Source organism: Trifolium pratense, linkage group LG4 (assembly GCF_020283565.1).
Source record: "Trifolium pratense cultivar HEN17-A07 linkage group LG4, ARS_RC_1.1, whole genome shotgun sequence".
Classification (NCBI taxonomy): domain Eukaryota; kingdom Viridiplantae; phylum Streptophyta; class Magnoliopsida; order Fabales; family Fabaceae; genus Trifolium; species Trifolium pratense.
Window position 1 is genome coordinate 27430812 of NC_060062.1, and position 144179 is coordinate 27574990.

A 144179-nucleotide genomic window follows, 5' to 3' on the forward strand; every position below is an offset into this window, starting at 1 on the left:
AACACTTGACTTGGAGAATTGAGAACTAGGCTTAGTACCACAAGGTTCTCTTCTCTAAAGTTGAGAGTTTAGTATTATTTTATTCTCCGTTGAGAATTTAATAAGTTTTTTTTATTATTTCCTACCGTTACGCTGTCGGAATCCGTACTCGAGATTTCTTTTATATTTCAGGTTCTTATTTTATTTTATGGTCTTATTTATTTCTTGTCTTTATTTTATTGCTTTTATTTTATGCTTTTAATTTTTATTTTTATTATGTCTATTTATTTATTTGCTTATTTTATTTTTATGTCTTTATTTTTAGTTATGTCTAGCTAAATTTAGCGTTGCTAGGATGTGTAGTTAGTAGCTAATAGGGGTTCGGTAGTTAATTCGTGCTTAATAGTTTTCAACCACCAGTTTTAAATAAATACGTTTTCAAATAATTCGTCACGAGAGTGAGGATTGTTTTAAAGGCAATAAACCAACATTGACGAGAGTTGAGGTTTAGGGTCGGATAGTTAAAACTGACCGTTAGTTCTAAAGTCCGCGAGAGCTATTTAGGATTGATGAGTTTTATATTGGTTTTCAAAGGTACTTATATAGGTAAGTGAGCGCGTGAGAGCTGAGCATTTATTTTATCTAAGTATAACGCTAGTCAAGATTTGCGAGAGCTGAGATTAGTGTTTTTAAATCAAATATAATTCTTGAAAACTGACAACGGTTTTATTTTCTTAAGCAGTTTTTAATTAAACGTTGACTATGATTCGTCACGGGAGTGAGAATTAATTAAAGTAAAAATCAATAGAGCGAGAGCGTGAGATTTCTACTAGATAGTAAAAACTGAACATTAACTCTAATTTGCAACGAGAGTTGGGATTAGAGTTAATTAAATTATATTGCTTTTCAAAGAGTATTTTATTAGCGGATGTGAGGACGAGAGTTAAGCACCACCTTTATAATTTATAATACTAGTCAAGATTTGCGAGAGCTGAGATTGGTATTTTTAAATCAATATAGTTTCGAAAATTTAACAGTTTGTCTAGCACGAATTAAGCATTGAACCCTCTGAAGCAACTAATAGCACGTCCTAGCAATATTTTATTTACATATAAAAAATCTAAAAAATATTTATTTTTCTTATTTTAATTATTCAATTAATCAAAATCCTTTAAATCATTAGCCTTAGATTTACAAAGCAACACTAGAATACGGTAGGTCGATTATTGGTCCTTTGGGTTCGATATCTTTTAAAACTACACGACACGACTGTATACTTGCAGTCACGTTGTCGCGTCCGATCAAGTTTTTGAAAATGTAGAAATAAATAGTAAAAACATAAGCTAAATTAACTAAATATATAGTACATTTTCCGGTGTATCAAACTCCCCTAAACTTGAACCATTGCTTGTCCTCAAGCAATTTAGCTTGCATATAGAAAACTTTTAAAATGTGAAGCAACTCACACACACAGATTTAGAGAAAAATAACATCACAAGTACTCATACGTGGTTAGAAATTCAGATTGGCTAAGATTAATTAGTTAGATTCTTATACAATCAAGAAGGGTATTTCAACGACTCACAAAGTTCTCCCTCTTATACATATCGAATTTGGATCATGCCGTTGTACTAAAATCTAAATCTTCTCCTTTGTTTCATCCTTTTTCATTCTAGACTGTCACATTAAGACCCTTTATCTATGTCACACACATGGTAAGAAAATCGGTTAGCGTCTTTATTCATCTTTTTCAACTCGCAATTAGTTTGATGATACAAATTTTGATGATACAAATTTTTGTATTAGCAATCATATAAATATTTTTTTCAAGGTTTAACCGTATTACCACAGTATGACCTTATATTATTTTTTTCTTTAAGGTTTAACCGTATTACCACAGTATGACCTTAAGAATTTGCTTAGATGATTCGCTTATATTCATCGACAAACTTACTTAATGTGTGACTTTATAGATGGTGTCCGACTGGATAGATAAACTACTAAAGGATTCCACAAATTTAAATCAGGAGATTTTGGCACAATGGTTATTCAAATTGATATCTATACTAGGGAGACTTCTGGGTGTTGGAAAAATACCGATTTTGTTGTAAAATTCCCTAATTTCCTTAACTTAGCCTCTCGTCTTTTCTTAACCTATATACTTTCTAAGTGAGCTATTGGCCTAAGTCTTTGAAATTTTTTTTAATTTGGCTCAAGAAAAGGAAAAATTTTAGAAAACCAAAGAAGATACTATAAATTCAATTTTTTTATTATGCGAAAGGAAATAAAAATTCAAATAACTAAAAAAAAATTAAAAGTAAATAAAGATAGTAGAATACTCCCCTAAACTTAAATTCAACAGTGTCCTCACTGTTGTGACTCAAGAGTAGAATTGGAGCGTAAAACCTGTGATAGATCATGAGGGAGGCTGTTGATAATTTTGGAAATTGTTGAACTGAAGCCTCAAACCGCCTAGCTCTTGTATGACATTGTCGAGCTGTTGCTGACGGTGCTCTTCTGAGCTCTCCCATCTATGATAATGGCCCTGCATCTCGTGTTCGTTTTGAAGAATTTGGTTTTGCTGGGCTTGCATGAATGTCATTTGTTCCATCATCTCCTCTTGTTGTTGGTTCATGGCATAAAATAATTCATCGCGCTCTTGATTTAATGCATTTTAGGCGCGTATCTCATGGAGGACATCATCGATAGTGCTTTGCCTTGATGAGGAGGAACTACCTGCAAAAGTGTTAGAAAAATGTGTAGGGTGTGCAGGTGGAACAATGCTTGCACCCCCACCAGCGGCAACATTTTGAGAAATGTGCGTGGGAGCTCTATTAGTCACAGGATCATCAGAGATAGTCATAAAAAAAATCAAAAATAAAAGAAAGCAAAAATTAAACAAGAATTAAAGAAAACTCATGGGTTGCCTCCCATGCAGCGCTTTGTTTAACGTCGGTTAGCTCGACTTCTTAACCCTTTAGATTAGTGTTGTGCCTCTTCCAATCTCACGTTCTTAAAATTATGCCCAACATCCTTAGGTCTCCATTTGAACATGTCAAACCATCTCATAGGTGTTTTCCTTTTTCTTTTCTTTTTCTTGGAGGCAAACAGAGATGTTTTATTTTGGAAGATATTACTTTCTGGTTGGGCTTTTAGTATGTCGGGAGGTACTCGTTTAAAGGGTGTGTTATCGACATTTGATTCAGCTATGTCAAGTCTACAGCAAGAGCTTTTCTTTAAACATTTAGTTAGGTCGTCATTACCATTTTTATGAGTCGGAGGGATGAGAGTTTTTAGAATTTCAGAATTTTTGGTTTTATCTTTCTCCATCTCTTTTCCACATTCTTTGACGACGTCTAACATATAGCAACTATCTTCAATGGCCGATGCGTTCATGAATTGTGTTAAGATAAATTCAACTTTTTCTTCACCTACTTCAAAGGTGAGCTTTCCTTTTTTCACATCTATTATGGCACCAGCGGTTGCTAAGAATGGCCTTCCTAAAATTATGGGTGTATTGGAATCTTCCCTAATGTCCATGACTATAAAATCAGTTGGGATAAAGAATTGACCTATACGTACTGGCACATTTTCTAGTATACCTAGGGGGTATTTGACAGAACGGTCAGCGAATTGTATTGACATTTTAGTTGGTCTCAATTCTCCTAACTTAAGTTTTTCATATATGGGCATAGGCATTAAGCTTATACTGGCTCCTAAATCGCATAGTGCTCTATCTATGACATGTTTTCCAATGACACATGGTATGGAAAAACTTCCTGGGTCTTTTAGCTTAGGAGGCATATTATTTTGAAGTATGGAGCTACACTCGGCAGTAAGCATAACGGTTCCTTCTTCCTCGATTTTTTTCTTATTAGTTAAGATATCTTTAAGAAACTTAGCGTACGAGGGCATTTGTGTGATAGCTTCCGTAAAAGGTATTGTGATGTTTAGTTTTTGTAGAAGCTCAACAAATTTCTTAAACTGCCCTACGTTTTTGGATTGTACTAATCTTTGAGGATACGGGATGGGTGGTTTATATGGTGGGGGAGGAACGTAAGGTTTCTCTTTCTCTTTGGTTTCCTCTCCACTATCCTCCTTTTCTTTTGGTTCACTATCCTTCTCGGTTGTCTTATCGGAATTAGGTTGCATGGCAGGATTTTTAGTTCTAGGATCAGCTGGTCCATCGTATTGTGTTCCACTTCGTGATATAACAGCATTCACATGTCCCCTAGGGTTTGGCTGAGGCTGGCCAGGAAATATGCCTGCAGGAGCAGAGGTAGATGCTTGTTGTTGAGCCACTTGTGCAATTTGTGTCTCTAACATCTTATTGTGAGTGGTCAAGACATCTAGCCTGCTTGTTAATTGCTTAATTTGCTCACTAGTGTGTATGTTTTGATTTAGGACTTCCTTGTTAGTTTGAGTTTGTACGGCTATGAAGTTCTCCATCATCAATTCAAGGTTCGACTTCATAGGAGCATTTTGAGCAGGTTTTTGGAATCCTTGTGGCGAAGGAGTAGGTGCTTGGCCAGGTGCATATAAAGCGTTGTTGCTATTGTACGAAAGGTACGGGTGATTTCTCTGGTTTTGGTTGTAAGAGTTCCCTTGAGTGTAATACACTTGGTCGGTGGGAGCTTCGGTTAGAAGTCGACATTCAGCGATAGCATGACCTTGAGCTCCGCACAACTCACAATTTTGTGTTGTTGCAGCCACGGTGGCTTTGGGTGCGGTGGTTAGACTCTCTATCTTTTGAGTTAAGGCATCTAACTTGGCGTTGATGTGGTCTATGTTGCTGATTTCGTACATTCCACCTTTCGTTTGAGGTTTCTCTACTGGTGCTCTCTCGCTTCCCCATTGATAGTGATTTTGAGCCATGCTTTCGATAAGCTGATATGCTTCATTGTAGGCCTTATCCATTAGTGCGCCACCAGCTGCGGCGTCTATGGTCAATCTTGTGTTGTACAAGAGACCATTGTAAAAGGTATGGATGATTAACCATTCTTCGAGCCCATGATGAGGACATATCCTAATCATTTCTTTGTATCTTTCCCATGCTTCGAAAAGAGATTCGTTGTCTCTTTGTCTAAATCCATTGATTTGGGCTCTTAGCATAGCAGTTTTGCTAGGCGGGAAATATCTGGCTAAAAAGACTTTCTTTAACTCATCCCATGAGGTGACTGAGTTAGATGGTAAGGATTGGAGCCAAGCTCTAGCTCTATCTCTTAACGAGAAAGGGAATAAACGAAGTCTTATAGCATCGGGACTGACACAATTTGCCTTCACGGTATCTGCGTATTGCAAGAATATGGACAAATGTAAATTGGGGTCGTCCGTAGGGTTTCCGGAGAATTGGTTTTGTTGTACGGCCGACAACAATGAAGGTTTAAGCTCAAAGTTATTTGCTTCAATAGCGGGGGCAGCGATGCTATTGTGCGGTTCTTCTTGCGAAGGAATAGCGTAGGACCTTAGTGGTCGTTCTTGTGGGGCTTCAGCCATAACTGAATCGGGAAGAGGAATCTCTAATTGATTTTCTAAATTTCTACGTCTTAAAAGACGTTCGGGTTCGCTAACTAGTTGCACCAATCTTTCGCCTCTAGAGCGAGTGCTTGGCATGCAACAAACGAACTAATCGGGGTAAAATAAAAATAAAATAAAATTGCCTTAGTCTCTACGGTGTAACACTGGAGTTACGATATCGACTAAATTGGTCCCCGGCAACGACGCCAAAAACTTGATCGGACGGCAACGTGACTGCAAGTATACAGTCGTGTCGTGTAGTTTTAAAAAGATATCGAACCCAAAGAACCAATAATCGACCTACCGTTATCTAATGTTGCTTTGTAAATCTAAGGCTAATGATTTAAAGGATTTTGATTAATTGAATAATTAAAATAAGAAAAATAAATATTTTTTTTAGATTTTTTATATGTAAATAAAATATTGCTAGGACGTGCTATTAGTTGCTTCAGAGGGTTCAATGCTTAATTCATGCTAGACAAACTGTTAAATTTTCGAAACTATATTGATTTAAAAATACCAATCTCAGCTCTCGCAAATCTTGACTAGTATTATAAATTATAAAGGTGGTGCTTAACTCTCGTCCTCACACCCGCTAATAAAATACTCTTTGAAAAGCAATATAATTTAATTAACTCTAATCCCAACTCTCGTTGCGAATTAGAGTTAATGTTCAGTTTTTACTATCTAGTAGAAATCTCACGCTCTCGCTCTATTGATTTTTACTTTAATTAATTCTCACTCTCGTGACAAATTATAATCAACGTTTAATTAAAAACTGCTTAAGAAAATAAAACAGTCGTCAGTTTTCAAGAATTATATTTGATTTAAAAACACTAATCTCAGCTCTCGCAAATCTTGACCAGCGTTATACTTAGATAAAATAAATGCTCAGCTCTCACGCGCTCACTTACCTATATAAGTACCTTTGAAAACCAATATAAAACTCATCAATCCTAAATAGCTCTCGCGGACTTTAGAACTAACGGTCAGTTTTAACTATCTGGCCCTAAACCTCAACTCTCGTCAATGTTGGTTTATTGCCTTTAAAACAATCCTCACTCTCGTGACGAATTATTTGAAAACGTATTTATTTAAAACTGGTGGTTGAAAACTATTAAGCACGAATTAACTACCGAACCCCTATTAGCTACTAACTACACATCCTAGCAACGCTAAATTTAGCTAGACATAACTAAAACTAAAGACATAAAAATAAAATAAGCAAATAAATAAAAAGACATAATAAAAATAAAAACAAAAATTAAAAGCATAAAATAAAAGTAATAAAATAAAGACAAGAAATAAATAAGACCATAAAATAAAATAAGAACCTGAAATAATAAAAGAAATCTCGAGTACGAATTCTGACAGCGTAACGGTAGGAAATAAAAAAAACTTATTAAATTCTCAACGGAGAATAAAATAATACTAAACTCTCAACTTTAGAGAAGAAAACCTTGTGGTACTAAGCCTAGTTCTCAATTTTCCAAGTCAAGTGTTATGTTTTTGAGTGAAGAGAACTAGCCTATTTATACTAAAATACAAGGAGGAGGAGGAGACAAAATCTGGCCGATGTGGGACTAATAGTTGAATAGCGCGTCACCGTTTGATCACAAGAATGGCCATGATAAAAAGGAAGTGGCGAGGGCCACTTGGTGCAAGCTGGCGGGCGCCATCTTGGCCTGGTTGGCGGACGCCAATGTGGCTTGGCTGGCGAGCATTTTGTGGGCTGCACATGTGTGGCCCAATTGGCCGCACATGTGTGGCCTTTTTGTCCATTTTTGCTCCTTTTCGGTCTGTTTTCGCTCCTTTCTTCAACTCGTACACTTTTTATCTGTTTATTTAAAATATGAGAAATAAGTAACTATTTATATAATAAAACTTCGGAATCGAAATAAAAACATATAAAATATAATAGTAAATTAACTAAATAAATAGCATATTTTTAGGTGTATCAAACATTGCTCAAATGAAAGAGGTGGAAATATTGTTCATCTATTACTAATATATTAAAATCGATTACCACCAAAGTTTCTAGATTATCCTTATTGCTTTTAACCACGTTGCAAGTTTTATATCCTTAATTGTAATTTCACAAAAAAAAATACATAGAAAGAATATAAGATAAATACATAAAAAGTATAAGATAAATACAAAAAAAAAGATGATATACTTAAAAATATGAACAAAACAGAACAATCCATACGCATAAAAATAGGAAAAAGCACAATAAAAATATTATAGAAAGTTTAGTAAATAAAAAAAATTATAGATTGAATATAGAAAAAATAAGAAGAAACCGCCTAAAAATAAGAATATAGAAATAATTAATAAAAAAACAATACTTTATAAAAAAAAAAACATAAACTATATTTTTCATCATAGAAAGAAAAGAAACATAAACAATACTAACCACTAAATAAAGTTAAGTAGTATCAAACTTATTAAATTGTAACAAAAAAAAACTTATTAAATTACCCTAAATATTTTTAATAAAATTTATAATTTTTATTAAAAATATACAGGGACCATTATTTATCACTGAAACATAAAAAAATGAATAAATAAATTTACAAGAAAAAACACAATAATTCCACTTATATTTTAACAATATTATATAATAATTTTTTAAATATTTAATTCTAAATGAATTTTCTACCTTAATATAATGACAAATTTATATATCAAATAAAAGTTAATAGACCCGTGCATTCGCACGGATCTTTAAACTAGTTTGATATAAATTCATGAATAACCAAGACTGTTAGATTAAAAAAGAATTAAGGGGTAAGATTTGCTCTAAAGAACTGGTCTTAGAGCCATATCCCTCCTATTAATCCATTTGCAATAATCCACCGTGATTTTGTCAATAATAATACCTATATAAATAAAAAATGCACTAAGATTTTTTAATTTACTTTTTTTTAAATTTGGTATTTAGTCCAATACCGACTAATTCGCGGAGATCAATTTCACCGTCCACTTGCGTGAGTCCACCACAAAATCATATAACTTGAAAAAACATTAGTGGCAGCTCAATTTTTGTTTAATCAAATTTGGTTATTATGTATAAGATTTGATTCATGAATAGGATATATGATGAAGACAGGGAGATAGCATTTATTAGTACAATAGAATTAAGAAATATGATTTTAGAATATTAAGGGGGGTGTATTGGATTAAGATTTCACAAGACAATTTTAGCAAAAAAAATCTTGAAGATTTTAAAAGACTTTGTGAGATTGTATTGATTTTATGAGATTTTAGAAGACTTTTTTAAATGACTTTTTCAATCAAGATTCTTAACACAAGAATTTGTGAGACTTTATGACACGGACTTTTGAGATTTTGAAGTACTTTATAGACTTTTAAGATTTAAATGAGTCAATAAATTCGATATAAATTCCTTCTAAAATAATAATGAATCAATCAATGAAAATTAATCATTCCTTAAAAAAATCAACAATCATTAATATAATAAAAAAATCAATGAATAAACAAAAAAACAATTTATCACTACACAGCTTCAAGTCTTGTCCAATGCATATATCACCGCCCATAAGTATAGCTCATTGTAAACTAGCTAGCTTGAATCAAATTGATAGAAATGGTAAAAAAAAATGACGAACAAGGTTTGTTGCTGTTGTTGAAACATGTTGTTGTTGTATATATTTTCAATGTCTATATCCTATATAATGAATCGTGACACTATCTATGGTAGCGGGACAACCATGAAGAGGAAACGTGATAGAGAGGTAGGGAGAAAATATGCGATTATAAAAAACATGAGATAATCAGGAAACATAGAAAGATGAGGAAAGGTGAAAGAAATAAAAAAAAATGAGAATCCATCAAAATCTCATGATATGAGGAAAGACTTTTTGTAGCTCAAAATTCACTAAAAAGTCCATCAAAATCCATTAAAATCCTATTTTTTAAACAATCCATCGAAATTAGAATACTTTTGAATACCACAAGACTTTTTGTAAGTTGTAAAGAGTCTTGATTGAATACCACTAGACTTTTTTAAAGTATTTTAAAATCTAATTGAATACCACTAGACTTTTTTAAAGTCTTTTAAAATTCTAATTAAATACCACATGATTTTATCATCATAAAAAAATATTTTAAAATCCATTAAAATCCTAATTGAATACACTTCCCTAAGAACCTTATGTACTCTATCTTTCAAATACTATCGTCACTTTTCTAATGTAATACAATATCATTAATTTTTTGGACCTAGTACCATATATGATTGCTGAATTTGTACATATAAGGAAGTAACATCACATGAGCAATGTTGGTTCTACCATTGCTGCTCTGAGATGAATGGAGCATCTACTAATAGAGAAACGTTTTACACCTCAAACATAAGTTTTTATATACATATTTCTTTAGGAATATAAATAAAATTTGTATAGTTAAAAATTACATTTTGAAATATGTACAATTTTGAATTAAAAAAATGTCATATCTAATGTACGGGTAAAATAGTCTTGTAATAAGCACAAATTTATGTTTTATGATTGAATTAATAAATTTCATTATATTTCATTTGAGTCAATGATAAAAATAAATATATGCATGGTATAAAATTTATCTCATTTGTGCATGATAGAATTAATCTAAAAAACTTGACAAAAACAGGAAATAATTAAACCAAGAAGTTTTACTTACAATTTCTGTAAAAAAAAAAAAGTTGTACTTACAATTTTTTTAAAATGTTGGGTGAAATATAATAGCCCAAATAATGAAGAAAAGTACACGTTATTTGAACGAGAAAAATGGTTAAAATTTTAACTATTATACTTTATACTTTTATGGAACGAGAATTAATTCTCTTATGAAATATAAGAGTATGTAGTTTAATGGTTAAAATTTTCAAAAAATAAATAAGAGAAATATCATAATTCAAATTTCGACACTTACATATTATATATAATCTCTCTACTGACTTGAGTTTTTTTTTTTCTTCTATAAGACAACCAAAGATATATAATAATAATTTTTTTTTTTTTACATTGTATTGTATATATTCGGCTGTCCAATTGGTTGTTAAAAGTGATTCCCCAAATAACATACTTTCATGTTCCAAAGTGAAATACAAATCACAAAGCAAATTGCTCATAGTCATACCACATGTCACATACTCGCATGTAAGTTGGCTGGCCCATGAGGTCTAAAACACTCAATCATTTATTGGACAGAAAAGAAAGAGAAAAAAATATTGTCAATTGTCATTTTCATAATGAATGATTAGGGAAGAAATTGATAAAATATTGATGCAAAAAACAAACATTGTCTAAGACTCTAAGTAGGAAATTTGTGGACCTTGTGTCATAGGTTGAGATGGATATGTACTAGTATAAAAAGCTAAATTAAAATTTATTTTTACCAGTTTTGGAACTTTGGATATGGATGAGGAATTTAAAATCAGCCAAGATTTTTTGTGGATGGGATCGATTGTCTTTTGGGGGATTAATTTGGCTTTATGTGGACTTGGCATGTAGGTAGCCACTTGATTGGCTCCAATAAAATAAATATAAGATCTTGCGGTAAAAATAAGCTATAAACTAGTCGATAGCTGATAAGCTAACTTATATATAGTTGAAAAGTTAGTTTATAGCTGAAAAGTTAGTAGAATAAAATTAAAGTGTTTGATAAATTTATCTGTTATGAGTTTAAAATAACATAAAAATACCTAGTTAGTAGGTAATTTTTTTTTATAATTGTTAGTGGGTAATTTTTATAATTTTTTTAAAAAATAAATAAATAAATAAAACTTATTAGACTTACCAAACAAACACCGTCATAACATCTTAAGACAATATAAAAGATCCTAGATTTAGTCAAAAAAATAAAATAGAAAAGATCTTAGACCTATGACCAGAGGGACCATCTTTCCTATCTTGCTTTCATTTTTTCCCTCCCATACATTTGGAACCAAAACAAGAGATGAATGAGTAAATGATGTCGGAAAGCTTGAATATATTTTATGTAAATTTTTAGTGAGACAAATTGATATGTTGATATATTAGCTAATATTGTATGCTTTTAAAATTGGAACGGAGGGAGTATCACTTTTTAAAATAAAAAAAGAAAAGAAAAGAAAAGAAAAATAGTGATATAATAGCTTGGAAAATCCGAAAGGGTAAATGCGTTTAACAAAATTATAACATGCATCCATAATATTGTTTAAAAAAAATTAAGAACAAGAAGAAAAGTTATTCTTTTTCTACCAGAAAAAATATAATGATAAGTTATTTTTATAGAATTCAAGTTTGGCTTGCTAATCTTAAGTTGAACCAAAACAAACTTATAATAATTACCTATTAAGAGAAGTCAACATTAAAAACCAAACATTTACATGAATCAGATGATAAAGTAATGCATGACCAAAACCATAAGCTTTAAACTCTAACCAAGTGGCCAAAATTTAAAAGGAATGTTCCTTGAACCACACATCTACGCAAATTCATACAATACAATACTAGTGAAATTCATCAAATTTACTTTCTTCAGCAGCCATCTAGCAAAGAATCTACGACTTTGATCCTATAGCATGTACTCTTTCTTCTTCTTCTTCTTCTTCTTCTTCTTCGATCACCAACATTTCCTAGAACCTGTTTTGAATCACATGCATCCCGTTCGTTCCACGTGCTCCTTAATTGATATTATAAAAGGGTCTTGCTAACTAGTGCCCCGGGGCACTAATTAAGGAACTAACAATGGAAATAAAATAAAAGTTGTGTATTGAAAACACCAAAATTTAGACTTTTCTTCTATTGACTACACTATTTCCAAAAAAAACTTTCTATATTTGAATCCTTAACAAGTGCCCCTGGGGCACTATTTAGCATTTGCCATTATAAAATACCCGGCACAACCCGATTCCATTCCAGTGTATCGTAGAAAAGATACTTCGCTACTAGTTTTTTTTTTTGACAATACTTCGCTACTAGTTTGGAACCTGACCTATTGACAACTAATTTAGAATCATTCCATCATCTACTAGAGGTTCGATTGAAGTAAAATTAAGTAATTAATATTCAAAATGATAAATATTAACAAAAAAAAAGTTCAAGAAAATATTACCTTTTATTGGTAAATTAATATATTTTAAAATAAAATTCTTTTTTATTCTTAAAATTATATATTTACCAACTAATATTTAAATCAAGGTTTGTTTTACTATTGGACCATGAAGGAGAGTTTCATTCGGTTGATAGATCCTCTCATTTACTTCCTCCGTCTCAAAACAATTGTCCCTGTTGACTGTTGACATTTATTTTGATCGTATTTTTTTACGTATAAAGACAAATATTAATAAATAAGATATTGTTTGATTTGTCTCATTGAATTTTTTCATAATATTAATTTTTTTTAATTTTTTATGAAAGAAAACTAAAGATATTAATGATTCAAATTATGCATTGGTATGTATAAAGGACCATTGTTTTGGGACGGATGTAGTATATTTATTCGATCTCTCCCCTCAAATGTGGTCAAATCAGACTCTCATACCAATTGTTGGGTCATGAGGGGGAGTCTCATTGAGTTAGATCAATACATAGAACTAAGAGGAACCACATAAGTCAAGTTGGACACAAAAATTTTACCCAAAATCTCAATGCATTCAATTTATGGCTCACCCGACACATATATGTTGTTCAACTTTAATTTTAGAAAAAAATAATTACGGAGTTAAAATCGACATCATTTTTTAAAATAAATGGACATTTTTATTAATATAGCTATGTTCAATTAATGTCACAAAATTCTACAAAAGTGTGCCTTTATAAATTTGTTTATTTTAAAAAAATTATATATATGTAGAGGATCCAAATCAGTCTCGTAAGCTTAATTCAGTTGACAATTATTGCATTATATATTATATATAGAGAGAGAGGATTGGGGTTCAAATTTAGTCATTCCACTTATCTATCTTAAGAGTGGAATATATAGCCACTAGACTAAAAAAAATGCAAACTTTAATATATGACTAATGATTTTTATTATGATCAGAATTTATTTTTTTTTGACAAATTATGATCAGAATTTGAATATGGTGTTTAATGATAAAATTTCAATGGAAAAAGAGATATAAATCAAAATTTATCCAAATTAATTAATTTTTGTCAAGTAGCTTAGTGACTAAAAAAGTCATCATAAAGATGAATAAGTGAAGTGTCCCGAGTTCGTCACCAGACTCTGCACATATAAATGTGATGTCCCTGTCAACTAAGCTAAGGTCACGTGCACTTATCCAAATTAACTTTAACAGATTCTATCCAAAACGAAAAGTAGTTTTAATTTTTGTAGAAGAAAATGGCTTATCTTTCTATTAAATAAATTTTGTTGCACCTTAATTTATAGAACACCTCCTCCTCCCTCGTGTGTGTTGTTATTCTCCATTTTCTGTTCAATCCTATGTGGCTTTATTATTGTTCCTTGCAAGCAAACAAACGATTGGTTATTTTATACAAAGTGGCCTTATCATTGGAACAGCTCAGATTAAATCCAAACCGTTGCTTAACTTCCACTTGTTATTCGTAACAATCTCAACGGTTTCTGCAAATTCTATACAAATATTGAACTCTCTTTCATTCTTTTTCTTCTCCTTCATCTTCACTTTTCCCCTTCAAAAACACACAAAAATCTGCATCAATACTTGAGTTTCAATTGGATTATATACTTTTACAATTTTCCAAATTAGTATCTTTCTCAGCTTTTTTTTTGTACTTTTTAAGGTACGCACATATTATACTGATTCATCAATTCATCAATTGTTGTTGTTCTATGTTCCTTGATTTTGTTTTATTCCTTGTATTTCTTCAAAATTTATTGTTTTTAAACGTGATTTGTCGTTTCAGCTTCTGGGTTTTTTTTTAGTTCAACTTGTTTTTATCTGATTTGTGAAAAAAAAATAATTAAATATTTAATTTTTATTTTTTGTATATTATTAAAGTTGTTATTGAGAAATTGAGTTAAATTGTTAGCTTAGGATTTGATTTGGTTACCTTGATGATTCTCACGGTGAGGATTTGTTTGTGTTGGCTATTTTATTTTAAGGTTTGGTTTTTGGCTATTTTAAGGTTCTATTTTAATATTAATTTTTTTCTTCTTTAAGAATGTTTTTTGTATTTTATTTTCAAAAAAAGATAATGTTTTTGTATTGGTTATGTGTCAAATTGGGTTTTACGTATTTCTCTAAATTTTGGTTGTGTGAAAAATGGGTGTCTATATTCAATGTACTTAGAAATAATGTTTTGGTTTTTGTTTTAGGTGTATATACATTCAATGTATATTGCACAATTTTTGTTTGGTCTTTTCTATGACCAATGAAATGTTGATTTGATATAAAGCTATAAAATCACTACTAGCTTTTGCTGTTTCTAGTTCAAGTATCACCAAACATTTTTCTGATTTCAATCTCTTAGGTAGGTGCTTAATTGAAAATTATGATTTCCTCCTAATTTTCTGTCTTCAACATTGTTTTTTTTCACTTCAATTCATATTTTATGATTGCATTGTGTTTGTGTTGATTCATTGTTACTAACCTTTGTTGTTCTTAACAGGTAAAAGTTTCAAGAATTCTCGATATAAATAAATGTCGTTGGCTTTCACAAATCTTTCATGGTGGTTATGGAGTGGAAAACATCAAGAACCAAGAATCTCAAAAGGGACTTCAATAAATTCTTCAACAGATTTGAATATGTTGGAATCTGAGGTAATGAGATTTCCTTTGGTTCAAACAAACATAGGATCTTCGTCGAGAAAGGTGAAGAGAAAATGGAATAGTAGGGAAGAGAGGAAAGTAGATAGGGAATATGATGTTGTTCTTGTTCCATCTGATGGTGGATGTGTTTCTGGTTCTGACTCTGATGATTCTGATTGGTCAATTGGATGGATGGAACCTCATGGACCTGGTTTTCCCAGTGATGATGAAACTGATAATAGTTTCGCAGTTTTGGTTCCTTGTTATGGAAGAGAATTTGGTGGTAGGATTGAGGAGGGTACAAAAACCAACTTACTTAATGGTGTTGGCAATTTTTTGGATAGTTATTCTGATGGTAAGTTTATTTATTTATTTCTTTGTGCTTGTGTGTGTGTGTGTTTGGACCTGGATCTACGATGATTTTGGCAGAATCAGTGTCATTGGTTTATAGTTTCAATAAAATCACCTTGTCATTGTGATTTCATCAAACTCACCCTAATTCCAAACATGCATGCGCTAGCTGCTTTTTGTCAATTTGATTCTCTTTTTCATCATATGTTTAATGAATCATTAGAATCTGAATCTTATAAGTATATCTCATGATAGTTTGCTGCACTTTTCAACCTAGAAAAATGGGTGGTATCAGCTGCTTATGTCCAAAATACTGTATATGCATTAGTTGAAACAAATTCAAACATATGAATTTTTCGGCTTTAACAGATATATATTTGAAACATCTCATTTTTGCATCAAATGAAGGCAGACATATTAATGAGTTATTCTTCTATATGCAGAAAGCAAGAAATATGTGGAAAACTGGCTATCTTCTCTTCGAAATACCTGACGAACTAATCTTCATCATTTTGATCCAGTATCTTCATGACAAAATCATCTGATCTGATCTGATCATTAGCCAACAACAAAAAATTGTATATTGTAAATACTGTAAAAAAAAAAAAGAGAGTACTGTTATGATGTCTCATATGATTGGTAAATTTCTTGGATAATAATTGATACCTATGAGGAGCAAACATTGTGAAGAATAAAGCAATTGTGTTGGTGTTTTTGCATTGAGAATAATTTGTAACTTCTGTTCTTTGTTCTCTTGCTTTGAGAATCTCAACAATGTGGCGAAATCGGGGGAGCAAGAGAAATAATGCATGTTTGAAGTTTGGTGACTTTGCAGTTTGCAATTTGTTGATGTAAATATTATTAATGTAGATATGACTATGAGAATTGATTCAATACTCAATCAATGTTATCAAACTTGTATATAAATTTTGTATAATAACATAAAGTTCATTCTGTATATATTTTGGTTTTCACATAATTGTATGCTTATATATATATTAACAAAGTTTTGTAAGTATGAGTATTCAAATTGATTATATAAATCTATCAGCAAGTTTGTTTAACTTTAAATCATAATATTAAGTTTTCTTCTTCTTTGGTTTAGGCTTTATATTTCTTTGATAATTTGATAACTTCTTCTTCTTCTTCTTCAAGGAAAGCTAATTTACTTGTAATTATGTTTTAATCTATTCGCACATAGTTATTATTAGTTTATCTCACACACATATATAATAATTTTAATATTATTTTAATGTGTGGTAAACTCGATGACTTTATGAGTCGATTTCACTTAGACAAAACAAGTTGACGTAAAAACTCGAGTTTGAAAAAAAAAAACTCAATTTAACAACCTTTAATATTAGCATTATGCAATTAATTAAACAGGGGTGAGTAGACTAATTGTTGTGCACTGTCGGTGTAAATATTCTTTACACATGCATTCAATGATGTGATGCCACATTATTTAATGAACGTGACATATTATGTGTTGGTATATTATCGGAAGCATTTACATCGACAATCATATAAATTAAATTCACAGACTAATGCTAATACCTTTGAGACAATAATGCTAATAATATTGACACATAATCATTTTTCAGATTTTCAGAAATTGTGTAAGAGTTGATTTCCTCTGAGTGTCACACATCACAAAAAAATTAGATTGGACTAAGTGGTTGAATCAAAATGGTTTGAACTCGGAAAAAACTAAAAAATTTGAAATGCCACGTTAAAATAATATATTAAATTATAATAATAATAATCATCAAATTATGGGCATGTTTGTTTAAGCTTTAAAAAAAAAATTTAAAGATTTTGAAGAAAATCTAAAGCTATTTTCCGTTTGTTTACAATCACAAAAATCTATTTTTTCATAAAATGGTTTAAAAAAAAAAGATTTTGAAGAAAGTTATTGAAAATAATTTTCATTTTAAAGAAAAAAATGATCTTTTTACTAAAATGTTTTTTGGTTTAATGCAGTTTTGATCCCTCTATTTTGAAAATCTTGAACTTTTGATCCCCTATTTTAAAAGCCACATTTTTTATCCCTCTATTTTAGTTTTTTATGAGTTTTAGTCCCCCAACTCATTTTGGTCAAATTTTTTATGATGTGTTAAGCTAATTAGTGACGTGGCAGTGTCCATGTTGAACAAACATATTCCATGTCATTATTTTTTTCTTTAATCAAATATTAAAAAAATAAAATAATTAAGTAAATAATTAACAATAATTAGAAATTAGTAAAATGAAGATAACGAAAAAGAAAAACGCAGAAGTAAAAAAAATCAGAAACTTATTCCCAAATCATGGAACCAACCCTAAAGCAGAGTTTGAATAATTTGTTAACACCTAACTTAATCCATTACAAGATATCTTAGAACTTAATTAAACCGCCTATGTCAACGTGATTGTTGCCACCAACAAGAACATTCTCAAAAACCATGACAACTTCATCGAAGAAGATGGAGACTGAGAGAGAGGAGGAGCAATATGAAAAACACGATTGAGAGGAAGAGAAACTTTATGCGTTGCTGCGTTTTTCATATTTGGGTACTTAGGGTTCATGATTTTTATTGAAATAATGACATGGAATATGTTTGTCCAACATGGAAACTTCCATGTCATTAATTAGCTTGACACATCATCAAAAATTGATCAAAATGAGTTGGGGGACTAAAACTCATAAAAAAACTAAAATAGGGGATCAAAAAGCTGGCTTTTAAAATAGGGGGATCAAAATTACATTAAAGCCAATGTTTTTTGAAAAAATCTGAAACAAATTCAAATAAAATAAAAAATTATAAAATAAAAAAAAAAAAAAAAGTAATTTTTTTGAAAAAAAAAGATTTTTTGGGCCCTAGATTCAACAACCCAGGTAAAATTTGAAATTCAACAACTTAACTCAAAAATTGAACGACCTAAATTCTCAGTTTCCCCTTTCTTCTTCAAATTAAGATTTTACTGTTCATCATCTTCGCCCCTTATAAATAGAGGACCAAATTGACTCCCACAAAACAAGACGAGATCATCCAACCCTAACCACCGTACGCCGTTTCCGCCGCCTTCGTTTGGTCTTCATTCTCCGAAACTGTTCACCGAAGTTTGTTTGAGTATCTCTGTAACAACAAGGTTAGTAAAAAAACTCTTCTTTGTTTCCTTTTTGTTTTGAGCATGCAAATATCAAATATTTTGATATTTATATTTCTGATTGTGTTCTGATTGTTTTTAAGACACATCACCAAAATTAACTCATATTTCATGTTTTGGACTAAAGTGATCAACGAAGTTAAACTTTTTTTATCATGTGTATGAAAATTTCAGGTGGACTTTCCTGGAGAAAAACAAAAAGGAAAAAAAAAAAAAAAAAAAAAAACTCACATTGTGAGTGGTTTTATCACTGTGATAGCTGAGAGAGGGTTTTGGGGACTCTGCTCTGAATCAAACATGGCCATGTCCATCATCAACATCATCACCACAAAACGCATCTTCAATATACCCCTTCTTCATTCCACCTTCTCTCTACTCTCCTCCTCCTTCTCCACCACCACCCCAACATCCTCATCCCCATCAAAAACCCCTCTAGAAAAACAATTCGAATCATGGATCAACCACCTCAAACCTGGTTTCACCCCTGCCGATGTTAATAATGCTTTAGCCTCCCAATCCGATCCCGATCTCGCTCTTGACATTTTCCGTTGGACATCCCAACAACGTTCCTACAAACACACTTCCTTAACCTACTTAACCATCATCAACCACCTCATCACTTCTCGCCATTACCAACAAGCCGAAACCCTAGTAGAAGAAGTAATTGCGGGCGCGTGTGATCCCACGCTCCCTCTTTATAACACCATCATCCGTTTTTGTTGTAGCCGCAAGTTCCTCTTTAACCGTGCATTTGATGTTTATAACAAAATGTTAAACTCACAAGATTGTAAACCTAATCTTGAAACGTATACTTTATTGTTCAACTCACTTTTACGCAGGTTTAATAAATTGAATGTTTGTTATGTTTATTTACATTCGGTTCGGTCCTTGACTAAGCAAATGAAGGCTAATGGTGTGATACCTGATATTTTTGTTTTGAATATGATTATTAAAGCTTATTCTAAGTGTTTAGAGCTTGATGAGGCGATTAGGGTTTTTCGGGAAATGGGGTTGTATGCTTGTGAGCCTAATGGTTATAGTTATAGTTATATTGCTAAGGGTTTGTGTGAGAAAGGGAGGGTGGAACAAGGTTTTGGGTTTTATAAGGAAATGAGGGTTAAGTGTTTGGTTCCTAGTACTAGTGCTTATGTGATTATTGTTTGCAGTCTTGCGTTGGAACGGAGGTTTGAGGATGCTATTGAGGTTATGTTTGATATGTTGAGTAATTCTAGGTCACCGGATCATCTTACTTATAAGACTGTTTTGGAAGGACTGTGTCGTGAAGGAAGGGTTGATGATGCTTTTGAATTGCTTGATGAATGTAAGAAGAGGGATTTTTATATGAATGAGAAGATGTACAAGACTTTGTTCAATGATTTGCAGTTTGTGTGCACGGACTAGAAGATTTTGTACTAATTATCGTATCGTATTCTTGTTTCGACAATGTGCTTGCTGCGTTCCTTTTTGTCTGAGTTGGATTTGAACCATCAATTGTTTGGTACTGGTAGAGTCTGATTTGGAGACTTCGGATGGATTCTGTGAAACATTTGATCAGAAACATGTTGTTGCTTGGAGAGTTTTTCGCAGCTTTGAAGTAATTTCCATTGAACAGATTAATATGGAAGGAGAGGGCAGTAGCAGCAGGGCAATTGAATATATGTTGACTCTAATGCTGATGTTGCTGATAGGATGACACAAGCTCCTTTTTTGGCTGAAAATTGAAAGGGGCTACTAACACAAGCATGATTATTCCACAGTTGGAGCAAAAACTGGTGTGTAATTTCCACTTGCTGATGTTGCTTGTTGATAGTTTGCTGGATGAGCATCTTATGATATCATATAACTGTCAAAGCTACTCAATAGTCGTTTGATTTTTAGGATTTAGAGTTAAAGCTAGTTTTGAATATTAGGGTTTGTTTCTTAGTTGTTAATACATATCTATGTCATTGTTTTTGCCTCTGTCAATCCTGTTTCTTCGCCTCAACTTGTGCTATTTTAGCTTTTGTTAGCATACAAAAACATAAAAAGAAAAAAAAAAAACTAAATCCTAATTCACTAGGTTAGGTTACCATCCAAACCGTTGTCATCAAAATAACACAACAAGCTTTTCAATCCATACCGATCGAAACCCACTTCCGACATTCAGCTTTTAGTGACGTGTTTCCTTCGGGTAAATCATCCATATTCATTTTTCAGTTTTATAATCTTTTTTCAAATTATCTCACTTATTACTCGATTGTACATAAGAGTATTCAATATAAATTTATTTTGTAGGTTTTATTTGGAATCTTAATTTATTCAATTTTGTTTACTTATTTTCTTTTCTGCTTTTGCATAATGATGAGAACAATGCTTACAATCACGACATACAATTGCTTGTATGCTATGAAGCACAGACAAAGACACTATCAACACTGATAATAAATTGAGAAAATGACATAATTCAGTGTTATTATATGTCTCAGTGTTGTGTCGGACACCAATGCATATCCGACACTAACCTGAGGAATGTTTATGTTTCATAGCTGCTTGTATGTGTCTATCTGTGTATCTGCTGTTGTAGTATAAAGTGAAATACAATTCTGTTTGATTGATTGATTATGCTATTAATTCAAATTTCAAAGTTGTTCATTATTGCTTGCAGTAGCAATGAAGAGGCGGAAAAAGTTCGTCAGGGAGTTGCCTGATTGTGTTTTGTCCTATATCTTCTCCAAGTTAACTTTGAAGGATTTGGTGAAAACCAGCACATTGTCCAAACATTGGCATCACGAATGGAGATTATTAAAGACCGACCTCAATTTTGATCTTGATAATGTGTTTCACTGTAATACAATTCAAGAGTTACGTGAAATCTATCTAGTCATCCGAGATATATTTGTCACAAGGTTGTATAAATTCATGCAACATTATCAAGGTGCCGCGATCCATTCAATCCGAGTAAATTTTCCATTAGATGATGAACATAGTGATGCCATTGGTAGACTGATTTCCATAGGAATTGCTAAGGGTGCCAAACATATTGAAATGCTATTATCAAATGAAACTATTGATGGTGATATTTATATTGAAATGGATCCATACTAATTTCCTTTTGCCCTCTTACCTGACACTGATTCTCTGACATATCTGCACCTTCAAAACTGCCTCATTGTAGCACCTATGGAATTTTCTGGATTGAAGAATTTGAGTACTCTTGTGTTGGATGCAGTTTTTGTGAAGCAGAATCTACTTCAGGGTCTGTTTTCAAATTGTATCCATCTTGTAGACTTCACTCTCGATAAATGTGCCTTCGGTTCCGACTTGCAAATAATCAGTTCGACATTGTTTCATTTGAAAATAATTGATTGTGCCTATAACTACAACTGTTTCTCTCCTTGTAAGATATATATTGATGCATCGGATCTCTCATCCTTTGAATACAGTGGTCAAAGGACGAGGCTATTATTTTTTGAAGTGCCAAGCTTATTGAAAGTCTTTTACAATGCAGCTGTAAGAAGGAATCATGGACATTACTTCGGTCCAATTCGAAGATTACATCAAGTTGACAATCTAGTTATGATCACAAGTCATTCACAGGTAAGCCAATAAAAATTCATGTTAGTTAGTTGATATTTATAGCTTCTATCTTGGTTGTCAATATAGCGCATTTAGAGATGGATGCTACTCAAATATCAGACACATGCACGCACGTACACAAACACACTCCATCGGATATCTTTTATAAACAAAAGTTATTATGTCACAGTTAAAAAAATAGTGGTTAACTAACATCAATAATTCCATCTTGCAAATTCAAACTACTACTATTTCTTTTCATTTAAATGTGCATGGGAACTCTTTATTGGAGGGGATTTTGAAAATAACAACATTAAATATAGTTAAAGTTTGGTTATATTTTTTATAACCAAATATGTCTTCTTTTCTACATAGCTCCTACTGCATCCTCAACATGTGTGGAATGTGGACTGTTGGTTGCAAATTGATACTGCACATTTTTCATCTGGAAAAGTAGTGCTAATTGCCTTTATTGAACGCCCAAATTTCTTTTAATTATTGAGTCATTGGTTGCTTTTACTTTAATTAATATTACTGGTGGATACAGATAGCAAAATTAAAGAAGGACTTGGGTCAATTTCAAAATCTCAAACAATTGGAGTTATTTATTGACGAAGCAAATGATCCTAATATGGGATACTATTCGATTTTAGATGTTTTAATGGCCTATCAACATCTTGAAAAACTTTCTTTGACGGTGAGTTATTCAACTCTTTATTTCTAGGGTGTTCATTTGTTTTTTCTATATGTTATAAGTTGATTTTTTATGCATCATTGTTTTTGAATAGTTATATGTAAATCAATATGATTTGATGAAATTAAAATTGACTTTGATCTGGAAGTTTTATTTTCCTTATTTAATGTTTGCTATGTGTTTATAGCTATAGTAGACAAGTTATCATATTGAAATCGAAGTGTTTGATAAAATTAGTCGTTGAATTAACTGGTAAATTTAAAATTATGTAAAAGAATATTTTTAAGTTATATTTAAATTTCTTCAATTAAAATAATGAATAGAAAAATATATATTTGATAATCTCAAACTCTATAATTATTAGTTATAAGTTCAAATGCTACTTAAAAGAGCATTTGAAAAATATTATAAGTTTGTGAGAGAAGAATGTTGTTGAACATTTTTGCTTTAGTCGCATGAGTTTATACTGTATATGTTACATGTTATACACTACCAATTTAATCTTGCCAATACGAGCCTTAATCATAATAAAAACCTCTTTATTTCAACTAAAATATTGCATTAGTGTTATATATGCATGATGACATTTTAAAATTTTGATTAAAACATCTAAAATCGAATATTGTTATCGAACACTTTTGCTTTACTCCTATGAGTTTATACGGTATATGTTACTTGTTATCCACTACCAGTTTAATCTTGTCGATACGAGACTTACTCATAATAAAAACCTCTTTTCTTCAACTAAAGTAATGAATAAGTATTGCATTAGTGTTGTATATGCATGATGAAGTTTTAAATTTTTTATGTGTAATATTGGGATTGTTATTTTTCAAATTTCAGGTTAGAAATTCATCTGTGGATGGACCTAAAAGAGAATATGCGGGGTTTTTTTCACAATTATTTGAAATATGTTGAGTTACATGGTTGTGTGTGCACCATAAATGCAATTGAATTTGCTAGACACCTATTGAGGAATGTGATTTCGCTTAAGAAAATTACTTTCGATTCAGTTGACAAATTTTATATAGGCGCCGGAAGATGGTCCCAGCCCCAGGGTTCCAATTATCATCGGTTTAGTCGTCATCGTCATTTTATTAATAAAAGGCTTAAAGATGAAGTAAAAGGACAATGTCAGCTTAAGGTTTTGTAGCCTTATTTTTTTTTTTTTATAGTGAGTTTTGTATTGATGTTACAGCAAATAATGTTATATTATTTGTAATCATAATAAATTTTGAAGGTGTTATTAGTCACTTACTGCTTTGGTCACTTAAATGGTTGTGCTGTGTTGCAATTGTAGCAAAATGTGACATTTTTTATGGATCTAAAATTGATTTTCATGGTGAAACTGAAAAGTGATGCATGATTAGTGCTTTGTTTCTACTAATTCGGTTGATTTTCAAATTAGTGTTTTGTTTTTCCGACCTTGCATATATAGGTTGTGTTTGGTAAGTCCAATAAGCTAGCTTATAAGTTTTTTTGAAAAAAATAAAAGTGTTTGGTAAAAAGTTTTTCTCACGAACTTATAATTTTTTTTGAGATGTTATTTAAAACAGCGTTTAAGCTTGTAGCTTATAGTTTTTTTACAGTTTTTTTCATTATATTGAGGATAAGAGATATTTTTTTTCATTACAAAATCATATTTAAATCGAAGTATTTTAAATATACTTTTTTTCATTATATTGAAGCTTTTTAAATATACTTTTTTTCATTACAAAATCATTATATTGCGTTTAAGCTTGTAGCTTCCTCTCACAAAATCATCCATATATTGAGGAATAGAGTTACCTTCTATCTTGAACTTAGAGTGTAAACATATATGAATCGATAAATCGAAGTATTTTACATTTTGTTTGAGAAAAATTGTTGGAGTAAGAATTTTGTTTGACTTTGTGTGAAATTTTTACTAAATATATATAATATTTGACAGAGTTTCCAAAAAAAAATAAAAATTAATAGAGTTTCTAAAAAATAAATAAATAATATGTTGGTCATTTTTAATAACTATTATTAATTTGTTAGTAGTTATTACTACAATAACTAATAACTTTACCAAGTATTTATGTTTTTATAATGTTATAAAAACCAACAACTCTTTAAGTATGGAACCTTCCCTTTTCCAATGGTACCATATTCCTAAAACGAAATTGTTAAATCTTTTCTTTTCTTTTCTTAGGTTGCCAACAAAGCCCAAACAAAAAATCTCCCAAAATGCTCCTCAAAAACAAAATAAAAAAATAAAAAATTGTTCTAACAAAATTCCTCAACTAACTTTTGAGCACTTCAAAGGAGGCAACACCTTACACGTATTCATGTGGCGAAGTATCCTCCTCTCCAAGTGTACTCCTTAAAATTAAAAGGGTATTTTGGTAAACACGTTTTTCTTTTCATCATAATTTTCATTAATCACCATGATATGATAATCAAAATCAAAACTCTTCTTGTGTCACATTTTTTTTTTTATAATTTGTTTGTCACATTCAATTGGCTTCACTCATCTGAATGGGATGAGTGTGTATGATTGCTACCTAAAATAAACAAAATAAGAAAAATGTTACAAAGGGCAGCAAGCAATGCATATTCATGGTGGTGGGCTAGCCACATTAGAACAAAGCAATCAAAATGGTTGGATCAATGTCTCCAAGGTATGTTTCTTAGTATATTATGTTACATAATTTTTTTCCCTTAATTATGAATCTGGATTTATTTTTTCCAAAATCATTTATTCGGGGTATCAATTTTCAATTGATTTAAGAATGACCAACATGTTTATTATTTCTTGTTTTCTCAAACTACATTATTTGAAAATTTGTTGATCTATTCAAAGATGGAAGGAAATCAACATGCACAATAAAATTTATACATTTAATAAAGTGTAGAATTAATTGAAATTTTCTAGAGAAGTAAATTTAATAGTCTCACAAATACACGCACATTTTAGTGTCATTAGGAATGATACAAGATTAACATAGCCAAATAGGTTTGGCCTAGTGGAAGCATTTTAGCTCTACAAGTTGGAAGTTTGTGTACAAAATACTTCTTAGTGATAGGTCTATAGTTCAATTAGGACGAACGAAATCCAACACGAATTTCTCCAAGAGCCTCACATATGATTGCCTTCGGTAGGAGAATGATTATGGATTTCGCCGAAATAAATTAGGATAGCCAATTTCAGTTTTATTTATGTAGCACTGACACTTCAGATTGAAGATGTTAATGTTTTGCACCAACACATGTAATTATGTTCAATCACTTCCATTTTCTTAAACTAATGTTAGTGCCTACATGTCAATGTTAGCTTGTGTCTGATGTTTGTGTTAATGCTTCATAGAATTTTATCAGTTTCATTGCATAGAGTTGTATCAGTGTCGTGTCTGGTGTCCATGACATGAAAACTTATGCGTCGTTCATTCTACTTTAACTTATGCAACAAGAAACTCAGTGCCAAATAACATGAAAACTAAACAGATATGGAGGAGAAGGTGACTGACACATTAAGAGTCTTACAAAATGAAGGAGACTCATTTTCACAAAGAGCAGAAATGTATTACAGAAAAAGGCCAGAGCTTGTTGAATTTGTTGAAGAAGCCTTTAGAGCATATAAAGCCTTAGCAGAAAGATATGATCATTTATCAAGAGAACTTCAAAGTGCAAATAGAACAATTGCAAGTGTCTTCCCTGATCAAGTTCCATGCCAAATCGATGATGACGAAGACGACGAAAGTGACACAGGAACAATCCCACCATCTCCTGACCACAACAGCCAATTTCAGAAATCACCAACTATTCCAAAAGTTCCAAAGATTCCAAAGAAAGATTTTCGAAGTCCTTCGATGTTGTTATCGCGAAAAGGTCCAACAATTAAGAGAAGTCCTTCTGTTTACGTTCCTGCTCAAAGATCAGGTCTTACCAAAGCTGAAGCATTAGGTGAAATCGACAAACTTCAGAAAGAGATTTTAGCGTTGCAGACCGAGAAAGAGTTTGTGAGAAGCGTGTACGAGCGTGCATACGAAAAGTACTGGGAAATCGAAGATCATATAACAGGTACGCAGAAAAGTGTTTGCAGTTTGCAAGATGAATTCGGTGTCGGTACTGTCATTGAAGACGATGATGCTAGAGCCTTAATGGCAGCAACGGCATTGAAATCGTGTCAAGAGACACTTTCAAAGCTTCAAAAGATTCAAGCACAATCATCCATAGAAGCGAAAGTTGAATATGAAAGGGTTAGAAAAGCTCATGAGATGTTTGAGAGTCTTAGAGATCAATTTATCAGTAAATTCATGCATCAAGAAGAACATGAACATGTCGAAAAATGTAAGAGCATAATAAGTGAAGAACAGAAACACATTGATGAAGAGATAGCTAGTTTGGAACAACAAGAGAACGACGTTGTTTTGTTGAGAGAAACTATTAAAGAAAAATTGGCACAAGATTCTGCAAACTCTCTTACCGTCACCGAAATGGCCGAATGCATCGATGAGCTTGTGAACAAGGTTGTTACATTGGAAACCGCGGTGTCTTCTCAAACTGGTATGGTTAATCGATTGAGATCAGAAACCAATGAACTTCAAACAAATATAAAGAAATTAGAAGAGGACAAGGAAATTCTTAAAGCAGGAGCAGAAGCTACTAATAAGAAGCTAAAAGAATTTGAAGAGGAATTGTTGAGAGTGAAGATTCTTAACAAAAGTGTTAAATCACAAGATAATAGCCTCCGAACACATTTTACCGAAGCTAGTTGTAATATTGAGCATTTATCCGGAAAGTTAAATAATATGAAACATGATGTGGATGATGTGAATTTAGTACTTTACAAGAAGAAGAAAACTAATTCTGATGTTGATGATTCTATTATGAAGGATGTTAATACAATAGACAAAAGTGGCGGTGCAAATTTGGATGCTAAGAACTCTATTATGAGTCAAAATACTAATTTTATTACTGAAAGGATTGAAAAAATGGGACAACATGAGAAAGATGATTTGTCTGATACAGTTAGCAATCTTGAAATTGAATCACATGATTTGGAGACAGGTGAGGGTGATCAACCAAATTGGAGGCAAATGTTTTTGAGTGGTTTGGACGATAGAGAGAAAATTCTGTTGGAGGAGTATACATCTGTTTTGAGAAACTATAAAGATGTTAGAGTGAAGCTTAATGATGTTGAAAAGAAAAATAGGGACAGCATTTTTGAGTTAGCACTTGAGGTATGATATTATTATCAATCTATGAAATTAATCAAATAGTTTCATTATTTTGGATTTCATGCAGTCGGTCAACATCGGTGACTCTTTGATCAGTTTAGAAAACATGCATAAAATTTTTTAAAATCTAAAATACCGAGTTTGAAATATGAACCGTCTGATCTTAATCAAACAACTATTTGTTGACTGCATGAATGCATGAAACCTAAATCCCGTTATTGTAGCATATAATCAGCGCCTCCTTTTCTTTTTGGTATGCAGGTATATGATATGGATATGGAAATTGATGTAACTTTTTTTCTTTTTCTTTTTTTGGGTCAAGTAGCCTAGTGGCAATCTACCTTAAAGATGAATAAGTGGAGTGTCTGGGGTTCGAACCCGACTCCTACACATATAGTGTGATGTCCCTACCAATTGAGCTAAGCTCATAGGGACTGTTGTAACTCTTATATGTAAGAACTTGTTTTAATATCTACACTTAGGACAATATGATGAAATTTGAAATTAAAAATGAAAATATAAGTATTCTTGTAATGATATGTATGATTATATACAATGGCTTATACTCCAAGTAATGTATTACTGTACATGCAGTTAAGGGAAATGAAGAGTGCTCTTGTGACAAAGGACAAAGAGATACAATTTTTAAATCAAAAGATAAATTGTCCAGACTCAAATCCAGATGAAAGTCCATACACAACAGCAACAGAATACAAATACACACCGAATGAAGCACTTTTGAGAAAATCGGGTCAAGGATCCAACATACAGGAGATAGATATTTCATCTCTAACAACATCTTATGCAGACCAACATAATCAAAAGTCACCAACCCTTGGCCTCAAAATGACCCTTGAGAAGCTCATGGCAGACCAAGACAAGCGGCACACCCTTTCGGATTTAGAAAAGAAATTCCGTTCGGACATCGACGACCTCCTCGAAGAAAATCTTGAGTTTTGGCTAAGATTTAGCACCTCAGTTCATCAAATTCAAAAGTTTCAAAACTCAATTCAGGACTTAAAAGCAGAACTGAAGACAATAAAGGAAAACAACAAATCCGAAGGACATTCCCATTCAAAACATCATCAATCTGCACAATCTCAACTTAGGCCGATTTTCCGACATTTAAGAGAGATTAGAACTGAGTTATCTCTTTGGCTTGAACACAATGCAGTGTTACAGGATGAACTACAAGGTAGATATTCATCATTATGCAACATTCAAGATGAAATTGCAAGAGCAGCTGTTAAAAATGCACAACCTAATGGTGAAAAAGTTGGTGAGATAATAAGTGGTTATCAAGCTGCAAAGTTTCAAGGTGAGATTCTTAACATGAAACAAGAAAATAGTAAAGTTGCAAGTGAATTACAAGCTGGTCTTAGTCTTGTGAAAGGAATGAAAATTGATGTTGACAAGACACTTGATGAACTTGATCAAGATATTGGGATTAGTAGTGTTCATAGTGACACAACAAAAAAGAGCACATCATCAAAAGGTACTAGAATACCTTTGAGGTCTTTCTTGTTTGGTGTTAAATTAAAGAGACAAAAGCATCATCAATCATCATCATCAGTATCATCAGCATCATCACTGTTTGCTTGTGTCAATCCTGCACTGAATAAACAATATAGTATCAATGAACATGCACCAGCTCCAATAGAGAGAGAGGAGGAGGATGATATTTGATTTGCCTTATTTGAGTATTTTGAAAATTGTCAAGGATTGATTGTAGTATATCATGTTTTTAATTTCAAGGTTGGCTTTATAATTCTTACATCTTCATAATCCATGTGTTTTGTGTTTAATGTATACATATATTCATATATACAAATGATTTTCTCTCCTCATTTCATGTCAATGTACTTTTACCCATTGTTTTGGTAAACAGTCAATGGCAGACCTAAGCATGTTTAGGGTGTGCGATGGCATATGGCCCCATATTTTCTAGGGCACCAAGTTGTTAGGCTCAAATATATCAGTATGTGTGCATGCGAGCTGCAGGCATACATAACTTATAAAACAATTAGTGCCCTGTAAAAGTGTTCAACAAAGCTTCTCTACATATATAAGAATATGGTAATATGTAAGTCTAAATAATGAAAAAAGCTTGAATTGCTGATCATCAGAGAATTTCATCCCATCAAGTTGAAGTAAACTACAAGCACCAGATTAAGTATCGTACACAGTACACCGAGACTCAGTTTTATTGTTATCGTAAGATCATATCACTATTTAATTTATTAGTGAATATTTAAACACAATAGGATATCAATTTGCAGAAAAATACTTATAAAATATGGTTGTGTGAACTTTGAGTCTATCCTTGTGTCCATCAATAATCAAAGAGAAAATTGTCCTAGCTATGCAGACAATTTAGAATAAAAAAAATTAGCATACACCTCTATCTTATATTTGAGATATGAAACCCACGCTAATAAAAGAATGTGAATTTTCTCAATAATTATGGGATAAGGAGTGTCTAGCTTGGCCATAAAGTCACAGTACGATTGCAAGAATTGTCGTACTAAAAATTGTCCAAAAGAAAGGTCATCATAAGTTTATATGCTACACACACCACCTACATAATCAATTCATCAATTATCCGTAACTTAATCCAAGACTTGCATTTACAATTATCAGCACCGATCTAGAGCTATCTAATTATTATATCAACATCCACCAAATTTTATCCGTCAATCACACACCATTGTTTTATCTGATTTTCATAATAAGTAAAACAGAAAAGATTAATCAGATTAAATTTTCATAATAAGTCTGCAATCAAAAAACTTTGACAGATACGTTGTCCACCATATAATGCTTTCCAAAAGAAGTGTCCAAGACCATCCAACAATAACAAATAGGGTAATTCCTCATGTCCAGACCCAATTGGAAAAGTTAGCACTGACTGAGTACTTAACACATTTACAAGTAGATATTTACAGTTCAATTCTCATGCTATATGTGATAGTAGTAATTAATGGTGGCTAGCATTACCATTAGGCCAAAAGGAAAGAGAGCTGAATTCCACTACTGCCAAGGTTAACAGCAGTAAGCTGAAGATTACCACGGTGACTAGCAACAGCAGACATAATGTTGTTGATTAAGTAAACCAGGATAGCCTGTCCAGTGAGAGGGAAGCAAACAATGAGTTCAATCCATGTACATTACTGCAGTTGATCAAATATACAAACATTTGCATTTTGATTCTCTGCATTCACGTTAACAAGTAGATATTTACAGTTCAATTCCCATGCTTTATAACACTGACATATGAAGTAAGACCTGCTAGAATTTGTATTATTCAACGATACACCATAATTCTATTCTCTATCCTATATAACAAACTCAACTCCCTCTCCTTCTCGTGACTAACTTTCCCCCTCTCAAATTTTCACCTTTGAATGACTCTACGTGGATCTTGGACAGTTGGACATAAGGTAACTAACATAAACCTTATCAGTAAGCTAATCCAAAACAAGCACACTCCACCTTGCATTTGTAAAATCATTTCATATTTAACATTGAAAGCACAATAGATACCATTCATATTAAACAGTTTTTTTAATGAAGCCTCGAATTTGCATGTTTTAGTTAGTATTATAGCACTACGACCTTATTTATGCAGAAAATGTTTGTAAAGACACAAAATCTGAAGGCTTAGGTTTTGAAATTCTAAGCCATCTTGCATCATCACCTATGGATGTTAACTAACTATCCATATACTTCTATGATGATCTAAACCCTTGTGATTCTTGAAATGATTCATTTTTAGTATTACCAGAGCATAAATCAATTAAAGTATGAGGTGCTAATCCTTACCACCACTTTCAAAATCCAAAATCAACCTTAAATGTCATTAAGTACCACTTGTCATACGTCTACTTATCATGTAATTAGTCAATTTACAAACAAGCATTGAAAGCATATTATGAAAGAGCCTCATCATAATCTTATTTATTTATGCACATATATCAATTGTTTGTGGTTACTTATAAGGCATAACAAATCTTTGATGCACAAAACCAAAGCATGTAATCTCAATCATTCACACATACCTTTTATTCATGAATTCACTTGTTGGCCAAGATACTTGAATTTTGTCCTTTCAAATAGAGAATCAAGTCACACACAATCCTCATTATGCAGAGAAAAGGAAAGAAAACTAAATTGTTAGAAGATAGAAAGTTAGTTATCTTTCCCATTCTTCACTAGGTCTCATCTCATTCTACTTTTATAATTTTGCTAACAGTACCTTTCAGCATCTTCCCTCCAAATACCAGTTGGTCCTACAAGGACATATTATGTATCTACAAAGGCAAATAATCAAGAATGAGAAAATCGGCAGCCCATCATTGTTCCCAATAGGTATCGACTATAAACCAGACGAGGCATATATGATGCAATGAAAATTCCAAAAATGTGCAAAACTCCATTATCGTAAGAAACAAAAAAAAAATGTCTTGGAAAACATTGGTGCCAAACAAGGAATCGGGGCAGAGAATTGAATATTCTTGAATAATCAAGAATGAGAAAAAATGGGCAAGGTTCTGCCTTTTTTTTCAAGCAGAAGATTGAATACTGTTGAATAATAAAAAATGAAAGAACAGGTATCCCATCATGTACACATATTGGAATGAAAGTTCTAAAATAACTGTAGCAAACGAAAAGGTTAATCATTCAAAATATCGGTACCAAACAGGGTCTTGGGACTGCCTAAAAGATCAAGTGCTTCTGTTCATCAATTGCAATTTGTGTACTGCACTTATCGAATTTTCATAAAATGTTTGCGGTCAAAATATGGACCGATACAACCTCATTATGGTTTCCTCCATTGGTCACAATGCAAACATCCAAAGAGTTGGTCTGCATAATGCAATACATACCAGATAGATACTATTAGAAAAAGTTCAGACTCCAAAGAGTTGGTTTCTTTGTACTTTGCTTCACTAGACATGTTCCTTTCTTTGAGAATTCCTTTGAAACCCTTACCAGTAGGGTAATCCAACACAAGTCACAATCCATTTTGCATTTGCAAAATTGCATTTAGGGACTAAGGTCATCAAAGCACAATAGATACCTTCCAAGCTTTAAACTATGAATAAAATTTCATATTAAAATTGCATTTTAGGCAACAACTAGCTTTCGCATTAAGGCATCATCCAAAGTTTTTATCTTATTGTCGAAAGAGTGGGCTCATGTATACCACACCACCCTTCATAGATAATGAAAATAAATATTTCATCTCAGCGACAATATCACTATTAGGGTCATAAAATATTTCATCTCAGCGACATTAGATACCATCCCTTAATCATATGATTGAAAGCCATCATCCAACTTTTGCATAATGAATAAAGAGTTCAAAATGCTAATATGCAAATGTGTTGGAATAAAAATTCCAAAATGTGCAAAACTCCATTACGTAACAAACAAAAAAATTGTCTTTCAAAATATATAGGGCCTTGGTACATAACATGTTTACTCAATTAAGGTTTTTTTCATGCAGAAGATTTGAATGTTCTTCGATTATCAAGAATGAAAAAAATCAGTATCACAACATATGCATCTAAAAAAATTGACTTTCAAATCGTTGATGCCAAATAGGGTCACATACATAGCACACATTTGCTCAATTAAGGGTTTTTTTTTCCCTCAAGCAGAATATTGAAGGTTCTTGAATATTCAAAAATGAGAAAAAGGGTAAAAGATTCTAACTTTTTTCCCTCAAGCTGAAGATTGAATGTTCTTGAATATTCAAAAATGAGAAAATGGATAAAAGATTGTACCTTTTTTAAGCAAGATAGCATATACATTTGCAGAAAAATGAGTAAAAGGCATGCAATCAAAATATGGACCGATAAACCCTCATTATGGTTTCCTGCATTGATCATAATGCAAGCATCCAAAGAGTTGATCTGCATAATGAAATATATACCAGATAGACATTGTGAGAAATAGTTCAAACTCCAAAGAGTTGATTTCTTTGTACTTTGCTTCACTTGACATGTTCCTTCCTTAAAGAATTCCTTTGCATTTAGGCAAAATTGCATTTAGGGACTAAGGTCATCAAAGCACAATAGATAGCATTCAAGCCTTAAATTATGAATAAAATTTCACAGTAAAATTGCATTTTTGGGCTATCAAAGACAACCTATCAAAAATCATGGAACAAAGAGTATATTCATCTTATTGTCGAAATAATGGGCTAAGCAACAATTTCACAATTAGGGTTATAAAAATATTTCATCTCAGCAACAATAGATACCATCCCTTAAATCATATGATTACAATTTCGTATAAAAATTGTATTGAAAGCCATCATCCAACTTTTGCAATATGAAAATTGTCTTTCAATGTATATAGGGTCTTGTGAAGAGCCGGATTACCAAGTATTCAAAAAAAAATAAAAGGGTCTTGTGACATAACATTTTTACTCAAATAAGGTTTGTTTTCATGCAGAAGATTGAATGTTCTTCAATTATCAAGAATGAAAAAAATGGGCAAAAGATTGTACCTTTTTGTTAAGCAAAAAATATTAGAAATAGTTCAAACTCCAAAGAGTTGGTTTCTTTGTACTTTGCTTCACTTGACTTGTTCCTTCATTAGAGAATTCCTTTGAAACCCTTACCAGTAGGGTAATCCAACACATCACAATCCATTTTGCATTTAGGCAAAATTGCATTTAGGGACTAAGTTCATCAAAGCACAATAGATACCATCCAAGCCGTAAATTATGAATAAAATTTCATATAAAATTGCATTTTAGGCAACAACTAACTTTCGCATTAAGGAATCATCCAACGTTTTCAGGCTCATGTATATTTATCTTATTGTCGAAAGAGTTGGCTCATGTATACCACACCACCCTTCATAGATAATGAATAAAATATTTCATCTCAGTGACAATTTCACTATTAGGGTCATAAAAATATTTCATCTCAGTGACATTAGATACCATCCCTTAATCATATGATTACAATTTCGTATGAAAATTGCATTGAAAGCCATCATCCAACTTTTGCATCATGAATAAAGAGTTAAAAATGCTAATATGCAAATATGTTGGAATGAAAATTCCAAAAATGTGCAAAACTCCATTATGTAACAAACAAAAAGTTGGTTTCTTTGTACATACCAGATAGATACTATTAGAAATAGTTCAAACTCGAAAGAGCTGGTTTCTTTGTACTTTGCTTCACTTGACTTGTTCCTTCCTTAAAGAATTCCTTTGAAAACCTTACAAAGTCGGTTTCTTTGTACCGGTAGGATAATCCAACACAAGTCACAATCCATTTTGCATTTGCAAAATTGCATTTAGGGACTAAGGTTATCAAAGCACAGTAGATACCATCCAAGTCTTAAATTATGAATAAAATTTCATATTAAAATTGTATTTTAGGCAACAACTAACTTCCGCATTAAGGCATCAACCAACGTTTTTAGGCTCATGTATACCACACTATTAGGGTCATAAAAATATTCCATATCAGCGACAATTTCACTATTAGGGTCATAAAAATATTCCATCTCAGCGACATTAGATACCATCCCCTAATCATATGATTACAATTTCATCTCAGCGACAATTTCACTATTAGGGTCATAAAAACATTCCATCTCAGCGACAATTTCACTATTAGAGTCGTAAAAACATTCCATCTCAGCGACATTTGATACCATCCCGTAATCATATGATTACAATTTCATCTCACCGACAATTTCACTATTAGGGTCATCAAAATCTTTCATCTCAGCGACAATTTCACTATTAGGGTCATAAAAATATTCCATCTCGGCGTCATTAAATACCATCCCTTAATCATATGATTTCAAAACATTGATGCCGAATAGGGTTTCGGACATAGCACACATTTGCTCAATTTAAGGTTTTTTTTTAATTTATTTCTCAGGCAAGAAGATTGAATGTTCTTGAATATTCAAGAATGGGAAAAATGAGTAAAATATTCTAACTTTTTTTCTCAAGCAGAAGATTGAATGTTCTTGAATATTCAAGAATGAGAAAAATGGCTAAAAGATTCTAACTTTAATTTCTCAAGCAGGAGATTGAAATGTTCTTGAATATTCAAGATTGAGAAAATGGGTAAAAGATTCTAATTTTTTTTCTCAAGCAAAAGATTGAATGGGTAAAAGATTTGACCTTTTTGTTAAGCATAAGATTGAATGTTCTTGAATAATCAAAACTAAAAAAATGGGTCTATAATCTTTCAAAATAATAGGTACTACCAAACAGGAACTTGTGAAAGAACACCTTTTCAATTAAGGTTCTTTGATTGTTATTTGTTTTCTTCAAGCAAGCAAGCAAGCAGAAGATTGAATGAATAATGAAGAATTGGAAAAACATTACCGTATAAAACGAGAAAGACTTTATCTTTGTGTTCGTTGATGAAAACTCTACTGTTGCAGAAAATTGAAGACCCAGCAAATTGATTCGTTCTATTTCTTCCTTCTTCATTTCCGTTGATGAAACCACAATTGCGTATTTGACTCTTTTCTTGAAGAATGGAGAAAAAAGAACTCTATAAACTCTGCTTAACATTGAAACTTGAAAGAAAGAAAGAAAGAAGACAAAACAAGTGATGTAGTATGTGTTTTAAGACTACTTATAGGCTTTTAAAATTTGTTGGACTAAGTGATTCGGCCCAATACCTAGCTAATCATGCTTTAGTAATTTTGATAAATAAATAAAATATTCAAGGATTAAATAGGAAAAAAAAATTATTATAGATTAAAAAAAATTACTTTATATTTCAAAATATGACTTTTTGTGTAAATTTAGTCAAAACTAGTAGAAGTTATTTCAAATTTATTGATACTCCCTCCGGTTCTTTTCATGTTTATTTGGGGAAAGAGCCCATGGTAGAACTTCTAGTGTCGCCACCTGCACATGGGTGGTGGAACTCCCTGTATAGCATTAATCTATAGAAAAATATCGTCATAGGGACATCTCTCTTTGGCGAAAATCTCCTCACTGGTTCTCACCCTCTGCAAATCGACTTCTTCATCTCAGTTGCGAAGCTTCTCTTTTCCTGTGGAAAAAATCCTAACACAATTGTCCCCTCTCTTCAACGAAGTCAATGCTACTACTTTGAACTTATTCATAGAGTTGTTAATGTATTCACTAGTTTCTAGTGAATTATTATGTTTAATATAAAATTTTAATATGGTATTGAAGTTTATCGCCCGGGTTATCATCGTTTATATCCACGTATAAAAAATGTCACATAGAAAGGAGAGAATGAATAAATATGTAAAGAGTGATTTTTTTTTTTTTTACAAATCATTTTTTAATGATGAGTTAAGTTAAATATAAAAACTTAATTGAACCTTAAAAATTTGGGATAGGAGACAAATTTATAGAAACATCAATAACAAAAAAGGACTATCTTACATGTTTGAGTAAACCAAATAAGAATTTGAATCCTTTCCAATTTTTCTTCATGTTTTCTCTCATTTTTCTTACGGTTAATTTTCTCTTTTTTTTATTCTTTGTAATTTACCAATCCTTACATTAAAATGTTTGACTTGAAACAAACACAATAGCAACACATGTTTGACTTGAAACAAAATGTTGGAGTTAGACAAAATAGCAAAGCATTTCCAGAGAGATATGTTCATCATCAACTGAAACTAAACAAAGGTTATAAATAATTACACTGAACTATTAGTTTAGGTGGTTTTATATTAAAAATATATCCTTATATTAAAAATTATTACAAGATACTAGAGATTCATGCAGATAATTTACTAAAGGACCATTTAACTTTTTGACTTGCTTATCTAGTGACTAATATTCATTGATCAGTTGTTATAAGTTCTTCGACAGTAGTTATTAGCTTAATGAAATGCTTTCTCAATTATTGCCACCAACTTTATTTCGTAAAATTCTCCACCTCTGCAACCAAAATTTGGATAAATTAAATCATGACAATAAGTACCATTAAAATGTATATAACTAACAATAATAAGATAAAACATATATACAAATGCACATATTAGTAGTTAATTTATTTATTTTGTCTTAATTATTTGATTTATAACAAAAATAAGCTTGGATAATATGAAAGTCGATCTGAGTGGTAGGGTAGAATATGACTAAAACCTAATTTGACCTGAGATCAAACTTAGATGATTCTAATTGTCTCGAACTTAACCAAAACAATTCATCATTTGATAACTATAGCCAAAATACTCTCAAGCTCTCAGGTTTGATTCCCTCCGATGTCAATTTCGGTGGGTTAAATCCATACAGAGGGGAAAAAAAAACTCTGACTTTAAATTGGACCCCCCGCAAATGGGTGGTAGGATTGGCCTCATTGAATTAGTCAGTCATAAGGCCGAATACCAGGTTTTCAAAAAAAAAAAAAAAATTATAGCCAAAATAAATTTGAATATAATTCAAATACTCCGGCCCGTCACTCTATTTTTAACAAAGGGTCATGTTAACATGTGCACCAAGGGCACATGTTAAGCTACCTAAAAAGGAAATATAACAATTAATGATACAAAATATTTAATGTTTAAAAAGTTGAATTCACAAACTTAACATTTAATATTTACCACATTTATCTCCTTAACATGTGCCTTTGGTGCACATGTTAACATTCTCCTTTAACAAATTAGTAGAGTAGAAAAGTCACCTTAGACAACTGTGCAGCAGTTTTATCAATAGTAAAGTCATCTCTTCCAGCAATATCTGCCCAATTCCCTTCACCCCATTTCTCAACAGCAGCTTGTAATTGCATATCCTCTTCCTTTGTCCATCCTTTTCTTTTCCTTTGAATATTTGATGTAACATTGTGACCAACTAATCCATTATTTTGTACATATTTAGTTGTTGAAGATACATTATTTAACCTTGTTTGTCTCTCAACAATAACTGGAAAAACAATGTTTGGCTTTTGTATCAAATTATTAAATGGTTGTGAACTTGTACTACATGAAGCATGTGATGATGGTGTTGGAACATTTATAGTCAAAGGAGCTTCAATTGTTGCGCTAGTTGGATTACATTCACTCATTGGAACAGAAGATATCATTACCTATTCAATAAACAGTTTAAGAAAAATAAACATGCTGCTATAATATAAGTAGACATTATTCAACAAACCTTTAGATAAAATTTAATAATGTACTAAAATTCAATTATATTATTATGTACCAACCTGGACACATGCTGCAGCTTGCAAAGCAGTTTGTTTGGGAATGGATGGTAATGTTTCCTTTTCACATTCCAAGTCACTATCATCATCCTGTAACCAAGATTCAAAAGTACAAAGTACAATACAAATTCAATGCATAATTTATTTAAATAAATAATAGGTCAAATTAAAATGACAATGAAGCTACTGTACTGCATTAGCTAGCATAACTGATTGACCAGAGTTGTGCTTTCTTTTTGTTTTTCTTCTGAAAATAGAGTAAATGAGAATTGAATTTAGAATTTTATGACTACTATTCAAACTCCCCACCGTTAAACCAAATTTAGAGACCTTCCAGAATTGTGGTTTTAAACACAAATACGGTGAATGGTATATATTTTTTCAATAATTCTTCTTCTTTTTTTTTTTTTTGTCAATGGACGAAATGACTCTGGTCATGACGTCCAACCTAATATTCTCAACATTTCTACATGATTTTGGACAATTTTATTATTCCACTAAACATAAAAATGTAAGTCATTAACTCTTCTTCAACTACTTATATTTACATCTACGATTAAATTTCGTGTAAAAAAATATTCACCATCTTTATAAAATCTACTGTTAGGATTGTATGTATCTCAAAAAGATTTCTTATTTTGAAATCAGCACACACTCAGTAATCTATAGTCAAAATATCAATTAAAAAAAATAGTAAAAATCCATTGAACCGTTTTTTTTTCTTCACAAAATACTGAACCGAATTTCTAAACGTTTTAAATATGGAAAATAAAAATTGTGGTGTTGAAACGTGTACACAAAAAATTAGGCTTGAAACGTGTATCTTCAATGAAATTGATTCCAGTCTTTATTCTTGCTTGAATGACAAGTTTTAGTTTTTTTAGGAAACTTGGATGGCAAGTTTTTTTTTTTTTGTCAGGCTAAAAAATTTATCTTAAAAAGTGAATAAGTGGGTTCAAACCCTGGCTCCTAATATCTCTGTCAACTGAACTAAATTCAAGAGACAATTATTTATTATAAGAACGTCTTTTTCGGCTTTTACCACATGTGGTCTTTTCTACTAAATCACTACTAAATCAACTGACGATTGATTTTTTATAAGAACCTTAAATAACATGTTACATTCATTTTTTTTCTTAAAAAAACAAAGATTTTACACTTATTTTTTTTTAATGTCCGTTGCAAATCCAGAATTTTGTGTGATATAGTTATAAAACTATTTTGTGTGATCTCCATTAAACACTATATCTCATCTAAAATAAAGGACAATAGTAACCCCCACTCGCCCGCAATTGCTTTGACCTCCCCAACCAGATTAAATTGACGGAGATGGGTGAAAGCATTAAAAAAATAAAGTTTGAAAATTGGTAAACAAAGAAGTAATAATACTACAATAAGAAGCATAATACTAACCAAAGGTAGATCATCATCTTCAAAATCAGCATCAATCAAGGAATGACCATAGGCCAAATGACGCCACAACATTTGATACTCTTTCGCACTCGAAATACCGGTCGAAGTTTTTTTCACCATCTCGTTCCAATTAATCTTCCAACGATCATGACTCGCCACTTCTTGCAATAACTTCAACAATGTGCTTGCATCGTACCTACAATACATCATAAAAAATAACATTACAAGCACCAAAACGCGCAAAATTGTGAAGAAAAAATGAACGAGAAAGAGAGAGAGATACTTTTGTAAGAGAACAAGAGAGTCTTGCTCAGTGAAAGAAGACTTGTTCTTGTTTTGATTTTTGCCCTCTTGTGTTATTTGCAAAGTCTTTTTGAAGGTGTTGTTGTTAGAAGAATGTTTTCTCTCCATTTTTAATTTAATGGAATTTGTGAATTTTTTGATCGGGAAAAGGGGAAATTGACGGTAACAACTTACTAAGCTATTGCTACGCTGGCTTTTGGTATTTGTTTGGAGAGAGAAAGTCATTGTATTTGGAATTTATATTGTTTTGTTAATTAATGATTTAGAGAAGATATTTTGGTGGAATATAATTCTACTATTAATGGTATTTGTTTGGAGAGAAAGTCACTGTATTTGGATTTTTTTTTTTTTGGGTACAATGTATTTGGAATTTTTATTGTTTTGTTAATTAATAATTTGGAAGATATTTAACTGATTATGTTTTGGGTGGAATATAATTCTAAAAAAAAAAGAATATAATTCTAATATTATTTGAGATTTCATTTCATCTATGAATATGTTAGTGAATTAATAGATAGATTTTCCAATTATATATATCAACAAAAAAAATACTGATTTTCATAAGATAAAAAAATATACTATTGATTTTTATTTTTTATATATAATCGACACTATTGATTTTTCAGTAAAATATAAATTAATCGACACTATTGATTAGAAAGAAATTGTTTTTTTTTTTAAAAAAAAAAAAGAGAGTCTTGTATGACAACATTTAACGCTTTATAAATTATAACTACTATCTTCCATGTATGGTTAACCAATTTTTAATCGGTCAAATTTTTTCTTTTTATAGATTATTTTATTATATGGTTAATGAGCTTCCTCTAGGACGAATTATTCGGTAGAACTCAAGTTCGATTCTTAGTGAAAATAATTATTGGTCAAGCTTTTCTTACCTCCGATCGAACTCTGGATTATTTGGGAGAGGGCTTGCCTTTCCACCGAGAGCCAGAGAGTCAAAATAAAAAAAATAAATCATTCTTACTAAATTTCAATTCTCATTAATTAAATATTGAGTAGTCATGCTATATTATATTTTATAATCTTCCGGTAAAAAAAATATTTATAATAAACGTCTAAAAATATTTTATCTTTATTTAAAAAATCATATTAAGTCTGTATCCTCTAGTTAATATGTATTGATTCACTTATCTTGTATGCATGCTTTGTTGATGTCTGACATAAAAGTTTGAGAATTATTAATTTTAAATTTTTTTTAATCTATAACAATATATAAAGGGGATAGGGGAGTTTTGACTGACTTTTTTTGGTCCATTTTGCCCTTTACTATAATTTGAAATAACATTTAACAATAATACCAACAATACCCTTTATTTTTTTAGTAGCAACAAATTTTTTTTATTAACAAACTCACAATAACATAAGACATATATATTTTTTTTTTACATAAGTTAGACACATACAGGCGCGGAACGCGCTTGCCTGGCCCGCTAGTAATAATAAAAAAAAGACACATGTTAAAATGTTTTCTTCAACGCTGAAATTGTCGCACATCTTCCTTAACGACTCACCTCTTTGCTGCAGCACCACCTCGACGGTCCACCTCTCTACTGCTATTGTTATGTCCTCATTGTCAAGAATTTCTTTTAGGAAGGGAAAGGTAAACCTATAATTCGAGGACTAGGACCCTCCTGAGAAGATTAAGAAATAGAGAATTTGGATAAAATTTTGCTTATTTCATTCATTCCTTACATAGGGTATATTATGTAGCAAAAAGTACAATAACAAAAAGATAGTACTGAATGCAAGGAAAGGAATAGTCAATAAATGACTTCTAGAACGTAATCTTATAGGATGTTTTCTCTCTCAATCTCCCGTGATTCTTTTATATACCTCCCAATATTCTAATTTTACCCTCGTAGAAAAATTTGATTTGCAGAAATTGATAGTTTCAGGGACCCAATATTCTCCCGAGAATTTAATTCTATTCTCTAGTTCTGAATTCTAATCCATAGAAAATTCTACTCCAATTTTCAATTTCCATTTTTAATACTTTCAATTTAAGATGTTGATTAAAAATATTTATTTGGTAGCTAAAGAAAAAAAAAACTGTTAAATAATTTTATTTTTTTTAATGTTTGGCCTAGGGCTAATAAAATGGAGAAATGATATTTGTACAACAATTTTTTATCAACATTTGACAATTTTTTCTCTCATACTCACATTACATTCTTTTTTTTTTTTGACGGTAAAAAGTTTATAGCATTTCATTATTTAGAATGTTAACAATACAAGTGGGTATATCAATGAAAAGGTGGAAACTAGCTATAGAAGTGGCCACCCTTGCTAGAGCATGAGCATCCTCATTGGCTTGTCTCCTAATAAACTCAACACTAGAGTTTCTAAAATAAGTTTTGTGCAAACGAACACAATCTCTAATAACATCACCAAGCTCAGACACATTATTGTGCTTACTATGAAAGCTTGTAACAACATTCTTGGAGTCTAGTTCAAAGTCCACATTTTCTAGCTGCAAATCATGAATCCATTTCAGAGCGCTAAGCAAACCAAGAGCTTCACCAATATCAGTATCTGTGATGGGTGACATCCATTCAGTTTTGGCTAGAACAAATTGTCCTTGATCATCTCGTATACACATTCTTATTCCAACTTTATTCTGCCGAACAGAGAACGAAGCATCTATGTTACACTTGTACCGCCCTGTATGCGGCTTTTGCCAACGAGTTTCAGTTACTTGTTGTTGCTGCATACAGTTCCGTTGCTTGTATTGTTGTGCATTTCTCCAGTCCAATAATAAGTTGGTGGTTCTGTCACAAACTACATGAGTTGGTTCAATTTTATTCCCCCACACCCTATTGTTTCTTTGTTGCCAAATGCTCCATAATGTCACCATGAACAACGTTGAATGCTCTGAGTTAAACACCTGCAAAAGAGAAAAGATGATCTCTGCTATATGATTGTTAGCCTGCAAGTGTTGTTGAATAACATCTTTTCATCCAAGCTTTTGCCATATATTCTTTGCATTATTGCATAAGAAAAATAGATGAATATTATCTTCAAGCTCATCATCACAATGAACACAATTACCAGGACAATTAACACCCTTTTGGTTCAGTCGAAATCTAGTCGGAATGCAATTACGACATAACCGCCAAATAAAGTTCTTAATTTTTGGTGGAGCCGTTGCTTTCCAGATATAATGCCACTGACCTGGAACCTTCAGATGTGTAGTATCAATGGCCTCGTCATTGCAATAACGATATGCACTCTTAACTGAATAGTGCCCATCCTTTTCTAATCTCCAAATAACTTTGTCGACTGGAACTGAGTCTAACAGAGGAGTTTTCAAAATTTTCCTTGCACTACTATCATCAAACAAGGAGCAAATAAGAGGCAAATTCCACATCTTTGAATCAGACATCAACAAATCTGAGACTCTCATAGTGTCCATCACATGATTCATATGTATCGGTCGTGTAAAAATATCACCATCCAAGCTCCATTTATGATTCCAAACCGGGATATGGTTACCAGTACCAATACTCCACTTATATCCGCCACGAACAATAAATTTAGCACTCCAAATGCTTCGCCAAACATAGCTAGGATTATGCCCAATGCTCGAATCAAGAAAATCACTTTTAGGAAAATATTTAGCTTTGAATAATTTTGTGATTAAATTGCTTGGATCTGATAACAACTTCCAAGCTTGTTTTTCAAGCATTGCATACTTAAAAGCTTCAATGCTTTTAAAACCCAAGCCACCCGCATTCTTATTCTCTCTATCTCTTCCTTTTTCTCTCTATTGTTATTGTCCAATAAGAATAAGAGAAAAGAAAATTGTCCTAAAAGTTGTACCAAAATTATTGTTCAAATAACATACCTCAATAAAATGTCAAGTACGAAGCTGCCTTTAAATGCTTTTAAGTTGCATTCATTCCATTGAGAATCGATTATCATCACCATATCAATTATCTTCTCCAAGACAAAAATCAGCCCAATATATACTATCCTTCACTTGAGAAGTTGTTGGAACATGAGCACCATTAATGTGTGAAAGTTGAACAAACTTGGTTGGAAAATGAAAGAATAAACACCCAAGGATTGTGGCCTTACAAATATTGAAATGTGAATTGAAAAAAGCTGGAGAAGTTCCACATTTTAAAGAACACACTTTATTAGTGTTTATACATTCTAAGGTGACAACTGTAGGATATTTTATATCTTAATTTATTTTAAACATTATTTTATATTATTATGTATGTTAATTATTATTAAATTCCTTTGAACCAAGTTATCATTCGTAATTAAAAGGGTGGATTTTCGGTTAATGCCTTTTAATTTAGTAACGTTGCCTTTTATTTCTAATAAACAGATTTTATGGTTTACTTAATAACATGACCAATGGCTTGATCAGTTTAAGGGACTATGAGTATTTATATTGATTTACGTGGGTTTGAGAAGGGGAGATATAGAGAGAAGAGGTGAGACCGAAAGAGTGAAGAAGAAATGATATAAGCTATGCAAACATATATGATAAGTAATACTCCCTCCGGTCCTTTTTATAAGGAACACTTAGGGCAAAAAATTTGGTCCTTTTTATAAGAAACTTTGACCAATTTTCAAATGTTTTAAATGTTCAATTTCACTTATGCCCTTATTTATTATGAGAGAGAATTTAAAAATAAGTAAGTTAGTTGAATAAAGAGTAATTAAATAAGGGTATACATGGAATAAATTTAAATTTATAAGAGTATTAAATGAAAATAACTATGTTAAATGTGTTTCATTGGTCTGTGTGATTTTTTCAAAGTGTTCCTTATAAAAAAGGACCGGAGGGAGTATAAACTAAGTTCCCTTGAGCATCCAAAAAGTAGTTTTATGAGACATTGCTAATTCACGTGCAGTGCTAGCAAAAAGTGACTGTTGTATCCTGGAGGATATATTAGCTATGAGACCAACTGCACCAGGTAACTTACCTGTGGCGACGAAATACTCTTAAGCCCAGTGCATTGCACGCCTCAATCATCAAATCGATAAGTTCTTCTTGTTCTATATTTTTATTTTATTATGTATCATATATATTTGTACAAATATTTCTTTAATTTATATTAATGAAATAATTCTATGTCATATTTTTCCAACAACAACTTGGGATGTGTCATAAGGGATACACCGTTTTATAAATGGAGAATCACACACTACCAGGGCCGGTTTTGGGCCAGGGCAAGCAGGGCCCGAGCTCAGGGCCTCCAAATTTTGGGGGCCTCAATTTTTTTTTTTCAAGCCCATAATGTAAAATACTACTCAAGTATATTTGATGCAAAGTCATGACATGAAATGGTTCTTGCTCCGGTGGTTGGTGTGCCTGTTTTAAAATCTTAGTATCCAGAGGTTGTGAGTTCAACTCCCACCTCCAGTAGTAATTTTGTTTTTTTTTTTTTTTTTATTTTACTTTAACCCATTTATATTTTTTTTGGTACAAGCCCATTTATATTTATAATGAACACTTCATACGCTACATTTTTATAAACAACTTCACTATTTTTATTTTTTAAAAAACTACATTTTATTATTTCTTTGAAAATAAAGAATTAATTTCTAATATTAAGTTGCAATTTTATTAAAAACACTATCAATTTTTAATGATATTAGCTTTAAGGTGTATTTTGTTATTATTGATTTGAAAATGATTATTTTTTTACATTATTGATGTTTACATTTTAAATAAAAGATTATATTTTTAAAAAAATTATCAGTTCATTTTTAATGATATATCGCTTAATTTTATATTTATCGATTCAATTTCAACAATGTGAAATGACATTTTCTTTATGTTAGTTATGACTATTTTTTATGTTGTTGATACTATTTACAATTTAAATAAATTGTGTTCTTTTGAAAGAAAAAAAAATTATTAGGGGTCCATTTTTATTATCTTTTGAAAGAAAAATCTCAGAACCGGCACTGCACACTACCCTTGAACATCACACGTGTGTGCTGCTATACATGTAAATCTACAATTGGTCATCATGCCACCTAAGCAATAATATTAAAATATAATTTTATAGTTTCTGCAAAAAAAAAAAAAAATTAGAGTTTCTAAAAAAAAAGAAAAATAACAAGTTTCTATCCTATAATGTAAACCCACAATTGATATTCATGCTTATCATTTAACTTGCACATAAATGTATAATTATTTGTTCCATACAGTACATATGAAATTTTTTAATGTGGTGGTACATTAAATCAATTAATTAATAAATTAACGAGTATTTTATAAATCGAAAAATTATTTATCGATTATTGTATTTTAGAAATGATAATTTCTTAAGAAAAACACAAGTTCAATATTTTATAAGCATTATACTTAACTTTTTTACATTTTTTCATTAAAAAAAATTCAATAATGACTATTATGAATGATAAATAGTTCAAATTTTTTTTTTTTTACAATTTTGATAAATAGTATTTAGTTATTATAATATTTTAAATGATAGGAAAATGATTTTTTTTCAAAAAAATATTCATTAACTAGTAAGTTAATGATCTAATGTACCGGTAGTACATTGAAAATTTCAATGTGTACCATAGAATTTCCCTAATTGAAATATTAAAATATAATATTAGAGTTTCTGCAAAAGAAAAATATAATATCAGAGTTTTTACCAAAAAATAAATAAAATTAGAGAAGTTTTATATTGAATGTCACATAAACAATTTTTATTGAGAATGCATGAGAGAACTTTGTAGGAATCTTGTAATGTATATTATAGAGATTCATATTGAAAAAAATAATTTTGGTAACATTTTTTTCTCACAAGCTTATTGCATAGTTTTACTACCTTATAGCTTATTATTTTTCTTTCAATTTTTTTGTTTGTTTTGTTTTCACCATCGGTATTCGGTCCACTGGAACGCCTAATTTGGTTCGGTGGTCAATTTTGACATCAAGTGGTTTCAGCCCCTTTCCGATCGCAGTTGCGGGAATCGAACGGTGGTCCTCCTACCAAGTTCAACATCAACCAATGAACCAACTAACGATTGATATTTTTCTTCCAATTTTAATCCTGTCAATAAAAAAATATAAATATTAATTAAAACATATATCATCCATGTCATTTCATATTAATAAAATAACCCGATCGTTAATTTTACAAATCACTACAAATTTAGTCAATTAATTTATTCGCTATAAACCCATCTTTTATAAGCTAACGTTTAATTATCCGGTGTTTTATGAAATAGAACATTAAGTTAATTGGTAAGACATTAAGGTCCGTTTGAATTAACTTTTTTTTTTAAGAAGCTAAATTAGCCACCTAAATTGGCACCAGAGAGAATCGAACCTCAGACCTTAAGAGGAGCACACTCTTAGGTCTCAAACAAATATCAATGCACCGACCCAAGGTTTTCCATTTGAATTAACTTATTTTTTAGCATGAAAAATAGCTTATGAAAATAAATTTATGTTAATTCATAAGTTCTCATTAGCAAAAATTATATCTTCATAAACTATTATTTCACAAAACACCTTAACAAACTTATAAACAATATTGTCTGTTTCTCAGGTAGTCCCTTAATTGATAAGTCACTTTGTAACCTAGAGGTATTTGGTTCGAAACTTGACATTAGCAAAAAAAATTATAAATAATATATAAAATTTATTTATTTATATAAATTATTTAAATAAACTAAAAAATAAACTAATCCAAATACCCGTAAAATATACTCCTTCAATCTTATATATATAAACAATTTTTTACTTTTTAATTAACTTTGATAAATAAAAATAAAAAATAAAAAATTATTTATTTATATATTGGAACAAAGGAAGTACAAAGTCAGAGTTGGAAGCCAAAATTCTTATCATAAAATTGTGGTCACAATGCTAAAAATAATAATTTATTATTAATATGCTTTGGGTGTTTCCATTTGTAGGGAAAAAAAAATTAATTTATGCCAAACACATCACTCATCATGACACTGAATGCTCAAATTACATGACACTCTACTCTCTCTCTCTCTCTCACACACAGACACACACACAATACTTAGTAGTGTAATGCTACAGATTCTCAGATAAAACTGTGTTGTTGTGGTTCCGGAACGCGAACAACAACAACAACAAGAATCATGAACGAACAACAAAACAAGATAAGCTTCTTCACTGCAACCAACTCAGGTTTCTCTCTCTCTCTCTCTCTCTCTCTCTCTCTCTCTCTATCTCTCTCTCTCTCTTCGATTTACGCTTTTTTTTTCCTACTTCTCTTTAATACCACCACCTTCAACTTTTTCCGATTCCTTTTCTCTCTCATCTATTGTCCCTCTTTTCCTCTTCGCAAACAATGTGGGTTATATACTAAATTTTCTGTTATTATTTTCCAACTAAAAAATATATGTATTTCTTTTTATTAATATATAAGAAATAGGAAATATAGAGTCTCCTATTTTTTATATATATAATAATAGAGTTAGGGTGAGCCTTGATCTTTTTATCCATTATTATAATTGTTCCATTGTTGTATTGTAACAATTGCTCAATGTCATCAACGGTGGAATTGATGTCCCTCAGATTAGTCGGTTATTGGACCGGATACCAGATATCGAGGAAAATAATTGCTCAATGCCATCAAAGTGGAAAGTGCCTACTTAAGTCCATATTTTTTTTATTTTATTTTTTCATTCATATATTGCAAGGATGTGATTCTTATACCATAGTCACTAGTATGTATGTATGTATGATTGATTCATTTGAAAGGGGTTAGGTTCTCACAATGTTGTTGCAAATCAAGCTTTGATTCTCCGTTGAGAGCGGTGTTCACATTTAGTATCTTAGAGACAAGTCCTTGAACAGGTTGTGTTGGGTCTAGACGGATTAGACATAGTACAGTATTGTTGGTAGGGTTGGAAAATAAGTAATGTTATAGAAAAATTTGTACTCGGCATTATCGCGCTAGCGAGTGCTACTTTGGGGTTTGAGACATGTTTAATTACGTTTGTGTTTGGGTGAGCGTTTGTGATTCGGAATAAATTTGATTTTGTAAAATTTATTTGCTTACAAATGAGTTTGATTACACTAAGAGCATGTTTAATGTAAAATTTCATGTGAATTTTTCAATTCAATGCAAAGTTACTAACTGAGGTTGATTGAGGCAAATCAATCAATTTTGATTTAAAGTAATTGAACATTCCGGTTTCCCGAGTGGTTGGTTGGTCTGTGGATGCCTCATCATCCTGGGTCAAACCGTTCCGCTGATCATGGATAACGGATAGGCTTGGACGATGGCGTGTCCTCGGCTGAGGAGCACGTGGTTCACATGCCTGTTTTGCCCTAAGCGGATTATGTCATGCTTTTTTGGGCCGTCCTCAACGTCCTAGCGGATTGGGTCGTGCTCGACATTGGGCCAGCCTTAGTCCCAGTCCAGAACAATTATTGATCTGTGAATCCTGTTTTTTTCATATCCTTCTTTGTGAGGAATAGATTGTAAAATTCTATACCAACTGGCTTTGCCCTGCTATGTGCATTGTAACTGCAATGGATCAAATTGTCTTAGAAGTTAATATGATGGAGATTTTCTTAAAGTTAAAACAAAGATATTCAGGATGGCATAGTGATTAGTGAGGGGTTTGTAGTTTTTAACAGACTATTGTTATTGGTTTGCCCCCCTATGGATTTTATTTGTTTTTCTCCTCTTCTGTTTTTTAATAATATTTGGGGATGCTGCATGTGATTGGTTCTGCCTTTGGTGCCAACCTAATTGGAATAATTGGTTCTGCCTTTGCGCCACACCTTCAATTTCTTAAAAAATTGATCTGTGTTGTCAAATTGTTGCCATGGGGTTATGGCATGGTGGATTCTGTGCCAGCTGTCATCGGCTGCAACACCTGTTATATCTGCCATATTTTTGTAATAGGCTGCAACGTCATATCTGTAAGGCATTTTTTTGGCAGGCTGACACCGCTGATTTAAATTATTATTAATTAATGCTTTTCTTTCCTAACCTAGGTTTTTCACATACAATGATAAACATTTAACAGATTTTGTTGTCATTGCTTTTTTGGGTAAAATTGTCTCCAATTTATACATAGTAGATAATTTAGGCAGATGGTAAACACAATGTTCAAATTTGCTATTAAGGACAATCGCGCACATCATAGATTTTCATAAATTTGTTAAAAGATTTCCCATATAGTCATGTTTAACTTCATTTATTGTCAATTATGAGACAATATCAATCTAATAATGCTGTTAATATTTCAATACAGGTTTTCTAGTTGACCCTGCAATGTGTGGTGTGCTGAATATCCAAGACAAGCAAAGACTTGTCCATGAGGTTGCTCGTCAATCCAAAGATGCCCCAAATATACTTCAAGCATTTACTCGCCGGGAACTCCTAGAATTAATCTGTGCTGAATTAGGCAAAGAAAGGAAGTACACGGGATATACTAAGGATCAGATGATAGAATATCTTCTGAAGTTAGTTTCTAAGAAATCCAACCTGCACGTTGAACAAAATGCTCTTGCTCATTCTCCTGCCAAAAGTTCCATAGGATCTAAACGGAAAAAGGGACCTCCGTCTTCTGATTTACATAATGTTCAATTACAGAACACTAATGAGGATACAATGAAGACCTTAGTGTGTCAGAATGTTGCATGCAAAGCTACGCTGAATCCAGAACATTCGTTTTGTAAGAGATGTTCTTGTTGTATATGTCGTTGTTACGATGATAACAAGGATCCTAGTTTGTGGTTGACCTGCACCTCTGATAATCCCAATGAAGGGTCATGTGGAATGTCATGCCATTTGCAATGTGCTTTGAGTAATCAAATGTCTTGCATTTTGAAGGGAAGTTGCGGTAAAACCTTGGACGGAAGCTTCTATTGTGTTTCTTGTCGAAAAATTAATGACTTAATGACGTAAGTAGTTTACACACTATTTTATACACACCCAAACAAAAGTAAAATATACATAGCTAGCTGCATGCACATGTACACACATAAATCCCATTAATTACTTATTATATGTTCATATGTTATTGGGAAAACTTATTTGTTCATATTGGTTGCTCTTCATCTGTTTAAGGAACCATGTGTAAAATATCAATTATTTGAATGAATATTTGGATTTTATAGGACGTGGAGAAAGCAATTATTGGTTGCCAAAGAAGCAAGAAGAGTTGACATACTCTCTTTGCGAATATCCTTGGCCCACAGAATTCTCATAGGAACAAAAGTCTACAAGGAAGTGCAGAAGATTGTAGAAACTGCTCTCAAATTACTGGAGAATGAAGTGGGACCTCTGGATCATGTATATGCTAGGATGACGCGTGGAATTGTTAGCAGACTCTCATGTGGTGCTGAGGTTCAGAAGTTGTGTTCTACTGCAATTGAATGTTTTGATTTGAAGTTTTCTGAACACTTTTCTAGTTCTGCAGAAAAGAAAGAAGCACCAAGTAAGCTTTTAATTTTTTGTATGAATCAGCTGATTGAGCTTTGAATTGTCAGGAAGAACCAGAAATGCTCTGGATTTTCATGTTATTTTCACTTTACTACAGTAGTCAAAGTTTAAAGAGCCTTGATTGTTGTTCATTCTTGAAATTTTTTAGTCCAGAATAGCATTATATGCATTTTATTAGTTTCAAAGTACTAGACTTTCAGATGAGGCAATGAAGAACTAAACAATTTACCTTTCCTTCCATTAGTGTGTACAGCAAGTATGGACATTTAAATGGATTACACCTCCAAGTCTCATCCCATGATCATGGTAGACATAATCATCTATATCTATATAGCACCGAAAATTTATATTGAAGGCATGTTTAGTGTCCGACATGTGTCAGTGTTGTAAACCTACACGTGTAATTACATTTAACCACTTCTATTTCTTCAAATGACTACTGGTGTTGTGTCAATATTGTATCTGGTGTCTGTGTTTGTGTAAGCGCTTCATAGATAATCATCGAGATAAATGAGATTGCATTCTTTCTATATTTATCTGTATATTTTAGAATTGTATTATCATCATGTGGGAGGATATAGAAGTAAACTGGTTGAACATCATCGGCAGAAAACAGCACTGATTTTATAATATATTCATGTATTAGATGATTTTGCATTTCTACTAACCTATACTAATTTGGCTTTTCTTGTCACTTTACTTTGGCAGCATGCTCTTTACATTTTGAAGAGTGTCTTCCTACCTCAGTGGTCATTGTGCTTGAATACAAAGACAAACTTTTAAAGAACTTTCTAGGCTGCAGGCTTTGGCACGGAAAATCAACAACGGACTATCCAGAACAACCCACTTTCATTGTTTTGAGGCCCGAGAAAAGATTCAAGTTAGAAAACCTCACACCTTCAACCGAGTACTCTTGCAAAGCTTCTATTTTCAGCAGCACAGGGATTTTGGGTGCAGCAGAAGCTAAATGGGTGACGCCTTGTCAACCACCTTCAAAAATTATTCGACATATTGCAACCCATTCATCTTTTAACACATGTACGCAAAACCATTCAACTATCAGGGAAAGGTTTGAAGAGTTCCTCACCAAGTCCCCAACGATAGAACCTTTTTCATATAAAAGTTTTGCAGCAGCTCCACCTGCCACACCTTCTAAATCCAATGAAATGAGACAACTTACTGGTTTGAATTCTAGAAAGCGCGTGAAAGAAAATGATTACGAGTATTCTGTGAGGGTAGTCAAATGGTTAGAGCATCAAGGGCACATAGACGAAATCTTCAGAGTGAAGTTTCTAACATGGTTCAGTCTCAAGGCTAATCAGCAAGAGAGAAGGGTGGTTAGTGCTTTTATCGATGCATTGATTGATGACCCTGCAAGCTTAGCAGACCAGCTAATACACACTTTCACCGACGAAATTTGTTGCGACCAAAAATCTTAGGGGATCTTCATTAAATATTTTGTTCTTGGTTTGAGTCCACTGAACCTAAATGGCACTGCATATTTTCATTTTTTGATGATAATTGGCATTGGATATTTAAAGTTATTTTCACTTTGTAGGAATTGTAGGGTCAGTACATGGATCAGATTTTTCAATTGTTCCTCTGACTAGTGATGGGGTGGACTAGTTTATGGTCTTTTAAAGAAATCTTAGCAACATGCATTCTAACACTTTTTATGGCATTCTTTATTATTAGATAGAAATCATGTATCATGTATGGTCTTTTAAATATGAAGTTTGTTCCACTAATTAGAGAGTGCAATTTGGTGAGACTCACCTGATTTATTAAATCATATAAATTTGATTTAATTAACAAAGAACACGTTCAGAAATCTAGTAAAACTATGGTGGTGGCGATCAGAAATAGTAAATAAAATATATATATATATATCTCTGCGCTGAAGCGTCATAGACATAGATCATAAATCTTGGTGTCAACTATCGAGAAAAAAATATCCTGAAGTAGAATAAAAGTGGTGTCTATGATTTACTTTCTAAAATCTGAAGAAAAATTGACTCGTTCTCAAACAATTTTGGGTTCAACTAGTTATTGGTGCAAACATGGTGTCTAAGTTTTGGGAAAACCACCATCCCCTACTTGTCTAGCGAATATCGTCACTACTTAACTAATGAATTGGCCAGCGATCAAATTTTATTGTCTTTGGTCAAATTGTGTCATCGGACGATCATGATTTAACAACTGTATTTTTTTACTGTATTTATTTAAACCGTCCGATCGTGATCGGACGGCTATCAAGTAACTGCACTAAAAATTCGAATGCACCTAATCCAATTCCGTCATCTTGTTAAGTGGTCAACTTTAATTGTCCTGGTGTGGCCATGATATGACATTGGTCATTGAGATAATCAATGAAGGACTTTTTTGGTCAAATTGAAAACGTTATGAATAATTGAGCAACTCAAATGTCACTTTTCCAAACATAAATTGGCTGTCTTGTGATGTCAATGTTGAAGGTGGGCGCAATTGGGATGTCTTGTGATGCCAATGTTGAAGGTGGGCGCAGCTAAGTGGCAGCTTGTTCTGCCACAATGGAAAGTTGTGCACCCAAAGTAGAATTTGGTTGGGTCTGTATCATATTCTTATCTAATGTTTGAAATTATTTTGTTTTACGTTGTAACAAATACATTCTAATGTAATTTTACTTTCAAAACCCTCGTCAAATCATTTTTTCCTTCAAATTTGTGGTCGAAATCATGGGGAATCGAACCATGATTCTTTCTACCAAGTTTGACGTCAACCATCACTGAACCAACTAACGATTGATATTTGCATTGAATATTTTTTTTTTATACATACAATGGATATTTGTTTGGACGAAAATGAAAAAAGCAACAAGTATCATCAATGAGGCTGCAGAAAAGGGCATTGAAGAGAGTGGTATCTTTTTTTGGTATAAATCGGGTATTTTTTGCGCGGAACTGCAGAGACTAATTTCTCGAACCTTGCGGGACCTAAATGGATGGCAAACTCTTCCTAAGAGTTTTAACACTGCTGCATGTCCAAGTCAGGGATCGAACTTCGAACCTGGGACCTTGGTTAAGTTAGAAGAGACCCGCACCATCTCATTTAAGTACTCTTAGGTGAAAAGAGAGTGTGTATGTGGTATCTAATATAAAGTAATTATAATTTTATATTGATAATAATTGAATAATTACAAGAGGTATCAAATATACACTCAAGGCAATGATAAAGAAATTAATTCACCAATTGTGCATGAGGAAAACGGATAATTATGCATTGAACACTATTAATATTTATGATCCTTTTTTTTCTTTTTCTTTTTACGTTTTGGTTTATATGATCTTAATTTAATTTTTTGTTTTTTTACATTTCGGAACTTATGTTCCGAAAACAGTCTTTTTCGGATCTTAAGATACAAAGTGGATGATATTTGGGGGATAGGGAAGACAATCGGGGTCAAGTTTCAGGGTGATAATGTGAATTTGTTTAGTGTTCTTTCTAGGGCAGGCAGTGGCAAGAAGGGGGCTTTCAAGCTTGCAGCAGGGGAAGGGAGCACGGAAGGAGGCGGAGTGCTAGGTCTGTGGTGTGTGTGCGAGGGGGAGAGTGTGTCTAATGAAGATTATTTCTTGGAATGTTAGAGGGTTGGGTGGGTTGCAGAAGAGGAAGGAGGTTCGCAAGTTGGTGAGGGACCTGAAACCTTTTATTCTTTGTATCCAGGAGACTAAGCTACAGTCTTGCGATGCTTTTCTTAGCTCGTCTTTATGGGGTAGTTCTCCCCATGCATTCTCCTATGGTCCTTCGGTAGAGGCTTCGGGGGGGGGGGGGGGGGGGGGGGGGGGGGGGGGGGGCTGCTAACGGTTTGGGATTCCTCTCAGGTGGATATTTGGTCGACTAAGAGCTGCGAACATGTCTTATGGTGTCGTGGTAGATTTATTCAGTCTGGAGAAGAGTTCATGTTGGCGAACGTTTATGCGCCTTGTGATGATGGCGCAAAGCAAGAGCTGTGGGACTCTCTTTCGGTGCGGATACAAGCGTTGGGAAGGGATAGGGTGTGTGTTTGTGGGGATTTTAATGCTATTAAACAAGTGGAGGAACGTCGCTCTTCTAGGGGGAGTCAACGTAGTTCGGACCACATTCCTTTTAGTCATTTTATTGACAATAACAATCTCGTTGACCTTCCATTGAGTGGGCGTAAGTTTACTTGGTTTAGAGGGGATGGTCTATCGATGAGTCGGTTGGACAGGTTCCTTCTCTCTAAGGAGTGGTGCCTGACTTGGCCTAATTGTAATCAGGAGGCTAAGATGCGAGGGTTGTCTGATCATTGCCCTTTGGTTCTCTCTACAAATGATAAAGATTGGGGTCCCCGTCCTTCAAGGATGCTTAAGTGTTGGAAAGATGTTCCTGGTTATAATCTGTTTGTGAGAGAGAAGTGGAATACGTTTCAGGTCGAGGATTGGGGAGGGTATGTGCTAAAGGAAAAGCTTAAGATGATGAATGCGGCTCTGAAAGATTGGCATAAGATGCATGTTCAGAACGTGCCTAGTCGTATTGAAACTTTGAAAGATCAGTTGTCGTTGCTTGACCAGAGGGGGGAGGAGGTGGACTTGTCTGGAGAAGAGTTAGCAGAGCTTCATGGGGTCACTGCGGATCTCCATTCGCTGTCGCGTTTGCAAGCTAGCATTAGCTGGCAACAGTCTCGCTCCCTGTGGCTCAAGGAAGGTGATGCAAACTCAAAGTAGTTTCATTCGGTTTTGGCAAGCTGTAGCCGACAGAATGCTATTTCTGTGATTCATGTGGAAGGGGCATCTCTTGAGGATGTGGCTCCTATTCGGCAAGCTGTGTTTTCGCATTTTGCGTCTCACTTCAAGTCTTCTACAAAGGAGAGACCTAGGGTGGATAATCTTCAGTTTAAGAGGTTGACCTATGTTGAGGGTAGTAGCCTCACCAAACCTTTTACGGAGACTGAGGTGAAGTCAGCTGTATGGGACTGTGACAGTTATAAAAGTCCAGGGCCTGACGGGATAAATTTCAGCTTCATAAAAGATTTTTGGGCTGAGCTTCGCGGTGATGTCATGTGTTTCATCTCTGATTTCCACCGAAATGGAAAGTTGGCGAAGGGTATTAATTCTACTTTCATCGCTCTTATTCCCAAGATTGATAGTCCCCAGCGACTAAATGATTTTCGGCCAATTTCGCTTGTTGGGAGTCTTTATAAAATTTTGGCGAAGGTTTTAGCGAATAGGCTGCGTTTTGTTATTGGTAGTGTGATTTCGGAATCTCAAACGGCGTTTGTTAAGAATAGCCAGATCTTGGATGGAATTCTTATTGCTAATGAGGTCGTGGATGAGGCTCGAAAGTCTAAAAAAGAACTTATGCTTTTCAAGGTGGATTTTGAGAAAGCCTATGATTCGGTGGATTGGGGGTATCTGGACAAGGTTATGGAGAGAATGTCGTTTCCAACCCTTTGGCGGAAGTGGATTAAGGAGTGTGTGGGTACAGCTACGGCATCTGTCCTTGTCAATGGTAGTCCAACTGCTGAATTCCCTTTGGAGCGGGGTCTTAGACAAGGAGATCCATTATCTCCTATTCTTTTTTTGTTGGCTGCCGAAGGTCATAATGTGTTGATGGAGGCAATGGTAAGGCGTAATTTGTTTACGGGGTTTAGAGTTGGGGTGTCAGATTCTCTCTCGGTGTCGCACCTTCAGTTTGCTGATGATACTCTACTTCTGGGGGAAAAGAGTTGGGCTAATGTTAGGGCTTTGAGGGCTGTTCTGGTGCTGTTTGAGTCTTTGTCTGGCCTAAAAGTTAATTTTCACAAAAGTATGCTTGTTGGGGTTAATATTCCTGATTCCTGGTTAGACGAGGCAGCGTCGGCTCTATGTTGTAGGGTGGGAAAGACTCCTTTTCTTTATCTGGGTCTTCCTATTGGGAGCGATTCGAGGCGTCTAGTTTTCTGGGAACCGGTGTTGGCTTGTTTAAAGAATCGATTATCTAGGTGGAAGAGTCGTTTTCTTTCTTTTGGTGGTCGTATGGTTCTTTTGAAATCTGTCTTGACCTCTCTACCTGTCTATGCTCTATCCTTCTTCAAAACTCCCTCAGGTATTATTTCCTCTATTGAATCTATTTTAATTAATTTTTTTTTGGGGGGGGGGGGGGGTTGTGAGGACTTTAGGAAAATTGCTTGGGTTAACTGGAAAACCATTTGTTTGTGTAAGGAGTATGGTGGCTTGGGGGTCAGGCAGTTGAGGAAGTTTAATTTGGCTCTTTTAGGTAAATGGTGTTGGAGGATGTTGGTGGATAGAGAAGGGATGTGGTTTCGAGTGCTGACAGCTCGGTATGGGGTGGAGGGAGGGAGATTGCGAGATGGAGGGAGGCACGGGTCGGTGTGGTGGCGAGAGATAGCGATTATTAGGGAGGGTGGTGAGGGGTCATGAGGTAGTTGGTTTGGGGATCATGTGGTTAAGAGGGTGGGGGATGGATCCGATACTCTTTTTTGGATTGATCCCTGGTTGGGAGAGACTCCTTTGCGTGAGCGGTTCGGGCGTCTGCTTGCTTTGGCTGAGACCAAACAGTGTACGGTCGCTGAGATGTTCTCCTTAGGGTGGGGGTTTGTTGGGGAGGCATGGGTGTGGCGGAGGTCGTTGAGGGGGTGGGAGGAGGAGTTGTTGAGAGAGTGTCAGATTTTATTATCTAACATTTCATTGCAGGCACAATCTCCAGATAGGTGGCAGTGGAGGTTAGACCCCGATACAGGCTACACTGTCCGGGGAGCATATCAGTTTTTGACTTCTATTGACTTGGTTACTATGGATGATGCGGAGAACCTCATTTGGCATCCTCAGGTTCCTTTAAAGGTCTCCGTATTGGCTTGGCGGCTTTTGCGTGACAGATTACCCACGAAGACAAATCTGGTTACTCGAGGCATCTTATCTCCTGCAGCTCACTTTTGTGTATCTGGATGTGGGGAGGCCGAATCAGCACAACACTTGTTCATCTCATGTAGTACATCTGGCTCCCTTTGGACTCTAGTTTGCACTTGGATTGACATTTCTCCGGCAGTTTCTACTTTTATTCGGGATCACTTTGTTCAGTTTACTTCTTCAGCTAGTGGATCTAGAGCGCGTCGGTCTTTTTTGCAGCTTATTTGGTTGGCTAGTGTTTGGGTAGTGTGGACAGAAGGAAACCATAGAATGTTCAGAGGCTCATCTAGTAACTTGCATCAGATGTTGGACAAGATCAAACTTTTTTCGTATCGGTGGTTGAAGACGAAGAATTTTACTTTAGTCTCAAACTACCATAGATGGTGGTCTAGTCCTTTACTATGTTTGGGCCTTGTATGATTTGATTGGCTTTCTTTTTGTGACTAGTCCTTTACTATGTAATCTTTTGTAGTCTACTTTGGCACACCTTGTGCTGAGAAGGCTGTTTGTTAATATATCTCATTTTAGCTTCTTCAAAAAAAAAAAAAAATTTAGGGTGCTTGAGAACAACTCAGAAGCTTAAAGAGCAATTTTCTACCGCGAGACTCAATTTACTTTTTTTGGACAGAATGAGACTCATAATTAGGAGCCATAAAAATATTATTTCAATATAATCTTAGCGAAAAAATAGATGTTTTCTCTTTAGGCCTCATGGTTCTTTTCCCCCCTAGATTTTACTTTTTTGCTCTTCAATAAAAACTTCGGTTTCTGTTAACCGAATTTTTCCTGAATTTGAACTAGAAAAAACTTCTGATTTCTATGAACTGAAGTTTTTATCAAGGGCAAAATTGAATTTTTTTGGGTATAAAAGAACATCGGGGGCCTAAAGAGAAAACATGAAAAAATAGGTAACTCATAATCATGGACACTTAGTAGGAGCTAAATAGGTAACTCATAATCATGGGCTTAGTAGGAGCTAAAATGTGGAGTCATTAACAATTTTAAATTTTTTAATAACTTTAAATATAGATGTTTTCACTTTAGGCCCCCATGGTTCTTTTTCCTGTCTGGAATTTATTTTTTTGTCCTTCAATAAAAACTTCGGTTGCTACGAACCAAATTTTTTTTGCCTTGAAAAAAAAAATTCGATTTCTGTTAACCGAATTTTTCCTGAATTTGAACTAGAAAAAACTTCGGTTTCTGCGAATCGAAGTTTTTAGCAAGGACAAAATTGAAATATTTGGAGATATAAAAGATACATGGGAGGCCTACGGAAAAAACATCTTAAATATAAATGACTTTCCCAATAGAAAAAAAGGGAAAATTTAGTACAAAAAAAAAAAAGAAAAAAAGGGAAAATTTATTTAAAAAATTGGTTCAACGTTCAAGTCATGTATAAAAAAATACATTTCTATAAAATAAGGTAAAAAATCACCGAGTGAAATTTTTGTTTTATAAGTCTCGTGAATTTCAATAAATGCACCACTCACATTCTAGGAGTGCAAGAAGATATTTTTGGGGTGTGAGTAGGAGAAAAAAAAAAGTGCCTTGAAAGTGGGTGCCTGGAGTAGCAGAAAACGTTAACGGACTTGACTATAATATCAAAGACGTTCAATACAATGTTCTAGTCATGCAGTGTAAACAATTACAGTTCTATAATAAAATATACATAAAACCATTCAATTTTCCAGCCTTGAACCTCAATCGAGTGCATCATATGCTTACTGTCTCTCAAGTTCAGTACGTCGCTTATGCCAAAGCATTTAAAAATGAATGGTTACTCAGTATTCAGCAATGTATTCAGGTTACACAGTTTTAACAGTTTCTAACCTTGTATCTGCACTAATCATCCATGTAAGTAACCTGAACCCATTCCTAAAAATCATCCATAACTGAGTTCAAGTCATTGAAAGCAGTCATCATACATTTTCTTCAGTGTTGGCAGCTTCATTGAACGCCGAAGCCAAGTATTCAGCAAGGCTTGGGCCAGAAGAACTGGACTTGGTAAAAACAGCAGGAGGTCCCTCCCTTTTTGAACTTGTTGATTTTGAAGGATTCCAGGGTTTCGAATTCTCACGTGTATACGTTGAATACCATATAATAGGTTTCAAAGACTTCCACGGATCTTCAACCATGGACATCTTGTAAAGTTGTTCTGGACGAAAATTTGTGTTTTCGTTGTACCTGCGACCATGAGAACTTGATCCTCGTCCTCTACCTCGTCCTGGTACAGGACTTCCAGTGTTGTTCCAGCTGCCCCTTCCTCGCCCTTGACTAGAGTTGGGACTGTTTCTGAATGCTGGAGAATGATTTGGATTATATTCTGAACTAGGATATGGACTATGGTTGCGCCATTGATTCATGCCTGGTGCAGAGTTGTATGACGGACCGCCTGGTGCAGAGTTGTATGACGGACCGCCTGGTGCAGAGTTGTATGACGGACCCCCTGGTGCAGAGTTGTATGACGGACCCCCTGGTGCAGAGTTGTATGAAGGACCGCCTGGTGCAGAGTTGTATGACGGACTGCCTGGTGATTCAAACCTAGGACTCGGATAAGCACCACCACCTGGTGGATGGAATGGAATGTTAGTGCCTCGAGGTCCGTTCCAAACCGGGTTTCTATAGGCTGTTGGCAATGCTTGTGTGGGAAAGGGAGACATCTGTGGATTTTCTGATTCTGTTATTTCAAATCAATCAATGTAAATTGTCAGAGGAAAAAAGTAAATGTAAATCTGTATAGTGGTCAGAGTGTACCTATGAGAAACACCAGATACAAATGATCATAACCAGACAATAATAACTCACAAAAGTAACAATTCAGACCTCAATTCAACCATTTTTTACAGAAAAAAAGGCCAGGAAAAAATTCCCACACGTTAAAGAGTAAGCAGGTATTTTTGTTCCGTGCAAGGTTGGGATCGCACAAATTAAATCCTTAAAAAGTTATTTAATATATTAATATTCAAACTTTGATTCAACGAAGTCTCTGGTGTTAAATTAAAATCACTGGAAGATTATTAGACTATACTTCCTCCTTGGTTGATTCAAATTATAAAATAGTGCAGTTTGTAGTCTATTGATGTGGAATGGAAATATTATTCAGCAAACTAAATATTTGAAGGGGTACCCTAAACAGAATGGAAGCAGGGCTGTGAAGTCATTATTCCAGTCTGCATTGACATAATATGAATAATTTCAGCATAAATTAGGTTTAGTAGTTTAATGTTGAGTAAATACTCAAGTTACTATATATATATATTGTAAGCCTGTATTAAAATAATCTCCACATTTGCAAAATATTAATCACTTTCATCTCTCTGTCTGTATTTGTTATCAAATGCATCCCTAACATTATTCACTTAGTTACAAATTCAACGAACTTGATTAACATTTTACGATTTCAAGCACCATTTTGGAATATTGATAATGTGGGGATCTATGTAGCACCAACGTTTCAGATCAAAGGCGTCTTTGGTGTCCAACAAATGTCAATGTCAGACACCACCAAGACACTAACACAAGTGGTTACATTCAATCACTTCCATTTTCTTAAATTTTAACCAGTGTCTACGTGTCAGTGTTGTGTCTGTTATCAATGCCTAATAAGCGGGTATTAAGTTAGTTCAGTCCTACAATGTCAATGTCAGAAACCAACAAGACACTAACACAAGTGATAATATTCAATCACTTCCATTTTCTAAAATTACAACCAGTGTCTACCTGTCAGTGTGTGTTGTGTCTTGTATCGGTATCTATATCAATGCATAATATTAATCTATCAATGCTTAATATTAATTCATCATCACATCAAATGATACCTGGATATGGCGATGAAAATTGCACCATAGATGGTCCACCAAAACTCGGAGGAGGAGGCAAATACTCGGGCGCAGGCCGGACATTAACACTACTCCTCTTATCAGAAGAGAATGCATTCATTGGATCTGTATAATAGTTAAATCTTGGAGCAGCATCAGTTGATAAAACAGTTGAAGGAGCTTCAGCCAACGGATTTGAAAGAAAACCGGGAACACCGGAACCTTCAACACCAGAATCTTCAGCAAGATCAGCTTCCAATCGCATCTCTTTCAACCGTTTTTTTCGTTGCTCTGAATCTTCCATGTAACCTAATAATAAATAATAATCAAAACCAAAAATCAATTACAACAACCACAAATCACAATATGGATAATAGAAATAGAACTTTGAAGCAAAAATCAACCGAAATATAGGAGAATTGAATTTTAGTTATTTTTCAAGCATCGATACGAAAATTGAAGGGGGGGTCATAAGTTAGGGTTTGACCTACATGTGTCGTGAAGAGGCGGCGAGAATTACCGAATGACAATTTGCAGTACAACCTGAGACGGCGAGTTGTGGCGGTGACGGACGCCGGTAACGGATTAGGGCAAACGCGGGATGGTTTAAGTTTAAGTAACGAAATAATTTACTGGGATGGTTAATTTACTTTTGGGTTTCAACTTTGAAACAAAATTTGTTTTTCTTTTGGGTTAATTATATTTTTTATTTTTTTTGGTAGAAGGGTTAATTATATTTTTAATCATTACATATATTATCTTTAGTCCATATCTATATATGTCTTTTTTTATTCAATTTTTTTTAGGCTATGTTTGGATTGGTGAAGGGCCGGCCAGGTGGGTGTGCAAAGTGAGCCACCGCACAGGACCTCAAATATTTAGGGGCCTCAAATTGTTTATATCGGTCTATTAAAAAATTTATATATGTAAAAAAAAATAATGACTTTGTTACTACTAAAAATATTTTAGTACTAAAAAAAAAATTAATAGACACACTCTTAATTTTATAAGTAACTTGCAGTTAATCGTAAAAAAAGAAAGGCTTAACTACACATTTGGTCCCTTACGTTTATTTTAGGTTTCAATTTGGTCCCTTACGTTTAAAAAGTATCAATTTGGTCCCATACGTTTATTTTAGGTTTCAAGTTAGTCATTTCCGTTAGTTTTGTCACTAACATCGTTTGAACAGTACACGTGTCAGCGTGTCAAAGTGCCACGTGTCAATCCACGTATGCAAATTGACTGCCACATGTGACAAAATTGACGGAAATGACTAACTTGAAACATAAAATAAACGTAAGGGACTAAATTGATACTTTTTAAACGTAAGGGACCAAATTGAAACCTAAAATAAACGTAAGGGACCAAATGTATAGTTAAGCCAAAAAGAAACTAACATTTTAAGAAAGTTTTTTTTCTGAAGGAACCGTAAGTTGATAATGATATTAGATTGAAGATGTATTTTAATGTATTGATTAAAATATGTCGCTTTTAGATGTTATTTACTATGATAACTATTTTTTATGTTATTTACGATTCAAATAGAGAATCACTTTTAAAAATAAAAAAAAAATTATTAAAGATCTATTTATAATTTTCAAACAGGGCCTCCAAATACTCGGGACCGGCCCTGGATTGGTGGTACAAAATGGAATGGAGCGGAATGGAACATAATGGAATAGAGTGGAACGGAGCGGAATGGAGTAAAAATATCATTCCATTGTTTGGATATATTTTATAAATATTCATTCCATTGCATACACCCCAATTTGGAGGGGAAAGAAAATTAGAAGATTGGATGGTATGAGATGGAATGGGTTCCATCGTGTTCCATTCCACTCCATTCATTTTTTGCAAATCCAAACAATAGAACTTAGTTAGTTACCACTTCATTCCATTCCATTCCATCATTTACCACCAATCCAAACATAGCCTTAAGGTCATGCTAAACAGTATCCCGGGATACTTGTTAAACATAAAAAAAAAGAAATAAAAAATAAAAATTAATTATTAAAAAGACAATTTTTGACATTTTAACATATTGAATGCACGCATTTCGAAACATAATTTTTATTTTTAAATGCTTAATTAATGTCCCATTTTCCTATTTTTAATCATTACATATATTATTTTTCTTTTAAGCAAATCATTACATATATTATCTTTAGTCCGTATCTATATATTATACGTATCAAATAAAATTTTAGATTCCACTATATTGAACAAATTAATAAATAAGAAATAGGCAGGTATAGGAGCGACACTTGCTTGGTACAAGTTTTTTAGCACAAGATTTAGGCGCACACAAATAAAAAAAAATTAAAAAAAATAAAATTATCAAATCAAATATATTACTTTAACCATTTTTATTTTATTTTTTTTTATATCTTGTGAGTGTGCCTAACAACAAATATTTGGGTTTGTGCCTGCTTAGAGAAGTATTTCCACCGGCTATAGATAGAAAAAGTAGTACTACAAGTTTGTATTTAAAGCATTAGAATAAGCCTAATGACACACGGTGTATTACTAGTATAAGCTTGATCTGCTAAAAAATAAGGAATTGGACAGAACAACTTCAGTTATACTGTGTTTAATTTTATAATTGTTCTTGAGACTAGACAAACTGGGGTCAAGAGATTAGACAAAAATAGAGGTTGTTGTCCCCCCATTGAACCAAGAGACAACTTTTTGTCATCCGCACAAGTTGTCTAAAATACTAAAATAACATTTTGTTCACCAAACATTGTACAAGACCAAATTTGTTCAATACCTTAAACGTTTTGTCTTGTGTTATTATATTTTTTACTGTCGGATATTGTTTTATCCGGTATTTACATTTTACCGATCAAACGGACCCTAATGCATATGAATTTACATATATCCTCGGGAGTAATTGAAGGTGCGTTTGTTACAGATTAAAAAAATAGTGATTTTGATGTAAAATAATTTAGAGATTAGTTTTTAGAGATTTTTAGAAAAGTTGAATTTACTTTGTGTTTGTTATTATTATAATAAAAATCACTTTTTTTAAGTAAAATAATCTTTAGTTTGTTTGGATACAACTTATAAAAGTGATTTTTTTAATTACAAACAACTTTCTTTTAACATTTCTTTTCTCTCTCCTCGAAAAAAATCTATTATTTTATAAGCTACTCTAAGTAGCTTCTCATTTTTAGCTGTTTTCTGATTATTTTTAGCTTCTGATTATTTTAAAAATTTGTAACAAACGGACACAAAACAATTACAAGTGATTATTTTTATTAAAAAAATGATTTTTTTCTAAAATAAGCTATAACAAACGAATTCTGAGCAGGAGTAATAAATAATAAAAAAAAATATTTAATTTGTCCTTCTAATAAGAGATGAAACAATGATTAACTTCATTTTTTTGTGTTAAGCCGATCGGTACTGTTTTATGAATAATATCCTATAGTTTTGTGTTTTTATGATAACAATATTTGAAAGCATGATTTGATACTCTTGCGTGATTAATAATTATGACATCTATGCCACCAGCACTACAAGACTAAGAATAGTACGATGTTTTCTACCACTACATCCACTACTCGTACAGTCGTACTATCAAGCGACGATAAGACAACGACATAATTCAAATGAGAAAGCTCTCCATTTCAAAACCTTTTTAAATAAAGTATTCTCATATGAAAAAATGTGAAGAAATTCTTTGAAGAAAATTATCAAGTTATTCATATTCTGAAATTGAGTTATTCTTACGATAGCAAATTATTTTTAGATTAATTATTTCAAGTTAGTTCTTTATTCACATTATTTCCTAGGAAAGTTTTACACTTGTATTTGAGATTTTATCGAGTTTATATATCTTCGAGTTTTTGTAAACGGATCATCTGATTGTATCTGCTATGTATGAGGAATTTGTTTTAAGTGTTAATTACCAAGTCCATATACAGTTAAGGCAGAAAATCTAGAACTAGGTTGTCTTGGTGTGTGTTGTAATTAGTGTGATTATAGTTAAATCCTTCACGTGTGAAGAGACTTCATTAGCACTAATGTGTGGTGCAAATCAGAATAAATTTCTTGTGTGTTTCTATTGCTCTCTCCTTCTCCTTACTTTCTTATCTTTGCGTTTGTGTAACGGTCAATTTAAACTCTTTCGCACGATTCATGTAAACAACCGTGAAAACTTTATGGTTGGCTAGGGTTGCTCATATCTCAATCCAAACCATCCAAACAAGAGAATCTTGACAAAAGAATTTGAATTTTCTCAAAATATTACTTTACCTCAAAACATTCCTTCATCCAAACACACTTTTTTTTTGCAAAAGAACACATTCTTAAAGAATTTAAAATGACAAAAAAATCTAGGAATTTAAAATCCCTTCCTCCCATATGTTTTAATATTTCAAAGCGACCCTTATAATATTTTATAAAATAGCAAATTGACCTCTTAGATTTTTTAAAAATTGCAAACTGGTCCATAAAAAATTTGAATTTGTCATTTCCACATTTGAAATTGCAAATTGGTCCTTCTTTTTAAAATTTTAAATTTTGACTCAACTTTTCAAATTTATAAAAATGTCCAAAATATTCGCAATGAAATTTCCAATCATGCTATCCAAACACACATGTCTTAAAATAAAGGTAACAATAACATAAATATAATCGTTTAAATTTAAATTTAAATTACTTTTTTTTTACACATTAAATTTAAATTATTTAGAATTTTAAATCTTCAAAAAATCCAAACACACTAGTATTTAGTGGTGAGTAAACCCTCATTTTGGTCCCTGAAAGTGTCAGACGTTATCACATAAGTCCTTGAATTAATGAAAATGATAAAAAAAGTCCCTGATTGTTAACTCCGTCAGTCACTTTAGTCCAAAACGTTAAATATCAATTAACTTTGGTGATGTGTCTTAAAATTCAGCTGATGTGGCAAGCTTACTATAATATTATAATAATTTGTTTATTTTTTATTTGTCTTTTATTTTAACTAATTTTAATTTTAAAACAAAAATATAAGAAAACATAACAAATTGATACCCAAGACTTTAGAATTAATCACTAAATTCTTTATATATCTCTCTCTCTCCCACACTGAGTGAAAGTGAATTAGATTTTGCAACACCCTATTTCTAATTCAGATAATTTTTGACCCATTCATGTGACAGTGATGCAAAATCTTTATACACAGTGAACTAAATGGGGGAGTATTGAATTGCTTTTTTACATTGTTTTGAAGTATTGAAGTAGAGAAAGATTCAATTTTGAAGTGATGGTGTAGTGTAGCGAGTGTTGTCATTGTGGATCTAGCGGCAGGAACAAAAAACAATAAATTGCAAAGATCCATATTAAAAACAAAATAAAATCTTGAACAAGAAACCAGATCTGGAAGATGATATGACAGGAAATCAGATCTAGAACAAGAAATTGGATTTGATTGTGTTTTTTAACGGTACAGACGTACAACGGAAAAAATACCCAAAGAGGAAGTAAAAAGGAAGAGAGAACGAAAATGTAGAAAATATGGAAAATGGTTAGCCAAAAAAGAAAAACCTTCTTCTCAATGGTGGTGGGATAATAGTACTAAAACACCATAGAGGATGTAAAAGGAAAAACAGAGAATTTTTAATTTTTTTTCTTTTGATATGATTTGTGCCACACTCTCTGTTCCTTTTCACTTCACTTCACTTACTTTATGAATGAATGTATGGGTTTGTAGGATGAGTTTCTTGGTTTGATTGTGGTTGAGTATTAATTTATTTTGGAGTAATTGATTAAGCTTTTCTTTTTTAAATTAGTATCAATATCAATTAAAATAAAAGCAAAGCGGATGTAAAAATATTCAACAAATCTCTACAACTACACAAGTGTAAATCAACTATTAGCAAAAAAAAACAGGTGTCAACCTCTAAGGTTGTCCACATAGGATCTGAGCTTTCATGTTTAGACAAAAATTTATCCTAATTTAGGCAATGTTTTCAAAATTGTTGATGGAGGGAAAAAAGTGTGAAGAAATGATCAAAGGGCCACAAAATTGGGTCGAAAATGCAAGGCCTGTTGCATTTAGGCCCAAAACGAATGAAAAAAACAAAATGAGCTAGCAAGTAGTGTCACTTTCATTTCTCTTCCCACGTTGCTTTCTCTGTCTCTTTTCTTTTTCCTTCTTCACTAACCCATTTTGGTGAAAAAACCAAAAGCATGTTTTCAAATTTCAAATTCAAAAACTTCAATACAATCTTTATCTTTGTGACTCATCCTTTCTTTCTTCCATTGCATATACAAGATTCTCTCTCTTTTTTTTTTTTCATCCCCCATCTCTCTCATAACAACAACTCACGCACAACAACAAAGCTGGTAATCTTCCTCCGTATCAAATCGGCACACCACCATCTCATCCTTTAATATGAAACCAAAAATGCCGACAACCATTGTTTTTCCGGTAACACTCTTAATCTCAGGTTCTTTCATTTTTTAAATCCCTAATTTTCTTCAATTGTATTTCTAGCCCTCTTTATCGTTTTTTTCAATTCTGAATTAGAGGCAAAAAAATTGGTCTGAAACCCTAACAAATTAATCACGTCAATCAGGTGAGAGATATCTAAATGTTTTTTTTTGTTTCTGTTATTGTTGTTTCAAATGAATTTTGATTCTATTTTTCTGTTTTCACTTAGATACATGGAGTAACTTTGATTTTGATTTCAAGCAAAATATCAATTGAAGCGGCTATGTATTGAAGTAACTTTGGTGATCTTTGGATTTTCATGAAGGAATGTTCAAAGGGCTTCTCAAAAAACAAGGTAGGTCTTTTGATTTTCTAAATCTAATGTTTAAATATTTTACTATAATAATGATTGTTTTTCTAACTCTATTGATTTCAATATTTGCTTTAATTGGTGTTCCTAATTTGTTTTCTAATTTCATTCAATATTTGTGTTGGGTTTTTGTATGTTGGCTACATTTTGCAAAAACATCTTTTAGCCAAGTGTTGAGACATATGTGCTTACGCCAAGTGTTGCGACAGATGTAACAACACTTGTATGTCTGATTGTTCACGCCAACTAGCGTTTTTATTTTCTACTCAATCTTTCGAAGATTTGATTGAAGAATTGTTTCGTGGTTTCTTACTCAACAAGGCGCACGTGATCAATGTGTTTCAGAAGGCAGCTGAACCCTAGTTCTATTTTCTAAAAGGATAAAATAACTTTTAGAAAATATAATATTTGTTTCAAAAATATATCTTGTGAAGATTGCTGCAGAAAATATAAAAGATTTATTTCAAATAAATCTTTGTGTTTCCAGAAGATTAGAAGATTTAATTTTAAAATATATTTACAACAAATATATTTATGGAAGGAATATTTGATGCAAAGAAAGATTTGATAAAAATATATATTTTGCATCTAGAAGATTTCTTGGAGCTGAAGCATTATGAAAAGCCCACGAGGCTCTGCTATTTAAAGGGTGTTGCTAACCCTTATTATGCACCGAAACTTGAAGCTAAAAATAGAATATCAAAGATGTAGTCTTTTAAGGGTTTCGTGTCTTTAAGCCACTCTCTAGGAGAGTTGGTGTAAAGTGAACCACTCGAGTTGTGAGATGGTCACTATGTCCTCACTCAGAAACCTATAGGTAATGAGTTGAGTATTGTAATTGGAGGAAGCTTTTAAGCAACTCCAAATTGTGAACTTAGTCGTTGGCTAGGTGGTGATGTTATTGAAGTGTGTCTTCATCTTTGTCAAGGAGAGTGTCTCCATTATGTTGTTATTGAAATCCTTACTGGTTGTAAGGTTGAGGGGAGTGAGACGGGGTCTCATATCTAGGAGTTCCTAGGTAGAAGTTGCATTGGGTAGGGATTAAGTGAGGAGTTGTAAACGGGGGAGTTTAGCTCCGAATTAATACTGCTGATAGTGAATTTCCTCCTGGATTGGTATCCCCGAGATTAGGCTGTTAGGCTGAACTGGGTTAACAATTATGTGTGTCGTTTATGCTTTTCAGTATATGTTTTTAATGCTCTGTTTTATTGTTCTTACTGCTAAGACAAGTGTTGCGACAAGTGTCGGCACATCGTGGACAACACTTGTCTACTGTGTACCAGAATTTCAATTGGTATCAGAGCAGGCATCCTGTTCTGTATCTGGGTGAGATCCTAGGGAAGATACTTTCTGGTTATGAACAAGTAAGGAATACTGAAAAGTTGTTTGGACTTGAAGAAGTTCATATTTGTTTGAATGGTCCCTAGAAGTGGAGGATGGACTATTCATGGCACGGTGTATAGCTTTGATGTTTGAGCTTCTGTATGGTTTGATTTATTTTCAAACCTATGTTAACCTGTTGCACCTGAAGTGTGGAGTTTGTGCAAAGGTCATTATGGTGTGCCTGAAGTTTGTTGAGGAGTTTTCTGGTTTGAATTCCGCTGCATACATATATGATGGGAAAACTCCTGGTGGTTTTGAGTGTGCTACACTCTGTTCTCCTCTGGTGAGGTTCAACTAACTTGTTGGAGATGCCAACGATACTTGAGGGTGATCTCAAGTCCACTCATAAAGGCACTCATATATGAGTTTGTTGAAGAGAGATCTGAACGAAGTTGTGACCAATTTATTTTTGCTTCTAACCCTAAAAGCCAACCTCCAGTGGCTTTGATAAAGGATCTCTTGGTGTGTTCCTTGAGAAGGGGACTGATGTCGTCCCAGATGTTGCTACATCTGACCAGCAGTATGCAGAATCTTGTTGGATTTATTTTGACACTAGAAACTTATGGTTGACTTCTTGGGTGAGTTTATTTCTGATCCAACTAAGTGGTAGTGCAGATGTGTATTTTGTTTTTCCTGTGTAAGCTTGATAAAGGTATCTCATTCAAATTCTTTATGTGGAGGTCAAGCTTAAATGTCAAGGACATTTTCTCTGACATCTGGAGAATCCTTCTGATCAAAGGAGCCAGATTTATGGAATCTTGTTTATGGCCATGAAACAGATTCTGTTTGGAGGAGAGTAACTTGTGTATACCAACCACTAGATGTGCAGCTATTGAAGGGGGGAATGTATAATTCTCTAGAGTGCTATGAGAAGTTATTAATGAGGAATCCTTATTCTGAAGCTGTGAGATCTTGAAGACATGTCAGGATGGAGGTTGTTTACTCTAACTTGATATTATCAAGTCTATGAGAGCATAGAACTCTTGTTCTGTTGTAGTGAAAAGAGCTTCATGGGATTATGAACATTGGAGCTGCTTCAACCTATGTCCAATGGTTGAATTGTTATATGCACTTTGGAGTGTCATCCAAATCACATAGGATAGGCATTTCAGTTGTTTCTAGCAAGGAGAAGTTATTATTTTTGGGAGCAAAGGATTATTGCTCTTTGGTATTGAAAGTTGATCAACTACTGATGGTTGATTCTCTTCTGCTGTTGTTAATTGTGACTTTGGTGCTTCCACTAAGGCCACAAGTGATTGTATTGCTGATTCTCTCAAGGGAACTGTCCTTGAGACTGATGTTGTATCAAATATTGACACATCTGTGGCACTTGAGACGGATGTTGTGTCAGATGTTGACACATCTATGGAACTGGAGACAAATGTTGTACCAAGTGTAGGTACATTTGGGGTACTTGAAATTGTCACAAGTGACACTGCTCATAATGATGCTACTGAAAAAGAAGGAATTCCTGTGGTAGCAAAATCTAGTAATAATCTTGTGGATTACTCTGAATCAGATGAAAGCAGTAAGTCCCTATCTAAAGGTAAGGGAGTGAGTGATTCTGATGTTGTCTTCATGCATGAAAACGTTACAGGTGACAAACTTGTGACAGAAGTGTCTGATACTGGTGTTGGTAAAAGGACTAGAAGTAGGACAGGTAAAGGTGTGACAACTGTTAGTACACCTGTCCATCACTCTGAGGCAGAGAAGTCTGCTAAAATGGCTGGGAAGAAAATTGTGACTGGTCCCCCTAGAACCAGGAGCAAGGTGATTCCAACTTCTTAGGTCAAGAAGAAGAGCTTAAAGAGAACAGAACCTCATTCTAGTGATTCAGACTTTGAAAGGGAGACAAATGTAGCTACATCTGGTGGCACGTCTTGAAGAAGTGTGAAAGGTTTGATGAGAAAAGTGTCTGATCTAGGTGACTGTTTTGATAAGCTGGTTAGGGAATTTGTAGTGAATGTTGCTGACAATTGTGATGACCCTAAAAACCCTGAGTATAGGCAGGTTTTTGTGAGAGGAAGGTGTGTTCACTTCTCACCCTCTATAATCAACAAATTTTTGGGAAGAAGTAATGAGGAAGTAGCTGAGCTGGAAGTCACAGATAATGAAATTTGTAGAACAATCACTGGGAATAGGCTGAAGCAATGGCCTTGTCAAATGAAACCTTCTGCATCTCAACTATCTCCTTTATATGCAGTTCTGAATAAGATTGTTGTTGTTAATCGGGTTCCTACCACTCATTCCAGTAATGTAGCCAAAGAATTGGCTAGGTTCATTTATGTTGTTGGAACTAAGGCCAGGTTTGATTATGGTGCTTATGTCTTTTATGCCACTTTGGAACATGCTAAATCTTTTGCTCTACAACTACCCATAGCATTTCCTACTTTACCGTGTGGTATTGTTCTTGACCAACATCCAAATATTCTTGTGGACACTGATGTCCCTTGTAAAAGAAAAGGAAAGCTGAATATTGAGCAAAGGCTGCTTGCAGGGACAAATGTTGCAGCAGGTGTTGGTACATCTGTCCAGCAAAAGCTGGTGCTCTCACTAGGCAGCAAATGATAACTGACTTAAATGAGTCTAGTAGAGCTCTCAAGAAACTGAAGACTGTGATGATCCTTAGAGTAAAGAATTCATGAAAGTTTTTTTTACATGGGTTGATGTGTTGAATTTTCACCTGCTGTGATTAATAAGTTTTTAGGCAGGAGTGGAGAACCTGAAGCTGAGCATGCTAAGTCTTTGGCTGTGAAGATGCCAACAACATTTCCCACTGTGCTTTGTAGTATTATTCTTGATCAGCATCCAAGTATTTTGATCAGCTCTGATGTTGTCTGTAAGAGGGAATCTCCTCTCACATTGCACTATAGACTAGTTGAAGGGACAAATGTCCCACATAATGTTGCAACATCTGGCAAGAAAATTCTGGCTTCATGACAGAAAAAGAGATGATTGCTGATTTGATGAGACCTATGCAAGTTGAAAAACCTTGGTCGAAAGAAGTATGTCTTTTTAGTTGTTGATGATTCCTCCAGATTTACTTGGGTAAATTTTATTAATATCGAATCAAATGTTGTTACTCATGTTAAAGGTTCTGTCAGTTCAAATGTTGTGGGTAGTGTTGGAACATCTGTCAGATGTACCTCTGAAACTTTCAATCTGGTATGAATGTTGCTATTGTTGATGACACTATTGTTGAAATCGTGCATGTGTCATCTTCCAAGGTTGTTGGTTCTGACACTTTGTCATCCCTCACTAAAGTTGTGGTTGAGTCCCCCAAAGGAACCTAACATAAGTCTAATGTCATATCGGATGTTGAAACATCCTGGACCAACCAGTTAGTGTTGTTGAAACCTGTTCTGCAATCCCCCAAACTTATGCTGATATGGTTCTGAGAGTCCTCAATCTAATGAGGTTAAAGATCAACTAATGGTGGTTTGGAGTATTAAGGTTTTGAATGTGGTAGAAGAAACTAATCTTGATGATCTTCCACTTGACCAAAGTTGTTGCTCAAAGTGTGACTAAAAGAGAACTAGCATGGTACGATTGTTTGGATGTGCATTCTGCTGAGAAGTATTATATGTGTTCAAATGTGTTATGATCAGATGCGATAATGCTCAGATATGTGATGATCAAAGGTGATTACTACTATGGTAAGTGATTGTTTCAGACCTGTTTCTGAAACCTCTAGTTTGATGTTCTTATGTGATGACAATATATCTATTGTTGAAGATGCTTTTGGTATATGTCTCTTGAGATTGACACTGAATAATACTCATCTGTGTTGAATAACTTGTATGTTCTGGTACGAGATGTTGTAACATCTGTCTCAACATCGTGTTATCTCAAGTGTTCCAACATTGTGTACAACATCTGTCACCAAAATGCCAAAATGTGGTTGACTCTGAGCCAAATATTGAGGATGATGTTCTGGGCATCATGTCACTTGACAGGAAGAAAGTTGACATCTCTTCTGTCCTCTTAGAGAATGTTTCATTCATTTTGAAGAAAATGTCTAGAAATAGAAATTTGTGTTTTAAAGGAGAAAATGTTATGAGAAGCTGGATTTTTTGTGAGTATGTTTTTAACTATGAAGCAAGCTACAGCGTTTATGGTGAAGCTACCAATAACCTTTATGGGTGTAATCTCTAAGAGTATTATGAGACAACTCTTTGAGATTGAAAGATCAGAAGCACTCCAAAGCCAAAAAAAAAAAAAAAACAAAAAAAAGGAGTGTCTTTGACTTCTGACTATAGATTTCTTTTGTCGGACCACATGTTCCTAACATTGTTTTCTCTGCCGGTTGGTACATGTTGTTTCCAAGAACAATGTTTTCTCATGCTCTTGTCATGTTGTGGAAACAAGGGGAAAATGTCTATTTTATGAGTGTTAACTATGGAGTTTGATGTGGTAGATATGATATGGTTCCTCCACTTCTGATATATATCTGATGAACTATGTATCCCATGGTGTTATATTTGGTTGTAGTAGCTCTGTGCACTATGTGGTTGATGTGATGAAGATAGTATAGGTTTATGCCTTGTTACTTATGATCTTCATGCTATACTGTTGGAGTTTGGTCATGGTATTGTGGATGAAAGCGCACATGTTCTCTTTCCACTACTTTTGTTCTCCGTATCATTTGTGGGCTAGGCCATGGATTTCTAGCACCTGTATGTGCCTATGGTCTGGAATATCTGCACTCTGGATATTTCTGTTTTTGCTACTCTGTGTTCTGATATGTATGATGTATGTCAAAATTATGACTAAAAAGGAGGAGTAGTGTGTGTGTGGACAAATGTGTGGACCGATGTTCTTACATTTGGTGAAGTTGCTGTTCTTATGCTTCTATGCTCGTATTGATGTTCTTATGCTTCTATGCTCGTATTGAGGGGGAGTATGAGTAATATATATATATATATATATGCATGTGTTGAGGGGGAGAAATGCTATTCAGGAGGAGTAGTAGTGTGTAGCTAGCTTGATAATGTGTTCTGCTAGCTTATGCTCTGATAGTGTGTTTAATGGTTGTGGGAGTGTTATGTTCCTGATGTGTGATGTCATGTCTGATGTCTAGACATCCTGATCTGATGTGTGAGAATTTATTTTTCTCAGTATGTGGGAGTTTATTTCTCCCTATGTGGTTCTTTTGTGAGAGTTTAGTTCTCTCTGTTATGTAACTTGCACTTCTGATACTGCTATGGTACCTCTTTGCCTCTATTCTTTTGTTTAATGCACACTGACTTTATTTGTCAGAATTTGTGGCTAAAAAGGGGAGTAGTGATCTGTGATATGTAAGATCTATCTGTGTGGACAGATGTGCTGACATCTGGTATCTGCGTGATGTGTGGACAGATGTGCTGATATCTGGTGTGTATGTTGTTGCGGTTCTTTCTGCGATGTGATAATCTTCTAGGCCTATGTCTGAGTGGAGTAAATGTTACCTTCAGCTCTGTGTGATGTGTTGCAAGAATTCCAAAAAACATTTAAATTTGTAGCATAGGGCATGATCATAATCATAGTCATAGAAATATGGATGATTCATCGTGCTTAGTCATAATCATAGAAATATGGATGACTTTTATGCTTAGGATCACAGTCATAGAAATATGGGTGATTTAGGTCACATTCATAGCAATATGGGTGACTTAGTTAGTTACATTCATAGAAATATGGGTAACTTGTACATGCTTATTTATGAATGCACACATGTGTGTCTACAACAACTATTAAGCGTTAATCACTCTGATTGAATGCTTCTGCTATTACAAGGATGTTGTAGTTCCTATGGTTGATTACATTGTATGCTTGTGCTCTGTCATGCATAAATTCAGGGGGAGTGGTAGTATGAATAAGTGACAAGTGTGATGCCAGATGCTGAGACATCTTGGCTTTATTCTCTGGTGGCTGGGAATTTATTTTTCCTAGTTCTATGTTTGTGGGAATTTATTTTTCCCTGGTGATCTTTTGTTGAATGGATGTACTCTGATTATAGGAGTTTATTTCTCCTATCTTTGAATCCACTATGAGAGTTTATTTCTCTCTATCTGCTCTGTGAGGCTATATGTGTTTATTCCTGCTATTGCATGCCTCTGATGCTACTTACCTCTCTTGGAAGTAGTCTTACTATGTGTTACTTTCTTTCCTAGTTGTGTGATCATGTTGACTCGAAGGAAAGGTAATATTGTATCTCTCTATATACTGGTCTAATATTGTTTTAGCCAAAATTTGCCAAAGGGGGAGATTGTTGGGTTTTTGTATGTTGGCTACATTTTGCAAAAACATCTTTTAGCCAAGTGTTGAGACATATGTGCTTACGCCAAGTGTTGCGACAGATGTAACAACACTTGTATGTCTGATTGTTCGCGGCAACTAGCGTTTTTATTTTCTACTCAATCTTTCGAAGATTTGATTGAAGAATTGTTTCGTGGTTTCTTACTCAACAAGGCGCACGTGATCAATGTGTTTCAGAAGGCAGCTGAACCCTAGTTCTATTTTCTAAAAGGATAAAATAACTTTTAGAAAATATAATATTTGTTTCAAAAATATATCTTGTGAAGATTGCTGCAGAAAATATAAAAGATTTATTTCAAATAAATCTTTGTGTTTCCAGAAGATTAGAAGATTTAATTTTAAAATATATTTACAACAAATATATTTATGGAAGGAATATTTGATGCAAAGAAAGATTTGATAAAAATATATATTTTGCATCTAGAAGATTTCTTGGAGCTGAAGCATTATGAAAAGCCCACGAGGCTCTGCTATTTAAAGGGTGTTGCTAACCCTTATTATGCACCGAAACTTGAAGCTAAAATAGAATATCAAAGATGTAGTCTTTTAAGGGTTTCGTGTCTTTAAGCCACTCTCTAGGAGAGTTGGTGTAAAGTGAACCACTCGAGTTGTGAGATGGTCACTATGTCCTCACTCAGAAACCTATAGGTAATGAGTTGAGTATTGTAATTGGAGGAAGCTTTTAAGCAACTCCAAATTGTGAACTTAGTCGTTGGCTAGGTGGTGATGTTATTGAAGTGTGTCTTCATCTTTGTCAAGGAGAGTGTCTCCATTATGTTGTTATTGAAATCCTTACTGGTTGTAAGGTTGAGGGGAGTGAGACGGGGTCTCATATCTAGGAGTTCCTAGGTAGAAGTTGCATTGGGTAGGGATTAAGTGAGGAGTTGTAAACGGGGGAGTTTAGCTCCGAATTAATACTGCTGATAGTGAATTTCCTCCTGGATTGGTATCCCCCAGATTAGGCTGTTAGGCTGAACTGGGTTAACAATTATGTGTGTCGTTTATGCTTTTCAGTATATGTTTTTAATGCTCTGTTTTATTGTTCTTACTGCTAAGACAAGTGTTGCGACAAGTGTCGGCACATCGTGGACAACACTTGTCTACTGTGTACCAGAATTTCAATTTGCTTTATTGTTTTCTAATTTCCTAATTTGGATTTTTGTGTCAAAAAAAAAAAAAAAACTTTCCTTGGATTTCATGAGTTTTGATTATTTGTTTTTTTGTTGAAATTATTATTATTATTATTATTATTATTATTATTATTATTATTATTTTGGCTTTGGATTTCATGACTAATTAAATGCATGTTCAAATTGAGATTTCTTCCTTTCATGTATCTAAAGACACAGGTTTATGCAATTTTCACTTTGACCTTGCAGCAAAGTTTGTAGTTACTGGGTTTTTTTTTTTTTTTGTAAATAAGTTTTGATTGTTGGATAACCTCAGTTCCTAATTTTTCTCAATTGATAACAACCTCTTTTTAATTTGATTTCAAATTAACAACTAATATAAAATATCCTATCAATTAGTTGTTACTTATTTTACTTAAGTGGCAACCACTTTAATTAGTTGTTCTTGATGGCAACCACTTTATTATATATCAATGCATACAAAATAAAATCAATTAGCCATTTACCAATCCCTAATTTTATTCCATTCTCTTTTTCGGCAAAAGACAAGTAACAGTGATTTTGAATACAAAGAAAATCAATTGAAGCTGCAATGGAAGGAACCGCCATCAAGAAGGAAACACCGTCGGATCTGCTATTAGCAAGGACACATAGCAGGAATCAGTTCAAGTGATATTATTATTGTTAATGATTTTTTTTTTATGGTGTTTTGGTTTGATGGTGTGCTTTGTGACAATTTTAGTTGATGTTAGTTTTATTGTTCTGATATTTATAAGCCTAAGAAAAATTAAGAACTCTCAATCTCTCATATTTACATGAAAAGAAAAATCTGGTATAAAAAAATGTCAACCAGCTTTGGATTATGAAAAAAGATGTTTCTCATTATTGTGTTTCATTCATTTTCGTATTTCATATCATTATATTTTATTCCTTCAATTTGTAATGATGTTGCTTCCTGCTCTACTTAGATCTTTGCTTTATTTTTTTTTTTTCATGTGCAATCAGAGGTTCTTGCTGTTCATCAAATTGAGGATAAATAAAGGTATGCCATGTTAACAATCAAAACAACTATCCATTTTCTTTCTAACGTGATGAGAATTTGCTTCATCTTTTCTCAAGGTTTTTTCGTTCCTTCCTGTTTATTTCGAAATATCTTATTTGAATTGAGGGGATGAAGACTATCAAATTGAGGGGTCAAGTTTATGAATTTCCATGGATTAGTTTTTTATGAAACTATATTTATATGAATTAGATTTGCTTGAATTAGTGTAATGAATATGAAAAAATATGATTATTTTTTGGAATTTTTTTATTTTTTCCTGGTCAATTTTACAATTTTACTTTAGTTGCATACTTTTTTTTTTTACTTTATGATTAATTATAGGATAAAGATTTATGAAAATGTTCTGGTAAAAAACAAGGGGGTTTGTATTATTTGATAATGATAGAAATACAAAGCTCTCCTTAGAGAAGAAATTGATAAACTTTACAATAATGAAAGAATGGTGGTTTCTCAGAATGAGAGTCCCTTTATTCTCTTGAAGAAGATCCTATTTATAGGCAAAACATCTCCCTCTTGTTGCTTGATAACCGCCTTGCTTGGAGAGGAATTCATGGGTAGTGGGCGGTTACTTTTCCTTCTTCTCCAAGCTTCTTCCTTCTTCTCCAAGCTTCTTCCTTCTTCTCCAAGTTTCTTCCCTCTTCTCCAAGTCATGGTGGATCATGCTTATCATGTGTTTTTCATGGTTGTTTTCACGCTTCTCCTTTAGATGCTCCCATTGGGCTTTTTCGTATTGGGCCTTAACAAATCACACCCTGGTCCATGGCCCGGTACACAGCCCCCCAAGCACGAGGCTTCAAGAAGGCGAAGTGCTTTTGATTGAAATCACTTGGCAATTATTATGCCTCGGCGTTGTTCTATGTCGCCTATTTGTTGCTGACTTATATTCTTCGTTTGCTTGTCGCCTTTTCCTTCCTTTTGTTGTTGATATTTCTTAGCTAATTTGTACGCCCTTCTATGACCTTTGAATATCTTGATGTACGCCATTTGTGGCTTTGAATATTGTTGTCATTGTTTCTTGGCGACTTTGAGCAAGTTGGCAAGTCGCCCTTCCTCTTTTTTCATTGTATTTGCATTTTCAAGCTAGCGTTGTCACCAATCTCGCCTCTTCATCTTTCGCGATTCGTCCCTCCTTGTCTTCTTGAAATCAAATTGAAACTTTGAGGCTAGTAACTTTGTTGGTCTGTACTTCTGCTTCTTCTACTCAACATGAGTTTCTTATTTTCTTTGACACTCTATATTTGAGGATTGTAAGTATTCTGGCGTAATCTGTCTCGCCACTTCTTTGTTGTAGTTGATTTTCGTACTGCCAGGCTTGCACGCCTTATTTTGTAACTTCTTGGCGATTTAAAAAGAATTGGCGCTGCTCGGAGTCGCCCTTCCATTATACTTTGTGTTTGGTGTTGAAAATAATCTCGCCTTTGAAATTTTTAACTTTGCACCTGCAATGTCTTTAGCACTTTAAATATAATTATATACCATTTATGAATAACTTTATACCTGATGCCTTTTGGTGGTTGCAAATGATTTGGCGTTATAATGAATCGCCTTGCTTTGGTTGTGTATAAGCTTTTTCTGGCGGTGTTGATAATCTCGCCTTTCTTCGCTGTATCTTTTTCTGACGCTCCCTACGGGTAACGCCAAGGCATTTCGACCTTGTTTTATTTTCTTTTTCTGACGCCCCCAACTCGTAAGACTTACAGGTAACGCCAAGGCCTTTCAACCTTATTTTATTTTCTTTTTCTGACGTACCCAACTCGTAAGACTTACAGGTAACGCCGAGGCCTTTCAACCTTGTTTTATTTTCTTTTTCTGACGTACCCAACTCGTAAGACTTACAGGTAACGCCAAGGCCTTTCAACCTTGTTTTATTTTCTTTTTCTGACGTACCCAACTCGTAAGACTTACAGGTAACGCCAAGGCCTTTCAACCTTGTTTTATTTTCTTTTTCTGACGTACCCAACTCGTAAGACTTACAGGTAACGCCAAGGCCTTTCAACCTTGTTTTATTTTCTTTTTCTGACGTACCCAACTCGTAAGACTTACAGGTAACGCCAAGGCCTTTCAACCTTGTTTTATTTTCTTTTTCTGACGTACCCAACTCGTAAGACTTACAGGTAACGCCAAGGCCTTTCAACCTTGTTTTATTTTTTTTTTCTGACGTACCCAACTCGTAAGACTTACAGGTAACGCCAAGGCATTTCGACCTTGTTTTATTTTCTTTTTCTGACGCCCCCAACTCGTAAGACTTACAGGTAACGCCAAGGCCTTTCAACCTTATTTTATTTTCTTTTTCTGACGTACCCAACTCGTAAGACTTACAGGTAACGCCAAGGCCTTTCAACCTTGTTTTATTTTCTTTTTCTGACGTACCCAACTCGTAAGACTTACAGGTAACGCCAAGGCCTTTCAACCTTGTTTTATTTTCCTTTTTCTGACGTACCCAACTCGTAAGACTTACAGGTAACGCCAAGGCCTTTCAACCTTGTTTTATTTTCTTTTTCTGACGTACCCAACTCGTAAGACTTACAGGTAACGCCAAGGCCTTTCAACCTTGTTTTATTTTCCTTTTTCTGACGTACCCAACTCGTAAGACTTACAGGTAACGCCAAGGCCTTTCAACCTTGTTTTATTTTTCTTTTTCTGACGTACCCAACTCGTAAGACTTACAGGTAACGCCAAGGCCTTTCAACCTTGTTTTATTTTCTTTTTCTGACGTACCCAACTCGTAAGACTTACAGGTAACGCCAAGGCCTTTCAACCTTGTTTTATTTTCTTTTTCTGACGTACCCAACTCGTAAGACTTACAGGTAACGCCAAGGCCTTTCAACCTTGTTTTATTTTTTTTTTCTGACGTACCCAACTCGTAAGACTTACAGGTAACGCCAAGGCATTTCGACCTTGTTTTATTTTCTTTTTCTGACGCCCCCAACTCGTAAGACTTACAGGTAACGCCAAGGCCTTTCAACCTTATTTTATTTTCTTTTTCTGACGTACCCAACTCGTAAGACTTACAGGTAACGCCAAGGCCTTTCAACCTTGTTTTATTTTCTTTTTCTGACGTACCCAACTCGTAAGACTTACAGGTAACGCCAAGGCCTTTCAACCTTGTTTTATTTTCCTTTTTCTGACGTACCCAACTCGTAAGACTTACAGGTAACGCCAAGGCCTTTCAACCTTGTTTTATTTTCTTTTTCTGACGTACCCAACTCGTAAGACTTACAGGTAACGCCAAGGCCTTTCAACCTTGTTTTATTTTCCTTTTTCTGACGTACCCAACTCGTAAGACTTACAGGTAACGCCAAGGCCTTTCAACCTTGTTTTATTTTTCTTTTTCTGACGTACCCAACTCGTAAGACTTACAGGTAACGCCAAGGCCTTTCAACCTTGCTTTATTTTCTTTTTCTGACGTACCCAACTCGTAAGACTTACAGGTAACGCCAAGGCCTTTCAACCTTGTTTTATTTTTCTTTTTCTGACGTACCCAACTCGTAAGACTTACAGGTAACGCCAAGGCCTTTCAACCTTGTTTTATTTTTCTTTTTCTGACGTACCCAACTCGTAAGACTTACAGGTAACGCCAAGGCCTTTCAACCTTGTTTTATTTTTCTTTTTCTGACGTACCCAACTCGTAAGACTTACAGGTAACGCCAAGGCCTTTCAACCTTGTTTTATTTTTCTTTTTCTGACGTACCCAACTCGTAAGACTTACAGGTAACGCCAAGGCCTTTCAACCTTACATTTGGTTCAGCGCTCACATCTGAGTTGATCTTTAATAAAGATTCAGAGCTCAAGTTTGAGATAACCATTTTTTATTTTTTATTTTTTTTTTATTTTTTTTTTTGGTTCAGAGCCCGTAACTTAATCAGGTTGACCTTTATTCCATCACCGGTTAACCTTTATTGGTCTAGAGCCGGCTGGCTTCATTTATTCTTGGTTCAGAGCCCGCAACTTAATCATGATCGCTGCAAATAAGCTTTGATACATTAGGTTCAACAATAATAATATATGAAAAATAAAACAAACGAAAATGATACCGCCATGGGTGGTTTGTTGCGGCGCTCCTCGCCTAGCAAGAAAAACAATTATGTTTTGGCGTGGTGAGACTGAGTTCCATTGCGGTAGTCATCGCGGAATATGCTTCAACCTGAAATATTAGTTGGCGGCTTCTATCTCGCCGAGTGATAATTACTGAATTTTCATCTCAATTTTCCACATTTGTTCGTTACCCTGTGCTATGATCAACTTGATAACTTTGTTAGGTACAAAGGAAATAAAACTATCACAGTATCATGCATCAGATGTTCTCTATAATAATCAACAGCTATACTATCGAGAAATTAAAAGATTAAACACCAAACATCATAGAACTTTTGGTAGTTTGAGGTTCTAGCATCAGAAGCATATAATCGCTATATCAATACAGTATAATGTCCCACTCCAAATATTGTCCTTAGTTTCATTTTCTATTGGTACATTACTATCACTAATTACATCAATTTGTTCATCACATTGATCAAGTTGCATGGCAAATAAATGGGACAATGCAGGAAGGGATGATATGAGTTCAACGCTTAATAGTTTCATTGTTTCAACTTATCCAGTACCCTACTAATAGAATGCAACATGATCTCATGTTGCTATGCAGTTTATTTTTGTGGTGCTCTAACAATTTCCTTGAATAACTAAGAAGCATTTTGTGTTAATTATAAGTACAAATAACATATTATCAAAACAGAAGGAGTGAGAACTATATGATTAAATGGTAAGTTGCAAGAAAAGAACGTTAACACCTGATCGAGATGAACAGAACGACCGACGGTGAGATGGCGATTCCTCCATAACCGACCGCGGCGATGACAATTTCTCCACAACTGACGTCGGAGGCGATTTCTTAACGAATATAACGGCGGCGATGGCGACTTCATTGTTTCCGCCTGGATTGAGAGCAGAGTTGCCGTAAAGAAAACAATGTGTTAGTGGCGGCGTGGCGGTTCTTGGATGGTGTGATAACAGATGCATGGCGATGCAAAGACGAGGACGCGATGCGATTCTCCGTATACACGCTTCTTTCTTTATTGATGAGTGGAGCCAAACAAAATCCTCCGGATCAAAACTATAATAATAATAATAATAATAATAACATAGAGATATATCCAAAAGAGATGTCAAGTTGTAACTTCTGCTTCTTTCTCATCTGCCCTTTAAGCCTTGATGGCCGCAATGTGAGTCTGCAAACGCCGAATTTCTACGACGGCGGCTTGCAAGGTGTTAACGCTAGAATTATCGTTGTTTCCATGCTCTCCAGCCATGTGAAGATGTTTGATTTTTCGTCTAGTTGCTGTGATAGGCTGGGATCAAATGATTTTACCGCAGCCCCACGGTGGGCGCCAAAATGTTCTGGTAAAAAACAAGGGGGTTTGTATTATTTGATAATGATAGAAATACAAAGCTCTCCTTAGAGAAGAAATTGATAAACTTTACAATAATGAAAGAATGGTGGTTTCTCAGAATGAGAGTCCCTTTATTCTCTTGAAGAAGATCCTATTTATAGGCAAAACATCTCCCTCTTGTTGCTTGATAACCGCCTTGCTTGGAGAGGAATTCATGGGTAGTGGGCGGTTACTTTTCCTTCTTCTCCAAGCTTCTTCCTTCTTCTCCAAGCTTCTTCCTTCTTCTCCAAGTTTCTTCCCTCTTCTCCAAGTCATGGTGGATCATGCTTATCATGTGTTTTTCATGGTTGTTTTCACGCTTCTCCTTTAGATGCTCCCATTGGGCTTTTTCGTATTGGGCCTTAACAAATCACACCCTGGTCCATGGCCCGGTACAGAAAACTTTAATCCTTAGATTTCTAGGAATTTTGATTATGATGATGCAAAGTTTATTTCTATCACATGTAAAAGAAGTTGCATAAGATATTTTTCATCAAATCTTTCATTGGTTGATTGGTTAGAACAATACTTGAATGAGTTAATTGGTTTGTGTGTTGAAACATAATGCTTTTAATAACACTAAGTAGTGTTGTGCTAATTTGAAGCTCTAATTTTTAACGACCAAAACACCTGTTTTAATGATATTGAATGAAAGGATGCATTTTTTTGGCAGACTTCACATTTTGACCTTGAACTCCTACTTTTGGTAATTCTTTCACAGTCAAACAAAAAAATTTGGCAAGGCTGAACACACAGTGTTGTGTCACTTTCAACTCTGCTTTTCTTCTTTTCTTTGTGCATCTTGACCATCCCATTTTGGTGAAAAACCAAAAGCTGTTACTTTGCAATCCTATTCTACAAGCTGTGACAAATGTTTTCAAAATTCAAATTTCAAAAATCCCTCCGAAGTTTAAAAAACAATGCTTACCTTTGTGACTCCTCTTTTTCTTCCTTTGTGATTCCTCTTTTGGACAATTTTTTGAATTGACCATTGAGAAACAATTGTTATCGTGTAATGTTGTAATGAGCCATATTTTTCGTAAGCCCAGTTTAATTCCCAACACAAACAAAAAAAATTGGCAAGGTCAGATCATTTTAATTTGCATATATTATAAGGATTCTCCCTCTTCTCTGTTTTTTTTGCCTCCTCCATCTCCAATAATAGGTGAGATGGGGTGCATTTCCATCCTCACTTTGGTTGATTAATGTCTTGAACACAATCAGGTGAGATCTATATAAATTTTTTTCCCTGTTCTTGCTTTTATTGTTGAACACAATCAGTTTTATTTCTTTTTTTTTTATTTTGTATTTAAATGACAACACTGAATGTATTTTTATCTGATTATTTGTGTAAATTCAATTAATCACTCCATGTTTACATTCATTTTTACTTGAATTATGGTTTTTCCTTCAGGTGTCTGCGAAATGTACAAATGTGCCTGGATTGAAGCATTATTTTGGAAGAAGACCTGTTGGTTTACGAGCAAGGAGGCCTTTCATGCCTTCACCATTCTATCCACCACATGCTTACTGGTAAGCTATCATTAGAAGCTAAATAAACTACTTACCTAGAATTTGTTGTTACTTTTGTTTGTCTCTATCATCCATTTTGTAAGTTTTATGTCTTAAAAAGTAAATATGTTACTTTTTGTTTACATGGTGCTTCACATTGTGACTGTGATATTTGAAATTAGTGGATGGATTTGCTTCACATGTGTCTTTGTTGTGCCATAGAAAAAAGGAAAACAACAAAGTCAACAATTCAATTGTTTTGTAGTGATTAATATTAGTATGTTTGCTTGCATCCAGATTCACAACATATGTTGAATTTAGGTCCTTTGAGATATAATTGCAAGTTGCTTCAATTACATTTTATATTGTTATTGTTATTACGAGATTATATGTTTTCTCCTATATTGATTGATATTTTAGTTGTTAGTTTCATTGTTGGGTATATGGCTTGATTGAAGGTTTATGAAAGAATCCTACATCCATATGATATGACAAGATGATCAAGAGAATAGTTGAATGGTTGTTCCATATGCTCATAAGTAAGTAAGATGCATCTTATTTTTTAGTTTACTTTATTGATAGAATAGAGGTTCACCCAATTTATGGTATTTAAGCTTAATGTTATAGAATAATTCATTTTTTAGTATATAATGCTTGATTGAAGGTTTATAGGCTTCAACTGCAATGTAAGATTATAAGATAAATTTTGTGGAATGTTGTAAGGTTGCAAAGAATCTGCCATTTATTTGATGTAAGGCTTATTTTTTTATTTTTTTTGAAGAAGCTAAATCATGTAAGGCTTATTGAAAAGGAATCAAATGTGCTTCTATTTGATCGGGAGTAGTATAATCTCTCATATACCTTACTTTGAAGGGTGTTTGGTAGTCTAAGGTTTTGCTTTTAGTTTTATCATCACCAGCTCATTGTCTTCTGTTATAATTTTGTCATCAACTATTTTTGACATGAGTGTGGAATGGTTGCAGGAAAGAGGTAAGATGAAGGGAGGTTACAAAGGGAGATAGCGCCAACACAAATTGTTACAGAACAATGAGATAATTTTGAGGATTATATTTAGTTTTATTATAGTGTGTAGTATTTCTTTGATTTTCCTTTCCATTACTTAATTTCATTTTATTATTACTACTACGTGCAAGAATTATAACTATAGAGGACATTAAGAGCATACCACTAGCCTATTGTTACTCCTACTGTCATGATAGAGATTGTATGGGAACTAGGCATTGAATCTTTTCTAGGCATGTGATCTATTTGTAATTTTTTTAGATATGATTTGTAGCATAACTAAAGTAGTTAATGATTATGTAAATCCAAATATTTTTCAATGATAAAGAAGTTTTTTTTTTTTTTTTTCCATACTTCTCTTTTTATATGTTGCTTTCCCTACAATGTTTTTGGGGATACTTTTAGTGAAAAAAATGAAAGCAAAGTGCTTGCACATTGAAAAACTTATGTAAATTACGGCATAGTTTTTTAAATAGGTGAAGTAGTGTAAAACAAATGAATTAAAATGAATTAAAACAAGAGACATATTAGTTTTGTGTTGTATATATAATTTTTTCAAAAAATTGGTATAAAAAGATGTGAAAAAGCTTTGATTTTTGAAAAAAGACATTAGTTTCTCATTATTATCATACAAATGTTATTTTATGACAATATAAATTTGAAGGTAAACGGAAATCTCCTAATATTGGGTTCCATTCATTAAGTTTTTCTTGGTTCAAGAGATTTCATTTTGCTAACAACTTATATTTATCACATAACATTTACTCTTCACTCAAACTTGCAACATATATCCACATGAGCTTATGAACAATGTTGATAGTTATCTAACAAAATTTTAACGGTAACTACAAAATACGTCATCTAAATGGAGAGGAAAAACAAAATGGACCAAACATAAATTTACCAATAATATTAGAGCATGAATTTCATATCACAAGGAAATGGAGTAATATTTCTCACTTAATTAGACTAACTACAATTTAGTAATTCTAACTTCTATGTATTAACGATTCACGACTTAAGAATTCCAATTTTAATGATAAAATAGTTCAATCTCATCTAACTCACGGGGACTGTATGATTTTATGTAGACTTTATCATACGCTCTATGTTTTGTGTATCCATTCAAGATTACATTAATTTTTTATGAAATTTATAATTTCATAATGTAACTGTGTAATATGATATATGTTTTACCATAAATAAATTTGAAATTTCGTATCTCTCAAAAATGCACGGGGACTGTATGATTTTATGTAGACTTTATCATACGCTCTATGTTTTGTGTATCCATTTTGTCTATCCATTCAAGATTACATTAAATTTTTAATTGAATTTATAATTTAATAATGTAATAGTGTAATATGATATATCTTTTACCATAAATAAATTTCAAATTTCGTATCTCTCAAAAATGCACGGGGACTGGATGATTTTATGTAGACTTTATCATATGCTCTATGTTTTGTGTATCCATTTTGTCTATCCATTCAAGATTACATTAATTTTTTAATTGAATTTATAATTTCATAATGTAACCGTGTAAACATAGATATATTTTTTACCATAAATAAATTTCAAATTTCGTATCTCTCAAAAATGCACGGGGACTGTATGATTTTATGTAGACATTATTATACGCTCTATGTTTTGTGTATCCATTTTTGTCTATCCATTCAAGATTACATTAATTTTTTAATTGAATTTATAATTTCATAATGTAACCGTGTAATATGATATATGTTTTACCATAAATAAATTTCAAATTTAGTATCTCTCAAAAATGCACGGGGACTGTATGATTTTATGTAAACTTTATCATTCGCTCTATGTTTTGTGTATCCATTTGTCTATCCATTCAAGATTACATTAATTTTTTAATTGAATTTATAATTTCATAATGTAACCATGTAATATGATATATGTTTTACCATAAATAAATTTCAAATTTCGTATCTCTCAAAAATGCACGGGGACTGTATGATTTTATGTAGACATTATTATACGCTCTATGTTTTGTGTATCCATTTTTGTCTATCCATTCAAGATTACATTAATTTTTTAATTGAATTTAAAATTTCATAATGTAACCGTGTAATATGACATATGTTTTACCATAAATAAATTTCAAATTTAGTATCTCTCAAAAATGCACGGGGACTGTATGATTTTATGTAGACTTTATCATACGCTCTATGTTTTGTGTATCCATTTGTCTATCCATTCAAGATTACATTAATTTTTTAATTGAATTTACAATTTGATAATGTAACCATGTAATATGATATATGTTTTACCATAAATATATTTCAAATTTCGTATCTCTCAAAAATGCACGGGGGCTGTATGATTTTATGTAGACTTTATTATACGCTCTATGTTTTGTGAGTCCATTTTTGTCTATCCATTCAAGATTACATTAATTTTTTATGAAATTTATAATTTCATAATGTAACCGTGTAATATGATATATGTTTTACCATAAATAAATTTCAAATTTCGTATCTCTCAAAAATGCACGGGGACTATATGATTTTATGTTGACTTTATCATACGCTCTATGTTTTGTGTATCCATTTTGTCTATCCATTCAAGATTACATTAATTTTTTAATTGAATTTATAATTTCATAATGTAACCGTGTAATATGATATATCTTTTACCATAAATAAATTTCAAATTTCGTATCTCTCAAAAATGCACGGGGACTGTATGATTTTTTGTAGACTTTATCATACGCTCTATGTTTTGTGTATCCATTTTGTCTATCCATTCAAGATTACATTAATTTTTTAATTGAATTTATAATTTCATAATGTAACCGTGTAAACATAGATATATGTTTTACCATAAATAAATTTCAAATTTCGTATCTCTCAAAAATGCACGGGGGCTGTATGATTTTATGTAGACTTTATCGTACGCTCTATGTTTTGTGTGTCCATTTTTGTCTATCCATTCAACATTACATTAATTTTTTAATTGAATTTATAATTTCATAATGTAACCGTGTAATATGATATATCTTTTACCATAAATAAATTTCAAATTTCGTATCTCTCAAAAATGCACGGGGACTGTAAGATTTTATGTAGTCTTTATTATACGCTCTATGTTTTGTGTATCCATTTGTCTATCCATTCAAGATTACATTAATTTTTTATTTGAATTTATAATTTCATAATGTAATCGTGTAAACATAGATATATGTTTTACCATAAATAAATTTCAAATTTCGTATCTCTCAAAAATGCACGGGGACTGTATGATTTTATGTAGACATTATTATACGCTCTATGTTTTGTGTATCCATTTGTCTATCCATTCAAGATTACATTAATTTTTTAATTGAATTTATAATTTCATAATGTAACCGTGTAATATGATATATGTTTTACCATAAATAAATTTCAAATTTAGTATCTCTCAAAAATGCACGGGGACTGTATGATTTTATGTAGACTTTATCATACGCTCTATGTTTTGTGTATCCATTTGTCTATCCATTCAAGATTACATTAATTTTTTAATTGAATTTATAATTTCATAATGTAACCATGTAATATGATATATGTTTTACCATAAATAAATTTCAAATTTCGTATCTCTCAAAAATGCACGGGGGCTGTATGATTTTATGTAGACTTTATCCTACGCTCTATGTTTTGTGTGTCCATTTTTGTCTATCCATTCAACATTACATTAATTTTTTAATTGAATTTATAATTTCATAATGTAACCGTGTAATATGATATATCTTTTACCATAAATAAATTTCAAATTTAGTATCTCTAAAAAATGCACGGGGACTGTATGATTTTATGTAGACTTTATCATACGCTCTATGTTTTGTGTATCCATTTGTCTATCCATTCAAGATTACATTAATTTTTTAATTGAATTTATAATTTCATAATGTAACCGTGTAATATGATATATGTTTTACCATAAATAAATTTCAAATTTAGTATCTCTCAAAAATGCACGGGGACTGTATGATTTTATGTAGACTTTATCATACGCTCTATGTTTTGTGTATCCATTTGTCTATCCATTCAATATTACATTAATTTTTTAATTGAATTTATAATTTCATAATGTAACCGTGTAAACATAAATATATGTTTTACCATAAATAAATTTCAAATTTCGTATCTCTCAAAAATGCACGGGGACTTTATGATTTTATGTAGACATTATTATACGCTCTATGTTTTGTGTATCCATTTTTGTCTATCCATTCAAGATTACATTAATTTTTTAATTGAATTTATAATTTCATAATGTAACCGTGTAATATGATATATGTTTTACCATAAATAAATTTCAAATTTAGTATCTCTCAAAAATGCACGGGGACTGTATGATTTTATGTAGACTTTATCATACGCTCTATGTTTTGTGTATCCATTTGTCTATCCATTCAAGATTACATTAATTTTTTAATTGAATTTATAATTTCATAATGTAACCATGTAATATGATATATGTTTTACCATAAATAAATTTCAAATTTCGTATCTCTCAAAAATGCACGGGGGCTGTATGATTTTATGTAGACTTTATCCTACGCTCTATGTTTTGTGTGTCCATTTTTGTCTATCCATTCAACATTACATTAATTTTTTAATTGAATTTATAATTTCATAATGTAACCGTGTAATATGATATATCTTTTACCATAAATAAATTTCAAATTTCGTATCTCTCAAAAATGCACGGGGACTGTATGATTTTATTTAGACTTTATTATACGCTCTATGTTTTGTGTATCCATTTTTGTCTATCCATTCAAGATTACATTAATTTTTTATGAAATTTATAAGTTCATAATGTAACCGTGTAATATGATATATGTTTTACCATAAATAAATTTCAAATTTCGTATCTCTCAAAAATGCACGGGGACTGTAAGATTTTATGTAGTCTTTACTCTTTATTATACGCTCTATGATTTGTGTATCCATTTTGTTTATCCATTAAATTTAATATTAATTTTCAAATTCTATATCTCTACAAACTGCACGGGGACTGTAAGATTTTATGCAGCCTTTATTATACGCTCTATGTTTTGTGTATCCATTTTCCGTATCCATTAAATTTAATATTAATTTTCAAATTTTATATATCTAAAAAATGCACTGGAGCTGTATGATTTTATGTAGCCTTTCTTATATTTTCCTTATTATATGGTTGTATTATGTTAATAATTAACATTTGTCTAGTTGGTTATATTTAAAAAATCTTATGTCATTATTTAATCATATAATCTTGAGTGCTGTATTTAATCAGATAAATATTATATTTAGTTTAATTTATAATGATATCGGGATATTATATGAAATTATTTATGTTTTAAGAACCATGTGATGTTTTATTATGGTGTGAACCATGTGTTGTTTTATTATATTTGGATTAGTATGAGTTTCAAGTTCTACTTTAAAAATCATGTGTTGTATTATTGATTGACCTATGTCATTATTATTGTACTATTTCGTATTATTCGATTATTTTTAGGTCAATGTTTGATATCTTAATATTATGCCTAATTATTTATCATGGTACTACCAATTAAAATATATAACAAATGCTTGCCCGTGCGTTGCACGGGTCGGATATCTAGTTATTAAAACATCCCGGTAAAAATGCCACATCAACTTACTTTTAAGACACATCACCAAAATTAACTCATATTTCATGTTTTGGACTAACTAGACGATTTACCCGTGCGATGCACGGGCTGAGTTGTTTTATAATGAAGCGTCAAAAAATTATTTGTATAAATAGTAAATTAATAATTGAAACAATAGATGTTATCAAAATTATATTAACAATAAAACTTAATTAAAAATATTAACAATATGAATTATATTTGTATTTGCATTTCAAACAATTTATTTGTAGTGTTTCGTAAATATCATACAAAGTCTCACTACAGAAATATAAAAAATTAGAGAATAAGAATGTTAAGAAGAAAATAAATATTGAATATTAAAAGGGAAAGAAATGAAGAAATAAGGATGAGAAAGAGGGTTGGCTTTAGAAGGGTCAGTATACAATGATTGTGACGAAGTGTTAAAATAGAATAAAGAACATCAAAATTTATATATACTTGCAAAATCAACAATATACTCTCACTCGTTGAATATGAAAAAAAAAATACAATAAAATCACAAAATTTCAGAAACATACAATTCTTCTACAATACTAATAACCCTTCAAAATAGAAATTCCACATGCCCATATATATATAAATTCACAAAACCGTTTTTTATTATAGTGGGAATGTCAATGAAAAGACTTGACACTAAAAAAAATATTAAAAGAGGTGATTGTTTCACCTTTCATAACAATTTCAAATGTAAGTAGTGAGACAAACATTATTTTTTTGCATTGAGTGAGGCAAGCATTTTAGTAATCCATTATAATGATTTATTGCATTTATGGTATGAATTAAAACATTTCACTTACTATCTAACTCTTGATTTATCCACACAAAAAAAATTAACTAAAGGCTATGATTGGTTGATACAATTAGGGTTATGATTAATGGTAGGAGAACTATTTAGGATTTATATATATAGATGTTTTCATTGTCTATTTGCAGAAAAGTAATTGTTAATAGATTGCACCACAAATTATTTGGTATGACTCAAATTCTTTTACTAATGACATATTCATGTAATACCAAATTAAATTTGATAGAAAAACATTTCTTTACCTTTGTGAAACACAAGTAAGATCCTTGAAAGAAGTGAGGCTCACCTATAAAAAAAATCAAAGAACAAAAATAATTACAAAATTTAAGTCTCAAACAAAGTAACATAATAAATGGTAAAATATTATTATATCTTGTTTTAAATTTTTTTTTAAGAAATAAATTGCTCAACTTAGATTTATATATATTGATTCTCAATTTATATCTTTTATAAATATGTAGCGGTGTCGGTGTCCTATATTTTTTACATTAGCGGTGTCGTCGTGTCCGTGTCAGAGTTTGTGCTTCATAGGTTGATGATAACTAATCTACATCGGAGAGCACACAAAGTAGGTTCTCTATTTCAACCGAATTTTTTCATATTGTATAGTCAGAAATCGAACCTCTAACCACATGCTTAAGAGATCAAGATCCTTAACACTTGAATTACTTTCTTATTGAAAATTCATTCCATCGGTGATGATTAATATCTGGCGGAGGTAAATAAAAAAATATGAATGACATTGTGCGTTAATAAAAGACTGGACATGACAATTTCTGTTGTACGATGTTTGATTTTAAAACATTTCCTGGTACTGGACAAACGGGAGGTCAATGGATAGGACAAAAATAGAAATTCTTGTCCCCTACAGAGCCACGAGACAACTTTTTGTTCTCTACACAAATTGTCTAAAATACCGAAATAATTTTTTGTCCACGAAACATCGTACAACACAGAGTTTGTTCAATACCTTAAATGTTTGTCTTGTGTTGTTTTTGTCCACAAAAAAATGTTAGATTTGAAGGAATTAAAATCATATTTAACTCTTAAATTTTTATAGATCGATAATTTGTGTCTTGTATAATACTTGTTATCTTATTAGATTATTTTTATCAAGGTTGTCAGAACCGGACCGGTCATCGAACCGACAAGCTCACCTGTTCAATGTTCAATTGGTCGGACCGTGTTCAATCGGGGTCGAACCGTTTTTAATTAAATATATATTTTAATTAATATATAAATAAATATATATGAATAATTGCTCAATATTTCATAATTTCACACATTAAAAAGATAAAATATCACAAGTCAAAATAAAATAAAATTTATAATTCAAACCAAATGAAAAATAGATGAAAAACAAAAACATTTCCTATTCCTACGACGTCGTTGTTTTGTTTCATATTTTTTTTAAAAAAATAAATTAAAACGACGTCGTTTTGCCCTATTTTTTTTATAAAAAAAAAAAAAAATCTGCAAAGCCGCTTGAACCGCCCGCCCGGTTCGCCGGTTCAACCCGGTTCGACCCCGGTTCACGTGTTTTTTTGCCTGTCGGTTTCCTATCCGATTTTTGCTCAAAACCGAACCGTTTTTATGACCGGTTCAAGGTCCGACCGGTTCGACCGGCCGGTCCGGTCCGGTTTTGATAACCTTGACTTTTATCACGTACGGTTAGCCGAAAAATCAAATGATGTAATTCCCTAAATATAAGATTTTTCATCCTTTTTATATGACCCCTTTCAAATATCCAATAGCACTCATTATTTTTTTATCAGCATACCCTTAAATCTTTTTAAAGGATAAAATTGTAAAAATAATATTAATTGTCAATAAATTTAATACTACGATCCACTTTTATTCAGGTGTCAATTCAGACTTCAAGTGGTTCCAGCCGTCTTTCAATTGTAATTGCGGGGATCGAATTGTTTTTTTCATACCAAGTATATCGTCAATAGAGGTGGGAACAGGCCAGGCCGACCTACATGGCCTTAAGGCCTAGCCTACATAGGCTCAGGCCAGGCCAGCCTATTTGTTTAAATAGAGCATGCCAATGCTTTTTTATAAGCCTATTTAGCTAAAAAGGCCAGGCCGCAGGCCATTAAAAAAGCCTTTGAGGCCTACTAGGCCGGCCTATTTAAGTTAACATGAATAATATTTTTATTACGATTATTATTTATATATTAAAATTTATACTTTGATTAAATTATAAATCTATTAACTTTTTAAGTAATTTAAGTTTATTAATCTACATTAGTTTTTAACATATATAAATGTATTATTATAAATTAGAATTGAAATATGATGACATATATAGTCAAATTCTCTAAAATATCAAATGGAACATTATTTTATTAGTTCATAAGTATATTTCAAAATAAATATAATTATTTATTTAAATATGTTCATATGAAATAGGCTTTTAAACAGGCTAACAGGCCACATCAGACTTTCAAAAGGCCAGGCTCAGGCCTAGAATTTAAGCCTATGATAGGCCACAGGCCAGGCTCAGACCTTCGATTTTTTGACAGGCCAGGCTCAGGCTTGGCAAAGCCTAGCTCGGCCTAGCCTATTCCCACCTCTAATCGTCAATCACCACCGAACCAACTAACTATTGGCGAGATAATATTATTTTTGCAGCAAAGATTTAATTGAATTAAAAAATAAAAAATTAACTTAATTTAATTTTGGTTTGAAGTCCATTGGATTTTGGTTTGGAATCCGTATGATTTATTACTCTCTATTTTTATTTTCAATCTTCTTAACTCTCGGTTAATCACTCTCCAATTATTATTATTAACTTTTCTCTCCACAAGCTTCACTAACACAAACCCTAACTTCCTCCCCCTTTTGTTGCCGCCCCCCACCACCATCTACCCTCAAACGGCCATTACCAACACTGTCAATATCTTACTCTTATCGTCTAGTTTCTTTCTATTTGTTCAGTTTTTCAATTTTTTTTTTTAAGTTGACGTTGTATCTCTGTCGCAAGAAACACAATTTTCGGTCATCTTTCGGTTCATCCATGGAGTTTATGACCGGATATGTAATCTTTTATCATGTAAGCTATCATTTGTTACGATTTTTCTTTTTCTTTTTCAAGATCTAACAGATTACCAATATTGTTTTCAACCTATTTATGGTTTATATCTTCTTTTGTTGTTTCTGTGTCTTTCTGAGATTACCATAGAACAAATGGGTGTAGTTAATAAATTCTCACCTCTTGAATATGACAACTAAAATACATGAAAACGAAATTATTGAAATCTGAAAGTAAAATATACAAAATAGCATATTGAAATTGAAACTCTTTTGTGAAATATGCGTTTCATTTTAATTTGTTTTGCATGTAGAAACCATCTTTTAATATATGATTTTGTTTGATTGTTGGAGTGTTGGTCGTATTCTAGAGGTGGTATATTATAAACTATATTGTTGCAGAATTTAAAGTAAGAAAATATTTTTGGGGTTGAATATTCATGTATTTGGATAAATTAGTGTCAATAACCACCTCTAGAATACCACCAACATCGATTTCTTAGGAGTCTCAATTAATTAAAGATTTCTTTACTAAAAAACAGTCCTTAAACTGAAACGATCATGTCTACCACATTAAAATGTTCCAATCTTGAACAACAAAATAAGTAATATTTAGCTAAGGTTAAGAAATTAATATGTGACTACAATGGGAGATACTCTTAGCATCACATGTCTTTAAACTTGGTTGGTTATGCCTGGCTCCTTTCCGAATTTGATTTAAGCAAGTGACATATTAATATAGAATGTGTGGCTTAACATGAATGTCTTATCTGAAAACAGGTTGATGCGAGATTCAGGAGGAGTGATGAATGAGTTGAAGTAGTTGAGTGACTTATATAGGGAATGTAGTTCAAGAAGAAAGAACAACTATCTCATTGAAATTTTTCATATTTTTCTCCTCAAAGGTACCTGCAAAATTAGTTTCAAATCATAAAATATTTTTTAAAGATTTTTTTTCAATAAGACGTAAATGGTTCAAATTGATCAAAATTATCTGTATATAATAATAGTATAATAATTCTTCCTGAACATATTAATTTATATGGAAGTTGATCAAAATTAAGTGTGGAATTCTAAAGTTTCTAGGTTTATGTCTTTGAGTTAAGGGAGGGAAGTGCATAGTCCTTAAGAATCCCATTTCATACAAATTCATATGTATCTATTTCATTTGTGTGTCAGGGTTGCTTTGATGCTTTCCACTGTTTAGCAGGAGGTGTTTTTTTTTTTTTACTATTATATATTACAAATTGTTGTTTTGGTGTATGAGCTAAATTAAGTCCCTTTCAAATAATATGAGAAATTTTAGAAGTATGAGGATGTAAGTGAGTGAGTGGTAAAGAGTTTAATTTTTGTGTGAATATATTTTTGCTCAAGTTTAAACAATTAAGGTTGGTTCAATAAACTCACTTTCCTTTATTGGTGGTGTAGGCTCCATTGTCAGGGTATGCTCCTTCCTTCCTTTGCAGGTAAACATCTTTTAGTCCAATCCTAAAAGAAATTTTTTGGCACACATCTGAATTCTTTTTTTTTTTAGTTAAGTTCATAAATTACTAAGAATAAACTATAAATTTATTTACCTATTAGAGAATATCAGGGAGTTATAAATGTAGAAGCAAAGCGGATGTAAAAATAAAAGCAAAGCGGATGTAAAAATATTCAACAAATTATTAAAACATCCCGGTAAAAATGCCACATCAACTTACTTTTAAGACTCATCACCAAAATTAACTCATATTTCATGTTTTGGACTAAATGACAAATGAAGTTAAACTTTTTTTATCATGTGTATGAAAATTTCAGGTGGACTTTCCTGGAGAAAAACAAAAAGGAAAAAAAAAAAAAAACTCACATTGTGAGTGGTTTATCACTGTGATAGCTGAGAGAGGGTTTTGGGGACTCTGCTCTGAATCAAACATGGCCATGTCCATCATCAACATCATCACCACAAAACGCATCTTCAATATACCCCTTCTTCATTCCACCTTCTCTCTACTCTCCTCCTCCTTCTCCACCACCACCACCACCACCCCAACATCCTCATCCCCATCAAAAACCCCTCTAGAAAAACAATTCGAATCATGGATCAACCACCTCAAACCTGGTTTCACCCCTGCCGATGTTAATAATGCTTTAGCCTCCCAATCCGATCCCGATCTCGCTCTTGACATTTTCCGTTGGACATCCCAACAACGTTCCTACAAACACACTTCCTTAACCTACTTAACCATCATCAACCACCTCATCACTTCTCGCCATTACCAACAAGCCGAAACCCTAGTAGAAGAAGTAATTGCGGGCGCGTGTGATCCCACGCTCCCTCTTTATAACACCATCATCCGTTTTTGTTGTAGCCGCAAGTTCCTCTTTAACCGTGCATTTGATGTTTATAACAAAATGTTAAACTCACAAGATTGTAAACCTAATCTTGAAACGTATACTTTATTGTTCAACTCACTTTTACGCAGGTTTAATAAATTGAATGTTTGTTATGTTTATTTACATTCGGTTCGGTCCTTGACTAAGCAAATGAAGGCTAATGGTGTGATACCTGATATTTTTGTTTTGAATATGATTATTAAAGCTTATTCTAAGTGTTTAGAGCTTGATGAGGCGATTAGGGTTTTTCGGGAAATGGGGTTGTATGCTTGTGAGCCTAATGGTTATAGTTATAGTTATATTGCTAAGGGTTTGTGTGAGAAAGGGAGGGTGGAACAAGGTTTTGGGTTTTATAAGGAAATGAGGGTTAAGTGTTTGGTTCCTAGTACTAGTGCTTATGTGATTATTGTTTGTAGTCTTGCGTTGGAACGGAGGTTTGAGGATGCTATTGAGGTTATGTTTGATATGTTGAGTAATTCTAGGTCACCGGATCATCTTACTTATAAGACTGTTTTGGAAGGACTGTGTCGTGAAGGAAGGGTTGATGATGCTTTTGAATTGCTTGATGAATGTAAGAAGAGGGATTTTTATATGAATGAGAAGATGTACAAGACTTTGTTCAATGATTTGCAGTTTGTGTGCACGGACTAGAAGATTTTGTACTAATTATCGTATCGTATTCTTGTTTCGACAATGTGCTTGCTGTGTTCCTTTTTGTCTGAGTTGGATTTGAACCATCAATTTTTTGGTACTGGTAGAGTCTGATTTGGAGACTTCGGATGGATTCTGTGAAACATTTGATCAGAAACATGTTGTTGCTTGGAGAGTTTTTCGCAGCTTTGAAGTAATTTCCATTGAACAGATTAATATGGAAGGAGAGGGCAGTAGCAGCAGGGCAATTGAATATATGTTGACTCTAATGCTGATGTTGCTGATATGATGACACAAGCTCCTTTTTTGGCTGAAAATTGAAAGGGGCTACTAACACAAGCATGATTATTCCACAGTTGGAGCAAAAACTGGTGTGTAATTTCCACTTGCTGATGTTGCTTGTTGATAGTTTGCTGGATGAGCATCTTATGATATCATATAACTGTCAAAGCTACTCAATAGTCGTTTGATTTTTATTTTTCCCTGCCCCTAGTTCATTTGTTTGCTCTGTGAATTCAACTGTAATAAAGCTTAGCCGAAAGCTTTGTAGTTAGTAGTATTTGTCTTTTTGGAAGTCTCATTGCAGAATTTTATGTTTAACCATCCTCCATGGTTTTGAATATCTCAACTTGTCTTTACCGTAAGGGAGGAATTTCATTGTGTAATAATTGACTCAACTTGTCTTTTGATTTTTTATTTTTGCTTTTGATGTAGATCAAAGTTTGGTTCTACCGTTGTCAACAAGATTTAGTTTGATGTTATGTTAATTTGTCTGTGTACTGCATAATGTACGAATGGCTGAAAAATGTGAAACCGGACATGGTGAAAGTCCGGTTTCTCGTGTTGTGATCGACATTTTCGATGATGACGATGACTCTGATGATTTAATGATAATCAGTGAAAAAGCCAACAAATTTATTAAGGGGGAGACAATTGAAGCCGTTAGTCAAGTTGTGGCACTGCTGTTTTGTTTTTTATATTATTTTATGCTTTATGAACGTTTCTAATAGTCCATATGCCCTCCTGTTTCATATATAAAATTTTTTCCACCATATCTTGTATTCAGTCCAATGTACCCTAAAAAGTGAAAATTTGCTCATATAAGAAACTTGAGGAAGTATTTTTTTTCTCATGCATAATGATTGTATTGTACTGTTGTAGGCCATTTTGCACGATGTGATTGACGTTGCCTATGATGACAACTCTAATGATGTAGTGATAATTGCTGAAAAAGTCGATAAAAGTTCAAACCATGCAAATTTCAAAGATGAAATTCTAAAGAAATTCGAAAGTTTTAAGCAATTTGATATTGTGGGTGACACTTCAGACCATATCTTTGTTCGTAGAAAATACTTGTTGAAGGAGGTAACATTTTAAGTTGAGTTATAATCATATGATTATATGAGTTTACAATGAACCCATGTCCTAAACAGCATCAAAATAATTGGGCTAGAAGAATCCAGAAAGAGTGGAAGATTTTGGAGAACAATTTGTTCACTATTCCTTTTATAAAACAGCTTGTAATATTTGCATTTAGTATTTAAGCCTCAAATTAGAATTTAGAACTTATTAAAAATAAATAACTCTCAAACTGTGCGTGGTTTGAAAACTGTAGAGTGCAACCTTCTTATGGCTGCTTTTCACTCTTTTTTTATCCTCATTATATTCAATATTTGTTCGAGTTTATGAATCAAGGACGGATCTCATGAGGGCTGTCATCATTGGAACGAAGGGACTCCTTTCCACGATGATCTTTACTTACCTGATGACTTTCCCAATGTACCACCATGTGGCTGATGATGTCCTCTCCTCTATCTGACTGACATTATGTTGTTGTAACAAACGGTATATTTTTAATGGCAGGAAGTCAGCTTCCACAATCCATGTTCTTTTTCTAAGTTGAGTTGAATCAAAATTTCTGACCTCGTGGCTCTTTATGCCTTAGTCTACTTAACACTTGGCGTTCACGTGTTTCAACAATTCTACAGGTTCTAGTCTCCATACAAGGTCTAGTATTGACTGCAGAGCCTTTCTTTAATATGTCTAGTGTCTATGTTAGCGATTCAGAAGCAGGCAAAATTATGTCCCGGTCTTATAACGCGGATGCATTCATTGATTCACTGTGGACAATGATACATATGTGATTAGAAGGCCTTTAAAGGTTTGATTCTATTCTTGGTTCAATTTTTTTATATATATCTCTAGCAAGTTTTTTTGCCATGTTCATTTGTAGTGTGAGCAAATCACAAATCAATTACAATGCAACAAAATAAAAGTCATAAATCCTACACAATACACCTTTTAAAATTCAAAGACAATTTGCAATATCAGAGGTATGTTGCAGACAGTGAATCAAATAAATTAGGCAAGTTATATCAGAGGCAAGTTATATGCCTACTAAAGTGCATCAAATAAATTAGGCATACCATAATTAACATACCAAAACTATCTCTCAAAACACAGAAGAGCATAATGAAAATATCTTCTGCCAAAGAGTGTAACTTATAATCTTCTGCCTTAAATACTCCAAGCAAGCATAGAAATAGAGAGGAAACTCTGGAGGGACTTAATTATTCTGAAGGATCATCTTCCGGTAGGCTCTTGATGCATATTGCTGGAGATTTCAACGCTGTGATATCTACGAATGAAATCAAAGGGAATGACATAGACAGAGAAGAAGCAGACTCGATAGAATTTTACTATCGGAAGGACTCATCTCTGATTGGGGTGTGATTGCTCAAAGAGTGGGGGATCGTGACATCTCTGACCATTGCACTGTCTGGTTAGAGTGCGGGGAAGTCAATTAGGGTCCTCAACCTTTTCTCTCAATTGGGGCCCTAAGAATTAAACTTGATTGTGTTAGACAAATGGTGCTATATTCAATCCAAAAAAAATTGATTTATAGGGAACAAGTGGAAAAAGACTGGGCACCACCTAGTGTGGTTATCCTTATGGATAGCTAGGAACATATATGCCGGTTTGGTTAGCTTATGTATGTACCTTATGCAGATATTGTTTTGCCTTAAACTTGTGTTTATATCCTTTAACTGTTTATTATTTTTGGTTTCAGAATTTTGACGATTTTGTAGTAAAGGACATTTCCTCGATATTTTAAGGGCATGCAAGGCATATAGGAAATTGTTTTTATCTGAAATTTAAACTTTTTTCCGAAAAAAAACGAAAAAATTTTCCCTAAAAAAGATCAGAAACTTTTTTCCTGAAAAAAATCGAAATTTTTTCTCTAAAACAGATAGGAAACATATATCCCAAAAAAAATTCTTAATTGTTTTTATCTGAAATTGAAAACAAAAATGTATCTTAGAGTGTGTCCATATGAAAGTCAACAAGAGGCATTAATGACCAAGTATTTAAGACAAACAATGAAGTAAATGATGTTTTCTCTTTATGCCCCATGGTTCTTTTTCCTCCTCTGGATTTTATATTTTTGTCATCCAATAAAAACTTCGGTTTCTACGAACCGAAATATTTTTGCCTCGAAAAAAAAATTTGATTTCTGTTAACCGAATTTTCCCTGAATTTGAACTAGAAAAAACTTCGGTTTCTGCGAACCAAAGTTTTTATCAAGGACAAAATTGAAATATTTGTTGGTGTAAGCCCTAGAGGCCAATTATTTATGATTGCATGATACTTGTATTGAATAATTCATTTATTAAATAAAGGTTCTTCTTTATTATGTTTATGTGTTAAAATAATAAAGTCCCTAAAATAATTAGTTCGTTAAGTATGACTTAATCGTGAGAATCCATTAAACATAAGAACACTATTCTTAAAGCATCCGTAGTCAAGCTTTAAAGTGAAATGGGATAACATTAAAGCATAGAGGCTATTATGTTGGTAGACTGATGATCACATCTCACGGATCATAGATAAAAAGTTATCAAGTCTTCACATAGATATAAATGTTAAGGGTAACATTTGTATCGGATTGACCCACCGTAAGAATACTACATAGTGTGTTATGAAATGTCATAAGATATTCTCATAGTGATAAGTGGTGTATTCCACCCTTCGACCTGAAATCACTATGTACCCTAGATGTAGGAGTGTATTACCTTGTTGTCATTCAAACGTTATCCGTAACAGGATGACTATAAAGTTGGTTGATGGGTATTCCACGAATCATGCTGAGGGACATGAGTGACCTAGATGGAATTTGCCCCTCCTACATAACAGGAGATATGTCTATGGGCCCAATATTGAACTTAGCAAGGGTGACATACTATGCCTTGCGTTCATTATAGACATAAGGGTAAAATGGTAATTATACATAAGATATTTATCACGGAAAAGTTTGTCAGATCACGTGACATTCTTGTGACTTGGGTAGCAGTGATGTGTTGCTAGATACCGCTCACTATTTATAATATTGAGATTAATATTATTGTCAACGTCATAGGAACCTACAGGGTCACACACATAAGGACAGTTAATGACGGGAGAAATAAGTATGACTTATTAGTGGGGTGCGATTAGTAACAGTAGGTTATTGGGCTTGCGAAGTCCAATAACCGCTTTGGCCTGAAGACAACATAAGAAGCTCTATAAATAGAGCCTTATGCAATTCAGTCTTGTGGTTACACACATAATCCGAATTTTGGAGAAACCCTAAAATTCTCTAAAACCCTAACCGCACTAAATCTCCCTCTACCGTCGTCTTGCAGCTAGCACTAAGAGGTGAACGAAAACTGTTCGTGTGGACCAGCTAGAGGTGCTGCGATCGTGCGGTGCTTGTGATCAACTCAGAATCGAAGAATTTGTTCCTCAAAGGTAATAACCGAAACCCTGATCATGTCCATTCGCAAGGATCCATCGAAGGAAAATTTTAATTTCCGCTGCGTTTTACATCTCTGTTTTGCTACGATTTTCCTTCAGTGGTATCAGAGCCACTTGTGAAACCATGAATCGGTTTGTTGCTTATTACTGTTTTATTAATATGGTTTTGAATCGGTATAAATAATAATAATAACAAGGATTAATAAAATTTGATTGATCGGTTTTAAAATATATATGTGATATATAATTCTGATACGACGCGTCGGTGTATGTGATACACTGATCGTGTCATTCATTCGAATGTTTAAGTGATTGGCGTTTAATTTGGATGATTGTGAGCGTGAGCTTCGGAATCGTTCACGGTGAAGCATCATATATCTGATCGTTCATCTAGAACTAGCAGTCCTGAAACGTTTTGATGTATGACCGTTGTATTAGGGTTCATAACAATGTAAGTGTTATGTTGTTATGAAAACAGAAACGGCTAGGGTTCATATCCGAGCGTCAAACGTTGATGCAATTAGGGTTTGTATCCTGAAACAGAATACAAGTGTTGTGCTCATTAAGATTTTGCTTCCGGGGCCAACTCTGCGTAAAGTGTTCAATCATGGTATTTTATTAATTGGGCTAATTTAATGATAATAACTATGTGTTTATTGTTATTGAATTGCATGATGAATGGTTATGGCCTTAGTCCTTTTATTTTATTTTGTTTGGGATTTTAAATACGGCCTGCGTGTCGTCCCTCTCTTATATCTCTTGATGTAATTCTCTTCTCATCTCATACTCCCTCGCATGTAACACGAGTATTCTTATAGTAATGTAATATAAAATTAGTAAACAGGACAGGAAGGACAACCATGGAGATCTAACTTGGAGAAGCATAGATCGTTCTTAGGAATAGCATATGTTCTCTCATTGGCTTGAGGGAACAAAATTTCGCTAGGGGCCATAACCATGTCATTTTATTATATTATGTATGTTGATGCATGTTATGATTGGAGTGACGTTATTGTATGTAAGCCGTGGTGAGGTGAGATCTAATTAAATAAAACCCTCAAAAGAATCTATATTAAGTTTTATGCTTTCCAAAGAATAGCACCCTTCAAGATCAATATCGATCAATGTAGGTTTTGCCAACGTAAAGTGCATTGTCTATATTGATAAGTTGCGGTGAGGTAACCAGTTTACCCGATTGCTATTCATTGGGTCTAACTTAACTAAAAGAAATATAATATGATTATATGATTTTAGAAGCAAGTGTTGGGTTACTCCATATGATGGATTAGAATAAATGTTATTCACCCAACAGAAAGGATATGAGAGTTGTATGAGATACAATTGGAAAGGAGTTTCCTACCTAAAATAATTATGTTTTGTGTAATCAGTCCAACGCTGACTTAAAACATAGCAAAATATGGATCTCATTCCCACTAGAAAATCTTCCAACGGGATTTTCCGAATCAAATGTCGATGGTCATTTGTTTTGAGTAAAATAGTGGGAGGCGCATGTTTAATTAAAGGCTTAATTAAATATGACTTAAAATTATTTAATACTTATATCTTCATTTTCTTATAATGTAGATCACCATGACAAACAACAACACAATAAACAGTATTATGCGAAACATTCTTGACAAAGAGAAATTGTCTGGGACAAATTTTCTCGATTGGCATCATAACTTGAGGATAATCCCCATGCACGAGAAAAAGTTGTATGCTATAGAGGAACCTCAGCTTGACCCTGAGGAGGAACCTGCTGCCAATGCTCCTAAGGCTCAAAGGGATGCTTATCAGAAGCGTGTTGATGATGCCTTGGATGCAAAATGTCTCATGCTGGCTACCATGACCTCAGAGCTTCAGAAGCAACATGAGGAAATGAATGCGTTCGATATGATCGAACACTTGAAAACGCTTTACCAAGAGCAAGCCAGAATTGAGAGATTTGAGGTTTCCAAAGCCCTTTTTCAAGCTAAGCTAGCTGAAGGATCTCCTGTAAGTCCACACGTGCTCAAGATGATTTGGTACGTGGGGAACTTGGCAAAATTGGGATTTCCACTCGGTGATGAGCTTGCAACTGATCTCATCCTACAATCGTTGCCGGAGAGCTTTAATCAGTTTGTGCTGAACTTCACCATGTCAGACATGGAGAAAACTCTACCACAACTATTAAACATGTTGAGACAAACTGAACAAAACATGAGATCAAAAGGGAAGTCGAATCAAGTTCTAATGATCGGCAATGGGAGTCACAAGAAGGGCAACAAAGGAAAGGGCGGAAAAGGGAAGGGCAAGGAAGTTGCCAAACCCAAACCTAACCCTAAAGCTTTGAAACCCACTGTAACAAGACTGGACATTGGCAGAGGAACTGCCCAAAATACATGGAGGACAAGAAGAATGGAATAGAGAGTTCCAACTCAGCAGGTATCTTTGTTATTGAAATTAATTTATCTACTTCTTCTACATGGGTATTAGATACCGGATGTGGTTCTCACATTTGTACTAATGTGCAGGGGCTGCAAAGGAGTAGAGATTTGGCTAAAGGAGAAGTCGACCTACGAGTGGGAAATGGAGCAAGAGTTGCTGCATTAGCTGTAGGAGTTTTTAATTTGACTTTACCTTCTGGTTTAATAATACAGTTAGAGAATTGTTTTTATGTACCTGCCATTAGCAGGAATATCATTTATATTTCTTGTTTGGATAAACTTGGCTTTTCATTTATAATAAAGAACAATTGTTGCTCCATTTATTTAAATGATATCTTTTATGCCACAGCACAAATGAGTAATGGACTATATATTCTTGATCTTGAAATGCCAATTTATAACATTGATACAAAAAGGATTAAACCTAATGAGTTGAGTTAAATTCTACATACCTTTGGCACTGTCGTTTAGGCCATATAAATGAGAAACGCATTTCTAAGCTCTATAGAGATGGGCTCTTGGATTCATTTGATTATGAATCTTTTGAAACATGCAGATCTTGCTTATTGGGAAAAATGACAAAGACCCCATTCACTGGTAAAGGTGAAAGGGCAAGTGATCTCTTAGCTCTCATACATACTGATGTATGTGGACCATTGAACACACATGCTAGAGGAGGTTTTCAATACTTCATCACATTTACTGATGACTACAGTAGATATGGATATGTGTATCTAATGAAGCATAAATCCGAATCCTTTGAAAAGTTCAATGAATTTAAAAATTGAAGTACAAAACCAACTAGGAAAGAAAATCAAAACCCTTCGATCAGATCGAGGAGGTGAGTATTTAAGCCTAGAGTTTCATGACCATCTAAAAGAGTGTGGGATCCTATCCCAACTCACTCCTCCTGGAACACCACAATGGAATGATGTATCTGAGAGAAGAAACCGAACCCTTTTGGACATGGTACGGTCAATGATGAGTCACGCTGATCATCCAAACTCCTTTTGGGGACATGCTCTATTAACAGCAGCTTATACACTTAACCGTGTTTCTTCTAAAACGGTTGAAAAGACACCATATGAGATATGGAGTGGCAAGAAACCAAATATGTCTTACTTAAAGATTTGGGGTTGCGAAGTTTATGTAAAACGTCAAATTTCTACTAAACTTGAACCTAAATCTGACAAGTGCTTCTTTGTGGGATATCCAAAAGAGACGAAAGGATATCACTTCTACAATCCTTCTGAGGGCAAAGTGTTTGTCGCTCGAACAGGAGTATTCCTAGAAAAGGACTTTGTTTCCAAAGGAATCAATGGGAGGAAAGTAGATCTTGAAGAAATTCACGATCCACAAAGTAATGACACACCAATGGAGGAACAAGAGCAGGATGCACAAGATGTTGTGACAGAGAATCCTGCTCATGTAACACAAGAACCACGTAGATCCAACAGGATACGTCAAAAACCTGAAAGATATGGATATCTCATATCGGAATAAGGTGATGTATTACTCATGGATCAAGATGAGCCTGTGACTTACCAAGAGGCCATTACTGGCCCTGAATCTGAGAAGTGGCTTGAAGCCATGAAATCTGAAATGGATTCCATGTACACAAACCAAGTTTGGAACTTGGTGGAAGCTCCTGATGAGGTCAAGCCCATAGGATGCAAATGGGTCTTCAAGAAGAAGACGAACATGGATGGAAAGGTACAGACCTATAAAGCGTGATTAGTTGCTAAAGGTTTCAAACAAATTCGTGGCATAGACTATGATGAAACCTTTTCACCAGTTGCGATGATTAAATCCATTCGGATCTTACTTGTCATCGCCGCATACTATGATTATGAAATTTGGCAGATGGATGTAAAAACTGCTTTCCTTAATGAGAGTCTCCTTGAGGATGTGTACATGACACAACCAGAAGGTTTTTGCATTCCAGGTGAAGCCAAAAAGATATGCAAATTACAGCGATCAATCTACGGATTGAAGCAAGCTTCCAGAAGTTGGAATCTTCGTTTTGATGAAACTGTGAAACAGTTTGGATTCATCAAGAATGAAGATGAACCTTGTGTTTACAAGAAGGTTAGTGGGAGCATAGTCGTGTTCCTAGTATTGTATGTAGATGACATATTACTTATAGGAAACGACATCCCTACATTGCAACAAGTTAAAACTTGGTTAGGGAATTGTTTTTCTATGAAAGATCTGGGTGAAGCAGCCTATATATTAGGAATAAGAATCTATAGAGATAGATCTCATAAACTGCTTGGCTTAAGTCAGAGTACATACATAGATAAAGTGCTGAGACGCTTTAATATGCATGATTCCAAGAAAGGATTCATTCCTATGCAGCATGACTTGTGTCTTTCGAAAACACAATCCCCTTCGTCTAAGGAAGAAAGGGATCACATGAGTAAGATTCCTTATGCATCAGCTATAGGATCTATCATGTATGCCATGATATGTACTCGTCCAGATGTTTCATATGCCTTAAGCGCAACGAGCCGATATCAGTCTGATCCTGGTGAGGCTCACTGGGTAGCTGTCAAGAATATCCTTAAGTACTTAAGAAGGACTAAGGACTCATTCCTAATATATGGAGGTCAAGAAGAGCTAAATGTAATTGGTTACACTGATGCTAGCTTCCAGACAGATAGGGATGATTTTAGATCGCAGTCTGGCTTTGTGTTTTGCATAAATGGTGGCGCTGTGAGCTGGAAGAGTTCAAAGCAAGATACAGTTGCTGATTCTACAACAGAAGCTGAGTACATTGCCGCATCAAATGCAGCAAAGGAAGCTGTTTGGATAAAGAAGTTCATTACTGAACTTGGCATATTCCCTAGCATTGTGGATCCCATTGATCTGTTTTGTGATAACAATGGCGCAATCGCACAAGATAAGGAGCCTAGATCTCACCAAAAGTCCAAACATATACTCAGACGCTATCATCTTATTCGAGAAATAATTGATAGAGGAGATGTGAAGATATGCAGAGTACCAACACTCGACAATGCTGCTGACCCACTTACAAAACCTCTTGCTCAGCCGAAGCATGAGGGCCATACTAGGAGCATAGGTATTAGGAGTATGCCTGATTGGCTCTAGTGCTAGTGGGAGATTGTTGGTGTAAGCCCTAGAGGCCAATTATTTATGATTGCATGATACTTGTATTGAATAATTCATTTATTAAATGAAGGCTCTTCTTTATTATGTTTATGTGTTAAAATAATAAAGTCCCTAGAATAGTTAGTTCGTTAAGTGGAACGTTAAGTATGACTTAATCGTGAGAATCCATTAAACATAAGAACACTATTCTTAAAGCATCCGTAGTCAAGCTTTAAAGTGAAATGGGATAACATTAAAGCATAGAGGCTATTATGTTGGTAGACTGATGATCACATCTCACGGATCATAGATAAAGAGTTATCAAGTCTTCACATAGATATAAATGTTAAGGGTAACATTTGTATCGGATTGACCCACCGTGAGAATACTACATAGTGTGTTATGAAATGTCATAAGATATTCTCATAGTGATAAGTGGTGTATTCCACCCTTCGACCTGAAATCACTATGTGCCCTAGATGTAGGATTGTATTACCTTGTTGCCATTCAAACGTTATCCGTAACAGGATGACTATAAAGTTGGTTGATGGGTATTCCACGAATCATGTTGAGGGACATGAGTGACCTAGATGGAATTTGCCCCTCCTACATAACAGGAGATATGTCTATGGGCCCAATATTGAACTTAGCAAGGGTGACATACTATGCCTTGCGTTCATTATAGACATAAGGGTAAAAGGGTAATTATACACAAGATATTTATCACAGAAAGGTTTGTCAGATCACGTGACATTCTTATGACTTGGGTAGCAGTGATGTGTTGATAGATACCGCTCACTGTTTATAATATTGAGATTAATATTATTGTCAACGTCATAGGAACCTACAGGGTCACACACATAAGGATAGTTAATGACGGGAGAAATAAGTATGACTTATTAGTGGAGTGCGATTAGTAACAGTAGGTTATTGGGCTTGCGAAGTCCAATAACCGCTTTGGCCTGAAGACAACATAAGAAACTCTATAAATAGAGCCTTATGCAATTCAGTCTTGTGGTTACACACATAATCTGAATTTTGGAGAAACCCTAAAATTCTCTAAAACCCTAACCGCACTAAATCTCCCTCTACCGTCGTCTTGCAGCTAGCACTAAGAAGTGAACGGAAACTGCTCGTGTGGACCGGCTAGAGGTGCTGCGATCGTGCGGTGCTTGTGATCAACTCAGAATCGAAGAATTTGTTCTTCAAAGGTAATAACCGAAACCCTGATCATGTTCATTTGCAAGGATCCATCGAAGGAAAATTTTAACTTCCGCTGCGTTTTACATCTCTGTTTTGCTATGATTTTCCTTCAATATTTGGAGGTATAAAAGATACATGAGGGGCCTAAAGAGAAAACATCGAAGTAAATGTTGCATTGTTTGGAGAAAAGATGGACAGAAACATGGCCCATAATTATATAACGATAATATGATGTGATAAAAACTAAACTAAAACACCTACTTATATGAAATGATGATTTCTCTTCCGACCTCCCACCTTTCTTTTTTACCCCCCAAATTGACATTTTTGCCCTTGGGGGGTAATTCGGTTTGTACGAACCAATTTTTTTCATCGTTTAAAAAACTCAGTTAATAGAAACCGAATTTGTTTTCACGTTTTCTCAAATTTTTTCACGTTTTCACGACCTGCTTGCTCTGTTTCTCAAAAAAAAAAATTCATCGTTTTCTCAACTACCTCTATCACTATATAAGACCTAGTTGACCACTACATGTACGTCAATGCACAATTTTGATCACTAATATCTTTAATTGTCTATTTGTAAAAATTATAAAAACTTGATATTTTGAAAATACTTATCAAAACAAATTGAACAATATCTCATATGCTAATGTTTACATCTATATGTTATTAAAAAAATACGGTCAAAACAGATAAATGAATAGTGCATTTAATCAAAGTGAGTCTTATATATTAAGACGGATGGAGTAGTAAATTTGGTAACAATGTTATTTATGTTTCTTTTTTTATGAAAAATATTGTTTATGTTTCTATTTTTATATTTTTATTTTCATGTGTATTCATTTTATTTTTCTATAATCATTTAGTTGTTTTTGTTTTGTTCTTATTTTTATGCATAGATTTTATATATAATTTTTTTTATTGTATTCATCTTATTCTTTCTAGGACAAAACTTACATACAGTACTATAGGTACTGTTTTTGCTGTTCCCAATAAAAATGAGACACGTGTACCCATACTGGAATCACACGCTGCAATTTTTCTTCGCCGCTGCAAGCCTTAAGCCAGAATCCGACGCTTCCTTCACCCCCAATACTCTCTGCTCGGGAAAAAAAATAGATCAGAAATTGATTATGAGTTGCAGCATCAAATATATGGGTTGCTCCTCCATTAAAAGATGAACCTGCAACAACCCTTTATTTTCCAAAAAGAAGAAGAGAATTTGTATCAAATAGATATGAATTTGTTGGAAACAATTCCCTTTGTAACTTAGCTTTAATTATTGTTAATTATAAAAATTAAATACCGAAAATCAAATCAAAATAAAACTTTAGAAAAACAGTGATATTAGAAAAGAAATTGGGGATGAGATCTTTCTTTAGTTGGAAAGAGATAGAATTTGTGTTATGCAAGTATATGAATTGTGTTGAAGAACGGTGAAAACGGGATTAAGGCATAGAGAGAAGTGAGAACGGCGAAGTGGGGTAGAAACCAAAAATTGAAAGAAAAAAAAATAATAATACACGTGTCACTTTTGTATTGGGGAACAGTAAAAACAGTACATATGGAACCGTAGGTAAGTTTTGTCCTTCTTTCTATAACTAGTATGTTAGCCCACATGATTATTTTCTTTTTTAATATTATTTATGTATTTTTTTATATATTATTTGAGTAATTTGGTGTAAAATTCTACGATAAAATTTAGATAGATTGTGTATGATATAAGTTTAACGATGTTATAGGATATAACGAGATGAAAAGTATTACTTCGCTTCACATTCTACACTATTAGGAGATAGATTTTTTTATCTCATCATACAAATATAAAATAATTATAAATTTCATACTCAATTAAAAATATGCCTTGATTTTTCATGACTTCATGGCCTTAATATTTTTTGGGAGCATAGTATACTTCTATTATAATAAAATAAAATAGATTACTACCAAGTTTACTAATTTATCCTTAGTAGGATTAACCACATTCCAAGTTTTGTATATTTCATTGTAATTTCATTGAAAAAATATAAAAAAAAAATATTTAGAGAATATAAGATAAATACAAAAAAATATAAGATAATAATAATTTATGCGTCTCATAAGTGTAGCTCAAATGGTAGCTACCAGAGACATTATTGAAGTTGACGATGGGTTGGATCCGACGCAGGAGTGTAGTTGATGCCGTGTGTGAGGGGTTTTATTCGATACAGGATTTTCTGATCGTTTACAAATCTGTTGAGATTTGCAGGACTCTTTTTTTAGTCTCTGATGGTTTCCAAATCTGTCGAGATTTGCAAGTTTCTTTGTATCTGGTTGATCTCTTTCGCCTTGGTGTTGACTGTTTGGAGATGGATTGCGAGCTGTGACTTATCGCCTAGGTTTTTTTCTATCGTTGCGCCATCAATTTTGGCTCGTGGAGTTGCTTTTTGGATTATGATGGGTCGTTCACTTTTGATTCGAGATCGGGAGTTAGAGTCTAAAGGTACATTTATGGGCCGGGTTGATGGTTTTCTTTGGTGGTTTGGAGATTGCGGAGTATCTTCTAAGAATGGGATTAGAAGACCTATTAGGCTGTGTCTGTTTTTAGCTTTATTCATCGGTGTCTGTTTTTAGCTTCATCTAGTACAGGACGCTCTCGTCCAGCTCAAAGAGAGGAAACCGATGATGAGTATGAAGCGCGAATGAGGGCCACGTATCGAGAAGAATTCCGCGATGAGTACGAAGCAACATTTGATCAGCGGGTGGACCAACGGGTCCAACATGTATTGCAGGAATTCTTTGCGCAGCAGAGGGCGCCGGCGGGGGTTGGATCATCATCTCAGGGATCGGCACGACAAAATCAAAATGCCGGTGAACAAGAATATCGACCGGATTTGAATAGCATGGTCAATTTGAATCAGCTGCCGGAGTACCGAGAGGGTGATCCAGTACTGAGTATGAGCATAGAGGATATGAGTCAAATGCTTAATGAACCAATTCATTTACAATTTTTTGATCCTGTTGGGCAAACAAGTGGAAGCAGTAATGGCGGAAGCGGTAGAAATAATCAACAAACTGCTTTCACCGAATACCATCGATAGAGATCATCAAATCCATATCAACAAGACTTCATAATCCCACATGACAACCCCAATCAACCCCAAGACAACTTCTTCCCGAATCAAGCCAGCTTTGATCCCAATCAAGCCCCAATTAACTTCGTTCATAGGCCTGTGGCACGACCTCCGCGAACGTCACTCCCCGCAGTCATAATAAATGAGGGAGGTAGAGGCCGAGGCCGAGGAAGGTCGCGTCAGCCAACATACAGTGGCAAGGGGAAGCGACCACTATATCAGCCGCCTGACCAACCTTGATGTGTAATTTTAATTATCTGTTGTTGATTTAATTATTTGTATAACATAACGACAATTTATATTATGTTTAATTGTTTTCTTTTTGTAATGACAATATTATTACTATGTTTAATTATGCTTATGTTAAGTATTTTTATTATGCTTTTAATTAAATTTTAATATTTTTTTATAAAAATAAAATTATATTTAATATTTTTTAATTATTTATTATGCAGTATATTTTTTAAAAAAATTAAATTATTAAAACTAGAATTTTTAAAAAATAATTTAATAATTTAATTATTTAAAAAAATAAATTAATAATTTAATTATTTAAAAATCAATATAATTTAATTATTTAAAAATCAATATTAATATTGATTTTTAAATAATTAAATTATTAATTTTTTTTAATTCGTAAAACATTACTGACGGCTGCAGGCCGCCAGGAATTCTCCCTCAAATTCCGTTACTGGCGGCTGCAGGCCGTCACAAACGCGAACAACTTTTTGAATTGCAGAGGACATTATTGACGGCTCCAGGCCGTCAGTAACGTTATTGACGGTCCTGGACCGTCAGTAAACATTACTGGCGAGCTAATTGCAGAGGGCCCAAGGCCGTCAGTAATGCATGCGTTTTAGACGAAATTTGTGCATTACTGAGGGCTTTTGGCCGCCAGTAAATGCATGTTTTCTTGTAGTGTATATACGACACCATTATTTTGTAGTTCCGCTTTTCCCGGTCTTTGTTCGTCTTGTGCAGACTGCAGAGACCTGTTATTATTAATAATATATTTTGTTGTTCAAAAATATTAGTGTGGATTTTAATTCAATTCAAAATCTGGTAAATAAAAAGTCCTTTAGTCGACACTTTTATATTTATTGTTTCAGATTTTTGAGAAGGACTTAATTAATGCCATATATGGAGTAGTGTAAACGGCTACACACAACTATGGAATTGGTAAAAGTAATAAATCATCACTAAAAGTAAATTTGCTTATAAGTGTCAACAATGTGCATATATATCGGAATCCGTAAATATAATTTGAAATATATGAATTAAATGTAGTGTTTGTACATGCCAAAATGATCCAACGTGCAAGTGTATGTACATGTACATGTACAATAACTTTGCAATTTGCATTATAAATACTATAGTCTAGTATGTTTAAATTTATCTTCTGAGTTTTTGAAATTCAAATATGGATGAATCATCAAAAAGAAGAAAAAGAAAAAGAAATTCAAATATGGATGATGATCGAATAAGCTCCTTACCAAATGATATTTTATATCACATTTTGTCGTTTCTCCCAACCGAAGATGCTTTTACGAGTAGTCTTCTTTCAAAGAGATGGAGTTCACTATGGCTATCAGTTCTCAATCTCAACCTTAACGATGAAGTAAATGGTAAACCTGTTTCATACTTTCCCAACCTTGTACATACAGCCATTTTCAAACGAAATTCTGATCAACCTATAAAAAAACTTTGCTTAACGATCAAGCAAGCACCGGAGATATATGATATCGAGAAATGGTTAAATGGTGCAGCAGAACGAAAATTGGGGCATCTTGAAATCCAATTGTTCAACATCATTCCCCATAAGCTGCTTTGTTGCATTTTTAGTTTAAGAAACCTTGTGGTTCTCAAACTAACAAAAGTTTTGTTATCTACTTTTTCTCATTCTGATTTACCCTCACTCAAAACACTACATTTAAAGGATGTTGATTTTCGTCAACGTTGGTTTTATTTTGAACTTCTTAATGGTTGTCCAATTCTTGAAGATTTCGAAGCTAATGGTATAACTTTGGGGAACTTATTATCATCTTCCCCCGCCGATCGAGTGCGTAAATGCTTACCCAAGTTGGTTAGGGCAAGCTTTTCAAACATATCAAATTATCCTTTCCAACCCTTTTGCAGTGTTCAATCTCTTCACTTCGAAGAGGTAACATATCATATGTGCTTAGTTTATTATTTATTTTATCCTCGTTTCTAACAATTTGTCTTTTTTCATATTCAAGGTGAAAGGCTGTAATGATTTGTTTCCTATTTTTGATAATTTGACCCAATTGGAGCTTTCTTTGGATTATAGTTGGAAATTTATAGTAAAAGTTCTCAACAACTGCCCTAATCTTCAAAAGCTCGACCTTGATAAGGTTTTTGTTAATCGTCCGTCATATTTTATTTATCTTTTTATAGCATACTCTTAAAATTTAGATTAAGTTTAAATCAATCCTACATACTCTTTTTATTTATGTTTTTAATTTTTTTGTTGTTGTATTATAAACAGGTTAGTGAAAGCAAGGTATTATGGACTGAAAACGATGTCAGCGAAAACTGGGTGGACACAAATTTTGTTCCGCGATGCCTTTCATTGCACCTTGAAAGTTGTAATCTTTACAACTTCTTTAGTGGTCTAAAAGGTGAGCTTATGCTAGCAAGGTATATCTTGGAGAATGCCAAAGTTTTACAGACCATGAGAGTTTGGAACAGAGCTAGAGCACAGCGCAAAATAAAAAGTGAATTATTGTCATGCCCACGGGCCTCTGCAACATGTGAAATTGTGGTGAAAAATGCGACTCAGAGGACTTATGTTCGCAAGTTGGACACCACTAAGCCTAAGAGGGAAATTATTAAGCCATTTTGGCATAAGGATTATATTTTCTAGTGAATTATGTAGTAAGATTTGTTACCAAGTCAAACAAATCTTCTAATTAAAATGGTCAGTGGCAAACTGGCTCTCTATATTATCATGCTAGTAGTGTTGGACTATTCATAACCTGGTGGCTGAACTGCATGCAATTTCTAATGGTCATAATGTGCTTAAAGATATCATTTGGAGTCTATTAACTCTCAAATGCCGTATGTATGATTATAGAGAGTTTATCTAAGCATCATCCTTGTGCTACCTTAATTAATCACACAATCCATGTAATCAAAGAGTGGAATGAGTGTGCAATTGAAGTTGATTAAAACTTTTTAAAATTCATTTACTTCTTCAAAAAGAAAAATCTTCATTAGAAAATCATATGTAAAATACAAATTTAATTTTGTTTTGGATCATGCATAAATGTAGTCGACCTACACTGAATTTTATAGGAAGGGTGTAAGTTGTAGATGATGAATACATTATTATGCTTCTAATAGATGGTGCCAAATGCCAAGAGTTGGATATATAATTGGACTTCCAATACTCCCATTCAATGTTTATAATAAAAGGCTCCATAATTTGAATTTCAAAATCATAACATAGTTTTGTGAAAGAAAAAAAATCATAACATAGCTTAATGCCCTTAATCCCTTAAGTTTATCACTTGATCTCTCAATTCAGCCTCTTGAGTTTTGCCTAAACCAATCTTACTAGTCAAAGTATAACGCAAAATATCAGTGATTAAAACCAGTTGAACCAGAATATAGTGACATAAATCGGTGAAAGCTATTTTATTATTCCTTGCGGTCATTGCAGGTTTGCAATTACAAAAAAATTTAAATAAAGAAAAACAGGAACCAATATTCAATTGCCTTACTAGTAATAAGTGACTAATATGTCATCAAATTTTGTGAGATAATGGTTGTCAACTTGAGGAATTCAAGTTTTCAAAATCATTATTACATAATTATAGGCCTAAAACTAAGCACATTTCAAATAATTATATCTCAGAGGCAAGTCAAAAGACACAAGGTGCTTGAATATTTTATAGTTCTCAAGCTATAAGATAAAAAAGCTTGAGCTCCAAGGACTACTTACATGAATCCCATATCCGCACCTTCTTTTTTAGTCACTAGACTTCATGGCTTCAATTGCCCTTGTGAAATGTGTTAGTAAGAACAACTGATATCCAATTGCAAACAACAAAAGGGTTCCATCAATACGAGTTTATGACCAACAAGGGTCAGGTTACTTGTTAATTAACATTTCCATACACAGCCAACGAATCACAGCCAACGAATTGAAGCGACAGAAACTCCGATCATGGGCGATATTCTCATAACGTTCCACTCCACCCAATCACGGGCAGCTTACTCGTTATGTTCCACCCATTTTTATCGCATCCGCTGGTGACTTTAGCAACTTCTTTAGCGTCTCAACTATGCTAGCAAAAGATGGGCGATCAGCAGGGTCACTATCAACAAAATTAACAAGCATCAGAAAGAAATCACTGCTGCAAAATGTATTATGGTAACAATGCAGTTAACAAGACAAATTGAACAACCAATGATAATTTTTCAAAAGCGAAAAAGGTCCTCTAAGATCGTATTCAGTAATTCCAAAATGGTATCCATCTAATCAACTAACTAATAGCAATACAAGATGTGCAACACCAAAAATATTAGATTTATCTTAACAAGTAAGCTTCATCCAGAATTTCTAATTTATCAGAAAGGCTATTCTGCATTGGAAAGGAACTAGAAATGTAACAATATATATTATCACCACTTGGTAAGGACTGACCATGTGTGAGCAGATTGAAAGTTGCCCGAAAATAATAAGCATAAGTGAATACTTACTCAGCCCAACAAGATTCCATAAGGGAGGCCAATACTGGGGAGACGTTTGGAGGGATAGAAGGTCTCCTATTCTGGAATGCCACTGCTCCAACCACCTGAGCATACACATGGAAATTATTTACAATATTCACTTATAAACATTGCAAGGTTTCATTTTGTCACGCAGCTGTATGAAACATCCAAAGTAACATTTTAATATTTTATAACTATATCCTTACATTTCATTGTTTTCAAATTTCATTGTTACATTAACCATTTTTTTAATTCCAATTATAACCTTATCTTGTCAATGATTTTACACTTACATTAGTAAAGAGAGATAAATGAGTGAGTGAGTCAACCAAAGGTAAGAGTATATTTGAAATTTACTATAATTCAAAGTAATCTTTTAGTTTGGGCAAAGTAAACTTAAAAGACATGTATATAGGAATTAGGAACAATGAAGTACAGTATAAATGAACATGTTAAGTAAACTTATTCAACTTCGTGAATCTTAAATTCAGATCTTAGTTACTCAACAAATTTACCTGGGCATGGCTAAGTCCATTCCAAGGTTGTTGTAAGGTCACGAGTTCCCACAGGATAACTCCGAAACTGTAAACATCAGACTTCTCATTTGTAGGTTCTCCACGAAGAAATTCGGGAGCCATCCACTCAGGCTGAAAAATAAAATTAAGGAAGTTACACACTTATTAAAGGTCAGGGTCCGTGAAGTGAAAGTTCAACATGCAAAATATAAATTGAATGGCTGAATTGTATAAAAAGGAATATGCCTATTTATCTACATCGCAGAGAACCTCTCAAGTCATTTTGATAGTTTAAGGTTAAGTTTTGTCAATTCTACCCTTATTGCACATTAATTATCTTATTCATTTTTTATATAGTGATCACTAGTAAATAGTTGAATAGTTTAAAGATTAATTTATTATGATACACCTACACACCCCAAAAGATGATCACATTTTTCAATTCAAATTTGTTACTGGACTTTTTTTTTTTAAAGATGATATCCGCATTGTGAGTAAGAAAGAGCTTATGTGGGAAAAGTGGATGGAACATTTGTGTTTCACGACAGAGATTAAATTGAATAGTTGATAACTAATTTTTTTGAGGAGATGGATTAAATGGTTGAAATCGAGGATGTGAAAAATGAGCTATAATAGAAATTAATTTATCAAACAAACACTTCTTTGGTAACTGGAAATTTCTAAAAACAACAGTATACAGATTGGTTTCTGTGAAGCACACCAAAATATACATACATGCTTCCCGCTGAGCAAGCATCATAAAATTATTGACAGTCAAAAACTGTATCTCGGTAGTAATTAATCAACTTCAGAAATCATGATTATATCATTTGACTTTAAAAACAACTTTAAAGGACAGGGTTAATAAGAAGTAACAATACTTGTCTACTTGATCAAGGTTTGCCTATATGGTAACACTACAGATAAAAGTCCCATCTTCAAACTTGAAATTGTTTTCGAATTAATTGAAAGAAAACTTCAACACTGGATAGTGTATACCATGATAGTTAAAATCCCGATTTTAATCCTAAAATCTTAGGATTTTAGGATTATGTTTGCCCTCAGCGATTATGATTACACATATAATCCTATTCTTGTGGAATCAGGTGGAATCCCAATTTGAATAGTAAAATCCTACGACTATGCGATTACTTTTGGCCTCAACAATTATACATACACATAAATCTTCTAGCAATTTAGCTATTATGCTTGCGTCTGGCTCAAAACAAATCTTCTCCCTTGTCCTTCTTCTGTTTCATTTCCAAATGGCTTCAAACTCTCATGCTAATAAGTTTAAATTTACATAGTATTCAAATGTGATTTAAGGTTTTCCTTCTCTTATGCAATTTTATCTGCACATATATGAATTTATATGCATATATTTGAGTTGTGAGTTTTGTATAATCTTACAATTAATGTTACGATTGTACGATTTACGATTTTAATTCCCCTTTCCGATTTTACGTAAAATCCCGATTTTAACTACCTTGGTGTATACCATTATGATTATACACATACTAGAGTGTGATAGACTTACTGTTCCAGCAACAGATTTTGATGACAAGAAAGTGTTTGCTTTAAATCTGGACAACCCAAAATCACACACCTGAGCAAAAAAAAATTGAAAAATAATCATCTTCCATCACAAAGATATTAAAAATTCCATAGAGAAACTCAATTACTTGGCCTGTTCAATTATACCTTTACATTCCAATTTTTGTCTACCAACAGGTTCGGGGATTTGAGATCCCAGTGCACGATTGGAGGCTTCAGACAGTGAAGATAATTGATCCCTTTAGCCTACAATCAGATAAAGCATATATCATATATAATTTAATATATTCGCGTGAAAAAAGAATAATAATGTTATGTACATACCACGTCTATAGCCATTCGTAATCTTCTCCTTGGATCCTTAATTTCACTAGTTGCTGGCCTATGTATCAGGCGGAATAAACTACCTCTGTCATAGATACACCAAGAAACAACAACAGTAAGACACTCAAAAATCTTAATGCAAAAATCCTATAACAGATTTAGTTAACTACAAAAGAAGTTTGATTACCTAGGCAAATACTCTGTCACTATAGATAGATGGGGCCGTTTTGTAACCGCACCCATGAAGAGCACCACATTTGGATGGCGAACACGTTTCATTATTGCAACCTGAAGCAATGAAATTAACAAGAATTGTAACTTCCTCACAGAATTAAGAATACTGAACAAGAAAAAAATGTAAACAGATTAATAGTAAATAAAAGATATAGAAGCATCATTTTATAAAAAAGAAATTCATTAGATATAGAAAAGGATCCAAGAGTATGGCACTATACCAAAGTAACAGATCACATCAACAAACACCAACTAATCATAGAAACTCAGATGCTATGAAATAAATAGACAAAATAGTACATTTTTTTAATCAATATTAGGAAAACAAACCTCTCTCAAAAACTCTTTCAACTGATCATCATGGAAATTCTGAACCGATAAAACTTTGACAGCAACATCCTGAAATTTTAAAGCAACGAATAAATACACCAAAATGAAGAAGAAAATTTACCTTATAATAGAAAAATAATAAATATCAACTCGTCATGGCAGCTAAAAGTTATTCAAGTTATTCATGCAATCCCACGGACTTAGGAAACTATAGACTGTGATTCCATTAAAAGCAAAATTCATGACCTTGAATATGCAAAGAATACAGCAAATTTCAGCATGAAGAAAACAAATGCTTAATATAACACTTACTGATCCATGCCATTCAGCACGATACACTGTCCCAAATGATCCTTCATAAAGCAAAGAGAAGTCACATTTAGAGTCATCATGCCATTTATTATCCTTCAAAACTGAGAAGCAGGAAAAATGAAAAATTTACCAGCACCAATGCGCTCTTTGATCCGTAACTCATCCCATGATATTTCAAGCCAGTCCATTGCTAGTGATGGTTCAAGATTCACATATTTTGGAATATCCCCAGCACCCTGGTTTTCAAGCCTATTGTCTACCTGTTCCAGCTTTGACTGGATACCATTTACCACCGAACTTCCATTTGCAATGATCTCATTGTAAGAAATTTCTTTGACTACAACTGGATCTTTACCAACAAATGGAATTTCATGTAATAATGCTTCAGAGGCTGGGCGAAGAGCTTGAGAAACACCTTCATAAATAGAAGGCAAAATTAGTAAGCCTAAATTTTGCACATTTGTTGTCTCTACCTTTCAAATCAAATGGATTTACAGGTGGTTCCATACCTCCACAAGTTTGATCAACTGAAGCATAATTGAAGACATTATTATTATTTTTGTACAAATCAGTTTCTTTATGTTGTTGATCTTCCTGTAGATGGCCTGTAAAATATTGAGCAAAAACTAAGACCAACTTTAAAATATGATTGATTACTGAAAATTTAAATTTATCAATCTTAAATTCATACTCCACAAGCTTGGGAAGGAGAAATCCAAATATTTTTAAATGATGTACTACGAAATATCAGGTTTGCCTTACAGTATGAAAAAGGAAGATTAAATATTTGCAATAGGCATAGATCTGTAATTTTTGGTAAATAGAAAATGAAACACGAGGCTAAAAATTTCTTCACGGTGTAAATAGCTCAATTTACACATGCAAACATGATGTTTGTGTGCATCTGCATAATTTTCAAAATTAATTGAGACAACTTTGTAAGTACGATTCATACTGAAGATCCCGCCTGATGAAATGATTTATACCCTACTAAGTTATCAAGAATCATTAATGCTGCATATATGCTGAACTTGAAAAAATAATCGTTCAAAACAGCTGGAAGATCAAATGGCCAAGTATATAAAGTGCAGCATACCTGAATACAGGTGATTGTTGGGAGAATTCTGATTAAAACATATCACTTGAGGAGATGCTGCATCATCCACATAGGGCGATTGAGAATCTCTCAAATGAGAAATTTGAAATGGGGAAGGTATGGAAGACACATATGCTCCATTAATTGATGAATCTGGCCCAAAAATATTTCCTGGTTCCCCAACCAGGTCAACAACATACTCCCTGTTTAAAAATAACAAGGGACTGGTGAAGGAAAACTAGACAAACAACAATGAACTTAAAAATCTTGTCTACAAAGTCAATAAGTTTTTTTTTTTTTTTTTGATAAGCACAAAGTCAATAAGTTATTAGTTGCAACTTGTAAACCAGAATCCTAATATATATATATATATATATGAACAATCTAAATAGAGATGTAAAGATTCATACAACTTTTCAATCTATAGAGTGGTTGAAGATTATTGAGCCGGGAAAACATGAAATTAACAAATAAACTTGATGAGATCTAAGAAAGAAGTCAAAGTAGCCATTGCACTAACCTTGACAGTTGCCTGTCATCTTTAATCTTCACAAGAATAGATGATTGATGATCCGAAGCACAGTACCTGCAACCTCGAGCTATGCGGCATGGCAAGCCTATATAATCTGCCAATCTCTGCATAAACAAAAACAACCGTGCATAAGTATCAATATCTCAGGGCCTTGTGTTAATCCACACCCTCTTCTTAGGTTGTGACTTATTTGAAGCATAACATTTAGTAACAAAAAAAAAATCACACAGTACTTGTGAAGCTGTTAAAAAAATATCTGAATTTATTGACACACAGATAATCACATGTCCGTAATAGCTTATCTTCATAAAATTTTCATGATAGTTTATAATAACAGCTTATAATTTGTATGCAAACAATTTGGCTGCATTATCTTTATTTATTATGGAAATTATTTGTTAATTTTTTGACAAAATATAGAAATAATTTATAAATTAGCAAGCTGTTATGTGATTAACATTTATATTTTATCTAAACAGACCTTAAACCATCCAAATAATCACAAGTAACAAAATGATTCACCTTGAAGAGAATCGCACGATGCCTACAGAGTCCCGTGGACAAACTACCAATGGGAAGCACAACACACTGATGAAAATTCCTCAACCGCTTACTAACCATCTCCCACCTCTTTTGCATATCCCCTTGCTCCACAGGGAAGGTGCCCCTTTTCGTACATCCAACATCAAACTCATAAATAAATCGATCAACAAATAAATAACTGCTAAATTTCATTAGTCAGGTTTTAAATATGCTAATTTTCATTGAACAAAAAACCTATGCTAATTTTCATTATTATCAGGGGTCACTGTAACGGTTTTGGTCGCTTTAGGGACATAAAAAAACGTTATGTCACGACCTAGATCACAGTTGTCTAGATCATGGACATAAAAAATTGTTATGTCACCATAGTTGTCTAGATCATGCACATCAAAAATTGTTATGTCGCGACCACCCAGATCACAGTTGTCTAGATCATGTCATAATTCATATCATGGGACATTAAAAAATGTTATGTTGCGACCACCCAAATCACAGTTCCAGTCGCAGATCTTTGTTTAAAACCGTGTGTTCTCATATATTGTGATCTTATTCTTACCCCATAAATATAGCAACAAGTTTTCCGAGCTTCTCAACGAGCACCAAGGCATTCTCAGAAGCAGAATATAGTTCTCGAGCTTTATCTTGAAGCACCTTAAGACGAGAATCCTCATGTCTATCAATAAGAATCACTTCCAATGAACTCTCATTGGGTTCAACTGCTTTAAGCGCCATCAATGTAGGAAGGAAATTCCCTTCTTCCTCCATATCATTGCACATCACCCACAAATACGGATTCATTCCCAATATGTTATAAAATCCGTCCGAAATCTTGTCAGTGTACGACAAACACCCTGTCACCTGAGAAAACAATCAAAACAAATATCATTATTATGGAATCTCAAACGAAACTAAGGGTGTGTTTGGATTCGCGGTAAAATCAGTTGGCTCTCTTGTGATTCACAGTGATTCCAAATCGCACCATAATACCAAAACATACATATATGACTTCAAATCACACCATAATACCAAACATACAGAGAAATGTATCACAGTGGTATGTATCACAGTGGTCAGTGTTGTGAGTTTGACCAAATCACAAATATATGACAATTTTATTAAAGAGTGACAAAATGGAAGCCGTGAATCTATCAAATTCACATTCAATCTAAATGTACACTAAACGAACTTTGTTTTTGTTAATGTTAAATGCTTAGATATCATACGATTCGTACCCATAAACGACGAGAAACCAATTCAACATCCCAAGTTTCTAATCCAGTATCCAAAGTGAGAAATGGTTCAGAACCAAGACTTGACAGAAAAGAAATCCTCTTCGCTGAAGCTAATTGTAGTTCATAGCTTTCTTTGTACTGCTTAGCATAGTTCTCTCCATCGCGTTTCTCTTCCTCATGATGTTCTTCATCTTCTTCTTTCTGTTTCTGTTGTTCACTCCTTCTTGTAACTTCATTTGTAGAAACAAGAAACGACGACGTATCTTCTTTCGTAATGTCATCACTTGAAAATGTAGCAGTAACGGTAACATCCGAAGCAAACAAACTCGTAGCGTAACTGCTTCCACTCGACAATCTCGGAAGCGAAACCTCCCTATCAAAGCTCCGATCAACATCAACAGCATCTTTTTCCGGCGACGCCGATTTCACATCATCGGGATGCGGAAGTAGAACCTCGCGATCCTCATCCTCCGATCGGTGCCGGTGCTGATGATGATGACGGCGGCGATGGTGGTGATTATGTCGTTTATCAACTAACCAATCACAAAACGCTGCAATTTGCTTCTGCTCACTCCGAAACTTATCGCCGCCGGTAAGAAGATCGGAAACAGCAGAGTTTTTCACTGAAGAGAAAACGACGTCATCTTTATTAGCAACAACTGAAACAGAAGAGGTTTTCGGCGCGTCGCTTTCAACGCAAAAAGTCGTATCCGTTGATTTGACTACTCCAACAAATTTTTTCTTCTCGTGATCTAATATCTTCTTTGAAGATGATTCATCCAATCTTTTCTCGGGAAATTGCCTAGGAAAAAAGTAAGTTGCTCTGTGAGGCATTTTTTTTCTTTTTCTTTTTGTTTCACAAAATAACCGTGATCTCTAACCGTTTTTTTTAACCACCCACCCACACGAACCTGCACTTTGTTATCTTGCACGTACACACGTGCGAATCACTTTTCTTCTCCGTCGTCGCCGTCTCCGTTGTCGTTACTCAGCTTAATTACAAATGATAACTAATCTCCGGTTGCTTGCTTCAGCTCTAACGGTAACTAACCGCCGTGAATAAGTTCCTCGCACCGCTTCGAGATATTTCACTTATGAGTTTGTAGCGTGTGCGTTGTTCGGTGAATGATGCATCTAACGGAGTAACCGAAAGAGGAAGCGTGGGAAGCTTGTAGTTGCAGTATCTATCTATTATTATATTATAATATATGAGAAAAACAAAAACCCACCGAGTTGGGAAATCTTCTTCTAAGGCGGTGAAGAATGATGAAAGAAAGAGAGAGTGTGTGTGAGACTGAGTCGTTGTGTCTTAAAATTGGTGTAAGCTATTGTGAGTTAGAGAGATATATGAAGTGTGATATGATAAGCTATTGTAAGCTATTGTGAGTTTGAGAGCTATTGGTGTATGCCATGCTATTGCTAGTTGAGGGATCATGGAATATTGAAGTGGGTGGGAAATTGATAAAATATAAATATAAATTTTGTGTGCTAATGTGCGCTCTGGGGTTTAGTGTGCACCGATTGTTAGAAGAGGACACGTCAAAATTTTGGCAAATTAGGTTGTGACACATATGTAAGAAGACATGCAACACAGCAGTCGGGAAACGCGGTATACTTTGAGTTCAGACTAAATATTGCCTTACTTTCAAAGTAACTAGTTAAAAACCCGTGCGTGCGCACAGGACGCGCCTTCGGCGCGTTATATTACGTCGGGGTGTTAGGTCGTAAGGGGTCTTCGGAGCGTTGCACGCGTCTTCGGCGCGTTAAAAAGTTGGTTTCAACGAAATTAATTTTATAAATAGAAAGAATTAGTTGATTTAAATTGTTGTGTTATAATTAATTGAGGAGTGTGACTTTAACCACAACAACTCATGTCATGTGAGAAATTTTAATCTTATAATAAAAAGTCATATTTTGACTATATATGTCATCATATTTCAATTCTAGTTTATAATAATACATTTATATATGTAGATTAATAAACTCAAACTACTTAAAAAGTTAATAAATTTATAATTTAATCAAAGTACAAATTTTAATATATGTAAATAATTATAGTAGTAAAAATATTATTCATATTAACTTAAATAGGCCGGCCTAGTAGATTAAAAGATTTTAATGGCCTGCAACCTAACCTATTTAACTAAATAGACTTATAAAAATATCTTGCCCTGAGTTTATGCTAGGCCATAGCCCCGTGTAGGTATATCGAGGTCTTATATTAATTATGACATCGGCATATTCCCAAATTTCTTTTTATATTATCAAATAATTTTTTATATTATTAACTTATGTGTATATTATTATTTTTAAATTCTTTTATCAAGAAATTTTTTTCTGCATATGATAAATATTTTAAATTATTTTTATAGTTAAAACTGTTAATTTCTTTATCGTTAAGCATGAAGGAGAAGGAGTGCGATGCGTTTTTTTAAGCAAGAAGGAGTGAGATGTTATCAATTTTGATTTTTCCTGTTGCAGGAGAGAGGAGTAGTGTATACTGCAAAAGTGTTTTAGAGTGAGACTTTGACCGCAACAACTCACATCATGTGAGAAATTTTAATCTTATCATAAAAGTCATATTTTTACGATATATGTCATCATATTTCAATTCTAGTTTATAATAATACATTTATATATGTGAAAAACTTATGTAGATTAATAAACTTAAGCGACTGAAAAAGTTAATAAATTTATAATTTAATCAAAGTACAAATTTTAATATATAAATAATTATAGTAGTAAAAATATTATTCATATTAACTTAAATAGGTCGGCCTAGTAGGCTAAAATACTTTTTTAATGGCATGCAGCTTGATCTATTTAACTAAATAGACTTATAAAAATATCTTGGCCTGAGGCTATGCTAAACCATAGGCCCGTGTAAGTATAATGAGAGCTTATATTAATTACGACATCGACATATTGCCAAATTTCTTTTTATATTATCAAATAACTTTTTATTTTCTTTTTATATTATTAACTTATGATATAATTTTTTTTATATAAAAACTTACTACCGTCCGTGAGCTTAGCTCAATTAGTTCGAATTCGAAATATTCTACTTATTTATTTTAAAATAGATTTTATAGTCATTAAACTACTTAAAAAAAAACTTACTAGTTACTTATATTATTATATGTACATTTGGTTAAGAATTGGAAGAAATTGTAAAGAAAAAAAAAAACTATATTTTATGGTGGATTCTAGGGTGAGGGCTCAATTAAGTCCCTCACCGGCGAACCATTCATTTTTACCATTAGGTTAAATAAGACCATGTGATCGAATAATTAATTGTCATACCGGATCCAATTTCTTTCTCTTCTCCTTCGGCAGATCTCACTCTTTCTTTCTCTACACACAACTACTAATTACCCTTAAATGATCTTTTTTCACGAAGTTCAGATTTAGTGCCTCAGCAATGATAGTTAAAAGTGACAAACAACATAACACTATTATTTCTTCTTCATTTCACCTTTATTTCCCCTATTATTGATGATGATGTGCAAAAGCCCTCGATAAATTTCAATATTTAAGTACCTGTGAATGAAATTGTTGACAAGAACATGGAAGAAAAAAAAAATCACCCATTTTATAACTATGAATTTTTTAGGCGTGTGTTTGATGTCTTTTTCTCATATCAATTTTGATGGGCCGTGTTTAATGTAAAAATACTTTTTTCCATTTCCAAATCTATCATGTTTGAAGTTTGTTGTTTTTGTTTGGTTATCATAGACACAAGAGGAAAAAAAACCGTGTTCTGCCATGTTTAATTGAATTGGAAGGTTGGGTTGGGGCCTGGGGACAGTATTGTGTGGATAATTGTGGATATGTTCTTGTTTTATTTCTATTAAATCTAGACCATTGAACAGATCAAACGATGCATTTTTTCTGCCTCACCGGTGAGGGACTTAATAGATCCCTCACCTTAGAAGGCACCATATTTTATAAGTTCAAATGCTAGTTAAATTAGCATCTAAAAAAAATGTTATAATCCCATTTTAAATTTTTTTTCCAAGCAACCGGTGGCTATATATTTCACATTTAAGGTGAATATGTGAAATAATTGGAGTTCCAACCTCGTCTTCTGCATCTATAATGCAATATCTCTGCCAACTAAGTTTAGCTCACGAGACACTAAAAATGTTTTTTACTAAATATATTTTATTTTATCAAATGAATTTAAAAGCTAATTATAAGGTAGCTTATTTGTGTTACCAAATACACACTAAATCGAAAACATTGAAAAAATTAACAATAGATTACCTTAAAAAAATGGTTTATAATTTTGAGTTTTCCATTAAATAAAAAAATGGATATTGAATATTGGCTTACTTTCGAAGTAATTAATCTTATTGTCGAAAAAGAATAAAGTAATTTGTTTCTTATATAAAAGCTTACTAGTTATTATATTATTAAAAAATAACTTCGCCAAAAAAAATTATTAAAAAGTAATTAGTTATTATTATTTTATTAAATTATTATATTATTATATGTACATTTGGTTAAGAATGGAAGATATTGTAAAAAACTATAAATTATAAGTTCAAATGCTAGTTAAATTAACATCTCAAGAAAATGTTATAAGTCCCTAAAAATGTTTTTTACTAAATACATTTTATTTTATCAAGTGAACTTATAAGCTAATTTAATAATCTTGTTTATTTATGTCGCCAAATACACACTAAATATTGAAAATATTGATAAAGTTAATAATACATTTCCTTAAAAGTTTATAATTTAGAAATAATATAAGTTTAATGTTGGTATTTCAAGTGTGAGAGAGTTTCACGTTAAATGGAAAAGTGGATATGGAACACTACCCATAAACCTGATGTCTTTAAAATTTTGAGTTAAAATATGGTGTCAAACTCATTTATGTGATTGTCCAAAACTCAATGTGATGATTATCAAATTCTCTTATAACCTAACACTTAGTATGCACTGGGTTGATATTAGATAAACGGGATGGAAGAGCCAACAAATTTGATTCTGTCTATTTTTTAAAATTATCGTGATTATTAATATTGCATAATTGAGGGTTAAATTTTAGAGTACTAATAAGAGAGGATTCGAATACAATCTTAACTGCATTTCTTATCCAACAAGTCATTCACTTTTATTCTTTGTTATTATTATCTTTCATTTGAATATTATTTTTTTCATACACAAAAGTGTGACATAATCTTGTATGCTTACTGATCTAACCTGATGATCAGAAGAGGTTGATGGCTGGTCCGTTGAGCAAATCGTCCACCGGAGGGGGGGTTTGTACCTGCAGGTGCTCTGATGCCTAAGTCAGCAAGAGAACGAGAGATACAAAAGAGAAGAGAGATAAAGTAGAAAGTAGAATGGTTTAGAATACCTGGCTCTCCTGTCTAGGAGAGCTTATATAGTTGCCCCCAGCACTGGGCCAAAGGTTGGTCTATTGGGCTGGAATAACCGGCCCAATAGACTCAACTGCCAAGATAGTCCCTGTATCGTAGGGGAGGCGGTTATTCGCCTCTATCTTGGTTGGAGCCGTTCCGCTATTCGCGGGTAATGGATAGGCTCCTTGACGAAGGTGTGGTTGAACGGATCAACACGCATGGATAGATGAGCATGTGTTTAACGTGCTGCTTATCCGTTATGTCGGGGAGGACACGTCATTGGCTGACGTGTCGGGGAAACCTCCCCTTATTGGACTGTGCCCCAAATGTCGGGCAGGAAGTGATTGGGCCAGCTTTTGGCCCAGTCCAGAACAGGAGCCCCCCAAGTCGTTGCTCCTAGGCATAGGAGTAATGACTTAAGGTTCAGGCTCATACGTCGAGGAGATGTTTTCCTCGTCGCTCCTTGGAGGAATCCGTAACTTGCTCGTTTGACACGACGAGGAGGATTTTCTAAATAGAAAGTTTCCTCTTGCTCGTAAAGCGTGCCATGTTATCCGGGGAGGAATTCTCGAGGAAAGGATTTTGCCTTTGAAAGTTATGTAACTTTGATTTTCTCGACGAACTGTCGAGGAAGTGTCGCGTTAATTGCATCTTGTTGATGTTGCCTGTTTTTGCGGGCACGTTTATTTATGTTTGTTTCGCTTGCCCGTAATTCGCGCTTGTCCGCAACGTCGGGGAGATATTTACGTTGGGGATAGCGACGAATCCCTCGAGAGGCGCGTAGTTCTGCTCGATGGGATGTGATAAGACAGACGTTTCGTCTGATCTTGACACGTGTGTGAGCTAATGAAAAGGCGCAATATTTGCCTTGGAAGCATGCGATAGTAGCCTCGTTTTACGAGGAGGTTTCTTGGCCGTTGGATCCATCGTGTCTTTTCATTTTTTGCGAGATCAAATCTTAGCCATTTGATGGCTTTTGATCAGGATCGTTGGATTTGGATCAACGGTCATGGTACGGTGAGGTGTATTGGTTCGTAATAGAGGTGCAGGGGTTTGAAGAGTCTATAAATAAGAGGGAGAAAGTTCATTTGGAACTTTTCCTTTCTTCTCTTCATCCGTTGCTCCACTGCTGCTCTGCTATTACTCCTATTTTCACAGATTCAAGGGCTATCAAGTGAAGATTGTTGCATCCTTTATGCTTAAAGCTCCAATCCTCTTTTAATCTCAAGGTAATTTCTCCAACTACCCGCCTATTTCGAATCTGTTTGTGTGTTTGATTTTGCTTTGGGTTTTGAGTTTTTAGTTTGTACCCATTTTGATTTTGGTTTGAACTCCATTTGTTAGTGTTTTAGATCACTGTTTTTAGTGAGATTTTGGTGTTTGATAGTGGTATACTCACTGTCAAACGCCATTTCTATGTGTTTTAGTTATTCTGGGTTTACCCATGTTTTTTCCATTTTCTGGAAAAATGAAGAATCTCGATGCACTTTGCTGAACATTGATTGTATTTCTGGAAAAATGATGATGAATATGTTGAATATTGACAGACATTCATGTGTTTCTGGAAAAACACGAAGAACGTTGATGAATGTTATAACTTCCTGGGATCTTGATGAGTTTCGTGTCGGGGAGGGAAATGTTGTTTCTTCTCCCCGTTACAGCTATTATTTTATCGGGGAGAATTGAATCGCTATTTCTCCCCGTTTATTGTAGCAAAAGATAGGTTAGTTAAACCTTATGTTGGGGAGCTTCTCCCCGTTTTCGGCTTCGCGATTCTTGCGTGTCTTTGTAAATCGCGTATGTTTGTCGGGGACCTTCTCCCTGTTTTTAACTTGGGAGTTTAGTAAACAAATGAGTTAGCATAAACCTTATGTCGGGGATCTTCTCCCCGTTTCATCCTTAGAGGGAATTGAAGGTTTTGTGTCGGGGACCTTCTCCCCGTTTTTAACTTGAGAGTTTCTGCAAAACTTTATTCCCCGTTTATGTCGGGGACCTTTTCCTCGTTATTTCCTCGAGAAATTTGGTAGATAAATGAGTTTGTAAAAACTCTGTGTCGGGGATCTTCTCCCCGTTTTTAACTTACAATTTTCGCAAAAATTTAGTTTGTTTTAACGCTTTGTGTCGGGGACCTTCTCCCCGTTGTCGACTTCGTTAGTTGGCTTCCTTTGTTTTGGTGTGTTTCTGCCATTTTGATAAGGGCTTTTGGGTGGGGACAACGTCCTCGCCCTATTTTACGCCCTTTCACTTGAATTGCGGTGAAAGGGTGTATTTGATGATTGTCGAATTCACTTTGTTTTCGCTGCTTTCAGGTTTTCAGAATGTCGGACACGGAGGAGGTAACGGGGAACCAAGCGGCGTCAAAACATAAGTTGGTCGACACCATTACGGACCCAGAGTTGGCTTGGGTTGCGCCCGAGCCGCGAGGCATTGCTTCAACAATTACTGCCGATGATCCCCGACTCTTTACTATTGTCGAGGGGAATGGGGCCGGTTAACTGGGAGGTTCATCTGCCCGCCGAAGGGGAGCGTATTTGCTCGTCGTATACTGAAGGTGGATTTACCATGTACGAGCTAACGTTCAAAGATATGGGGTATAGGCTTCCTTTTAATGACCTTGAGGCTGAGATCTTTGGCCGGTTGAAGGTGGCTCCTTCCCAGCTCCATCCAAATGCGATGACGTTCATCCGGGCATACCAAGTCCTTTGTAGGTATCTGGAGGTGGAGGCCACTATCTCCTTATTTTTCTATGTCTTCAAAATCCAACGACAGAAAGTCGGGGACCAGCAAGGTTGAGTCTCCTTGAAGCATGCGTCGAGCAAGATATTCAAGATGTTCGTGGAGTCTGCCCGGGGTTCAAGGAGAGGTACTATGTGGTGAAGCCGGTGACGGAGTTCGCTTTGAACTCTCTTTATATGGACAGGGGCAGTGATCCTTGAGGATGGGTCTCCCCAGCTGGACGCGCAAGGGGAGCCAGTAACCGAGTGGATCCTTCGTTTCCCTTTATCGTGGTCGTCGGAGCATTTTGCGCTGCGAACCGACGAGTATCTTACAGACGACGAAGACCTAACCCCTGGGTTGAGCAGCATCCTACTTTCCGAGCAAGCTGCTTCAGGAAGTGTCATCCAATCCTCGCCTGGGGCAAGTTCAGCGGGGACCGTGGTTGGTCGAGCGAAGAGGCAGAGGGGCGAGCATATGACGACCATCGTCGATTTGTCTGAGGGGGACGGTGGATTTGTCCTCCCAGCATGCCTGAGCAATAGGAACTTTTTTGACAACAACCCCCCCGAGGTGCCTGTGTCGGAGAGGAACCATATTCTGGGTGCTTCTTCGGCTGCCCGACAACAGCAGCTGACCTAGGATATTGCTGCTGTCATCCGGTTGGCGGAGACGGTCTTGGTATTGAACGAGGGGGGGCCTACTCATGAAGCAGAGAAATTAGCTGTTAAGAACAGGAAGCTGGAGGCTCTTGTGACCAAGCTTGAAAATGATGTGCTCGACTTTCAAGGCAAGCAAGAAAATTATTTCAAGAACATGGAGGAAGCCCGTCTTACTGCCGAGGAGTTGGATAAGACGAACAAGGTGCTGGAAGAGCTAAAGATTAGCAGTGCCGAGAAGAAGAGGAAACTGGAGGAGGTGATAGCCGACCTGCAGTCCAAGCTTTCTCCTGCTGCTGATGAGACAGTTGAAACCTCCAGCATGTCAGCCGAGCAGATCTAGTTAAGGAAATTAAGAGGCTCGGCGGTAAGATGTTGGCGAGCATGGTTTATGGGTGGAAGAACGCGATAGCTCAGTTGAATGTTGTGAATTCCGAGCATGGGTTGGTTACCGAGGGAATCCACAGGCTGAAAAGGGTTGAGAATGGCCAGATCGTCATTCCGGAGAAGTATAGGCAGATGGCCTTGGAGGAGGAAGAGGAGGATAATGAGGATGATGACGAGGAGGATGATGCTGAGGAGGAGGAGGTTGTGAAGGAGAAGGGCCCTGATGGTGACGAGGAGGGTCATGATGAGAGTCGCTGATATTCCCCGACGCTTCTCTTTGGGCCTGCGTGCCATTGCTTTGTAATTTATTTGTCTTTTAGTTTTTTGACAATTTTTGGGGGCCTGTGTGCCCGGTTTGTAATATCCGAACAAGTGGGTTTTTATCCCCGTTTTTATTTATGACAATGTTGGGCATCTGCCCGTTAATCTTATTCTGCTCGTTTATTTCATCCTGCTCGTGTGTATGTTTAATTTTCTGCTAAGTTATGCCTGCTCGTTATTCGTAATTGTTATGCACGTCTGTATGCTTGCCCGTTTTTAACTTAGCAAATTTTTTGGTTTTGAATGGATATTTGTATGCTTGCTCGACATTGTTTAATGCCTGCTCGACGGTACCATTTTTCTTATTTGCAAGTTTTTGTTTCGAGCGCGTTTCGTCGAGGAGGTCGTCCTCGATTTTAACTTAGATAGTTTAGGGAACTGTCTAAGCGCCTAGAGTTGTTTCTAAGGCTAATACGGATGCCGACACGTTGGTGTGCCCACCCCCGCAGCTTAAACTTCCCATCGCGAGCTGGGCGTTAAGCCTTGGCACGAAGACGAGGAGCTTGTCTCAAAGGTCATCCTCGTCGGGGAGACGCTCTGCCCTTCATGAGCCAGAGTATCTCTTTTTCAATTATTGGATCGAGCACGTGTGCCTGCGTGCTCTCCGTTGTCGAGGAGCCGGGCTCGTTGCAAGAGAATCCGAGTAGCCTTTAGTAGTGTTTTTTAGTTTGGCAATAACTTAGCTATAATATTGTTTCAATTTTTGTGCGTTCCAAGGTCGAGGAAGTTTCTTTCCTCGAAGATCCTCGAGATAATATGCGTCATTTTCTGTTTTATCAATGACGCGATATGGTCCTTCCCAGTTGGCTGCGAGTTTGCCATCCTGAGAATCCTTAGCATTTCGTCTTAAGACGAGGCTGCCGACTGCAAACTCTCTTTTGATGACTTTTACGTCATGTCGGGCAGCTATTTTTTGCTTAAGGGTGGCTTCTCGAAGGGAAGCCCCCGTTCGGATCTCTTCAACGAGATCAAGTTCTTCACGGATAGCTTCGTCGTTCATTTCTTCTTCGAGCGGTTGCTCGATTCGACGGGATGGCTCCCCAACCTCCACGGGGATGACTGCTTCTGTTCCATATACCATTCGGAATGGAGTCTCTCCGGTTATGGAGTGTGGTGTTGTGCGATAGGCCCACAGGACACTTTCAAGTTCCTCGACCCATTTCTTCTTGTTTTGATCCAATCTTAGCCGTAGGCCGCGCAGGATTACTCCATTGGCGGCCTCGGCTTGCCCGTTAGTCTGGGGATGTTCAACTGAGGTAAAATGTTGCTTGGTTCCCAGGGCAGCGAGAAAATCTTGGAATCCCTTATCTGTAAATTGCGTTCCGTTGTCCGTAACAACGGCTTGTGGTATCCCAAATCGGCAAAGTACGTCTCGTTTGAAGAAACGGAGTATTCTGAACGACGTTATGTCGGAGAGAGGTTCAGCCTCTACCCATTTGGTGAAGTAATCCACAACGACAATTAGGAATTTGTTTTGGTGGAGTCCCTTTGTAAAGGGGCCAAGTATATCCATGCCCCACCAAGCAAAGGGCCATGGTGACGACAAAGATTTGAGCTCGTGGGGAGGAGCTAGGTGCATATCCCCTTGTCGCTGACATTTGTCGCATTTTTTCACATGGACTTTGGCATCTTGTTGCATGGTGGGCCAGTAGTATCCTGCTCGGAGAGCTTTCCTGGCCAGCGATCTTCCTCCCATGTGTTGGGCGTTGATCCCCTCGTGTACCTCGCGCAGGATGTAGTCGACTGTGTCTCCTCGTCGACGCATTTTAGGAGAGGGATTGAGAATCCTCTCCTGTATAATTTTCCGTCAAGGATAACGTAGGCGCATGCTCGGCGTCTAACGATTGCTGCTTCCTTCTGGTCGGCAGGAAGGGTTCCATTCGCGAGGAAGTTGTAAACTGGGGTCATCCAACAGTTTTTGTCGCCAATGACGTTTATGTCGAGGACGTTGGCCGGCTTTTCGATGCTTGGTCGAGGGAGTATTTCCTGAATGACGGATTTGTTCCCGCCTTTCTTTTTTGTGCTCGCCAATTTGGACAGGATATCTGCCCGTTTGTTGTGTTCGCGTGGAACGTGTTGCACCTCCACAGATTCGAACTTAGTGATTTTTTCTTTCACTAACGCCAAATATTCAGAGAGATTATCATTTTTGGCTTGATATTCTCCCAATACTTGTGAAGCAACGAGTTGTGAATCTGTGTAGATTTTTATCTCTTTTGCTTCCATGTCCTCGGCCAACCGTAGTCCTGCTAGGAAGGCCTCATATTCTGCCTGGTTGTTTGATGTCGGGAAGGATAATGCTAGGGATACTTCTATTATGATCTCATTCTCATTTTCCAGGATAATTCCTGCTCCTGCTCCCGTGGCACTTGATGCTCTGTCGACGAATATCGTCCGTTTGTCTGCCTCACTTGTCGTGGAGGATGGGCTCGTCATTTCGGCCACGAAGTCTGCTAGGACTTGTGATTTTAGTGCTTTTCTGCTTTCGTAACGAATGTCGAATTCGGAAAGCTCGGGGGACCATTTAAACATTCTGCCCGCCATGTCTGGTCGACCAAGCAGTGACTTAATGGGTTGGTCGGTTCGGACTACTATTGTATGTGCTAGGAAGTAGTGACGTAGTCTTCTTGCTGCGTTGATCAAGGCAAGGGCTACCTTCTCGATTTGTTGGTATCTAAGTTCGGGCCCCTGGAGAGCCTTGCTCGTAAAGTATACTGGTTTTTGTCCTTCCGTTGTTTCTCGAACAAGGGTTGCGCTGACGGCCTCAGATGCGACAGAGAGGTAAATGTAAAATACTTCCTCGACATCCGGGCGTGAGAGGACTGGGGTTCAGACAAGGCCTTCTTCAGATGTTGGAGGGCCTGCTCGCACTCGTCTGTCCATTCGAACACAGCTTCTTTCCTAAGTAATTTGAAGAGGGGCAATCCATGTTGAGCAGATTTTGCTACGAAACGAGATAATGAGGTCAGCATTCCGTTCAGGGTTTGTATTGATTTTTTGCTGCTCGGAGTTGGGAGATCAGTAAAGGCACGACACTTGTCGGGGTTGGCTTCAATTCCTCGTTCTGTTAGGTAGAATCCGAGGAATTTTCCAGCTCGTACCCCGAAGGTGCACTTCTCCGGGTTGAATCTCATGTTATGTCTTCTGGCCTGCTCGAAGACCTTACGTAGGTGGGCGGTATGATCGATTTCCTCGTGGGATTTGACGATCATGTCATCCATGTAGACTTCGAGCATGTCGCCAATTTCTCCCCGAAATACCTTGTTCATCATTCTCTGGTATGTAGCGCCAGCGTTTTTCAGACCAAAGGGCATTACGTTGTAGTAATAGTTGCCCGACTCAGTCATAAAAGCTGTTTTTTCCCTGTCGGCCACAGCCATTGGGATTTGATTGTACCCTGAATATGCATCCATAAAAGACAATAATTTAAAACCGGAGGAATTATCGACTAATTTATCAATGCAAGGTAAAGGATAGGAATCTTTAGGGCAAGCCCTATTGAGATTGGTATAGTCAACACACATTCTCCATTTTCCATTAGATTTTTTAACTAGTACAACGTTGGACAACCAGGTAATATGTATCTGACTTCAGAAATAAAATTTGCCTCTAGGAGGTCTTTTACAGCTTTTTCAGCAGCCTCCGCTTTTTCGGGAGACTGCCTACGCCTACGTTGCACTACGACACTAGCAAGTGGGTCGACAGTAAGTTGATGACATGCAATATTTGGATCCAGCCCGGGCATATCAGCAGCGTGCCATGCAAACAGATCAGCATTTTCTCTAAGGCAGGCTTTCAGCTGCTTCCTTGCCAGGTCGGGGAGCCCTGTACCAATCTTGACTCATCTTCCTGGATCCTCGCCGAACTGGACTATCTCGAACTCTCCATTTGGAATGGGGCGGTAATGCTCTTTGCTCGTCTCATCGGACTCCTTCTCCTCCTTCCGCAGCTTTTTCTCCTCCTTGTGCTCTTTCTTGGAGGTGCGGCTGTCAAGATCAACTGAGCTCACATTTGGTGCGGGCAGCTTTGGTGGTGATTCTGGGGAAGGCTTCGGCTTCTTCGGTTCAGGGGCTTTGCCAACGAAGTTGTTGCCCTTAGATGTTGCATCGAAGCACCTCCTCGCAGCTTCAATGTCCCCATGCAGAGTAGCAACCTGCCCCTTATGAGTATAGTACTTCATCTTCAGGTGGGCAGTGGAGGGGACATCGACCAGGTCCGCTATGGCCGTGCTGCTGATGATGCACTGATAGAGGCATGAGCAGTCCACGACCAAGAATTTGACCCTGATCGACTTGGCAGTTTCCTCGGAGCCAAAGGTGACGATGAGGTCGACATAGCCCCAAGGCTTAGTAGTTGCCCCGTTAAATCCTGTGAGATCTGAGCCCATGTATGGGGTGAGGTGTGTCTCGTCCAGCTGCAAGGTCCTGAAAAGACTGACGTACATAATGTCGCAGCAGCTCCCCGGATCGATGAGGACCCAACGAACATCCATGTTTGCCATGTCTGCCCGGACGAGGAGGGGAATTTGAAAGTTGGTTGTCCCACCGGGCAGCTCCTCGAGATAGAAGGCTAAAGGCATTGATCGCCCCTTCGCCTTGTCCAGCGTTGCATTCATGTTCGAGGATATGCCGATGAGCTCCTCAAATTTTCTTTTTATTGATCCGATGGTGTGCTTGTCCATTCGACCACCGGATATCACGAACGAGTCTTGAAAATAGTCCCACGTGCTAAGTGTAGGACCAGTATAGATGTCCCCGAAACAGCTGGGGATAACAAAATCTTCGGGCCGGGATACTCTCATAGCGATCTGCTTGGCGTTGTTCTGCCCGGCCGGCTGGGGAAGTACTTCCTCGACCGCGCGAGCTTCTGCGGCCTCTGGTCGAGGGTCGTTGTTTCTCTTGACGAACTCTTTCAGTTGTCCGTTCCTGATCATAATTTCAATGGCATCCTTCAGCTGGATGCAGTTGTCGGTTCTATGACCATAACTCTTATGGTACTTGCAATACTTGTTCTTGTCTTGGCCAGGTTTCAAGGGGGTTGGCTTCGGCCACTTTACCCCTGCTCTGTTGAATTCGGAGTTGTGGACTTCGGCGAATACCTCTGCCCGTGATTTGGTGAGCGGGGTATAAGCGCTGAATGTGCTCGGAGGGCCACGAGTTCTCGTCGGTCGTTCCTCCTCCTGTCTCTGCCCCTGTCGCCACCCCTGTTGCCGCCCCTGTCGCCGCCCCTATCATCGCTCCTGTCGTGATAGGCGAGCAACATCTGCTACCTGGACTTCCTCGTACTGGATGTACGCTTGAGCTTTGACGAGGAGGTCGTCCCAGGTGGGTGGTTTTTCAATGCCAACAGCTTTGGCAAAATCGCTGTTCGGGCGAAGGCCCCTCTGCAGCAAGTATTTTTTCATGTCGTCGGTCGTGTCGACCTGCACGGCTTCTTTATTGAACCTCTCGATAAAGTTACGGAGAGATTCTTCCTCAGCTTGGAATATGGCCTCCAAGGCAAGCACAGTCTTTGGATGCTTGCGGGAAGCTGTAAAGTGTCTACAGAACTGGTCTGAAAGGTCCTTCCACGAGTGAATAGATTGAGGGGGCAGGCGTTGGTACCATGCCAATGCTCCCTTTCTTAGCATGGTTGGAAAAAGTCTGCACCTAATGGCACCGCTAATATTCCTGAAATCTAAATTAGCGTTGACATTAGCTATGTGATCGTCGGGGTCAGTCAAACCGTTGTACCTAGGAAGCGTAGGAGGTCTCTCGAAGCCCTTGGGAATAGGTGCCTTCAAGATGCCTTTGGTAAGAGGGCACCGGGGATCACCCTCGTCACTCCCGTTGGGAGAGTGGTCATCGGGTGACCGGGGAGAGTAATCGCCGGGCATAGGTGTTGGACTGTGCGACTTAGAGTAGTTGCGAGGGTGGTAACTGCCTGACGCACATTGCTTGGTCATCAGCGACAACCCTTGAGGTGAATGGCGGCGGGGAACCTCTTGCTTTCCCTTCTTGCCCGGGGAGAGCCTACCCTCGCGATGGGGGGGGGGAGTACGCTCTCTTTTTCGAGCAGGTGGTTCGACCCTCTCTAGGTCAGGGCGTCGATGTTTGACAGCCGCCTGACGGGGAAGGGATGGAGTAGCATGGTGTTTCCGCGGGGGAGAGTTGGTCTTTCTGCGGCGCCGGCTCCTCTCCAGCGCGGCGAGTCTGTTATTTTTTTCGTCCAGTTGACGACCTTGAGCCTGCACGGACTCAGTTGTTTGTTTCAAGGCAGCAATTAAGGCTGCGATATCAGAATTAGCCAAGGTGGTGACCTGCCCAGCGTTGTCTACCAGAATCTCCTGTGTAGGTTGAGGGCGTTTGCCCGTTCGACGATCGGTCAAGACCTCAACGTCTTCTTCTTCAGACGAGACGGAGGTTTCCCGTCCGTCACGGATGTCGCTTTCTGGAGCAGTTGTTATGGTATTGTCAATTTGTCACGCACCGGTGACAAAATAGTGTTATGCTCTCGCGACGGAGAGCCTGAAACGTTGGAGACGTTCTCGTCGCCGGTAGTGTTGTTGAATTGATGTGATGAACTAGCCATGGAGAGAATTGTTTGTTGAAAAGAATCGGTTTTGATCTTTAGAGTCTTGCAGGAAGACAAAAGATGGGGAAGAACTCAGTTCCCACAGACGGCGCCACTGATCTAACCTGATGATCAGAAGAGGTTGATGGTTGGTCCGTTGAGCAAATCGTCCACCGGAGGGGGGGGTTTGTACCTGCATGTGCTCCGATGCCTAAGTCAGCACAAGAACGAGAGATACAAAAGAGAAGAGAGAGAAAGTAGAAAGTAGAATGGTTTAGAATACCTGGCTCTCCTATCTAGGAGAGCTTATATAGTTGCCCCCAGCGCTGGGCCAAAGGTTGGTCTATTGGGCTGGAATAACCGGCCCAATAGACTCAACTGCCAAGATAGTCCCTGTATCGTAGGGGAGGCGGTTATTCGCCTCTATCTTGGTTGGAGCCATTCCGCTATTCGCGGGTAATGGATAGGCTCCTTGACGAAGGCGTGGTTGAACTGATCAACACACGTGGATAGATGAGCACGTGTTTAACGTGCTGCTTATCCGTTATGTCGGGGAGGACACGTCATTGGCTGGCGTGTCGGGGAAACCTCCCCTTATTGGGTTGTGCCCCAAATGTCGGGCAGGAAGTGATTGGGCCAGCTTTTGGCCCAGTCCAGAACAGATGCTTACTTATATTTACTCAACATTCATTTTTTATTCAACATAAAACTCTTGCTCATATTTTACATTCTAAATCGTAAGAAATTTTGATCCCTTAAACAAATAGTTATGAGATCGATTTCAATTTCTTGAATATGAAGAAAGTCTTATTGAAAATAGAAAAGTTGTATGTTTTATAGTTCTTCAATAAAAATTAATCATCGCTGACAGTAAAAGTTTCGTACCTCTTTTTTAAGCAAGCAAAAGTTTCATACTTAAAATAAAACGTCGTAAATCTGACATAACTCTAGTGTCTAGACAATGAGGCTACATTGACGGAGTTGGACAATTTTTTTTTTCTACTGCTACTTTATTGACACACATGATATTTATTTTTTGTAAAAGTTTTGCTAACTAGTATTTCAAAATATTTTATAAACACCTTAAATAATAAAATTTTATTAAATTTTTATAAAAATTAAAATGTTTAATTTTTTGAATAAATAATTTTTTTAAATAAAATGCTTAAAGAATACTCAGAGCATTTATTAACATTTTCTTTTTATATTTAGACATGTGACTCTGATAACTTTTGTGGGAGCTAAAAACCTACGAATGTGATAATGATAATAGTTTGATCAATTATCGTGTGTATTGTGGATATGTGCTGTAAAGCCAATTTTTCGTTACTAATTTTTGACTCGAATCATGTACTATGGTTTTTTTTTTTTTTGGCTTTCTGGTGCTTCATCCCCTTGGTCTGCGTGAACTTGTCTATTATTTTGTTAATCTAATCTAACCTTTTATACTTTTTTAAGTTAAACAATGTGATGCTTAGATTTTTTCTTTCCTGTTTGGTGTAGGTTGCATTATTGCCGTATCTTTGTGTTGAGCTTGATTATTTTTCTCTTAACATGTTGAGCTTGATTATTAAAATTGGAAATCTTATCCGATTCCATTATTTTTCTATGCTTAGAATTTTTAAATATTTTTGTCATGCAAGTACAGTACAATTTTTTTAAAAAAAATATAAGAAAGTATATGAGGGGGAATGAATTCTCTCGAGTGTA

At 34.5% G+C, this 144179-nt stretch overlaps 12 protein-coding genes, 1 long non-coding RNA gene and 1 other non-coding gene across 22 annotated transcripts; 8 read left to right on the forward strand and 6 right to left on the reverse strand.

The window, feature by feature from the left end:
- Positions 1–2961: 2961 nt before the first annotated feature.
- LOC123922390 lies at positions 2962–5592 on the reverse strand. Its single transcript, XM_045975111.1, has one exon. The coding sequence runs from the start codon at positions 5590–5592 to the stop codon at positions 2962–2964; it is 2631 nt and encodes an 876-aa protein (XP_045831067.1).
- Positions 4985–5091, forward strand: LOC123882505. The gene has a single exon (XR_006799835.1). It is a non-coding gene; the product is annotated as a small nucleolar RNA R71 (small nucleolar RNA).
- An 8315-nt stretch (positions 5593–13907) lies between the features above and the next one.
- Positions 13908–16550, forward strand: LOC123920128. Its single transcript, XM_045972277.1, has 3 exons — positions 13908–14252; positions 15081–15575; positions 16015–16550. The coding sequence occupies exons 2-3, from the start codon at positions 15113–15115 to the stop codon at positions 16062–16064; spliced, it is 513 nt and encodes a 170-aa protein (XP_045828233.1). The 5' UTR covers positions 13908–14252; positions 15081–15112; the 3' UTR covers positions 16065–16550.
- A 2047-nt stretch (positions 16551–18597) lies between these two features.
- Positions 18598–22297, forward strand: LOC123920133 (pentatricopeptide repeat-containing protein At3g25210, mitochondrial-like). Of its 2 annotated transcripts, none has more exons than XM_045972285.1 (3): positions 18598–18703; positions 18896–20493; positions 21366–22297. In XM_045972285.1, exon 2 carries the CDS (start codon positions 19019–19021, stop codon positions 20120–20122), a length of 1104 nt encoding a protein of 367 aa, XP_045828241.1. In that variant the 5' UTR covers positions 18598–18703; positions 18896–19018; the 3' UTR covers positions 20123–20493; positions 21366–22297. The 2 variants fall into 2 exon arrangements, with proteins under 2 accessions (XP_045828241.1, XP_045828240.1); XM_045972284.1 differs by having other exon boundaries at positions 18896–20891; positions 21366–21879.
- On the forward strand, positions 18618–101151 carry LOC123920131 (pentatricopeptide repeat-containing protein At3g25210, mitochondrial-like). Of its 3 annotated transcripts, XM_045972281.1 has the most exons (4): positions 97093–97405; positions 98164–98288; positions 98812–98849; positions 99184–101151. In XM_045972281.1, exon 4 carries the CDS (start codon positions 99298–99300, stop codon positions 100408–100410), a length of 1113 nt encoding a protein of 370 aa, XP_045828237.1. In that variant the 5' UTR covers positions 97093–97405; positions 98164–98288; positions 98812–98849; positions 99184–99297; the 3' UTR covers positions 100411–101151. The 3 variants fall into 3 exon arrangements, with proteins under 3 accessions (XP_045828239.1, XP_045828237.1, XP_045828238.1); XM_045972282.1 differs by having other exon boundaries at positions 97119–97405; positions 98812–101151; XM_045972283.1 differs by lacking the exons at positions 97093–97405; positions 98164–98288; positions 98812–98849 and adding an exon at positions 18618–18703.
- Positions 21881–23163, forward strand: LOC123922391. The gene is made up of 3 exons (XM_045975112.1): positions 21881–22297; positions 22824–22973; positions 23158–23163. Exons 1-3 carry the CDS (start codon positions 21881–21883, stop codon positions 23161–23163), a joined length of 573 nt encoding a protein of 190 aa, XP_045831068.1.
- Positions 25287–29948, forward strand: LOC123920129 (protein NETWORKED 2A-like). Its single transcript, XM_045972278.1, has 3 exons — positions 25287–25615; positions 26439–28177; positions 28769–29948. Exons 1-3 carry the CDS (start codon positions 25522–25524, stop codon positions 29858–29860), a joined length of 2925 nt encoding a protein of 974 aa, XP_045828234.1. The 5' UTR covers positions 25287–25521; the 3' UTR covers positions 29861–29948.
- LOC123920136 lies at positions 28664–36773 on the reverse strand. 3 transcript variants are annotated; one of them, XR_006813546.1, is made up of 3 exons: positions 32233–36773; positions 31172–31296; positions 28664–29783 (listed from the first exon to the last, which is right to left on the reverse strand). It is a non-coding gene; the product is annotated as an uncharacterized LOC123920136 (long non-coding RNA). The 3 variants fall into 3 exon arrangements; XR_006813544.1 differs by having other exon boundaries at positions 28664–29788; positions 32233–36769; XR_006813545.1 differs by having other exon boundaries at positions 29317–29435; positions 29682–31296; positions 32233–36737.
- LOC123920135 lies at positions 37818–41311 on the reverse strand. Its single transcript, XM_045972290.1, has 5 exons — positions 41054–41311; positions 40771–40966; positions 39361–39447; positions 38836–39237; positions 37818–38090 (listed from the first exon to the last, which is right to left on the reverse strand). Exons 1-5 carry the CDS (start codon positions 41296–41298, stop codon positions 38049–38051), a joined length of 972 nt encoding a protein of 323 aa, XP_045828246.1. The 5' UTR covers positions 41299–41311; the 3' UTR covers positions 37818–38048.
- Positions 43292–45021, reverse strand: LOC123922392. The gene is made up of 3 exons (XM_045975113.1): positions 44959–45021; positions 44135–44857; positions 43292–43978 (listed from the first exon to the last, which is right to left on the reverse strand). Exons 1-3 carry the CDS (start codon positions 45019–45021, stop codon positions 43292–43294), a joined length of 1473 nt encoding a protein of 490 aa, XP_045831069.1.
- Positions 48902–54265, forward strand: LOC123920130 (VIN3-like protein 1). 2 transcript variants are annotated; one of them, XM_045972280.1, is made up of 4 exons: positions 48902–49240; positions 51325–51976; positions 52193–52512; positions 53226–54265. In XM_045972280.1, the coding sequence occupies exons 1-4, from the start codon at positions 49192–49194 to the stop codon at positions 53954–53956; spliced, it is 1752 nt and encodes a 583-aa protein (XP_045828236.1). In that variant the 5' UTR covers positions 48902–49191; the 3' UTR covers positions 53957–54265. The 2 variants fall into 2 exon arrangements, with proteins under 2 accessions (XP_045828236.1, XP_045828235.1); XM_045972279.1 differs by lacking the exon at positions 48902–49240 and adding an exon at positions 49274–49695.
- LOC123920134 (protein SICKLE) lies at positions 60988–63910 on the reverse strand. Of its 3 annotated transcripts, none has more exons than XM_045972289.1 (3): positions 63758–63910; positions 63238–63546; positions 60988–62096 (listed from the first exon to the last, which is right to left on the reverse strand). In XM_045972289.1, the coding sequence occupies exons 2-3, from the start codon at positions 63539–63541 to the stop codon at positions 61339–61341; spliced, it is 1062 nt and encodes a 353-aa protein (XP_045828245.1). In that variant the 5' UTR covers positions 63542–63546; positions 63758–63910; the 3' UTR covers positions 60988–61338. The 3 variants fall into 3 exon arrangements, with proteins under 3 accessions (XP_045828245.1, XP_045828242.1, XP_045828244.1); XM_045972286.1 differs by having other exon boundaries at positions 63729–63909; XM_045972288.1 differs by having other exon boundaries at positions 63725–63909.
- Positions 101152–116522: 15371 nt separating the features above from the next.
- LOC123922393 (putative F-box/FBD/LRR-repeat protein At5g22670) lies at positions 116523–117941 on the forward strand. Its single transcript, XM_045975115.1, has 3 exons — positions 116523–117218; positions 117295–117429; positions 117564–117941. Exons 1-3 carry the CDS (start codon positions 116523–116525, stop codon positions 117939–117941), a joined length of 1209 nt encoding a protein of 402 aa, XP_045831071.1.
- Positions 117942–118687: 746 nt separating this feature from the next.
- Positions 118688–127909, reverse strand: LOC123920137 (serine/threonine-protein kinase CTR1-like). Its single transcript, XM_045972291.1, has 16 exons — positions 126467–127909; positions 125791–126092; positions 125214–125358; positions 124680–124795; positions 124160–124362; positions 123573–123668; positions 123194–123478; positions 123064–123104; positions 122752–122820; positions 122375–122475; positions 122188–122272; positions 122011–122109; positions 121847–121915; positions 120310–120441; positions 119783–119877; positions 118688–119397 (listed from the first exon to the last, which is right to left on the reverse strand). The coding sequence occupies exons 1-16, from the start codon at positions 127298–127300 to the stop codon at positions 119301–119303; spliced, it is 2769 nt and encodes a 922-aa protein (XP_045828247.1). The 5' UTR covers positions 127301–127909; the 3' UTR covers positions 118688–119300.
- Positions 127910–144179: the final 16270 nt, after the last annotated feature.

Excerpts from the sequence above, each read along its gene's own strand:
- LOC123920128 (XM_045972277.1), top strand. The coding sequence starts at position 15,113 with ATGTCGTTGGCTTTCACAAATCTTTCATGGTGGTTATGGAGTGGAAAA. Across the intron at positions 15,576-16,014 it reads TTTGGATAGTTATTCTGATG|AAAGCAAGAAATATGTGGAA; the intron begins GTAAGTTTATTT and ends TTCTATATGCAG.
- LOC123920137 (XM_045972291.1), bottom strand. The coding sequence starts at position 127,300 with ATGCCTCACAGAGCAACTTACTTTTTTCCTAGGCAATTTCCCGAGAAA. Across the intron at positions 124,363-124,679 it reads GATGACAGGCAACTGTCAAG|GGAGTATGTTGTTGACCTGG; the intron begins GTTAGTGCAATG and ends ATTTTTAAACAG. Across the intron at positions 123,479-123,572 it reads AGTTGATCAAACTTGTGGAG|GTGTTTCTCAAGCTCTTCGC; the intron begins GTATGGAACCAC and ends CTATTTATGAAG.
- LOC123920135 (XM_045972290.1), bottom strand. The coding sequence starts at position 41,298 with ATGACTTTCTCTCTCCAAACAAATACCAAAAGCCAGCGTAGCAATAGC. Across the intron at positions 39,238-39,360 it reads AAGCTGCAGCATGTGTCCAG|GTAATGATATCTTCTGTTCC; the intron begins GTTGGTACATAA and ends TTTATTGAATAG. Across the intron at positions 38,091-38,835 it reads CTGCTGCACAGTTGTCTAAG|AGGTGGAGAATTTTACGAAA; the intron begins GTGACTTTTCTA and ends TTTTGGTTGCAG.
- LOC123922391 (XM_045975112.1), top strand. The coding sequence starts at position 21,881 with ATGGAATTTTCTGGATTGAAGAATTTGAGTACTCTTGTGTTGGATGCA. Across the intron at positions 22,298-22,823 it reads TGATCACAAGTCATTCACAG|ATAGCAAAATTAAAGAAGGA; the intron begins GTAAGCCAATAA and ends TGGTGGATACAG.
- LOC123920130 (XM_045972279.1), top strand. The coding sequence starts at position 49,599 with ATGTCATCAACGGTGGAATTGATGTCCCTCAGATTAGTCGGTTATTGG. Across the intron at positions 49,696-51,324 it reads TGCTCAATGCCATCAAAGTG|GTTTTCTAGTTGACCCTGCA; the intron begins GAAAGTGCCTAC and ends ATTTCAATACAG. Across the intron at positions 51,977-52,192 it reads AAAATTAATGACTTAATGAC|GACGTGGAGAAAGCAATTAT; the intron begins GTAAGTAGTTTA and ends TGGATTTTATAG.
- LOC123920134 (XM_045972289.1), bottom strand. The coding sequence starts at position 63,541 with ATGGAAGATTCAGAGCAACGAAAAAAACGGTTGAAAGAGATGCGATTG. Across the intron at positions 62,097-63,237 it reads ATTTTCATCGCCATATCCAG|AATCAGAAAATCCACAGATG; the intron begins GTATCATTTGAT and ends TTGAAATAACAG.
- LOC123922393 (XM_045975115.1), top strand. The coding sequence starts at position 116,523 with ATGGATGATGATCGAATAAGCTCCTTACCAAATGATATTTTATATCAC. Across the intron at positions 117,219-117,294 it reads AATCTCTTCACTTCGAAGAG|GTGAAAGGCTGTAATGATTT; the intron begins GTAACATATCAT and ends TTCATATTCAAG. Across the intron at positions 117,430-117,563 it reads AAAAGCTCGACCTTGATAAG|GTTAGTGAAAGCAAGGTATT; the intron begins GTTTTTGTTAAT and ends TATTATAAACAG.
- LOC123922390 (XM_045975111.1), bottom strand. The coding sequence starts at position 5,592 with ATGCCAAGCACTCGCTCTAGAGGCGAAAGATTGGTGCAACTAGTTAGC.
- LOC123922392 (XM_045975113.1), bottom strand. The coding sequence starts at position 45,021 with ATGGTGATGATAATCGATTCTCAATGGAATGAATGCAACTTAAAAGCA. Across the intron at positions 44,858-44,958 it reads AAGCATTTAAAGGCAGCTTC|AGAGAAAAAGGAAGAGATAG; the intron begins GTACTTGACATT and ends CAATAACAATAG. Across the intron at positions 43,979-44,134 it reads TTAATTGTCCTGGTAATTGT|GTGTTTAACTCAGAGCATTC; the intron begins GTTCATTGTGAT and ends TCTCTTTTGCAG.
- LOC123920129 (XM_045972278.1), top strand. The coding sequence starts at position 25,522 with ATGTTACAAAGGGCAGCAAGCAATGCATATTCATGGTGGTGGGCTAGC. Across the intron at positions 25,616-26,438 it reads GTTGGATCAATGTCTCCAAG|ATATGGAGGAGAAGGTGACT; the intron begins GTATGTTTCTTA and ends AAAACTAAACAG. Across the intron at positions 28,178-28,768 it reads TTTTTGAGTTAGCACTTGAG|TTAAGGGAAATGAAGAGTGC; the intron begins GTATGATATTAT and ends CTGTACATGCAG.
- LOC123920133 (XM_045972285.1), top strand. The coding sequence starts at position 19,019 with ATGGCCATGTCCATCATCAACATCATCACCACAAAACGCATCTTCAAT.
- LOC123920131 (XM_045972283.1), top strand. The coding sequence starts at position 99,298 with ATGGCCATGTCCATCATCAACATCATCACCACAAAACGCATCTTCAAT.